This window comes from Sorex araneus, chromosome X, assembly GCF_027595985.1.
Source record: "Sorex araneus isolate mSorAra2 chromosome X, mSorAra2.pri, whole genome shotgun sequence".
Lineage (NCBI taxonomy): Eukaryota > Metazoa > Chordata > Mammalia > Eulipotyphla > Soricidae > Sorex > Sorex araneus.
In genome coordinates this window covers 162,351,299-162,488,365 of record NC_073313.1, presented here as the reverse complement: position 1 = coordinate 162,488,365, position 137,067 = coordinate 162,351,299, and the positions used below count along the sequence as shown (strand labels likewise).

At 56.7% G+C, this 137,067-nt stretch overlaps 5 protein-coding genes across 15 annotated transcripts in view; 2 read left to right on the top strand and 3 right to left on the bottom strand.

The window, feature by feature from the left end:
• ADCY10 (adenylate cyclase 10) overlaps positions 1-25,148 on the bottom strand; it is a 42,896-nt gene extending 17,748 nt beyond the window's left edge. Inside the window, exons 1-20 of the mRNA XM_055121978.1 lie at positions 25,001-25,148; positions 24,774-24,878; positions 23,316-23,354; positions 22,782-22,925; positions 22,298-22,503; positions 20,071-20,167; positions 18,369-18,457; positions 16,364-16,555; positions 16,151-16,269; positions 14,581-14,657; positions 13,240-13,429; positions 12,348-12,403; positions 9,811-9,964; positions 8,736-8,928; positions 7,005-7,091; positions 5,589-5,863; positions 3,757-3,893; positions 1,778-1,903; positions 746-1,024; positions 308-598 (exon numbers count right to left, since the gene is read on the bottom strand). Of these exons, the coding sequence (XP_054977953.1) occupies positions 308-598; positions 746-1,024; positions 1,778-1,903; positions 3,757-3,893; positions 5,589-5,863; positions 7,005-7,091; positions 8,736-8,928; positions 9,811-9,964; positions 12,348-12,403; positions 13,240-13,429; positions 14,581-14,657; positions 16,151-16,269; positions 16,364-16,555; positions 18,369-18,457; positions 20,071-20,167; positions 22,298-22,503; positions 22,782-22,925; positions 23,316-23,354; positions 24,774-24,878; positions 25,001-25,148 (3,004 nt within the window). The remainder of the gene's footprint in view (positions 1-307; positions 599-745; positions 1,025-1,777; positions 1,904-3,756; positions 3,894-5,588; positions 5,864-7,004; positions 7,092-8,735; positions 8,929-9,810; positions 9,965-12,347; positions 12,404-13,239; positions 13,430-14,580; positions 14,658-16,150; positions 16,270-16,363; positions 16,556-18,368; positions 18,458-20,070; positions 20,168-22,297; positions 22,504-22,781; positions 22,926-23,315; positions 23,355-24,773; positions 24,879-25,000) is intronic.
• Positions 25,149-37,747: 12,599 nt separating this feature from the next.
• Positions 37,748-52,855, bottom strand: MPC2 (mitochondrial pyruvate carrier 2). The gene is made up of 5 exons (XM_055123355.1): positions 52,517-52,855; positions 42,953-42,993; positions 42,205-42,289; positions 40,439-40,550; positions 37,748-37,974 (listed from the first exon to the last, which is right to left on the bottom strand). The coding sequence occupies exons 1-5, from the start codon at positions 52,623-52,625 to the stop codon at positions 37,938-37,940; spliced, it is 384 nt and encodes a 127-aa protein (XP_054979330.1). The 5' UTR covers positions 52,626-52,855; the 3' UTR covers positions 37,748-37,937.
• Positions 52,856-53,398: 543 nt separating this feature from the next.
• DCAF6 (DDB1 and CUL4 associated factor 6) lies at positions 53,399-101,713 on the top strand. 9 transcript variants are annotated; one of them, XM_055123139.1, is made up of 22 exons: positions 53,399-53,678; positions 59,444-59,505; positions 61,943-62,035; positions 62,426-62,611; positions 63,657-63,770; positions 66,948-67,083; positions 69,612-69,826; positions 73,204-73,297; positions 76,636-76,749; positions 76,833-76,898; positions 77,019-77,075; positions 81,552-81,713; positions 86,806-86,865; positions 90,223-90,340; positions 95,381-95,496; positions 95,852-96,418; positions 96,530-96,803; positions 97,392-97,530; positions 99,277-99,433; positions 100,352-100,440; positions 100,722-100,827; positions 101,280-101,713. In XM_055123139.1, exons 1-22 carry the CDS (start codon positions 53,582-53,584, stop codon positions 101,342-101,344), a joined length of 3,087 nt encoding a protein of 1,028 aa, XP_054979114.1. In that variant the 5' UTR covers positions 53,399-53,581; the 3' UTR covers positions 101,345-101,713. The 9 variants fall into 9 exon arrangements, with proteins under 9 accessions (XP_054979114.1, XP_054979112.1, XP_054979111.1 ...); XM_055123138.1 differs by having other exon boundaries at positions 53,401-53,678; positions 76,833-77,075; positions 95,852-96,106; positions 96,218-96,418; XM_055123137.1 differs by having other exon boundaries at positions 53,400-53,678; positions 76,833-77,075; positions 95,852-96,379.
• An 806-nt stretch (positions 101,714-102,519) lies between these two features.
• On the bottom strand, positions 102,520-117,864 carry GPR161 (G protein-coupled receptor 161). 2 transcript variants are annotated; one of them, XM_055123146.1, is made up of 6 exons: positions 117,685-117,864; positions 108,728-109,130; positions 105,609-106,360; positions 104,120-104,224; positions 103,635-103,751; positions 102,520-102,929 (listed from the first exon to the last, which is right to left on the bottom strand). In XM_055123146.1, exons 2-6 carry the CDS (start codon positions 109,084-109,086, stop codon positions 102,685-102,687), a joined length of 1,578 nt encoding a protein of 525 aa, XP_054979121.1. In that variant the 5' UTR covers positions 109,087-109,130; positions 117,685-117,864; the 3' UTR covers positions 102,520-102,684. The 2 variants fall into 2 exon arrangements, with proteins under 2 accessions (XP_054979121.1, XP_054979122.1); XM_055123147.1 differs by lacking the exon at positions 117,685-117,864 and adding an exon at positions 114,624-114,979.
• A 10,559-nt stretch (positions 117,865-128,423) lies between these two features.
• The window catches only part of TIPRL (TOR signaling pathway regulator), a 10,748-nt gene continuing 2,104 nt past the window's right edge, over positions 128,424-137,067 (top strand). Inside the window, exons 1-7 of one of the 2 annotated variants that reach the window (XR_008627297.1) lie at positions 128,424-128,635; positions 130,610-130,789; positions 132,126-132,225; positions 132,622-132,753; positions 134,648-134,743; positions 135,309-135,371; positions 135,825-135,970. Coding sequence is in view for 1 of the 2 variants with exons in the window: in XM_004613839.2 (XP_004613896.2) it covers positions 128,490-128,635; positions 130,610-130,789; positions 132,126-132,225; positions 132,622-132,753; positions 134,648-134,743; positions 135,309-135,371; positions 135,825-135,968 (861 nt within the window). In the remaining variant the exon portion in view is untranslated. The remainder of the gene's footprint in view (positions 128,636-130,609; positions 130,790-132,125; positions 132,226-132,621; positions 132,754-134,647; positions 134,744-135,308; positions 135,372-135,824; positions 135,971-137,067) is intronic. The other variant, XM_004613839.2, reaches the window with a different exon arrangement.

The window sequence follows — 137,067 nt, the reverse complement described above, 5'->3', positions numbered from 1 at the left end:
AGTTGCGGTGCTTCTGACTTGTGTGTGCCCGATGTCCCCTAGACCCCCTCCCAGGCCCCAGGATAAACAGGGGGGGCTTGCTGCCCTCCCCGTGCTCCCCAGTTCTCCTAGAAGAGAGAACTATCTTGAGCCCGGAAAAGGGGGGGGGGTTGGCTTTAATTACGCCTCTGGGTTCCAAGGGGCCCATGGGAGAGGTTCCATCCGTCCTCTCCCCTCCACGGCACCCTGTCTTCCCTGCACACCCCACCCCTGCATTCCCAGGCGCCGGAGGACCCCTTCCCTCCTCGCCCCCGCCCAGGCGCGCTACTTTGGAAGCCGTGGGCCTTGGCCATGTGGTGGATGGTGCCGATGTCCAGGGTGTTGAGCCGGATGTCCACGACGAAGTGGTGGAAGGGGACGAAGTCGCCGCTCTGGCAGTGGTCGCAGCGGCGCGCGTCCTCCTCCAGGAAGCGCGCGCACTTGAGGTGCAGCTCGCGCTTCTGGTGCTTGAGCCACAGCTCGTAGGCCGTCTTCTGCATCACGGGCTTGCAGAAGCGGATGATGTTGCACTCGATCACCTCGTTCTCCAGCTCCCACAGCTCCTCCTTCTCGCCCTGGACTGGACAGCGCGGGCGGCCGCTGGTTCCTGGATGCTCCAAGTGCGTGCATGCGTCCAGCCCCGTGCATGCACCCAGACGCTGCGTCTGCAGCACCCCCCAACACCGCCCTCGCTCCCGCGCCCCCTGGCGCGGGGGGCGCCACTCACTGATGCCCACGGCTGGCCTCAGCGACAGGGAGCGGTAGTGGACCTCGGCGGAGACCGGGTTCTGTCGCAGCGCCAGGCGCAGCTTCCTGCCGTCCCGGTAGCAGCCGAAGACCTTGGACTTGACGAGCTTGGCGAGCGCCTTGATCATCATCTTCATGTTCCAGCACGGCAGGATCTCGAAGAGCAGCTCGGTGGTGAAGGTCAGGCCCAGGATGGCGGCGCAGCGCACCAGCATCTGGTGGGACAGGCTCATGCTGTCCAGCTGCACCAGCGACATTTCTGCGGGACAGGAGGGCCGGTCAGAGGGGCGCCACAAGCCCCGCGCACGCCCCGCCCCGCCCCACCCCGCGTGCGTGCGCCCAGCCCGCGTGCGCCCAGGCCAGCGAGCGCCTGGCCCCAGTGCGGCCAGCCCCAAGTGCGTGCGTGCGTGCATGCGTCCAGCCCCGTGCATGCACCCACATGCTGCGTGCGTGCGCCCAGCCCGCGTGCGCCCAGGCTCACGGGCGCCTGGCCCTAGTGCAGCCAGCCCCAAGTGCGTGCGTGCGTGCGTGCGTTCATGCGTCCAGCCCCGTGCGTGCCCCCAGACCCTGCGTGCGTGCGCCCAGGCTCACGAGCGCCTGGCCCAAGTGCGGCCAGCCCCAAGTGCGTGCATGCGTCCAGCCCCGTGCTAGGCTCTGCCGTGCGGGTTCGATATTCTCAGTAGCTTGCCCGGGCTCTCCGAGAGGGGCAGAGGAATCGAACCCGGGTCGGCCGTGTGCAAGGCGAACGCCCTCCCCGCTGTGCTATTGCTCCAGCCCGCTGGAACATTATATGACTGAAACCCAATCATAAACAACCTTGTCACTGTGTGTATCACTGTGATTCAATTTTAAAAAATTAAATAAAGTAACACAGGGGGTTGATTTAAAAAAAAAGGGGGGAGGCATACCCAGTGGATGGGGATGGTGAAGCAGAGGGCATCGGGCCAGGCGTGGACTAGACCCCCCAGCCCACCTAGCTGTCCCCCTGCCCCCCAGCCCACCTGGCCAGTACCTTTCAGTGAAGAGGGCGGGGACAAGTTTTTCAGGATGATGCCGCTCGCCAGGTTGCAGATTTCCTGACTTTCGTCCTTGTTAGCAGAGTGTGGCTTTAGCTCATCCGTCGGCAGGATAATATCCTCTAGGGGCCGACAAGAAAAAGATGTTGGTGCTGATTTTTTTTTTCCCAGAGCTTTGAGATGGATCCCCCGTGACACAGAACAGAGAGAAGTTTTGGGTTTGCTCTTTTTTTTTTTTTTTCTTTTTGGGTCCCACCCAGTGATGCTCAGGGCTGACTCCTGGCTCTGCACTCGGGAATTCCTCCTGACAGTACTCGGGGGCCCATATGGGATGCTGGGAATCAAACCCAGGTTGGCTGCGTGCAGGGCAAATGCCCTACCCGCTGTGCTATCGCTCCAGCTCCCGGGAAAGTGTGTTTTATGGAAACCAATATATAAACACTGATATTCACTCCAAAGAAGTTCGTTCTCTCCTTCACCCCCTGGGAACCAATGACCGGAAATAATCATTATTGTTTTGTTTTGTTTTGGGGTCCCACCTGGCAGTGCTCAGGGCTGACTCCTGGCTCTGCACTCAGGAATCACTCCTGGTGGTGTTCAAGGGACCCTATAGGATGCTGGGGATCGAACCCGGATTGGTTTCGTGCAAGATAAGCACCCTCCCTGCTGGACTATCGCTCCGGCCTTGTCCCTACCCTATATCACTGCAAGGACCAGGGTCACCCACACTTGTGGTCAAAGTGCCACCCACAGGCCCGGAAAGTTAGTACAGAGATGAAGGCACTTGTTTGCCTTCTACATGGTCCCAGGTTGGCTCCCAGAAACAGCCTAGGGCCCCTTAAGAACTGCTGGGAGCAGACCCCCGCCACCAGTACAGACCCAGGAGAACCACAGATGTGACAACCCTGGCTGACGATGACAAAAAGGCATGACGTGGGCCTGGAGTGATAGCACAGCGGGGAGGGCGTTTGCCTTGCACGCAGCCGACCCCAGTTCGGTTCCCAGCATCCCATAGGGTCCCCCGAGCACCTCCAGGAGTAATTCTTGAGTTCAGAGCCAGGAGTGACCCCTGTGCATCACCGGGTGTGGCCCAAAAAGCAAAAAAAAGAAAGAAAAGAAAAAATAGGCATGACGTATGTAGCAGACATGCGGCTCACATGAACACCACTTGCATCTGTGGGACAGGCTTGTGCACGTCTTATGGTGCTTTGTGGTGTGTGTGCGTGCACCTGTGTGCATGTGTGTATGTGTCTGTGCATGTGTGTGTGCGTGCGTGTGTGTGCGTGTGTATGTGTCTGTGCATGCATGTATGTGTGGGTGTATGTGTGTGTGTGTCTGGATACACATTCACTCAGCCGAGGGAACCTCTGGCACCTTTTGAAGAGATGCTGGCACGCATCTCTCTGTGCGTGGAGATTGCAAGCTCTCATGGCATCTGGGGCACTGCCACGATCTCTCTCTCTCTCTCTCTCTCTCTCTCTCTCTCTCTCTCTCTCTCTCTCTCTCTCTCTCCCTCTCTCTCTCTTATTTTTTATTTTTTGCTTTTTGGGTCCCACCCGGCGATGCTCAGGGCTGACTCCTGGCTCTGCACTCAGGAATCACTCCTGGCGGTGCTCAGGGGGACCCTATGGGATGCTGGGAATCGAACCCGAGTCGGCCGCATGCCAGGCAAACGCCCTCCCCGCTGTGCTATCGCTCCAGCCCTGCCACAGTCTCTCTCACACTGGGTACCTGTAGCGGCACTGGGGACCCGACTCAGGGCTTCGGGCGCTTGTCCGCCAGCATCGCACCGGCGGCGGCAAGACCTCCCCTCGCCTGGACACTTGCACCGACCGGCACCCCCAGGGCCCTCTGGGAAGCAGCCTGGGAGCAGCCGGTGGCCCCGCACTGCCCCGGAGGGGCAGAGACTCACTGCAGAGGGGCGGGGACTCACTGCAGAGGGGCGGGGACTCACTGCAGAGGGGCGGGGACTCACTGAAGAGGGTGTGCCAGTTTACCCGGCTCTTCTCCTCCAGCTCCAGGGACCGGAAGACCAGCACGTGGTGATGCTCGAGGTTCTTCAGCAGCTCCTCGCAGTAGAACGGGATCCCGCAGCTTCCCTTGACCAGGTACCTGGGGCGGGGGCGGGAGTGTGTAGGGGCGGCCGGGCAGGAAACACAGCGGGCAGCAGAGAGCCCAGGGCGCATCCTGGCCCTGAGAGGGAGCTCGTCCCTGCCCTCCCTCCCTCTCTCTCTCTCTCCCTCCCTCTCCCTCTCCCTCTCTCTCTCCCTCTCCCTCTCCCTCTCCCTCTCCCTCTCTCTCTCTCTCCCTCTCTCTCTCTCTCTCTCTCTCTCTCTCTCTGTTTTTGGGGTTTTTTTTGTTGTTGTTTTTTTTTTTTGCTTTTTGGGTCCCACCCGGCGATGCACAGGGGTTACTTCTAGCTCTGCACTCAGGAATTACTCCTCCTGGCGGTGCTCAGGGGACCCTATGAGATGCTGGGATTCGAACCCGGGTCGGCCGCGTGCAAGGCAAATGCCCTCCCCGCTGTGCTATGGCTCCAGCCCCACAGCGTGCTTTCTGCATAGTCGCTAACTCCAGACACACGGCTGGTGCTCCCGCCGTGCCTGAGTCACGACTAGCCAGGCAGCCCCTGGGCTGCCTGCCTTCCTCGTCTCACGTGGAATCCACCTGGCTAACGGTCGGTGGGTGAGGGTGGTGGGTGATCTTCGAAGGGCCTCCCTGCCTTTGCAGAGTTTCTCTGCCATAATCTTCCATCTCCCAAGAGCCCCGCCACGGGTCCCATCTGAGATTAAACAAACAAACAAAAAAAAGGCCGGAGGGGCTGGAGCGACAGCAAAGCGGGGAGGGCGTTTGCCTTGCACGCGGCCGACCCGGGTTCGAATCCCAGCATCTCATAGGGTCCCCCGAGCACCGCCAGGAGTAATTCCTGAGTGCAGACGCAGGAGGGACCCCTGAGCATTGCCGGGTGTGACCCAACACCCCCCCCCCAAAAAAAAGGCCGGAGTGGGGGCTGGAGCAATAGTACAGAGGGGAGGGCATTTGCTTTTGCACGCGGCTGACCAGGGTTCGATTCCCAGCGTTCCATAGGATCCCATGAGCACCACCAGGAGTAATTTCTAAGTGCAGAGCCAGGAGGAACCCCTGAGCATCGCCGGGCGGTGCTCAGGGCTGATTCCTGGCTCTGCAGACAGGGGTTCCTCCACCCCTGGCAGTGCTCCGTGGTGCTGAGGCGAGACCCTGTGGGATGCCAGAGGCCAACACCCGCCCCCACCCCCTGCAGTCCTATCGCTCTGGTCCCTCCTTATTATTTATTTATTTATTTATAATATAGGGAGTAATTTATTTATTTATTTATTTGGTTTTTGGGTCACACCGGGCAATGCACAGGGGTCACTCCTGGCTCATGCACTCAGGAATTACTCCTGGAAGTGCGCGGGGGACGCTATGGGATGCTGGGAACCGAACCCGGGTCCGCCGCCGTGTGCAAGGCCAATGCCCTCCCCGCTGTACTATATCGCTCCAGCTCCCGTCTGGGCCCTCTTTAATTGTCTTCAAAAATTCTTTGATTCCCCTTGTCTCTTTAGGGGAGGGCTGGGTCACAGTGGGCAGTGCTCAGGGCCTCCTCCTAGCTGTGGGCTCGCCTCTGGGCGGAGATTGGGGGAGCCCTAGGGACGTGGGGGGTGGACTGGGATTCGAACCAGTCTCCCGAAGCCTCTGGAGATGGGACCACGCATGCGCAAAGCAGTTGCCCGCCTGCCCCGCCCTCACCAGCCCATGTGCGCGCATGCGCGGGCAGGTGCGACTCACAGGTCCAGCTCCTTGGGGATGCCGTGCACGTTGAGGTCCAGGCACACCTTGTTGCGGATGTCCTTGGGCTGCAGCGCCCCGAGCGTGATGTAGGTGGTGGTCCTGCTCTTCATGATGCTGCTGGCGGCCTTGCAGGGAATGTCGGTGAAGGGCGACAGCGACGTGATGAGGAAGATGGGCACCTCCCGGAGCAGCTTCTCCAGGAAGGCCCACGAGTTTGGGTCGATGAACTGGGCCTCGTCCACGATGAAGATGATCCGCTCCACCCGCACGGCCTGCGCGGGACACACGGGCACGGGGGGCGCGCGGTGGCACCTTGGCGGGGAGCGGCCTGAGGCTTGGGGAGCCCCGCAGTTTTTTTTTTTTTGCTTTTTTTTGGGTCACACCTGGCAATGCACAGGTGTTACTCCTGGCTCTGCACTCAGGAATTACTCCTGGCGGTGCTCAGGGGACCCTATGGGATACTGGGAATCGAACCCGAGTCGGCCACGTGCAAGGCAAACGCCCTCCCCGCTGTACTATTGCTCCAGCCCCCCCCTGGAGTTATTTTTTATTTTAATTTTTATTTATGTATTTTGCTTTGGGGTCACACCTGACAGTGCTCAGGGGTTGCACTCAGAAACTGGTGTCCCGGGGACCCTATAAGATGCTGGGGGATGAACCTGGGTCGGCTGAACCCCCTCCTTGCTGGACTATTGCTCCAGCCCTAATTTTATTTTATTTTATCTTATTTTTGCTCTTTGGGTCACACCTGGCGATGCACAGGGGTTACTCCTGGCTCATGCACTCAGGAATTACTCCTGGAGATACTCAGGGGACTCTATGGGATGCTGGGAATCGAACCTGGGTCAGCCGCGTGCAAGGCAAACGCCCTCCCCGCTGTGCTATCGCTCTAGCCCCCCCGAATTTTAAATTTTTATCTCTCTTTTTTTTTTTTGGTTTGTTTTGGGTCACACCAGAATATGCTCAGGGCTGACTCCTGGCTCTGCACTCTGCACGCAGGAATCACTCCTGGCAGTGCTCATGGGACCCTGTGGGATGCTGAGAATCGAACCCAGGTCGGCCGCGTGCAAGGCAAATGCCCTCCCCACTGGACTATGGCTCTGGCCTTGTCCTAGAGCTTTGGAAAAGTCTTTTGTGGGCCGGAGTGGTAGGACGGCAGGCAGTGTGCTTGCCTTGCACACGGCTGATGCAGGTTCAATTGCCGACACTCCAGAGAGACCCCCGAGCACCACCAGGGGTTCCTCCAAAAAAGCTGGTGGGTCTCGCTGCAGTGTTTTGGGACTGTGGTCGAGAATTATCCCGAGCTTTTCCTCATCAGTGGGGTGTGACCCACAGGCCCTGTGGGACCGCCAGGCTGGGGGGTGGAGGTGCTGGCCCTGGGCCCTGGTGGGACCCCCACGTGCTCGCTTTTACCTGCTCCAGAATCTTTATGAATAGGGCCTCTAGCTGGGCCTGCTTCTTTTCGGGGCTCATCTTGGAAATCTCCCGGGAAATGGGGAACTGTCAGAAAAATGGGGGGTCCTGGGTTTCGGAGACCAGCAGAGGAAACTCGGGGTCACCCACCTCCCCCAACTCCCCCAGGACCCACTTCCCTGCTGAAAGGGGAAAAGAACCATTTGTTAGCGTAGAAACAGACCCCCCCCCAAAAAAAAGAAAGATAACCACTAATTTTGGTTTGTGGTCACACCCGGCGATGCACAGGGCTGACTCCTGGTTCTGCACTCAGGAATCACTCCTGGCAGTGCTCAGGAGACCCTATGGGATGGATGCCGGGGATCGAACCTGGGTCGGCCGCGTGCAAGGCAAACGGCCTCCCCACTGTATTATTTCATATTTGTTTTTATTTGGGGGCTATTTTTTTTTGTCACATCCAGCGATGCTCAGGGGTTTCTCCTGACTCTGCACTCAGGAATTACCCCTGGTGGTGCTCAGGGGACCCTATGGGATGCTGGGAATCGAACCCAGGTTGGCCGACTGCAAAGCAAACGCCCTCCCCGCTGTGCTATCGCTCCAGCCCCTGGGACTATTGGTGGGGCTCTAGGTGACCGTGCAGAGTGGGGGGCAGCAAACCCGGCCTCACCCAAGCAAAGCATGACCTGCAGGCTGCGACCTCTCCAGCCCGCCAGATCATACCGAGTCATGCAGAAACTGTAAAGTCATTTTTTGCAGGGGGTTGGCCAGAGACAGGACAGCCGGGATGGCGTTTGCCTTGCACATGTTTGACCTGGGTTTGATCCTTGGTATCTTACAGGGTCCCCCGAGCTCTGCCAGGAGTGATCCCTGAGCACAGAGCCAGGAGTCAGCCCTGGGCAGCGCTCCCCACACCCCCAACCTCAAAAGATAGGTCCAAGTGATAGCACAGCGGGGAGGGTGTTTGCCTTGCACGCAGCTGACCTGGGTGCGAGCCACGACATCCCATATAGGGTGCTCGGGGCGAGCATCGCTAGGGGTGATTTCTGAGTGCAGAGCCAGGAATAACCCCTGGGCATCGCCGGGTGTGACCCCAAAAACCAAAAACAAGGGGCTAGAGCTATAGCACAGCGGGTAGGGCGTTTGCCTTGCACGTGGCCGACCTGGGTTCGAGTCCCAGCATCCCATAGGGTCCCCTGAGCACTGCTAGGGTTAATTCCTGAGTGCAGAGCCCAGGAGTGACCCATGTGCATTGCTGTGTGTGACCCAAAAATAAATAAATAAATAAATAAATAAATAAATAAATAAATAAATACAACAGGGGACTGGAGCAATAGCACAGCAGGTAGGGCGTTTGCCTTGTAGGCGGCCGATCCGGGTTCGATTCCCAGCATCCCATAGGGTCCCCATGGGCACTGCCAGGAGTCAGCCCTGAGCATCGCCAGGTGTGACCCAAAAAGCAATAAATAAATAAATAAATAAATAAATAAATAAAACCTCCCATGGTGACCGCCGCCCAATGTCATTCTAAGTCCCCCACTTCACAACAATGAGACAAGAAACAAAGTCAGGGTGCTCGGTCCCCCGGGAAACCTGGGGCGCCCCACGTGAGCACACGGGCTGCAGCCCTGTGGCTGGAAGCAGCTGGATCCCCTGGAGTCCGGCTGCCAGGGAGGGTCCTGGTCCCGGGACCCCACTTCCCCCCGCCGCCCCGGTGCCCCTCCGGCTGCCGACCTGGACGTGGAAGATGTCGTTGAGCAGACAGTAGGACTTGGGGTTCAGCAGCGTCCGGATCTCGCTCTCCAGGCTGGTCTGCCGCTCCTTGTAGTGCTTGCACGTGTCCAGGCCCAGCACGTTGGCCAGAAGAATCTGGATGGTGTAAAAGCTCTGCGTGAAGCTGATCTTAGTCAGGACGATAGCCACGGTCCTGTTTGGGGGTCGGGGGGCGGGACGGAAAGAAACAGCTTGGGCTCAGGATTGAGACTTGTTTTTTTTTTTTTCTTTTTGGGTCACACCTGGCGATTCTCAGGGCTGACTCCTGGCTCTGCACTCAGGAATGACTCCTGGCGGTGCTTGGGGGACCCTATGGGATGCTGGGAATCGAACATGGGTCGGCCGCGTGCAAGGCAAACGCCCTACCTGTTGTGCTATCGCTCCAGCCCTGAGACTTGTTTTGTTTTGGCTTTGCTTTTTGGGTCACACCCAGCAATGCTGAGGGCTGACTCCTGGCTCTGCACTCAGCACTCACTCCTGGCGGTGTTCAGGGGACCATACAGGATGCTGGGAATCGAACCTGGGTCAGCCACATGCAAGGCAAACACCCTACCCACTGTGCTATCACTCCAGCCCCTTGTTTTTGCTTTTTGGGTCACATCCAGTGATGCTCAGGGGTTCCTCCTGGCTCTGCACTCAGGAATCACTCCTGGCGGTGCTCAGGGGACCCTATGGGATGCTGGGAATCGAACCTAGGTCAGCCACGAGCAAGGTCAACACCCTCCCCACTGTACTAACACTCGATCCCAGGATGGAAACTAGGTTTGGCCAAGCCTGAGGCCACCGAGAACCGGGTGTTCTGGAAGCTTCTGAGTCCTGCGTCCTGATTCCCAGCTGAGGTCCTTCATCACCCCAGCACCACTCCTGCACCCACCACCCTGCGATGTGTGGGATCAAACCTTAGATCCCGGGCATCCCTCTAGGGTCCCCCCCGAGCACTGCCAGGAGAGATCCCTGAGCACAGAGCCGGGAGTGAGCCCTGGGCACCACCAGGGGTGACCCCCCAAAAAGCCCAAATAGAAAGAAAGGCGCTCACCTGTGGTTCTCACCTTGGGCCAGGTACTCGATCTCCACGAGCAACTGGCTCTTCCCGTACCCTGACATGCCTTCGAACATCAGCACTCGGCTCGAGTTGGCCATCAGGAACTCCTTCATAGTGCACACGAAGTAGTCAATCTCCTTATTCCGGCCTGTGGGTTTTGTTTTTGAGAAGGGAGCAAAACAGAATCAGCACCGAATCATCTCGGGAAATTTTAATAATCATAATAGCACTGTCGCACTAAAGTCCCGTTGCTCATCCATCTGCTCGAGTGGGCACCAGTCACGTCTCCATGGTGAGACTTGTTGTGACTGTGTTTGGCATCTGGAATACGCCACGGGGAGCTTGCCAGGCTCTGCTGTGTGGGCCGGATACTCTCGGTAGCTTGCTGGGCTCTCCGAGAGGGGCAGAGGAATTGAACATGGGTCAGCCGCGTGCAAGGCAAATGCCCTACCCGCTATGCTATCGACCAGAGAGGATACTAATTACAGAGTCCACATCTTTTTTTTTGTTTTTGGGTCACACCTGGCGATGCACAGGGGTTACTCCTGGATCTTCACTCAGTAATTACCCCTGGCGGTGCTCAGGGGACCATATGGGATGCTGGGATTAGAACCCGGGTCGGCCGTGTGCAAGGCAAACGCCCTACCCGCTGTGCTATCGCTCCAGCCCCCAGAGTTCACATTTAATACAGAAACCTAGACCCACAAAGTTCACATCGCTTCCCCCAAACCGGAGAGACAACACAAAGCCTATTTAGGGGCTCCTTTGCAAGGGGGCTCAATCTCCTGCACCACATATGGTCCGCAGAGAACCACTAGCAGAGCAGAGATCCCTGAGACAGAACCAGCACAAATCTTGAGGATAACTAGTTTAGTCAAAAAAAAAAAATTTTTTTTTAATTACTTGCCCATAGTCAGACAACCAATTTGTGGCAATGAGAGAAAGAAAAGAAAATTCAGGTTCTCAACCTTCAGGTGTAGTGTCTAGGCTAGCAGTCTGATAATGATAATAATGATAATAACAATCAGCGGGTAGGGCGTTTGCCTTGAATGCGGCAGACCCAGGTTACGTCCCTCTCGGAGAGCCCGGCAAGCTACCAAGAGTATCCCATCCACACGGCAGGGCCTGGCAAGCTCCCCATGGTGTATTCAATATGCCAAACACAGTAACAAGTCTCACAATGGAGACGTTACTGGTGCCCACTCAAGCAAATAGATGAGCAATAGGATGACAGTGACAGTGATGAATAATAACAATAATAAAGTCCATAAGGACATATCCCTACTCCCAAGAGTAGTATTGGGGCTTTTCAGGAGTATGGGCATTTTTCTTTTTAATTTCCTGGGGCCTTAGGAAAACCCCTTTTTTTTTTTTAATTCTCTAGAACTTTCCAGTGGAACCTTATAACGGTTTTATAGCAGTGCATAAAAAGCCTTTTTGCTAATGTTCATTCTCATGGCTGCTTAATTAAAGTATTCAAAAAAATGGGATCTGCTTAGATCACATGAACGAGAATTAAACCAGAACTATCTGACTTGGATAAAGGAGCGAAACTGGCCAAACAAAAAAATTTCTGTCTTATTTCTAAAGCAAAATATTGTAACGAGGGGCCAGAAATGTAGCCCAGTGGAGAGGGCGTTAGCCTTGCATGTGGCAGATCCGGGTTCGATTCCCAGCATCCCATAGGGTCCGGCAAGCACCACCCGGAGTGATTCTTGTGGGTTTTTTTTTTTTTTTGGCTTTTTGGGTCACACCCGGCGATGCTCAGGGGTTACTCCTGGCTTTGCACTCAGGAATTACTTCTGGCGGTGCTCAGGGGACCCTATGGGATGCTAGGAATCGAACCCAGATTGGCCTCGTACAAGGCAAATGCCCTCCCCACTGTACTATCACTCCAGCCCCCACCCGGAGTGATTCTTGAGCACAGAGCGAGGGGTCAGCCCTGAGTATCCCCGTGTGAGCCCCTCCTCCCAAAATATATGTTTATTCAATGAAATACATCTATTTCATGTATTTTTATATAATTATATATGCAATGAAAATGAGTACTTGGCAGATTTTCAAAACATGATGTTGATTAAAGTAAGACATAGGGTAGTTGTACCAGGTGTGATTCCATCTATGCGGATTTTTCCAGCCAGGCTCAGTCCGGCTGGAAACTAATTCTCAGTGGGTGGGGGGAAGGCCAGGAAAGGGAGGGTACAGATGTCCCTGGGTTTTGGTTTTGGGTTTTGTTTTGCTTCTTGGGTCCCACCCGGCGATTCTCAGGGGTTACTCCTGGCTCTGCACTCAGGAATCACTCCTGGCGGTGCTGGGGAACTCTATGGGATGCCAGGGATTGAACCCAGGTCGGCCGCAGGCAAGGCCAACGCCCTCCCCACTGTGCTGTCATAGACTCTTTCTGCTTCTCGGCCTGCACGGTTCCTGCCTGGTCCTTTGGTTCACTCCGCGGCTGACACTCCTGGCTCGAGAAAGGAAGTCTAGCCCGTGTGTCAATCAAGGAAGTCTCAGAATCCAGGCCCGCTACCTACCCAGCAGAGGGTAACCCTTATTTCTGTTGCAGATGAGGTAAGCCATCCCGAACATGCTAGAAGGAAAAAAGACAGAGGTTAGACTCCAGCATTGAAAACTGGCTCTCTCTTTCCCCCTTTTTTTTTGCTTTCTTGGGTCACACCCGGCGATGCTCAGGGGTTTCTCCTGGCTCTGCACTCAGGAATCACTCCTGGCAGTGCTCGGGGGACCCTATGGGATGCTGGGAATCGAACCTGGGTCAGCCGCGTGCAAGGCCAATGCCCTCCCTGCTGTGCTATCGCTCCAGCCCTCCCCCCAATGTTCCATCTCTCTGAACCCCAAGAAGGGCCGTTGGCACAAGATCTTGAGGAAGTCCAATACCTTTCACTAATTTTAAAAAACCCATTTGGGGGCTGGAGCGATAGCACAGTGGGGAGGGTGTTTGCCTTGCACGCGGCCGACCCGGGTTCGATCCCGGCATCCCATAGGGTCCCCCAAGCACCGCCAGGGGTAATTCTTGAGTGCAGAGCCAGGAGGAACCCCTGAGCATCGCTGGGTGTGACCCAAGAAAGAAAAACAAAACAAAACTGGTTCACATGAAGGAGTCCCCTTCGGGCCAGACGGACACCCTCAGTCCTACTTGCAATGCCACCTTTGGAGACTGACCCCCTTAGACCCTCAGCCCCGGGATAGACGGGGACCTCCGGCCCCGCCGTACATCATGCTATAGCCCCAGTAGGAGGAGGAGCGTGAAGGGTTCGGAATGGTGGGTTGGGCTCAGGGCTTCAGCTCTGGAGAGGGGGCTGGATGCCCTGTGGCACGGTTTCCCCCCCACCCCAAACCCACCCCCCTGCCCACACACACGCCAACTTCTGTACACGAGATGGCTGGCTTGTGCCCACCGGCACTCACACTTTCTCGTTCAGGCCCAGACACTGGTAGACAGGGCCCGAGTCGGTCACGCCCTTCATGACCTTCTTGGGAAGCTCCTTGAAGAAGTAGGCGGGGAGGTTACTGCCGCTGTAGGTGACGGAGTCACAGGACACCACCCCCGGGTAGTACATCATCATCCGGGCGGCAAAGTTGACCTTCTGGCCGATGACTGAGGGAGGAGTGGGGGGAGGAGGAGAGGAAGGGGGGGGAGAGGAAGGGGAGGAAGAGAGAGAACAGCGCAGAGAGAGAGGGGAGAGAAGAAGACAGGGAGAGAGAGAGGGAGGAGGAGGAGGAAGAGAGCAGAGAGGAGAGAGAGAAAAAAATCTTTGAACTGGGTATCCTTGGAGACATGTGGCCCCCAAATGGCATTTTCTTTTTCATTTCATTGATTTGGGGCCACACCTGGCCATGTTCAGGGCTGACTCCTGGCTCTGCACTCAGGGACCCGGGAACCCTATGGGATGCCGGGGATCGAACCGGGTTGGCCGTATGCAAGGCCAGCGCCCTCTCCACTATTCTATCTCGCTCTCTTTTTTATTTTTTATTTTTTTGGTCACACCCGGCGATGCTCAGGGCTGACTCCTGGCTCTGCACTCAGGAATCACTCCTGGCAGTGCTCAGGGGACCCTATGGGATGCTGGGGATCGAACCCGGGTCGGCTGCGTGCAAGGCAAACGCCCTCCCGGCTGTGCTCTCGCTCCAGCCCCTCATGACTGCCACTGTAGGTGTTTTATTTTCCTTATTTCCTTATTCATTTATTTATCTGTGGTCTTGGGGCCACACCCAGTGATGCTCAGCGTTTACTCCCGGCTCTGCACTCAGGAATCGCTCCTAGCCTGCTCGGGGGACCCCATGGGATGACCAAACCCGGGTCAGTTGCGTGCAAGGCAAACACCCTCCCTGCTGTGCTATCGCTCCGGCCAAGGCATTTTCACGCTTGATTTTGTTTGCTTGTTTGTTTTTGCTTTTTGGATTTTTTTTGTTTGTTTTTAATGAGCAGAAACCCCGATATGGAGCTGCTCTTTACTTATTATTTTTTAGCTTTTTGGGTCACACCCTGCGATGCTCAGGGATTCCTCCTGGCTCTGCACTCAGGAATCACTCCTGGCAGTGCTTGGGGAACCCTATGGGATGTTGGGAATCGAACCAGGGTCGGCCATGTGCAAGGCCAACGCCCTCCCTGCTGGACTCTCGCCCCTGATGCCCCAGTTTTCATGAATGCTGGATAAGCCCGCCTTAAGCAGACTGTGGGTGTGTGTGTGTGTGGGGGGGGGTGCTCCTGTCTCAGCCCTGCCCTCCCCGACCAAGCCCCGTGGGTACCTGTGTACTCATGTCGCACCGTGTGCCCGATGATCCCACAGAAGACGATGCCGCTGGCCACCCCGATGGACACCGTACTGGCAGGGGCCGAGAGGGCAGAGCAGCGTTGGTCGGGGGTCTCAGGGCAGGGGCGACTGTGGGCCACACTCCGGCTTGAGAGGGTGGGAGGCCCCTGGCAAACGCAGCTGGACTCTCTAACCCTCTCCCGGCGCTGCGGAGCTGCTCCCTGCTGGCTGAGCCCCTCTTCGAGCTGGGGGGGGTCAAGGGGGAGAGGAAGCCCCTCCCGGGACCCCCATCTGCGGCTGGTCGCTGGTCCGGGCAGAGAGGAGGCGAACACAGCGGAAGGGGAGTGACCCCACTGAGTCCGTGGTTTCCGTACAGGGGTCAGGGGGTGAGAAAGGGCCATGGGGTGTCCAGGGTGGGGCTCCTGGATGTGGGGGTCTCGGGGCACCCAGGCAGGGGGTGATGGGTGCTGAGGACAGCCGGCTTCCCCTCTCAGCGACGGCCCCACAGGCCAGAAATCTCTGACTCAATCTGGTCCCCCTGTCATTTGGGGGTTAGATTAACCAGATCTAACCGTTCCATGCTCTGGGCCGGCTGAGCCGTGGGGGTGGGGCAGCAATGCGGGGTGGGGGGGTGGGCACCTTCAGAGCTCTCCTGTAAGTGCTCAGTGGACTATGTGGTGCCGGGGATCGAACTCGGGGCCTTGGGCATGGCAGGAATGCGCCCAGTTACTAAAAACCGTTTTGAGCCAGGAGCGAGAGCACAGCCAGAGTGATAGCCCAGCGGGTAAGGCCTTGCACACAGCTGACCCGGGTTCGATCCCCGGCACCCCATAGGGTCCTCCCCGAGCACCGCCAGGAGTGATTCCTGAGTGCAGAGCCAGGAGGAACCCCTGAGCATCACCGGGTGGGACCCAAAAAGAAAAAAATAATAATAAGTAAAGAGCAGCTCCATATCGGGGTTTCTGCTCATTAAAAAAAAAAAAAGGCGGGGCTGGAGGGATAGCACAGCGGGAAGGCGTTTGCCTTGCACGCGGCCGACCCGGGTTCGATTCCCAGCATCCCATATGGTCCCCTGAGCACTGCCAGGGGTTAATTCCTGAGTGCAGAGCCAGGAGTAACCCCTGAGCATCGCCGGGTGTGACCAAAAAACCAAAAAAAAAAAAAAAAAGACCCCAAGAAACAAAACCCCCCAAAAAATAAATAGGGCTGGAGCAATAGCACAGCAGGTAGGGCATTTGCCTTGCACGCGGCCGACCCGGGTTCGATTCCCAGCATCCCTTATGGTCCCCTGGGCACCACCAGGGGTAATTCCTGAGTGCAGAGCCAGGAGTAACCCGAGCATCGCCGGGTGTGACCCAAAAACCAAAAAAAAAAAAAAGACCCCAAAAAACAAAACCCAAAAACAAATAAATAAATAAACAAAAACCTAAATAAATAGATAAATAAACAAAAACCAGCCAAGGCCCCGCCAGCCCAGGGTGGGGGGCTCAGGGGGCTGTCTTAGGAAGCCCACCCCCGCCACGCCCCTCCCACCACTGGGGTCGGGGGCGGGGCCCGGCACTCACTGGATCTTGTGCACTTGGGAGCAGAAGTCGAAGATGTCCACGGCGCTCTCCAGGGCGTGCGTGACCTCGTCGGGGGCCTTCTCCCCCGGGAAGCCGAAGACGCACAGGAAGGAGCAGCCCTGCGGGGAGAGGCCGCGCCCGGAGCCGGGGGTCCCACCCTCTGTCCCCCCCTCCCCCGCAGCGGCCCCGGGGGGTCCCGGGGGGCGCGTGTACCTTGTCGAACATGAAGACCTTGTTGATCTGCCCCCGGAAGGTGCGCAGCACGGCGTTGATGTGGACGCACGCGTCCTGGATGGCCGAGCCGATCACCTCCGCCTTGTTCTGGTCCTTGAACATCAGGTTCACGAACACGATGGTGACGGGGCGCAGCTCCGACAGGTACCCGCCCAGCTGCTTGTCGTCGATCTGGGGGGGCCGGGCTTCAGCGGGGTCCCGCTCACCCCTCCTCACCACCCTGCTCCCCAGAGTGTGTGTGTGTGTGTGTGTGTGAGCGGGCGGGACTGTGGGTGTAAGCGTGTGTGTGTGTATGTCCGTGTGACTGTGTGTTAGTGTGTGTGACTATATGTTCATTTGTGTGATTGTGTGTTGGTGTGACTGTGTGTCTATGTCACGGTGTGTCAGTAGGACTGTCAGTGTGAGTGACTATGTCTATGTGTGTGACTGTGTCAGAGAGTGGCTGTGTATCTGTGTGTGACTGTGTGTCAGTGTCAGAGTGACTGTATGTCTGTGTGTGTGACTGCGTGTCAGTGTGAGTGACTATGTCTGTGAGTGACGTATCTGTGTGTGACTGTGTCAGTATGGACGACTGGGTGTATGTTGGTGTGTGTAAGCATTTCTGTGTATGTGTGTGTGTTTATAAGTGTGTGAGTGTGGAGGCTGGAGCAATAATATAGCGGGTAGGGCATTTGCCTTGCATGCGGCCGACCCGGGTTTGATTCCCAGCATCCCATAGGGTCCCCCAAGCACCGCCAGGAGTGATTCCTGAGTGCAGAGCCAGGAGTCAGCCCTAAGCATCACCGGTGTGACCCCAAAAGAAAAAAAAAACCAAATAAGTGTGTGAGTGTGTATATGAGTGTGTGTGAGTGTATGTATGAGTGTGTATGAGTGTGTGTGCATGAGTGAGTATTATGAGCGAGTGAGAGTATGTGTGGGTATGAGTGTGCGAGAATATGTGTGCATGAGTGTACGTGTGTGAGTGTGTGAATGAGTGTGTATAAGTGGGTGTGCACGAGTAGGAGTGTATGAGAGCATGTGTGAATGTGTATGAATGTATGAGTGTGTGAGCAAGTGTGAGTGTGTGAGTGTATGTTTGAGAATATGTGTATGAGTGTGTGATTGTGGATGTGAGCGTGTGAGTGTATGTGTGTATATGAGTGTATGAGTGTGTGTGTTTGTGTGAGCGTATGAGTGTATGTTCGTGAGTACATGTGAGTACGTGTATGAGTGACTGTGTGTGAGGGCATGTGTGTATAGGTTTGAGTGTGTGTGAGTATATGTGTGTATGAGAGTGTGTGTGAGTGTATGAATGTGTGTGAGGATACGTGTGTAGGAATGAGTGTGAGCATATGTGAATGTATGTGCATGAGCACTTGTGAGTGACAGTGTGTGTGAGGGTATGTGTGTGAGGGTACATGTGTATAGGTGTGAGTGTGTGTGAGCATGTTTGAGTGTATGTGTATGAGTGTCTGTGGGTATGAGTGTATGAATGTGTATGTGTGTGTATGAGTGTGAGCATGTATGTATGTGCATGAGCTCTTGTAGTGTGTATATGAATGACAATGTGTGTGAGGGTATGTGTGTGAGGGCACATGTGTATAGGTGTGAGTGTGTGGGGGGGTATATGTGAGTGCATATGTGTATGAGATGTGTATGTGTGTATGAGTGCATGAATGTGAGTGTGAGTGTGTGTGAGTGTGAGCGTTGTGTGAGGTAAGTGTGTCAGCCCAGGGGGAAGGTGTGCGGGTCCCTGGTGTCCCACCTTTTCCAGTTCCACCTTTGCTTTTTCTTTTTGGGGGTCCCTCAGCAGCTTTCCGCCAGCCCGGCTGGAGGTCAGTCCAGGGTCAAGGCTGTGGTCAAGGGTGCTACAGTGCAGGGAACCCCCGGGCAGGGCTTGCGGGGCTTTAGGGTGTCACCCAGCTGGGGCAGCCACCTGCATGGCGGGCAACTCCCTAACCATTGGGCCATCTCTCTGGCCCCTGCGGGTTTTCTCGGGCCCCACCTGCTTGAGGATGCTCTCCATGACGTACTTCTGCAGGGACAGCTCCAGCTCGGGGTCCGACTCCAGCATGCATGCCAGCCTCAGCAGGTCTAAGGGGACAGCGGGGCCTGGCTCAGGCAGGGGTGCTGGGGAGAACGGCACCCCCAGCCCTGTTCCCCGGGTAAGTGGGTGTCACTCTGCAGCCCGGGCTCCGGGGCAGTTCATGGCCAGACAGGACCCAGTGTATGAGTGTGTATGAGTGTGTGAGTATGTGCGCAAGTGTGTGTGTGTGTGTGTGTGTGTGTGTGTGTGAGCGAGGAGTCAGCCTCCCCAAAATTCAACGCCTGGAGCTCAGCACCACATGACACATTAGTTTGTTTTTTTTGGCCACACTCTACGATGCTCAGGGCTGACTCCTGGCTCTGTGCTCAGGGCTGACTCCTGGCTCTGTGCTCAGGGCTGACCCCCAGCTTTGTGCTCAGGGCACACTCCCGGCTCTGTGCTCAGGGCTCACTTCTGGCCCTGTGCTCAGGGCCGACTCCCAGCTCTGTGCTCAGGGCCGACTCCTGGCTCTGTGCTCAGGGCCGACTCCTGGCTCTGTGCTCAGGGCCGACTCCCAGCTCTGTGCTTGGGGCTGACTCCCGGCTCTGTGCTCAGGGGACCATATGGGATAGTGGGGCGCTGTTAGACCTACCACCCTCATCACTCTCGAGGTTGGCACTTCCTTGCCAAACCCCATAATTGGCGATTAGGATGCGCCTGAAGACCAAAAGAAGAAAAAGAGAGTCTAGAGAGAAATCAGTCACTTTTCAGCAGGGAATAAACGTGAGACAGTCAGACGAAGAAGCAGAACGGACCCTGTGAGGGCTGAGCATCAAGCAGCCAGTTTGGGGAGAGAGGGTGAGGGTTAAGGCGCTGGCCTTGCCATGCGGCCAACTGGGGTTCAATCCCCAACACCCAACCAGCAGTGACCCCTGAGCACAGAGCCAGGAGGAAGCCCTGAGCACAGCCGGATGTGGCCCCCAAACAAAATAAATACATAAAAGCGAGGCCGGAAGGTTAGTGATGGAGGTGAGGAGGGAAAGGTTGGATTCAGGGAAATGGGTTGACCGTCTTTGACAGGGCGTGATCTGGGCCGATGGGGAAGACAGTGGAGGGGGTGAGAATTGCAATTGGGGGAACAGGAAGTAGCCCACAGTTGGGGGAAACAGGAAGTACCTGCAGTTTGGGGGAATAGGAAGTAGCCCACACTTGGGGGAACAGTAACTAGCTTCAGTTGGGGAGAACAGGAAGTAGCCCACAGTTGGGGAGAACAGGAAGTAGCCTGCAGTTGGGGGGAACAGGAAGTAGCCCACAGTTGGGGGAAACAGGAAGTAGCCTGTGGTTGGGGGAACAGGAAGTAGCCCACAATTGGGGGGAATAGGAAGTAACCCACAGTTGAGGGGAACAGGAAGTAGCCCGCAGGTGGGGGGAAAAGGAAGTAGCCCGCAGGTGGGAGAAACAGGAAGTAGCCCACAATTAGGGGGAATAGGAAGTAACCCACAGTTGAGGGGAACAGGAAGTAGCCCGCAGGTGGGGGGAACAGGAAGTAGCCCACAGTTGGGGAACAGGAAGTAGCCCCCTGAAGGATCTCCTGTGGATGGGCACCGTGTCCACATGTCCCGGGGCCCCATGGCTGGGAGAAGCAAAGCCTTCTGGCCACCGAGGGTACCTGGGCACTTACTTTTTTGGTTGCCAGAAGGATAGTAGTCCATGAAATTCATACATTTTGTGAAAAATTCATCGAAGTTAAAACTAGGAGGCGGTTTTAGAAAGTTGACCTGGATTGAAGAAGAAGCAGAAGAAGGAGGGAAGTTTCTGGTTACTCTGGAACTGTCTGGTGGTCTGGGCTGTCACTGCAATGGAGTTGAGGCCACTGCATCGAGACCCTCCGTGCACCTTAAGACCCCAGCTCCAGCGCACGGACGCCGAGAACGTTCCAGGGGCCCACCTAGATACGCTGCTGTGTTCTCACGATAGTTTCTTTTTTTTTTTTTCTTTTTGGGTCACACCCGGCGATGCACAGGGGTCACTCCTGGCTCTGCACTCAGGAATTACTCCTGGCGGTGCTCAGGGGACCCTAGGGGATGCTGGGACTCGAACCCGGATCGGCCGTGTGCAAGGCAAACGCCCTCCCCGCTGTGCTATCGTGCCAGCCCCTCGAGAAAGTTCTGTCTTTTTTTCCCCTCCCCCTAACACAACCTGGTCCGACCAAACACAAGGAGGCTGATGCCCCCCCCAGGGTACAAGGAACACCTACCGCAGGCCAAACCCTCAAGGTGACAAGCTCAGGATGGGGAAGACGGAAAGAGAGCGCCTCCGACCCCAACACGGACGGGCCCCCTTTATGCAGCCTGGAGACCCCCATCCCGCAGGACCCAGGGTCAATGCCAAATTTGGCAAACAAAGGCAGGAAGGGGGGGTGGGGAACGGAATTGCAGGTGGGAGCGACAAGCCGGCGGGGAGGGCGCTGGCCTTGAACACAGCCAACCCGGGTTCGGTCCATGGTATCCCATAACATCCCCCGAGCACTGCCAGGATCCCATAAGATTTTCCTGAGCACAGAGGGAGGAGTCCACCCTGAGCACTGCTGGGTGTGGCCCCAAAACAGACAAAAAGAGAATTGCTCTAGTTTGCAGAGGACGAGGTAAATAAGGCCAATAAAAATGCAAGGGGGCTGGACTGGAGCAATAGCACAGCGGGTAGGGCGTTTGCCTTGCATGTGGCCGACCTAGGTTTGATTCCCAGCACGCCATGTGGTCCCCTGAGCACCGCCAGGGGTAATTCCTGAGTGCAGAGCAGGAGTAACCCCTGTGCATCGCCAGGTGTGACCCAAAAAGCAAAAAAAAAAATGCAAGGGGGCGGGCGGGGTACACTTGGAGGAGGTTCACTGTAGCACTGGAGCACTGTCATCCCATTGCTCATTAATTTGCTTGAGCGGGCACCAGTAACGTGTCCATGGTGAGACTTGTTGTGACTGTTTCTAACATATCGAATACGCCACAGGGAGCTTGCCAGGCTCTGGCGTGTGGGTGGGATACTCTCGGTAGCTTGCCAGGCTCTCCGAGAGGGATGGAGGAATCGAACCCGGGTCGGCCACGTGCAAGGCCAACGCCGACCCACTGTGCTATCGCTCTAGTCCTACTCCACTAATTATCCCAGGGAAACCTTCCCGCTTTGGCCTCTGTGCTCCAGTCACAGAAAACCCTAATATTGTGGGGAGAGATGTCTAGAAAGATATAAAAAATGGCCGATTTGTTGTTATTGTTGGTGTTGCGGGGGCCACACCTGGTGGGGTGGAGGGGTGTGTAGGATGTGTCGCAGAGCACGATTACAGAGCTAATGGAGCGATAGCACAGCGGGGAGGGCGTTGGCCTTGCACGTGGCCGACCCGGGTTCGACTCCCAGCATCCCATAGGGTCCCCCGAGCACCGCCAGGAGTAATTCCTGAGTGCAGAGCCAGGAGTGACCCCTGAGCACCGCCGGGTGTGACCTAAAAAAAGCCCCCACCCCTTAAAAAAATTAAATGCAGTGCTGCAAGGGCTGGAGCGATAGGACAGCGGGGAGGGTGGTGTTGGCCATGCAGCCAACCCGGGTTCAATCCTGGGCAACCATCCCATAGGGTCCCCTGAGCACCGCCAGGAGTAATTCCTGAGTGCATGAGCCCTGAGTCAGCCCTGAGCATCGCCGCATGTGATCCAAAAAGAAAAAAATATTTGACAGAGATCCCCAGCACCCCATAGGGTCCCCTGAGCCAAACCGGGAGTACTCCCCGAGCACAGAGTCTGCAGAAAGCCCTGAGCCTTGCCGGGTGGGACCCAAAAAGAAAAAAAAAAGTAGAAGATCGCAGAGGCAGGATGTTCGCCCTGGCCAGCAGGGCCCCGGCACCCCGTGGGGTCCCCCGAGCTGACCTTCACGGCCCTCTGGTCCGGGATTCGCTCGATCTCGATCATGTTCCGGTCGCAGAGCTGCCAGCAGTTGGGGGATAGGATGACGTCGTTCATCTGGGCCATGTTCTGGGCCAGGCGCACGTCGTCCACGGCCTGGCCGATCACCAGGAAGTAGTTGCGGGTGTCGTCCCCGAACACCAGCCGGGTGATGTGGCCTGCGGCCAGCCCTGCGGAGTTGGGGGGGTGGGGTGGGTGCCAGGGGCTCAGCTCTCCCCACTGCTGGCCTTGGGGGTGCTGATGAGGCTGCTTCGGGCAGCTTTTGGGGGGTGGGTGGGCATAGGGACCCCCCACCTCTGCTCAGCCCTGTGCCCCCCATTTTTTATTTCCGTCTATTTCAGGGCCACACCTGGTGGGCTCAGGAGGGCGGGGATAGATGCCGGGACGGGCTCATGCAAAAGGGAGGGCGCCCTCCCCGCTGGGCTATGGCTCAGCCCCAAGTGCTCACCGATCTTGACCCGGATGTCCAGACCTTCTTCCCACTCCTGGTCATCAAACAGCCCGTGGATTTCCAGGCTGCACTTGACCACGATGGTGATGATATTCTTCAGCTGCCTCCGCTCCACCTTCCACAGGGCGAGGAGCGCGTCCCCTGCCGGCCGAACGCGCACACACATGCGTACACACACAAATGCACACGCACACACATGCACATGCACACGCGCACACACATGCGCACACACAAACACACGCACACACATGCACACACACAAAAACACACGCACACATGCACACACAAATGCACACGCACACACAGGCACACACACACATGCACACACAAATGCACATGCACACACAAATGCACACACACACGCACACACACATGCACACATAGTGTGGGGTGAGCAGGGGGCATGCGGGGGCCCCCCCACCTCATCTGCCCTGGGCGCTGGTGTCTCCTGGGATCCGTATAGAAACTTCCTCAACCTTCCCCAGCCCCGCCCCCCACTGCGGATCCCCCTCCCCTTAACCAGCCCCCTACCTGCAAATTTTAAGATGTCACCTCCGAAAAGCAACACTTCTAGGGGAGGAGGGAAAAAAGTTCCATTCAGGAGCAGGCAAGAGAGCCCAGGGGGTAAGACTCTTGCCCTGCATGGGGCCAAGCCTGGTTCAACACCCCCCAGCACCAAATAGGGTCCCCTGAGAACTGCCAGGAGGAGTCCGGAGTCAGGAGTAAGCCCGACCCCCCAAAAAGGAAGTTCTGTTCAATTCAACTTGGATTTCTTTCTTTCTTTCTTTCTTTCTTTCTTTCTTTCTTTCTTTCTTTCTTTCTTTCTTTCTTTCTTTCTTTCTTTCTTTCTTTCTTTCTTTCTTTCTTTCTTTCTTTCTTTCTTTCTTTCTTTCTTTCTTTCTTTCTTTCCTTCTTTCTTTTTTCTTTCCTTCTTTCTTTCTTTCTTCCTTTCTTTCTTTCTTTCTTCCTTTCTTTTTTCTTTCCTTCTTTCTTTCTTTCTTTTTCTTTCTTCCTTTCTTTTTTCCTTCCTTCCTTCCTTCCTTCTTTCTTTCTTTCTTTCTTTCTTTCTTTCTTTCTTTCTTTCTTTCTTTCTTTCTTTCTTTCTTTCTTTCTTTCTTTCTTTCTTTCTTTCTTTCTTTCTTTCTTTCTTTCTTTCTTTCTTTCTTTCTTTCTTTCTTTCTTTCTTTCTTTCTTTCTTTCTTCTTTCCTTCTTTCTTTCTTTCTTCCTTTCTTTTTTCTTTCCTTCTTTCTTTTTTCTCTTTCTTTCTTTCTTTCTTTTTCTTTCTTCCTTTCTTTTTTCCTTCCTTCCTTCTTTCTTTCTTTCTTTCTTTCTTTCTTTCTTTCTTTCTTTCTTTCTTTCTTTCTTTCTTTCTTCCTTTCTTTCCTTCTCTCTTTCTTTTCTCTCTATCTCGCTTTGTTTCTCTTCTTTTTCTCTTTCTCTTTCTCTTTTCTTCCTTCCTTCCTTCCTTCCTTCCTTCCTTCCTTCCTTCCTTCCTTCCTTCCTCCCTTCCTCCCTTCCTCTTCCTTCCTTCCTTCCTTCCTTCCTTCCTTCCTTCCTTCCTTCCTTCCTTCCTTCCTTCCTTCCTTCCTTCCTTCCTTCCTTCCTTCCCCAACAGTGCTTACTCCAGGCTCTATGCTCAAGGATCTCTTCTGGCAGGGCTTGGGGGCACCTTATATGATGCCAGTGATCAAACCCAGGCGAGCAAGACAAGTGCACTACCCACTGCACTATCTTTCTGGCCCCTATTATATTCCCCCGTGCAAGGCTTCCCCTCCCTCAACCCACAGACGCCCACCGAGCTCCAGGGTGCTCAGGCTCAAACCCGGTTTAATCCACTCCTGGTTTAACTTAAACCGGTTTAATCCACACCACAGTGCTTGGGTCTGCGTGCTTGGTCCTCTGCACTGGATTCCTCCCCCTCCCCCAAAATAGGCAGTGGCGGGGGGGGGTGGCGGGGGGGGGTGGCGGGGGACACGGGGGTCACTAACTCTCCACCATGGCACTGATGTAGTGGTTCAGGATCTCCACCAACTGCTCCGCGCCTCGGTCCATGTACATGGCCGTGCTGAATCTCTCCGTCATGGCCGTGAAGCCTGCAGGGACGGGGCGGGCATCTCGAACCTGCCCGCCCCACCCCCGGCATATGCGTGTGCCCGCTGCCCCCTCTCCCTCGGCCGCCAGCCGCCCCCACCCCCCCCCCACGTCCCCCACTTGCCAGAGATGTCCACGAACATGAGGACACCGTCGAAATAGTCCACCGAGGGCTTCTCCGGCGAGAAGGCCCCGTAGAGGATGAGGTCAGGCAGGTGGGCGGCGATGCGGACAATGGCTCGCTCCTCCAGCTCCTCGTTCCGGGGGTTCATGGCGGGGGGGCCCCGTCACTCTGAGAGCCCCCTGGAAGCCAAGCTGGGGACGGGGGAGTCCAGCTTGGCATCAACTCAGCCCCCAAGGCCAGAGACTCTGCAGGGGACGCCCCCACCCCAACCAGCCTCACGGCCCCCCCCCCCAGATTCTAACAGTTCCTCAAGGAAGGAGTATGGTTGTAAACAGACTGGGACAGTCACAAGTCCTGGGGGGGAGGGAGGTGGGCAGTGACACCCTCAGACCAGACTCTGTGACTCCCACCCGCCTCCTCTGTACCCCACAAACCCCCTCAGTCTCTTATATTTGCTCTTTCCTTTATTTTTTTTCCTTTTTGGGTCACACCCAGCGATGCTCAGGGGTTCCTCCTGGCTCTGCACTCAGGAATTACTCCTGGCGGTGCTCAGGGGACCCTATGGGATGCCGGGGATCCAACCCAGGTTGGCCTCATGCAAGGCAAACGCCCTCCCCGCTGTGCTATCGCTCAAGTTCCCTGCTCTTTCCTTCTTTAAAGTTAAAGAAAACACACAACTCACACACACTACACATTACACACACTACACACACACACACACACACACACACACACACACACACCAGGGCCCCAGGACATTTCAATGGTAAAGTACCTGTCTGACACCTGTGAGGTCCCAGGTTTGATCCTTGTCACCACCCGATGTTCAGAGACATAATAATTTAAAACACCAGGAGCCAGAGAGAGAGAGAGGACAGCAGGAAGGGTGCTGGCCTTGCACATAGCTGGCCAGGGCTCGATCCCCAGCACCCCATAGGGTCCCCCGAGCCCCACCAGGAGTGATCCCTGAGCACAGAGCCAGGAGTAACTCCTGAGCATCGCCGGGTGTGACCCAAAATGCCCCATTCCAAAACAAAACAAAACAATGGGGCTGGAGCGATAGCACAGCGGGGAGGGCATTTGCCTTGCACGCAGGCGACCCGGGTTCAATTCCCAGCATTCCATAGGGTCTCCCAGCACCGCCTGGGGTGATTCCTGAGTGCATGAGCCAGGAGGAACCCCTGTGCACTGCTGGGTGTGACCCAAAAAGAAAAAAAAACAAATAACGACTGGAGACGTGAGTTTGTACTGAATTTGTATATATATATGTATATATACATATATACATGTATATATACATATATGTGCAAAGGTGAGGAGCAAAACTTGATTTAAGGTTTGATCATAGGAAAGATTTCAAAAGACTACTGTGTGTGTGTGTATGTGTGTGTATGTGTGTGTGTGTGTGTGTGTGTGTGTGTGTGTGTGTGTGTGTGTGTGAAGCTTAGAACTGTGAACAGCAGGGATGTTGACATTTTCCACTGAGCAAACAACAGTTGCCAAAGGGCTTGTTTGAGTTGCAGGGGCCGGTTCAAGGCGGGCACCGGCATTTTCAGCCCCCGAGCCCGGAGAGACGCCCCACCTTCTCCTGGCAATCCCAGTTCCGACAGGAGATGAAGCAGAAAATAAGGACATTTGAAAGGGCAAAGGAGGGCTGGAGTGATAGCACAGCGGGGAGGGCGTTTGCCTTGCATGTGGTCGACCCGGGTTCAATTCCCAGCATCCCATAGGGTCCCCCGAGCACTGCCAGGAGTAATTCCTGAGTGCAGAGCCAGGAGTAACTTCTGTGCATCGCCAGGTGTGACCCAAAAAGAAAAAAAAAAAAAAAGAAGAAGAAGAAGAAAGGGCAGAGGATGGCCTGGTTAACTGGTGGGTTTTTTTTTTTTTTTTTTTTTGCTTTTTGGATCACACCCGGCAATGCACAGGGGTTACCTCCTGGCTTTGCACTCAGGAGTTACTCCTGATGGTGCTCAGGGGACCATATGGGATGCTGGGAATCGAACCCGGGTCGGCCGCGTGCAAGGCAAACGCCCTCCCCGCTGTGCTGTCGCTCCAGCCCCTGAACTGGTGGTTTTAACCTCAGGTTGGATTCGTGTCGGGGAACAGAGGGTAAGGAGTAGTAGAAAGGAAGAAGGAAAATGGAGCTCTTAAAAATCTTAGACCTGAGATTTTCTTAAATCAGGAAAAGCAGTCTGTGCAGCAAATTTAAAGTGTCTGATCTCTAAAGTGTTGGCTGTTCAATCTGTTTGTAAGGGGCAACTCTGGAAAGTTCTGAAAGTATGACGATATGGGCCAGTGATTGCTCAATGGACTCAGCGTATGTCTTTTTTTTTTCTTTTTCATTTTGGTCACACCCGGCGATGCTCAGGGGTTCCTCCTGGCTCTGCACTCAGGAATTACTCCTGGTGGTGCTGGAGGGACCCTATGGGATGCTGGGAATTGAACTCAGGTCGGCTGCATGCAAGGCAAACGCCCTCCCCGCTGTGCTATTATTCCAGCCCTTCAGTGTATGTCTTGCATGCAGCCATGCTGGGGTTCAATCCCCAGAACTTGAAAGTCCCCCACCCCAGAAAAAGGGACAGAAATCTCTGAGCACTGCCAGGTATGTGCCCAGACAAAAAACAAACAAACAAAAGCTAGAAACATATAACTAAGATTTGTTTCTTTTTTCTTTTTTTCCTTTTTAGGTCACACCCAGAAATGCACTAGAGTTATTCTGGGCTGTGCACTCAGGAATTACCCCTGGCGGAGCTAGGGGGACCATATGGGATGCTGGGAATCGAACTCGGGTCGGCTGTGTGCAAGGCAAACTCCCTACCCGCTGTGCTATCACTCCAGCCCCTAAGGTTTATTTCTAAAGTAGCATTAAAAATGTAATAACATCAATGAGAGGTGTTGGGAGAATTGGTCAGTTATCTGCAGAAAAATAAACTCAGATTTCTTTCTAATGTCTTGCACAAAAGTCCAATAAAAATGGATCAAAGGCCTTGATATCAGCCTCTAATGCGTAAGATACATAGAGGAAAGGGTATGTAGGACATCCAGGACGTTGATGCTTAAGGCATCTGCAGTGCTGAAACTCCACTGACCAAGCAAGTGGAAGCACAGTTAAACAAATGGGACTACAATAAGCTAAGAAGCTTCTGCCCCTCAAAGGAAATGATGACTAGGACACAAAGATAGCCCATGGAATGGGAGATATTATTTACCCAACATCCCACCTTGATAAGGGGCTGATATCCAAACTATATAAGTCACTGGGAGAACTAGACAAGAAAAATAAAATCCAATTCCATCCAAAAAACAGGTAGAAGAGATGAATAGAAGCTTCCTGAAAGCAGAAATACAAATGGCCAAAAGGCATATGAAAAAATGCTCTACATCTCTAACCATCAGAGAGATGGAAATCAGAACGAGATATCTCACACCACACAGACTGGCACACGTCAAAAAGAACAAGAGGAGCCAGAGCGATAGTACAGCAGGTAGGGTGTCTACCTTGCACGCGGCCAACCCAGGTTTGATCCCCGGCATCCCATAGGGTTCCCCGAACATCGCCAGAAATGATTCCTGAGTGCAGAGCCAGGAGTAACCCCTGAGTATCACTTGTGTGACCCAAAATGAAAAAAAAAAAAAGAACAACAACAACCAGTGCTGGCGTGGATGCAGGGAGAAAGGGTCTCTCAATCATTGTTGGTGGGAATGCCCACGGGTCCAGCCTTTTTGGAAAACAATAAGGATCTTCCTCAAAAAAAGTAGAAATTGAGCTTCCACTATGACTCAGCAATTCCATTCCTGGCAATGTACCCTGGGGGGGGTCCTAAAACACACAGCAGAAACGCCATCTGCACCCGTATGGTCACTGCAGCACTGTTCACCATAGCCAGAATCTGGAAACAAGCCAAGTGCCCGAGAACAGATGACTGGTCCCTGGCTTGCATTGCGGCCCGAGCACCGCCAGATGTGTGCACCCCCAAATAAGAAACCACAATGAAAACCTCATTAAATAGAAAACCTCAGTAAGCTTCAACAGACCAGGAGGGGAACAGGCTGCACGGCACAGAAATCATTCAGAAGCAGCAAGAAAATCACTCTGATACTCTGTGTGTGTGTGGTGTGGTGTGTGTGGGGGATGGGGGATGACACCCACGATTTAGCTCCAACCTAAAGATTTAGGGTGTCAACAGAGACTAGCACACATCCAAAAGAACAAAAGCAACCGCTGTTGGAGAGGATGTGGGGAGAAAGGGACCCTTCTTCACTGCTGGTGGGAATGCCGACTGGTTCAGCCCTTCTGGAAAACAATTTGGACGACTCTCAAAAAATTAGATATTGAATTCCCATTTGACCCAGCAATACCACTGCTGGGAATATATCCCAGAGAGGCAAAAAAGTACAATCGAAACAACATCTGCACATGTATGTTCATCGCAGCACTGTTTACAATAGCCAGAATCTGGAAAAAACCCGAATGCCCCAGAACGGATGACTGGGTGAGGAAACTTTGGTACATCTATACAATGGAATACTATGCAGCTGTTAGAAAAAAGGAGGTCAAGAATTTTGTAGTCAAGTGGATGGGCATGAAAAGTTTCATGCTGAGTGAAATGAGTCAGAAAGAGAGAGACAGACATAGAAAGATTGCACTCATCTATGGTATATAGAATAACAGAGTGAGAGACTAACACTCAAGAACTGTAGAAATAAGTACCAGGAGGTTGACTCCATGGCTTCGAGGCTGGCCTCACGTTCCGGGGAAAGGGCAACTCAGAGAAGCGATCACCAACTACATTGTAGTCGAAGGCCATGTGGGGGAAGGGAGTTGCGGGCTGAATGAGGGCTAGAGACTGAGCACAGCGGCCACTCAACACCTTTATTGCAAACCACAACAGCTAATTAGAGAGAGAAAACAGAAGAGAATGCCTTGCCACAGTGGCAGGGTGGGGTGGGGGGGAGATGGGATTGGGGAGGGTGGGAGGGACACTGGGTTTACGGGTGGTGGAGAATGGGCACTGGTGAAGGGATGGGTTCCAAACTTTGTATGAGGGAAGTATAAGCACAAAAGTATATAAATCTGTAACTGTACCCTCACGGTGATTCTCTAATTAAAAATAAATAAATCTAAAAAAAAAAATAAAATAAAATAAAAAAAAAGAAAAAAAAAAAGATTTAGGGTGTCAGTGATGGAACTGGGGCCTCCACCAGGAGTGCCCCACTCTCTGTCCCCTCCAGGCAGACTAGAGAGCAGAGAGCAGAAGGCAGAGATAAGACACCCTATGTTGCACAGGGCTGACTCCTGGCTCTGCACTCAGGAATCACTCCTGGCGGTGCTCGGGGGACCCTATGGGATGCTGGGGATCGAACCGGGGTCGGCCATGTGCGAGGTCAACGCCCTCCCCACTGTGCTGTCGCTCCAGCCGCCACAGGAAGGGCTTTTGCCTTGCATGAGGTGACCCAGGTTCCGTCCCCGGCACCCAGTAGGGTTCCCTGAGCCGCACCAGGAGTGATCCCCGAGTGCAGAGCCAGGAGTCAGCCCTGAGCATCGCCGGGTGTGGCCCAGAAAGAAAAAAAAAAGAATGCAGAGATAAGCCAGGGGCAGTGTTGGGAGAAGAATTTGACTCAATTGTGGCCTAAGATTTCCCTGTAAGCCCTGCAGGCAGGAAAGTCGGCAACTATGGCCAAGCAACTGCATGGAGATGAGGCTCTTACTCTTATTTTTTAATTTTTTTTTGAGGGGGGGGATGTCACTTCCAGGCCATTCTGGCGGTGCTCAGGGCCCCCCAGGCAAAACTTGTCAAGGCCTTTACTTTTTTTTTTTTTTTTGCTTTTTTGGGTCATACCTGGCGATGCTCAGGGGTTCCTCCTGGCTCTGCACTCAGGAATCACTCCTGGCGGTGCTCGGGGGACCCTATGGGATGCTGGGAATCGAACCCGGGTCGGCCACATGCTATCGCTCCAGCCCCTGGCAAGGCCCTTACTTTTAGTTTTTATTTTGGGGGCCATGCCTGGTGGTGCATTTAGGAGTGACCCTTGATAGTGCTTGGGGGTCCCTAGGCTGCGTGGGGGGCTCCAACCAGGGCCACTGGGAGGGAGGCCAGGTAAGCACTGCATCCCCCGTGCTCCCCTTTGGTCCCCTGAAATACCTTCAGGTGGTCAGTGGCTTCCCTGGAGAACCCACAAAAACGGCCTCAGGATGGACCTGTTGGGGGGAAGCTGAGCCCAGTGGCTTTCACTGTGCAGCTGCGGGGGGGTCTGGAAATTCAGGGGTCCATGCACCCCAACCTCAGCAGCTCCGGGGTGCAGGCCCTTCTCTGGGGCTCCTTCCTGGTGCAGCGGCCGGATGTGGTTGCAGCCCCAAGTGTCTCTGCTCACGTGACTGGCAGCCTTGCACGGGCCTGGGCAGACCCCGGGTGCTCTACACTGGCCGTGCATGCAAACGGGCTGGAGTGATAGCGCAGCGGGGAGGGTGTTGGCCTCGCACTCAGTTGACCCGGGTTTGATCCCCGGCATCCTGTAGGGTCCCCTGAGCACCTCTGGGGGTAATTCCTGAGTGCAGAGCCAGGAGTAAACCCTGTGCATCACCAGGTGTGACCCAAAAAGCAAAAAAAAAAAAAGTTAGAGGCTGGAGCGATAACACAGGGGGGAGGGCGTTTGCCTTGCACACGGCCAACCCAGGTTCGATTCCCAGCATCCCATAGGGTCCCCTGAGCACCGCCGGGGGTAATTCCTGAGTGCAGAGCCAGGAGTGACCCCTGTGCATCGTCGGGCATGACCTAAAAAGCAAAAAAAAAAGGTTAAAGGAGTTCGAATGGATGTCAGAACCAAGCCAGAACCAAGCCTGCTCGCCCCTACTCTTGTTTCAACAGATTCAAGACACTCCTGGCTCTGCGCTTTTGGGTCACTGCCACAAACATTGGGAATGAAATTGCTCCGCAGGAAGGGCTGAATCTGTCGAATTCAGTGGATCCTCTGTGGTAACTGTATGATTTGTATCTCACTAGCAACGCTTAATGCTACGTTCTTCTCTCCCTCCCTCCCTCCTCCCTCCCTCCCTCCCTCCCTGCCTCCCTCTCACCCTCCTTCCCTCCCCCTCCTTCCTTCCTTCCCTCCCTCCTTCCTTCTTTCCCTCCCTCCCTCCCTCTCTCCTTCCTTCCTTCCTTCCTTCCTTCCTTCCTTCCTTCCTTCCTTCCTTCCTTCCTTCCTTCCTTCCTTCCTTCCTTCCTTCCTTCCTTCATTACTTCCTTCCCTCTCTGGCTCCCTCCCTCCTTCCTTTCTCCCTCCCCTTCCTCCCTGCCTTCTCTTGTTTTTTTGGGTGACACCTGGCTGTGCTCAGGGCTTCTCCTGGCTCTGAGCTCAGGGATCTGGGGGCAGGGGGGACCCTATGTGGTGCTGGGGATCAAACCTGGGTCGGCTGTGTGCAAAGCGAGTCCTTTTGGGCTTTCTGAATTTATTTCAGCCTTTGTGGTATGGTAGGAGTTTGTGGTTTGCTGTTTCCCCTTTGTCCCTTGTTCACTGGCTGCTTTGATGCTCTACAATCTAGTTTGGGGGCCACATACTCCCAGCAGGGGTCTGGGGGACCAAAGATTGACCACTGGGCTTCCCTCCCTCCAGCCCCTCCAATGCACCTCCTATACCTGAGGGCAAATAAGCATGTATTTTTCTTTTTGGGTCACACCCGGCGATGCACAGGGGTTCCTCCTGGCTCTGCACTCAGAAATCACTCCTGACGGTTTTCAGGGGACCCTATGGGATGCTGGGAATTGAACCCAGGTCGGCCGCGTGCAAGGCAAAAACGCCCTACCCACTGTGCTATCGCTCCAGCCCTAAGCATGTTTTTTTTTTTGTTTTTTGTTTGTTTGTTTGATTTGGGTTTTTGGGTCACACACGGTGATGCTCAGGGGTTCCTCCTGGCTCTGCACTCAGGAATCACTCCTGGTGGTGCTCGGGGGACCCTATGAGATGTTGGGGATTGAACCGGAGCCCGCTGCATGCAAGGCAAACACCCTCCCCACTGTGCATGCTTTGATCTGATCCTCACACCTGGGCTGAGCACTGCCCACTTTAAGGGCCCCAGGCCAGCCAGTGCTGACAGACCCAGTTGGATCGTTGTTAAAGAGCAAAGCCACCTTCCTTGTTCCTGCCACGCGGGCTGGGACGCTAAGCTAGAGCTTTGTGGGGTGGGAGATTGGAGAGAGGGGGAAGCTGGTGTTTGAATTCATTCTATTTTTGCTTCTCGGAGGAGGTAGCTAGGGTGTGGGCGGCTGGGCACCTGGGAAGAGGCTCTCCGGGGGGCATTGAGAGGTGTTGGGGGGGCAGTGGGATGGGGCTGAGCCCTGCCCAGCTCTCCTGCTGCCAGGACTTAACCTTATGTTATCAGCCATCAGCCCCGGGGCGCCTGGTCAGTGTAACTGCCAGGGATCCTGAATTGTGTTCAGTGGGGTTTGTGCCTGCCAGATCCTGCATTGTGTTCAGTGGGGTTTGTGCCTGCCAGATCCTGAATTGTGTTCAGTGGGGTTAGTGTCTGCCTGTTCACTTTGGCTATGCCTTCAGCTTCAGTGGTTTAAACTGTGGTTTGGGGGCCCGAGTGATAGCACAGCGGGGAGGGTGTTTGCTTTGCACGCGGCCGACCCGGGTTCGATCCCCGGCACCCCCTAGGGTCCCCCAGCACCACCAGGAGTGATTCCTGAGTATATAACCAGGAGTTACCCCTGAGCATCGACGGGTGTGACTGTGACCCCTCCCCCCCAAAAAAAATTGGTTTTCTTCAGAACGGGGTGGGTTAATGAAATTTAGCTTAAAAGTTAGAAAACAATTGGGGAGCCCTTTGGACACTTTGGAGGGGGTGGACACTGGCTCAGACGCAGAGTTGGGGCCACTTTTGGTCCACATTCATGGTTCCACATATCTGGCCACACCAGAACAACCCGGGCCAAGGAAAGGGTGAATCGCTCGAGGGTCCTGGGGAGGTGCAAGCTTCTAAGGAGGGGGTGATCTGAGAACAAACGAGGACCCCCAACTGTCTGGCCTGCCTCAGGGACCCCTGGTGATATTCAGGGCGTCCTGAATGGAGTCTGTGCATGGCCTCTTCCTGCAGGAACCCATGACTGCTTCTCAACAGGCCTTCTAGAAACTTCTAATAGGTTCCCTTACTTCAGGGCTGGACTGGAGTGACAGCACAGTGGGTAGGGCATTTGCCTTGCATGGGGCCAACCTGGGTTCGATTCCTCCGTCCCTCTCGGAGAGCCCGGTAAGCTACCGAGAGGATCCTGCCCTCACGGCAGAGCCTGGCAAGCTCCCCGTGGCGTATTCGAGATGCCAAACACAGTCACAACAAGTCTCACCATGGAGACGTGACTGGCGCCCGCTCGAGCCAATCGATGAACAAAGGGATGACAGTGCGACAGTGCAGTGCTACTTCAGGGCTGTGGGAAGTCGGGTTTGCCAGAGCCCAAAGAAACTTAAAGGAAGGTTGATCAGCCATCAGCGGGGCCATGAAGCGTCGTCACGGAAACGGCCTGAATCAGGTGCGCGCCTCCTTCTGCCCCTGCTGTCTCCCTTGGGACAGTTTGGACTGTCCCCTTCCTTGGGGAGGATGCGCTCTTTGGTGACTGATGAAAGGCCCTCACCAGTGACGTGTCAACTGTGCCCAGGGCCTCCAGACCCTCAAGAGAGCCCCGGGGATTTATGGGAGAGAACACAGACACCCCAAAAGTTCACCGAGAGGCTCACGCGTCACAGGGTGGTGGCCAGACCCTGCCCGGGGACACCCCCGCCTCCGTTCTGCCTGCAGGCCTCTTCCTACCTCCTCTCGCTCCGAGACCGTGGGGGAAGCCAGCGACTCGGGACCAGGTCACGCAGGGGTGCAGCCAGCAGGAGGAAGGGGCCCCGGTGACATTATTTTGAAGACAGCAGTGCCCTCCCTGTCTGTGGTCGAGCCCATAAAACGACAGTTTTGTCCAAAAGCTGTTTTTTTCCCCCCCAAGACCCCCCCTCATCAGAATCCCATTGTTTCATGGGCCCTGACGGAGCTTCTGATTGGCTGGTCCGGCCCTGCCCTCCCCTCCCCTGCCCTCCCCTCCCCCACCCCTTCTCCAGTGGCCTCAAGAGTGGCCGCTCCAAGAGGCTCTCCGTCCCCAATATCGGGACAAGGGTCATCGATGTCCATGACCGGGCGCCGTTTTCACCGTTTTCTCGTTCCCGTTGGCCGTGTGGGAGGTGGCAAAAGCGAGGCAGTGGCTGTTAGCTGGACAGGAGCACCCAGTTTGGCCCTGAAACGATGCTGCTTTGAAAGGGGCCGGTGGTAACACCTCGGGAGTCACGTGTGGAATTCTCTGGAACACTGGAAGAATTGCATACTTATCTTTTCTGGTCCTTCTCTCTCCCCCGCCCCAATTCACCCCAGAGTTAACTTGCTATCCCCTGGGGTCCTGGGTCAGTCTTCATTCACTGCAGCTCAGGGGGAGAAGACGGTTACCCACTCAGACCTCTTCAATGCCGTTTGGATGTTCCTTCAACTAGACGGAGGAGAGCTAACACTTTATTTTTTCAAAAGAAGACAGTGAACGATGGGGCTGGAGCAATAGCACAGCGGGTTGGGCGTTTGCCTTGCACGCGGCCGACCCGGGTTCGATTCCCAGCATCCCATAGGGTCCCCTGAGCACCACCAGGAGTAATTCCTGAGTGCAGAGCCAGGAGTCACCCCTGTGCATTTCGGGGGTGTGACCTCCCCAAAAAAGCAAAAAAAAAAGACAGTGAACTGGAAGAAAAAAAAAAGTGAACATTCTTCCAGCCCAGGTCTATCGTTCTATTTTACTGCATTTCGAAATTTGCAAAAGATTTCTTAATTCATTGATTTTCTGGAGTGTCACTGGGTGGGGGGGGGGAAGAGTTGCTCGAGGCCCAATCAAATGAAAGCTAGGCTACCGGGGGGTGGTGGTGGGGTTTGAGAAAGAGCGTCATTGGCCAGTGGTGACAGCGTCTGTACTTATGGCCACACCAGGGAAGCAGGATTTTAGGAGGGTGATGGGTATCCACACAAGCCATCAAACTCCCCTCCTGGGTGGCCCTCCGGAGCTTCAGCCAGCCTGCAAAGGTTCGGTTCTTGGTGGGGAAGGGTAAACTGAGGACACGCCGTGTCCTTCTCTTTGAGGCCACCAGAAGTCATCCTTGTCTCATCCTGAATCTGACCGGGTTTCCTCATGTGTTTTTTTTTGGGGGAGGTTGTTTTGGGGCCACACCTGACAAGGCTCAGGGCTTACTCCTGCACTCAGGAATTATTCCTGGCTGGGATGCCGGGGCTTGAACCTGGGTCCTCTGCGTGGAGAATTCCAGGTTTGAATCCACCAGAGGCCCACGGCCTTGAAGAAGTCTGAGAGCTTCTCACCATGGAAATGGGAGGGCCACTCCGGGTTCAAGGTTCCCAAGAGCTTGGGGGCAGGAATGTAGCAGGGGTGCCCGGCTCTCCTGAGAATCTAGGGGTGCTTAGGAGAAGCTAAGAAAACAGGCACTTTTTTTTTTTTTGCTTTTTGGATCACACCCAGTAATGCACAGGGGTTAACTCCTGGCTCTGCACTCAGGAATCGCTCCTGGTGGTGCTCAGGGGACCCTATGGGATGCTGGGAATCGAACCCAGGTTGGCCAATGGTGAAAGGCAAATGCCCCTACCCGCTGTGCTATTGCTCCAGCCCCAGTAGGCACATTTTTATTCAGGGGTCACACCTGGCAGCCCACATGGGGTGAAGGAGCAGAGGTTAAGTGCAGGGTTTTCAGTCGATAACTGCCCAGTGTTGAGTAATTGTTATTCAGAAAGTCCTGTTGTCACTTGCTTCTTTTTTTGTTGGTTTTGGATGGCTTCCTCCTGGCTCTGTCCACAGAGGTCACTCCTGGCAATGCTCAGAGAACCCTGTGTGATTCCAGGGATTAGTATTGCAAGTGCCCTATCCGCTGTGCTATCTCTCTGGCCCTCCCGCTTTTGGCTCTGACCACCCTTCTGCCCCTACCTCCCTCTGCGCTAAAGATCAGGAAGGGTCTTTATGGTTGCTCGTGGGAGGGCAGGAATGATACCATCAAATATCTTAGATGATATACAATGGAATACTATGCAGCTGTTAGAAAAAATGAAGTCATGAACTTTGCATATAAGTGGATCAACACGGAAAGTATCATGCTAAGTGAAATGAGCCAGAAAGAGAGGGACAGACATAGAAAGATTGCACTCATCTGTGGAATATAAAATAACAGAGCAGGAGACTAACACCCAAGAATAGTAGATTATAATAACAGGAGGTTGTCTCCATGGCTTGGAAGCTGGCCTCACACGCTGGGAGAAAGTCATCCCAGATAGAGAAGGGAACACCAAGTAAAATGTGATTGGAAATCCCGAGTGGGGAGGGAGATGCACGCTGAAAGTAGACTAGAGACTGAACATGATGGCCACTCAATACCCCTATTGCAAACCACGACACCCAAAAGGAGAGAGAGAGAACAAATCGGAATGCTCTGCCATAGAGGCGGAGTGGGGTGGGGGGGATGGGATAGGGGGGTGGGAGGGATACTGGGTTCATAAGTGGTGGAGAATGGGCACTGGTGGAGGGATGGGCTCTCGAACATTGCATGAGGGTAAAACAAGCACGAAAATGTGTGAATCTGTAACTTTACCCTCACTGTGTTCACTAATTAAAAAATCAATAAATTATAATAAAAAAATATCTTAGATGAGTTCCTTGGGTCGTGTGCAAAGAGACGCTGTTTATTATTAAACATTCGCTTTATTTTTTTCTGTAGAATCAACTAGTCAGCTACCAATTACAGTTAGAATTTTCCCATGTGCCTTCCCCTGGGAAGCGCAGTTAGCACTGCTCCCGAACAACCAATCACTGCTCCTCCTCGGTCCCTGTGGCCATCTCTGCAGTTTGATAGTCTGGTGCATCAGGCATTCTTAATGGTTTTCTTTAGCTTTGAGTTCCTGGTTGTATCTACAAAGGAGACAGACAGAAAGGCCATGAGGAAGCCAGCAGACAGCTGAGTCTGGGAGGAAGCTATCCTGCTCCTCCTCCTCTCCCCCACCCCAGGTGCCATCTCTGCCGACTTGGGGTCACAGGCACGAATGCAATTCACCCAAGACTCGAACCGTTTGCACCTGACTTCTATAACTGCCCCCAATTTTCTTTTTTTTTGCTTTTTGGGTCACACCCAGCAATGCTTAGAGGTTACTCCTGGCTTTGCACTGAGAAATTACTCCTGGCAGTGCTTGGGGGACCATATGGGATGCCGGGGATCGAACCCAGGTCGGCCACGTGCAAGGCAAACGCCCTACCCGCTGTGCTATCGCTCCGGCCCCCAATTTTTTTGTTTCAGTCACACCTGGCGATGCTCCAGGATTACTCCTGGCTCTGCATCTCAGGAATTACTCCTGGCGGTGCTCGGGGGACCATATGGGAACCGAACCCAGGTCAGTTACATGCAAGGCAAACGCCCTACCCGCTGTGCTATCACTCCAGCCCCTGTCCAAATATTTGACAACTAGTTGGCAGGGTTTTTGTTGTTGTTTTGCTTTTTGGGTCACACCCGGCGATGCTCAGGGTTTACTCCTGGCTCTGCACTCAGGAATCACTCCTGGCAGGGATCTGCACTCAGGTAGGCCACATGCAAGGCAAACACCCTCCTCGCTGTGCTATTGCTCCAGCCCCTGGTCTGCGTTTTTGATCAGAAGTCGTATCTGGGGGCTGTAAGTGATAGTGTAGCGGGTCTAACATTGGCTCTGCATGCGGCCGACTGGGGTTTGGTGCTTGGCACCAAGTATGGTCCCCTGAGCACTGCCAAAATGATCCCTGAGCACTGCCAGTTACCCCTCACTCCCCCAGTCCCCTCAAAGAAGCAGTAGCACTGCACTGCACTGCACTGTAGCACTGTCGTCCCATTGTACATCGATTTGCTCGAGCGGGCACCAGTCACGTCTCCATGGTGAGACTTATTGTGACTGTGTTTGGCATCTCGAATACACCACGGGGAGCTTGCCAGGCTCTGCTGTGCGGGCGGGATCCTCTCGGTAGCTGGTCGGGCTCTCCGAGAGGGACGGAGGAATCGAACCCAGGTCGGCCGAGTGCAAGGCCAACACCCTCCCCGCTGTGCTATCACTCCAGCCCCTACTGTGAGCAAATGATGGTTCAACTAGGAGGGCGTGGGAGAAACCTAGGCTGTGAGGACAATCGCCGTCGAACTCAAAGCTGGAGATGAGGGAGTCCAAGAAATGAGTGCCAGGAAGACCGCAGAATTGTTAATCCGGCACAGCTAAATCCCAGTTTAATCCCAGGATTGGTTATAAAGCTACGGTGAGGGGCTGGAGCGATAGCACAACGGGTAGGGCGTTTGCCTTGCACTCGGCCGACCCGGGTTCGAATCCCAGCATCCCATAGGATCCCCTGAGCACCTCGAGGAGTAATTCCTGAGTGCAGAGCCAGGAGGAACCCCTGTGCATCACCGGGTGTGACCCAAAAAGCAAAAAGTAAGTAAGTAAGTAAGTAAATAAATAAATAAATAAATAAAGCGACGGTGAGGCTGAGGGTCGGAGCGGAGCGGTAAGGAACTGGCTCTCTAGGCCGCGGGCCTGACCCTGCCTCCTGCACACGGCCCAGAACGTCCATATCTGAGATCTGTCTTCGCTGACATCCGGTTCGCTTTCTTTCTGAGGTAGGAGCTGTTACTGGCGATAATGCTCTGTAATTTAATAAGGTTCAGCGGTTCAAAGCTAGATTATCCCTCCTAGATGAGCCCGTGGCAGCGTGCCGGCTGCCTCTGGCAAGTGTTACTGACTGCACAGTGCTCAAACGCCCAGGGTCCAGAGAACAGCTCTTTAGTAAAACCAGGGTGGCCTGAAGCTGACACTTATTTACAATAAGTCCAACAAGTGCCTTAACACTTTTTTCTTTTCTTCTTTTTTTTTTTTGGGCTTTCTGGGTTACACCCAGTGATGCTAAAGGTTCCTCCTGGCTCTGCAGTTAGGAATCACTCCTGGCTGTGCTCGGGAGACCCTATGGGATGCCAGGGATCGAACCCGGGATGGTCGCAAGCAAGGCAAGCGCCCTCCCTGCTGTGCTATCAGCCCTAGCCCTGTCACAACCTTTTTTTTTTTTTTTCCGCTTTTTGGGTCACACGGGTTATTTCTGGCTCTGCACTCAGGAATTACTACTGGCAGTGCTCAGGGGACCCTATGGGATGCTGGGAATCGAACCCAGGTCGGTTGCATGCAAGGCCAACGCCCTACCTGCTGTGCTATAGCTCCAGCCCCACCATCTTAACACTTTTAACTTCTCTGGTAAAGTTCGGTTTCTGCTTCAGGCACACCCCATAGAGGTGAATCAAAAGGAAAAAAATCTCACAACAATAGTCATCTCTTGGAAAAAAATGTTATTTTTTTCCCCATTTCTCCCACTTACTTACCTCCAAATACGATAGAGTTGCGAGGTGCCTGCTAACCCAAGGAAGAAATTGACAGCAAAGAGACTCCAATTTTTGGGAATAATTACAAGGGAGTATCTCGACCACACGAACCCTGTTGAAACAAAAAGGACGTGTCTCGAAAAGGCAAGATCACACCAGACGTGCAACCGAGAGCACAATCATCGCCAACAAGACTAGAGGAATAAGACGGGGACAGAGAAACAGTTTATTCTGCAGACTGTAGTAATCCGTCCCCAGAACTATACCGTACACTCAACGCTCAGTCCTGACATGGGGAGGGGCTTTTTCTGGAGCAAATGAAGAGTGACTGTCATTTTCCTCCCTTGTTTATAAAAAGAAGCTCAGGGTGCGAATCTGGCCACCAGCGCCAGCCCATGTGTAGTGACCTGCCACCATTTCTCATCACACCACATCAGAGCACAGTGGGCGCTGCATTGCGTGGGGCAGATATTCCAGGCATCAACCCAGCCAACCAAAAAAAAAAAAAAAGTAAATGCATGTTCTATAAATGCATGTTCTTTTTTTCTTTTCTTTTTTTGCTTTTTCGGTCACACCTGGCTGTGCACAGGGGTTCCTCCTGGCTCTGCACTCAGGAATCACCCCAGTGGTGCTCAGGGGACCCTATGGGATGCTGGGAATTGAACCTGGGTCAGCCGCATGCAAGGCAAACGCCCTACCCGCTGTGCTATCACTCCAGCCCCATAAATGCATGTTCTATAAGGAACATGAGTCTTTTTATTTCTTCTTCTTCTTCTTCTTCTTCTTCTTCTTCTTCTTCTTCTTCTTCTTCTTCTTCTTCTTTTTTTGCTTTTCGGGCCATACCCGGCAATGCTCAGGGCTGACTCCTGGCTCTGCACTCAGGAATCACTCCTGGTGGTGTCAGGGAACCCTATGGGATGCCGGGAATCAAACCTCGCTTAACTGCATGCAAGGCAAACGCCCTCCCCGCTGTTCCATCGCTCTGGCCCCCTGCCCCCCGAGTATGAGTCGTTAAGAACCACTGTGAGATAGTTACAGACTTACAAACTTTGTGATTCCGTTTCTGTCACACAGTGATCGAGTACCCATCCCTCCACCTGTGCCCATTCTCCACCACCAGTGTAGCATGATACTCTCCATGTCGATCACTTATACACAAATCATGATGTTTGTAATAAGTGGATGACACGGAGAGTACCATGTTGAGTGAGATGAGTCAGAGAGAGACAGGGACAGACAGAGAAGGGCTTCACTCATTTGCGGAATAGAAAGTGACATAATGGGAGACTAACGCCCAAGGACAGTAGAGACAAGGGCCAGGAGGATTTGCTCCACGGCTGGGAAGCCGGCCTCGCATCTGGGGGAGAAGGGACCACTAAGTAAATGATGCTGGTGGGGGTCGCTCAGGAGGGGAGATGCGTGCTGAAAGGAGACTATGCAGGAATAATAAAAAAATTTTGGAGCCACGTCCAGCAGTGCTCAGGGCTCTGTGCTCGGCGATCACTCCCAACTGGGCTCGGGGACCACCTGGGACACTGGGGGTCCAACCTGGCCGAACATGAGGACTTTTTTTTTTTTCTTTTTGGGTCACACCTGGCGATGCTCAGGGGTCCCTCCTGGCTCTGCGCTCAGGAATCACTCCTGGCGGTGCTTGGGGGACCCTATGGGATGCCGGTGATCGAGCCCGGGTTGGCCGCGTGCAAGGCCAACGCCCTCCCCGCTGTGCTATGGCTCCGGCCCAAACTCGGGGCTCCTGTGCGACTTACCTGTAGCTGTCAACACGAGGGACTGCGCTGTGCTGAGTTTCTCGGCGGGCCTGGCCATATCTGCCAACCCGGCACACACCAGCCCCTGGATTCACACGGAGCAGAAACGCACCATGAGTGGGGAGGAAGGCCTTCCTCTTACTATTTATTAGTTCTTTCTTTCTTTTTTTTTTTTTTTGCTTTTTGGGTCACACCCAGCGATGCACAGGGGTTACTCCTGGCTCATGCAATTAGGAATTACTCCTGGCAGTGCTCGGGGGACCCTATGGGATGCTGGGATTCGAACCCGGGTCGGCTGCGTGCAAGGCAAACACCCTATCCGCTGAGCTATCACTCCAGCCCCCTTTTTTGTTGTCTTTTGTTGGTGGTAGTTTTTGTTTTTGCTTTTTGGGACACACCCAGCGATGCTCAGGGATTATTCCTGGCTCTGCACTCAGGAATGACTCCTGGCAGTGCTCGGGGGACCCTATGGGATGCTGGGAATCGAACCCGGGTCGGCCGCGTGTAAGGCAAACACCCTCCGTGCTGTGCTATCGCTCCAGCCCCTTCATTATTTCTTACTGGTTTTGGTTTGGGGCCACACCTGGCAGTGCTCAGGGCTTACTCCTGGCTCAGTGCTTGGGATCACTCCTGGCTGTGCTTGGGGGACCATCTGGGGTGCTGGGGGTCCAGGCAAGCTCCCTCCCCACCGTTCTATCACTCTGGCCCCCTCAAAAAATGGTAGCCCCAGCGAAACCTCAAGACTTACCCATTTCATAATTGGAGCCCAGAAAAAAATTGTCCTGGGACCTGGGAAAAAAAAAAAAAAGATAAATTCAGAATCAAATTAGTCCTCTGAATAGCCTTATTATGTTTCCAAAGCCGAATACCGGCCCATCTCTCACCATTCCCACCATGCTCCCAAAGCTTGCTTTTAAACGAACAGAAAATTCTGCCAGGAGTAACCTCTGTGCATCGCCAGGTGTGACCCAAAAAGCAAAAAAAACAAAACAAAAACAAAACAAAACTCCTTAAGAGCAAGTGAGTTTCTCTCCCCTAAAGTCGGACCTGCTGAAAAGGTGAAAAGGAAGCATTTGATAATTTGTTTTCCATTGCTGAGAATGAAGAGATATGAGGTCAAGCGGCCACACTAGCAGCCGCACGGTTTTGGATTTCTGTATTTTAGTAACTAAGTCCAGAGAAATATCTGCCAGAAATTTGTACCTCTCAGCTATATTTATATTTATATTCCACATATGAGTGCAACCTTTCTATGTCTGTCTAAAGTAAAGTGAAAGTAAAGTGAAATTTATCAGTTACACAGGCGGGGTGGGGGGCTGGAGAGGTGGGGGGTGGGGGGAGGTATACTGTGATTCTTGGTGGTGGAATATGTGCACTGGTGAAGGGATGGGTGTTCGAGCATTGTATAACTGGGACTTAACCCTGAAAGCTTTGTAACTTTCCACATGATGATTCAATAAAAGAATAAATTAAAAATAAATAAAAATAAAATAGTACTGCAGTATTACAAAAAAATAAAAAAAGAGCAAGTGAGTGGCTCCTTGCTTTAGTTCTTTGTTTTGTGCAAATCTTTTCTTTTTTTCTCTTGTCTTTTGTTTTGGGGCCACACCTGGCGGTGCTCAGGGCTTCCTCCTGGCTCTGCACTCAGGAATCACTCCTGGGGGGGCTCAGGGGACCCTGTGGGCCAGGGCTGGGTCACTCCACAGCCCTTTTGAGAGATTTTAACTGCCTGTTTTTCTGTTTTTCAATGGAACCGCAATCTTCCTGTACTTGAAGCCTTTTTTTTTAATTTTTGGGTCACACCCGGCAATGCACAGGGGTTACTCCTGGCTCTGCACTCAGGAATTTCCCCTGGCTGTGCTCAGGGGACCATATGGGATGCTGGGATTTGAACCCGGGTCGGCCTCGTGCAAGGCAAACGCCCTACCCGCTGTGCTATCTCTCCAGCCCTTGTACAGAGACAGGAGGTCAGCATGGCGACCCTTGAGGGCAGGGATTCGGCTCCACTTCATCCTCTAGATGCACTTGACCGGCACTGTCACGTTTTTTTCTTGTGTAGCTGTGAGTTTGGGGGCCTTGTCTTCTAACTGGGGGAGGAACAGCACTTTTAGGACCCCCTCCTGAGCGTCCTGAGGCCAACGGGATGGGCCAAGGCTGCACCTAGACCCTCCTGGCTGGTTCCTGGCTGGTTCCTGGGATGTGTAAACAACTTTCTTTGTCTGGGAAAGCCGAGAGGCAGCTGGAATTTCAAAAGAGCCTTTGAACCAGGAACTCAAGGACTGCAGGGACATCTGCGGGCTGGGGGGGGGGAGGAGGGGCCCCCAGCCCCCACCACAAACAGTCCCGCCCCAACTGTCAGGGGGAGTGATCCTCGCCTCCCGGCTGTCCCTCACTGGGGTCGTCACACCCTCAGGCGTCCCTAGCTGGGACCAGGGCGCCCTTTGGGACGGAAATGACCCGTTGGGTCCCTCGGGACAACACGGCTGAGTGATCCGGCTGGGCTGGCTGCACCAGTGACTTTGGCCCTGCCGCAGACTTCATGGGGGGGAGTGGGGGGGCACTGGGTCCCCTCCACGCAGGGCCGTCTTCTGTCCCTGTTTCCCCCCATTTGGCTCCTGGGAAGAGTCTTCGGCCGTGCTATGGGGCTGAGCTGGGGGACTCAGCACCCAGCACCTGTTTCCTTTCTCCTTAGTCACCTACCCCGCGAGGGATGGACATATATAGTATCAGCGGCCGCGTTTATTTTTATCCGGGGACACGGAACTTGGCTATTCCAGGATCCTGGCTTTGCACCCGGATCAAAGTGTCTCCGTGCTTCCACTTTGGAAAGGGAAGTTTTCCTCGGGAAGTTTCCTCCCTGCTCAAGCCTCCACCCCTGCTACAGCCCGGATTTCTCCCAGGCAGGGAATTCTGTCTCTTCAGGCCTTGAGCCTCTCAGAGGCTGCTCCGGCAGGGTTGAGTAACACAGCTGCTCAGTAGACCTGTCTGGTAACTAATTGACTCTCCCAGACAGTGAGGTGACAATTAAAAAAAAAAAAAATTAACCACAACTCCCCACCCCTCCCCCTGGTCAAAGCAGGATAAGCCAGTTGTGAGATCCTGGACTGAGCAAGAGGAGAGAGGAAGTATTCAGTTGGCGATGAATAAAAGCCAGCTATAAGACAGTAATATAAAGGAAGCTCGAAACTTTTGATTTGGCTTAGAGGAGGCTGATGAGTGACAGAGCCAGGGTCTCTGCAAACGGTTTTTTTTTCCTTGAAGGGCTGGGGAAGACAGGGCACTGTCTGAGCCCAGCCTTGAAGTGTCCCCCGAGCTGCACCAAGAGTGATCCCTGAGCACAGAGCCTGGAGGAGCTGCACTAGCCCCCAACCCAAAAATAAATACGAAGAATAAAGGGAAAGGGGGGGAAGGGTCAGGCCTACTCACAGTGATCAGCAAACATTTCCAGGGAATTTAGCTTGGTTTGCCTTCCACTTACTTAGCTAATCAGGGGCTGGAGGATAGCAAAGCGGGGAGGGCATTTGCCTTGCACGCGGCCGACCCGGGTTCAATTCCCAGCATCCCATATGGTCCCCTGAGCACTGCCAGGAGTAATTTCTGAGTGCATGAGCCAGGAGTAACCCCTGTGCATTGCCAGGTGTGACCCAAAAAGAAAAAAAAAAAAACACCACTTAGCTAATCAGCTTCTGCCTGAGGAGTAAATAAGTCGGGGGAGGGGGGGCAGGATGATGCTGAAAGGGGCCCTGCAGACCCCACAGGCCCCGCCCCCCCCATCTTCAGCGCTGCTGGGTGTGGTCAGGGCCACCTCGGGCCAGAGCTAGCGGCACGAGCTGGCACTGACCCCAAGTTAAAAGGGAAAAATAAAGTCAGAGTAAATAAGCCAAGTACGGGCAGTGTGTGCAGGCCAGAACAGAATGTGGCTGCCATGGAAAGAGTTTCTAAAACGTTTGGAGCTGGAGCGATAGACAGCACAGCGGGGAGGGTGTTTGCTTTGCATGTGGCTGACCTGGGTTCGATCCCTGGCACCCCATAGGGTCCCCTGAACACCGGCAGGAGTAATTCCTGAGTGCAGAGGCCAGAGGAACCCCTGAGCATTGCTGGGTGTAACCCAAAAAGCCAAATAATAATAATAATAAAAAAAAAAGTTTCTAGGGGCTGGAACAATAGCACAGCAGGTAGGGCATTTGCCTTGCACGTGGCCGACCTGGATTCGAACCCTGGCATCCCAAATGGTCCCCTGAGCACCGCCAGGAGTAATTCCTGAGTGCAGAGCCAGGAGTAACCCCTGTGCATCGCCGGGTGTGATCCAAAAAAAGCAAAAAAAAAAAAAAGTTTCTAAAACCAATTTTTTTTTGTTTTTTTGTTTGGGGGTCACACCTGGCGGAGCTCAGGGCTGACTCCTGGCTCGGTGCTCAAGGACACTCCTAGCCATGCTCAGGGGACCGTACGTGGCATTCTGGACGGAAGCCGGGTCGGCTGTGTGCTGGCAAGCACCCTACCCACGGTCCTATCTCTCCAGCCCTCTGAAGCCTGGACTAAGCCCCTGAGCCCCCGGGATCAGCTCCCACCCGGACAGTAAGCCAGTGGCACCAGCCTCTGGTTGGCACCTCAGGCCTGGCACTACGCTTCTGCGTCGCGAGTCGCTAGTCCCGGGGGAGGGCAATAAAAACGGAGATAATCAGAGAATTATCATAACCTGGAGGCACTCGGGGACTCTAAAGTTACGATAAGTCGATGCATAAACAGGATAACCAGCTCAAGGCCAGCATGCCAATGATAAAGCTGGCAGGGGAGCGCCAACGTGCTGCCAACACCGCCCATACAAATCACCGCGAGAAATTTAATTTGGGGTGTGCATGGGGGGGCATGGAGCCTCGGGGAACTGGCAGAGGGGTCCAGGCCTGGGGGTGGGCTCAGTACCCCAGCACGGCCCGTCTGAAGCAATTAACAGGGTCAAGAGAACAGGGGGAGGGGCTGGAGCGATAGCACAGCGGGTAGGGCGTTTGCCTTGCACGCGGCCGACCCGGGTTCGAATCCCAGAATCCCATAGGGTCCCCTGAGCACCGCCAGGAGTGATTCCTGAGTGCAGAGCCAGGAGTGACCCCTGTGCATCGCCGGGTGGGACCCAAAAAACAAACAAACAAAAAGAGAACAGGGGGAGACCTAGCACTCAGCCGGCCCCCGTTTGATCCCCGGCACTGCAGAGGGTCCCCCCAAGCCCCCTAAGTAAGCCCTGAGCGCTGCCACTGTAGCCCCCAGAGACAGGCAACCCCCCGATTCCCGTCTGTAGGACACACGGTGGAGGTCAGGGCCGACTGCATTCCCCTGGGTCCGTTCCTTGTGACACCCGTTTCTCTCCTTTCCTCACACCCGCTTGAGCGAGTCTGTGCTCCCGGTCATGCGATGCGTTTCTCCCAGGTCCCCGGAATTTTGTAGTTACTCTTTGACACAGATAAAGAACGAATGCCAGAAAGTCGCCTGCGAGTGTGTGGAGAAGCCGGTTCTGATTTCACCCGGCGAGCCGGAGCAAGCCCTGATCTTCACGGCGAATACGAATGATTGACAATCGTTGTCTCTCCTGAAACGCGTTGGCAACTCAGCCACCCGTCCAGCTCTTTGGGCCTAGGCTGCCCCATTATGGGGAACGTTGTGGGTATCACTGTTATCCCGTTGTTCATCGATCTGCTCGAGCGGGAGCCAGTAACGTCTCCATTTGTTCCTGTTGCATGCTAGTGTAGCCCAATGGCGTATTGGTTTCTTTTTTTTTTTCATTTTTGGGTCACACCCCTTGATGCACAGGGGTCACTCCTGGCTCATGTACTCAGGAATTACCCCTGGAGGTGCTCAGGGGACCCTATGGGGTGCAGGGAATCGAACCCGGGTCGGCCGCATGCAAGACAGACGCCCTCCCCGCTGTGCTAACGCTCCAGCCCCCCAATGGCGTATTGGGGGCTCTTTCAGGATCAGGGGAATGAGGACCATCATTGTAACTGTTTTTGGCATATCGAGTATGCCACAGTTAGCTTGCCAGGCTCTGCCAACATTATGGGTATATGTTAAAATGCCCATTAAAAACAGGTACCTAAAAAAAACAAACAGGACTGGAACTATGGTACTGAGGGTAAGGTGCTTGCCTGGCACGAGACCGACCCAGGTTCGATCCCCAGCACCCCATACGGTCCCCTGTACACTGCCAGGAGTGGTCCTTGAGCACAGAACCAGAAGAAACCCCTGAGCATTGCCAGGTGTGACCCCCAAACAAAAACGAAAGTGGAAACAAAGGACAAAGAAAACCACGGCTGGTGGGGGCGGGGGGATGACCAGCTTTTGGTGGACAGTCCAGGTTTGGACAGCCAGTGAGGTGGCCGAAACTTTTCCCCATGACAGAATTACTGACTTTTTTTTTTCTTTTTGGGTCCCACCCGGCGATGCACAGGGGTTCCTCCTGGCTCTGCACTCAGGAATCACTCCTGGCGGTGCTCAGGGGACCCTATGGGATGCTGGGAATCGAACCCGGGTCGGCCGCGTGCAAGGCGAATGCCCTCCCCGCTATGCTATGGCTCCAGCAAAGAAGTAACTTGTCTCAAACTCAGTTCTGGGTGGAGCAGGTGATGATGAAAACGGAACTTTCTGATCTTAGGCCCCCTTGACCCCCAACGTCACACACTTTCATTGTACTTCTCGCTCTCTTGTCACCAATTTTATATATATATATATATATATATATATATATATATATATATTATTTTTTTTGCTTTTTGGGTCACACCCGGCTATGCACAGGGGTTACTCCTGGCTCTGCACTCAGGAATTACTCCTGGCGGTGCTCAGGGGACCATATGGGATGCTGGGATTCGAACTTGGGTCGGCCGCGTGCAAGGCAGACGTCCTCCCCGCTGTGCTATCGCTCCAGCCCCACCAAATTAATATTCTTACATGACCTGGAAATGACCAAAAACTGGAGGCTTTGAAAACTTGCATCTCCTCGGGACATCTGATGAAGCAAATGAGGTCAGGCAAAAAGAGTCTTAATTTCTCCCTCTCTCTCTCTCTCTCTCTGGGGGGGAATTGGCTATACCTGTGGGCCAGGACCTGTTCTGCATGTCTACCCAAGGGGGTACAGCAGGTGACGACGTTATTTCTCTGACCTACACCTCCAGCGCCTGCAGGCCGGATGGGGTCACGGGCCCTCAGTGTCAGGAGGTGGCCTGGCCACTCAGCCTTGGTGCCTGGGCCCTGGTTCTTACTCTGCCGTGACAGATCCGGAGCTGGGAACGACACCTGGGGAATGGGAGCGGAAGGTTCCAGGACTGAGCAGTGTGGCCCTACTGTGACAGGAAGATACACACGTCCCTAGAAAGGTCTGGACACCTGCCCCCCGCCCCCTCCCCGCCCCACTAGGGTGGCCGTAAACAGAACTTCATCCTCAGAACCCCACCCTCACTCTGGGCCTCCAGCCTGCGTGGTCGAGGGCCCAGGAGGGAAGCCCGGGCCTCCTCATCCCCCCTCAGGACCCTCCACACAAAAGGGGGCCCCAGCGATGCACGACGTCCAGCCAGCTCCACGTCCTCGTGGAATCTCTCGTGCGTGAATCTGGTCTTACTCCTGGCGGTGCTCAGGGGACCCTATAGGATGCCGGGGATTGAACCCGGGTCGGCTGCTTGCAAGGCAAACGCCCTCCTTCGGTGCTCAGGCCGCACATTTTTTTTTTTTTTTTGCTTTTTGGGTCACACCCAGCGATGCTCAGGGGGGTTACTCCTGGCTCTGCACTCAGGAATTACTCCTGGCGGTGCTTGGGGGACCCTATGGGATGCTGGGGATCGAACCTGGGTCGGCCGCGTGCAAGGCAAACGCCCTCCCTGCTGTGCTATCGCTCCGGTCTCACGGGCCGCACATTTAGATGATTTAATAACATGCTCCCAAGCCAAATGGCCCGCGAAAGCCTGGCTGGCTCTGGGTAACACGAAACAATAACTGCTCTTCAGATTTGATTCTGTGACGACAAGGTCTACAGTGAACTTTTTGGACTTTTCCACTTCTACATTGGTGAGTCTGCAGGTGTGTGTGTGTGTGTGTGTGTGTGTGTGTGTGTGTGTGTGAGAGAGAGAGAGAGAGAGAGAGAGAGAGAGAGAGAGAGAGAGAGAGAGAGAGAGAGAACACGAGTATAGGTCTGAGCCACACCTGGAGATGCTCAGAGTTTACTACTCCTGATTCAGTGTTCGAGGACTGCTCCAGGAGAGACTCCGGGGGCCGTATGGCTCTGCACTCAGGAATCACTCCTGGCGGTGCTCGGGGACCCTATGGTATGCTGGGAATCGAACCTGGTTCGGCCACGTGCAAGGCAAACGCCCTCCCCGCTGTGCTATCCAGTCCCAGCCTATACCTTTTCATCACAAATCTGTGCAGAGGTAGGTGGTCTTACTCCGAGGACTGATTCAAACTTTTGATGGGTGGGAATTAACATTCCTTGAGCATCTAGTTGCAAACACTCTTTTGGGTTTTATTTGTAACATCCTGCCATTTAGTTTTCACAGCCACCTTTCGCTACCTGTTATCCCTGTTTTATAGGTTGAGAATGGGAAGGTGTGAGGGATTTAAGGTCAAGGTCAACGAGTTTAATCCAACTAGGCTTGGCTCCAAAATTTATTCTCTCCTTTCACCATATGGGACAGTGAATAAAAGAACCCAACTAATCCGAGAACAATACTCAGTAAAACACACCATCAACAAACAGAAAGTGCCTCTTCCATAATACTAATTCCCGAGTCAAGTACTCCTAGCCCTGATCAGATGGCTGATGGCTATAAAATGACCTTCCAATTCTGCCCCAGATCTTCCAATTCTGCACTAAGGTAAGGTACTGTAGGTCGCTGTTTCTCCACCTGCCCTTATCTGACAGATCAAACAGTGCAGAAGAGGGCTAGAGGTGAGCGAGCAAGATTCAAGGGACCTCTGCCTCAGAGATCGTTACAGGGACATTACCCAACCCTCCTCCCTTTAGAAAAATCTTTGTGGCCAAACTCCGCGCCAAAAGAACTGGGTAGCGAGAGAAGTGAAAGGCAAACTTCCTCATTAAAAAATAAACAACACCTCTCCGGGCAGCTCAGTTTTAGAATGGGCACAGCCATGGGTAAATGATCCCACGCTGAAGGGAAGGGTGATCCCCAAACAGTTCCCTCCGCGGTGAATTAAACTGAACGGGGCACCTGGTAAGCAGTTTGGAGGGGGGGGTGTCCCCAGATAGGGTTTATGGGGACAAGACCAGACCCAGGCTTCAATCTTTCCATTTTCCTCCTTTTTAACTTTTTTTTTGCTTTGGGCGGGGAGATGGAACCCGTTGAAGGCAGAAGATCGGCTGTACGATGCTTTCAAAATGCTCACACCTTTTCCTAGGTCTAAGAAAAAGGTGTTAGTTAAGGAAAGGTGTTAGCTGACACCTTTTCCATTTCTGGGGTCTACAGCTCCTAGGGGACCTCAAGAAAGGTCGCGTGGTCCGCCAGGGGTTTACGACTGCCCATTTTACCGATTTCACCGGTTTCTGCATGCATCGGAAGGCTAAAGGGTGGACTGGATTCTCGTTCCACTTCTTGGAGGACGTGTCCCCCGCCCCCCATCCTTGGCAGCCCCCAGCGGGCCCTGTTTATGCTACACGCGAGCCGGCTGACGCTCACCCCCCCACCCCATGGCGTCCACCGGAGCCAAGAGCGCTGGGGTCTCCCTCAAGGTCACACCTCCCTGGAGGTGGCCGGGCCTGAGGGAATCCAGGTGTGTCCACAGGACAAGGTCGGGGAGAGGGGGTGGGGGAGGCGCCAGCGGTAACCACGCGCGCACACACGCACACGCACACACACGGCGGGTGGAGAGACCCCCTACACACACACACACACACACACACACACACACACACACACACACACACACACACACACACACACACACACACACACACACACACACACACACACACACACACACACACACACACACCCGGGGGGTCGCGGGCTGTCCCCGGGCCCCGAGGTCCGGCGAACTAACGGGCCGGGCGGCGGCGGCGGCGGCAGGAAGCGTGACCTTCCCCGCAGCCCTGGGCGGGGGGCGGCACGCAGCGGCCCGGCTCCGGGGCGCCGGGCATTGGGGGCGTTGGGGGGGCGCGCTGGCGGGGGCCGGGGGTCCCCGGGGGGCGGCGGCGAGGGCGCGGGAGGAGGGCGCGGAGGCGGGGACCGGGGGGACCGCACCTGCGCGGCGGCGCACGCGGATGCTGCGGGGCGCGGGATGCGCGCGGGGAGGGATGTGCGGGGCGCGACCCCGTTACCTGCCGGGTGGTTGTACATGGGCCTCAGTTTCTCCGGGAGCATGAACTCCACCCGGTCCATGAGCCGGTGGTAGGTGGCCCGCAGGCCTCGGTAGCCCGCGGCTGACATCTCCGCCCGCTGCGACAGCGGCCGCGCGCGTGTCCCCGAGCGACGGCGAAGGGCGGCTGGACACTGGCCGCGGGCCCGGCGCCTCGCGTCCTCCTCTCGCGGCGCGTGCCCTTCCCGCGGCTCAGCCCGCCCCGGCGATCGGGCCCGGGACCCGGGCGGGGGAGGTGGCAGGGGCGGAGTCTCGGCAACGGCCCGCCCCGCTCCGCCTCGGGCCCGCGGCCGCCGCCGGGGAGGAGGAGCCATAGCAACGCCGCCAAACAGACGGGCGCGCAGCCGCCCGCCGCAGCGCGCCTGCGCACGCCGAGCGGCCGCCCCCGCTGATTGGCCGGGCCCGCGGCGTGGGCGGGCCCCGCGGCGCCCCCGCCCCTTGTGCGTCCTGTGCGGTCGGCCATGCTGGAGAAGGGAACTTGAAGCCACGCCGGCTCTAAGTCCTCCCGCGCTCGTTCAGGGCGCTGTCATGAGAAAGGGCTTTTTCTGCGCCCTCACTAAAGATGGCGCCTCTTCACCCCTTTGCCTCGCTTGGCCTGCAGAGCTCGGGAGAGGGCGTTCAAATCTCCCCTTCGTCTCTCTTTCCTCTCCCTCAGCCCAAGAGACGGAGAGTCCGGGCGGCAGCAGGTGCGGACGCCCTTCCCCAAGGTGAGGGCAGCCTCCCCCCGGGCCGGCCTCAGCCGCGGGGGCGGGGCCGGGGGCGTGCGCGCGTCATCCTCTCGCGAGAAGCGGGCCCGGGGGGCGGAAGAACGCCCGGACAACGACGACGGGAGGGCGGAGTCTGGCCGCCCCCGCTCCGCCTCCGCGTCCCCGAGGGGGCCCGAGGAGCGCCGTGCGGGTGTCTGGATGTGCTGGCGAGCGTGCGGGGCGGCATGAGGCGCGCCGAGGCCCGGGCGCGGCCGGCCCGGGCGGCGTGAGCGGCGCGCGCATGAGCCCGGGCGCGGGGGCTGCTCGGCGCCGGCGCGGCCATGTCCCGGGGGGGTGCCTCCCCGCACCTGCTGTGGGACGTGCGCCAGCGCTCGCTGGGGCTGCAGGACCCGGCGCGCCTGCGGAGCCGCTACCTGGGTGAGCGGGGGGCGGGGCGGGGCCGCGGGAGGGGGGGTCCCGCGGGGCGGCGGGGGGGGGGGGGGTTAGGGGTCCCGCCAGGCTGCGCCCCGGGGGTCCGGGCTGTGCGGGCTGCAGAGGGCAACATAGTTGCTCATTGCTTCCCACCCCCACGCCCGGTCTGGTCACTTTTGGGGGTGCGGGGAGGGCGGCCCGGTCCCGATCGGGTTCTGACACTGCATGCCTGGCGGGCCCGGACCCCCCTATCCCACCCCTGACCGTGCCACGCTGGGGAGGGGGACTCAGCCCAGCCCACCCGTCGAGCCCTCCACAGTTTCCTGGGGAGGAAAAGTGAAAAAGTGAAAGTGAAGGGGCGGGAGCGGGGTCCTGCCCGGTGGCGGTGGCCAGTAGCTGGGGTTGCCTGCCGCCCCTGCGGCCGACCCCCTCCGCTAGGGCCAGGAGTGACCCCTGAGCACCAGCAGGGGTGCCCCCCGACCCCATACACACCCCCCCCTGCAACGCAGAAAAAAAGTGAAGCGGAAATCCCTCCCGTGCCCGCTGATTTCATCAGCGGCAGTTTGTGTCCGTGTGTCTGTCCAGCCCGCTTCCTTCCCGTGCTCAGCCCGGACAGGTGGGTCCCTGCTGCCCGGGCGCTCAGGGGTTAAGGGCGCCTCTGCCTGGAGCTGCAAGGGCCCCCCCCCCCCCCCCCCCCCCCCCCCCCCCCCGCTGGCTGCCACCACCTTGAAGTCGGGGGACACACGCTTGTCCCCTCCGGGGTGTTTTGGTGTAAGGGGAGCAGCCCCATCCGGGAGGTGGTTAAATCAGGCTGTGCTCAGAGCGTGCCCGGCCTTCAGGCTGCCCTCTGGCACCGCCGGGGCACCGGGCACAGACGCATGCCAAGTTTTGCATGTGTGCTAGCCAGTCATCGGGCCTGGCCGGCCGGCGCCTCTCTCACCACCGCCTTGTTCTTTTTTGAGGGAAAGTGGAATGTTTCTTTTCCCTCTCTCCCTCCCTCCCTCTCCCTCTCTCTGTTTTTATTTTGGGCCACACCCGTGGTGCTCAGGACTTACTCCCGGTCCTGTGCTCAGGGATGACTCCTGGCCAGCTCCCTCCCCGCCGTCCTATCCCTCCCTGGCCTAGAAAGTGGACAAATTCGTCCCGCCCCCCCCTCATCTGTCCCCCCCCCCCAATCTTTGATCTCGAAAGATGGGGTGGGAGTTGGGAGGTGTGGTTTGAGTCAGGGCGAAAGACTAACCTGAGACCAGTGGAAATTAGTCTGAAACTCAAAAACACGCCCCCCCCCCCAAAAAAAAAGCACATTGTCAGAGAAGAGAGAAGCCCGCTGTGGTCACCACTTCCTCTGACAGGCCCGCGGGCAGCGCAGACTGTTCCAGAATGGGTTACTCGCTGTGGTTTTTCACCACAGGCGTCCAGGGGGTTGAACCCACTCTTCTAAATAAACATTTTCTTTTTTTCCCTTTTTTCTTTTTTTTTTTTTTTTTGAGGGGGGGATCACACTCGGCAATGCTCAGGGGTTCCTCCTGCCTCTGCACTCAGGAATCCCTCCTGGCGGTGCTCAGGGGACCCTATGGGATGCCGGGGATCGAACCCAGGTCGGCCGTGTGCAAGGCAGATGTGCGTCCTCCCCACTCTACTATTGCTTCAGCCCCTAAGTCAACATTTTCAACGCCGTTGGCCGCTCGCTGTCCTGTCAGTGTGTTCCGGTGCCTCCTGGGGGTTTGCGCACGCTTCCAAATAGCGTCTCTGCTGGGAGTTCATCTTACTAAGCAGCTCCGTTATTTTTCCGCCCAGGGCGTATTCGATATGACAAAAACAGTCACAAGTCTCCCAGTGGAGACGTTACTGGTGCCCGCTCGAGCAAATCCACGAGCAATGGGATGATGTGACAGTAGTGTGTTGACTCCAGCCCACTGGCTCTGGGCTGGAGAGCGGCAGATCGTACCCCACGGTGTCTGATTTTTATTTTAATTCTGTTTTGTTTTGTTGCATCACACCCAGCGATGCTCAGGGACACCCCTACCGAGACTCCGGGGACCCTAGGGGATGTCGGGAATCAAACCCAGGGCTGCTGCTCACTCGGCCAGCGCCCTCCCTGCGGTCCTGTGACTCGGCCCCTGATGTATGGTTGTGAGTTTAGGAACTGAGCGTTACCGACACGGGGGTTCTGCATGCTTTTAGAATGGTTGCATTTTTTTCCCAAGGTTTCTCTCCTCATTGAATGCTTCGTAGGATTTTTCTTCCATTGGTTCTGTTCATACGGTATGGTAATATATCAGTTTAATTTGCTGAGCCAACATTCAGTTTCTGGGCAAAACCCTCCTTGGGTATGCTAAATAAATTATTCTTTTTGTTTGAGTGCAGAACCAGGAGTAACCCCCGAGGACCACAAGGTGTGACACACCCCCTCCCCCAACAAAATAAAGTGGAACCTCTCTGTCTTTGTTAGGTCACATTTAGTTCTGATTTTAGGTCCTATTTTATATTTTTTGCGCTAGTGTAAATAGTCGCTCCAGCCCCTGTTGCTTCATTTTCCAAGGGGGCATTTTTCTGAAGAACAGGCGATAGGCCGCGTCTGTTTGGGAGCCTCTGTCCTAGAAGTAGGTTCTTTGGGACATGTGGACGGGAAGGCGTTTGGAGTCAGCCCGAGGCCACCTTGAGGCCTTGCAGTAACTGCTGGTCTCAGGGCGAGCCCGGACTTGGGTTTCCCCATCCGAGTCTGCCTGTCCCCGCCTCCAAAGTCCATTTGCAGTTCCTCCCGGGAGAAATGGCTGGTCGGGTGGGAGACGGGAAAGATCTCTGTCTCTCTCTCATAAGAACACCGTGATCATGACCTTGATTCCGGCCTGGTCCCAGCCCTGATGGCCCCTTCCCTGCGCTCCCACCCTCGAGCCTGACTCCTTGGCAGGCACGTAACAAATCCACAGCAAAATGGCAAATGGGGGGCTGGAGCGATAGCACAGCGGGGAGGGCGTTGGCCTTGCATGCAGCCGACCCGGGTTCGATCCCCAGCATCCCATAGGGTCCCCCAAGCACCGCCAGGAGTGATTCCTGAGTGCAGAGCCAGGAGGGACCCCTGTGCATCGCCGGGTGTGACCCCCCCCTCAAAAAAAAAGCAAAAAAAATGGCAAATGGCACTACGGGGGACGAGACCCGTGAACGTGCGTTTGTGGTGATGGATTGTCGCACGGCACCACAAAGGGCCCCAAGACCCTTGGCGGGTGCCGGCTGGGTCAGCTCAGTGGGCTGCCGTGTGACGTCCCGTCCCATCCGCAGTGCTCCTGCTGGGCCGGAAGGACCTGCACGGCCACAGGTGCCCGGGAGCCGCTGGGCAGGAGGGTGGGGGTGGGCACCAGGCCCCAGGAAGGGGAGGGGGTCTGCTGCCCGCCTTGGGGAGGGCCACAGAGCTTCCAGCCCCGAGACCCGCTACCTGGAGCAAGGTGGCTTGTTTGGAAATGCTCTTCCTTCCCTTCCCTTCCCTTCCCTTCCCTTCCCTTCCCTTCCCTTCCCTTCCCTTCCCTTCCCTCCTTCCTTCCTTCTTTCCTTCCTTCCTTCCTTCCTCCCTTCCTCCCTCCCTCCCTCCCTCCTTTCTCCCTCCCTCCCTCCTTCCCTCCCTCCCTTCCTTCTTCCCTCCTTTCTCCCTTCCTCCCTCCCTCCCTCCCTCCTTTCCTCCTTCCCTCCTTTCTCCCTTCCTCCCTCTCTCCCTCCCTCCCTCCTTCCTTCCTTCCTTCCTTCCTTCCTTCCTTCCTTCCTTCCTTCCTTCCTTCCTTCCTTCCCTCCTTTCTCCCTCCCTCCCTCCCGCCTTCCTCCCTTCCTTCCCTCCTTTCTCCTCCCTCCCTCCCTCCCTCCCTCCCTCCCTCCCTCCCTCCCTCCCTCCCTCCTTCCCTCCTTCCTTCCTTCCTTCCTTCCTTCCTTCCTTCCTTCCTTCCTTCCTTCCTTCCTTCCTTCCTTCCTTCCTTCCTTCCTTCCTTCCTTCCTTCCTTCCTTCCTTCCTTCCTGTCCCACCCGGCGATGCTCAGGGCTGACTCCTGGCTCTGCACTCAGGAATCACTCCTGGCGGTGCTGGGGGACCCTATGGGATGCTGGGAATCAAACACGGTCAGCCGCGTGCCAGGCAAATGCCCTCCCCACAGTCCTATAGTTCCAGCCCCTCTCTCTTTCTTTCTTTCTTTCTTTCTTTCTTTCTTTCTTTCTTTCTTTCTTTCTTTCTTTCTTTCTTTCTTTCTTTCTTTCTTTCTTTCTTTTTTTCTCTCTCTTTCTCTCTTTCTCTCTCTCTTTCTTTCTTTCTTTCTTTCTTTCTTTCTCTCTCTCTCTTTCTCTCTCTTAGTATTCTAATGAGCTGAATTGGTGACATGTTACTTATTTCAATCACTTATTGACTCTTACAAGGTTGTTTTCTTTCTTTCGGGGGGTTGGGGCGGGGCAGTGCACAGTGGGCACTTTCAGGGGTTACTCCCAGCTCTGCACTCAGGAATTATGTAGGGGACCCTATGGGATGCTGGGAATAGAACTGGGGTTGGCCAGGTGCCAGGAAGCGCCCTCCCCTCTGTCCTGTCTCTTCAGCCCTGATTAAGTAGGATTGTTGTCACTACCTGTTGTCACTACTGAAGGGGAAATTTTTAAAAATTAATTAATTTTTAAAAAGCTCTGCTACTACAGTTTTGGCATTTTTTCAAAATTAGAAATCAGATTTGAGAAGTCAGTTACATAAAGTATAACCTAATTAGTCCTTGAAAATATTAAATTTCTGTGGACTATTTTATTCTAATAAGTTTAAGATCCTCAGAACATTCCCCCATGCAGAAAAACAGATAATTTTTTTTTTTTAACCCCGATGTTCGTCCTCTACCCAGCCGCCTTCCAGTTATACGCAAGGAGAAAGAAAACAGTTTGGCCACGGGAGAAACTTGGACTTTCTGCTGAATGGCACGAGAGCACAATGGGGAAATCTGGCGTCGGGAGTGGGCGCTCGGCACAGATTTTATTTCTTCCTTTGCAATCCGGAGCCCAGTTCTGCGCTAATTATTGGTCTTTGTCATATACTCAGCTTCTGCATAAACATGAATCCTCTGGGCCGGTCTTTGGGAACGATGATTCATTCCCTGAAGGGAAACTTGTTTCTCCAGCTCAGAGTGGGGACTGGTCCTCCCGTTGGGTGGATTGTCAGGCTGCTGCTGCTTTCGTCTCATAATTGGGAAATTGAACTTAAAAAGATTTGAACATTTCTGGGGCCAAGGATGTGGCTCAGTGGTTAGCGCACGGGGGCCGCATGTGCGGCCTTGGTGAGATACACAGCCAGTTTGGGCCTGAGGCATACTTCTGTCGGCATCTCCCTCGTGCAGGGGTGATGACGGGCACGTTGGAGTGGCCACGTCCTGGGCACGCCCTGCTGTCCCCGACAGTGCCCTCGGGAGGCAGGTAAGGGTGTTGAGGCAGAACAGGAGGCGGGGGGGGGGGGCCGAGGGAGCCACCGGCGCCCCAGTTACGAATTATTAATTTTAATTAATTTATCTTGGGATGATATTTATATTTAAATATTTAAATATAAATATTTATATTTAATATAATTGCAAATATTTGTATTTAGATATTATTTATAATACTATTTACATTATGTTAATTATATGAATTAATATTGATATTGACATTAATTAATATCCAGTGTTTATATTTTGGGAGGGTCTCGGGCCAGCTGGGGGGGGGGTCGGGGTCCGGGCGCCACGCCCTCCGCAAGGCGTTTATGTGACTCTCGTCCTTCCTTCGAACAGGAAGAAGAGAATTTATCCAAAGACTGAAACTTGAAGCGACCCTGAATGTGCACGACGGCTGTGTGAGTCCTGCCGCGCCCCCCCCCCTCCTGTGTCCGGGCGTCCGACGTCCGGGGACCCGGCGAGCGAAGGAGGCCCCGGGTCACCCTGCGCCCACGGCACACGCCAGCAGGACGCCTCTCTTCGGAGACGGCCGCCTCTGGCTAGTAGCCTCCTGCTGTCTTTCTGCCGCCTGGGGGGTGGGCTGTGTCTTTGGGGGGGAGGGACGAGCACACTGGGACCCTGTGGGGTGCCGGGGATTGAACCTGGGTCAGCTGTGGGCAGGGCAGATGCCCTCCCCGCTGTCTGTCGCTCTGGGCCTGCCTGGTCCCTTCTTGCCCCCTTCTGGCTGTCACCCAGATTTGGCACATCCGCTACTTCATCGCCTTTGGTTTTCTCTGCTCAAGTATTTGAAAGCCTATCCCAGAGTTGCTATCAATTTCCCCTCATGGGGTACTGTTTTGGGTTTTTTGGGTTTTTTTGTGTTTTTTGTGGGGTTTTTTTTTCCCCCTTTCAGTTGTTTCAACCATTATACGTGACCATGTAATCTCATTTGACCGTGAACCAGTAAGTCTGGTTCTCGTTGCTCCTCTGGCCGAGACTGGAGCCGTGTTTTTCAGCTTAGCTGTTGTTTTCATGCCATACAGTTCACCATAGAGCGTGTTATCTAGAAAGCTCACGAGGCCTGGCATCACTGCTCCAGTCCCTGGTATATTTCCGCCTTCCGGAAATGGGCGTCCAGACCCACTTATCACTCACTCCCATGCCCGCTCGGCCGGCTGCTGGCCGTCCCCGAGCCGCCCGCTGGCCCCCAGACAGGCCTGCCTGGGCCTCCAGATAAGCCGAGCCCGGGCTGGGCGACTTTCCACCCCGGCCTGGACGTGGTGTCGTGTTGTCAAGGTTCCCGAGGGGACCTGCCTGCAGCACGGAGCAGTTAGAGTTGATGGCTGTGTAAGACTCCAGATAATTTGCACTGGGCCCTGGAGCAGCTGTCGCGTCTCCGTTCCTCCTCAGATGACCCTGGGGTTGGGGTTCTTGCATTTGGGGCTGTTCTGAGTCGTGAGCTCTCTGTCCTCTGTTTACCAGTCGGGGGGGACACGTTTCCCCTTGTTCTGGGTTTGCACTTGATTATGTTTTTTTTTTTCTTTTTTTGCTTTTTGAGTCACACGTGGTGATACTCAGGGCTGACTCCTGGCTCATGCACTCAGGAATTACTCCTAGCAGTGCTCAGGGAACCATATGGGATGCTGGGAATCGAACCCGGGTCGGCCACGTGCAAGGCAAACGCCCTCCCCGCTGTGCTATTGCTCCAGCCCCTGCACTTGATTATGTAATTGCTGGGGCCGTAGGTTGCCGTTAATTTCTCAAGTACTGTCACTTGCACCATTGCTTGACACTCTCACCTCCATGCTCTTGTTTTTTTCTTCCTGCTGTTACAGTCACCCTAATGGATGTGACGTGGTAATTCATTGTGAGTTTTGTTTTCCTGATATACACCTGTTTTTCCACCCAAGACGCAATTTTGGTTCTCTTGTTTTAGATGATTTTTAAAAAGCATTTGAAGTGTTTACATCCATGCTGGGAAGCCGGCTTCCAGTGCATTCTTTGGCTTGTCTGTATATTCCGATGTCTCCACAGCATCTATTGAAATGGCTCTTCCTGTGCCATTAAATGATTTTGGATGCCTCGTTAGATTTATTTCCAACTAATCAGTTCTGTTCCATGAATATATTTGTCTGTCTGTGGTCATATCTCATAGTCCTTGATTGCTATAACTCTGAGTAACTTTGTCTAATTCCTTTTTATGTCTTGATAGAAAATAAGTTAACAATCAGTTAGCCAATTACAAAACTTAAGATTTAGACATTTTAGTTTGGTGTTTTTTTGTTTTTGTTTTTTTTTGGGTTACACCTGGCGATGCACAGGGGTTATTCCTGGCTCTGCACTCAGGAATTACTCCTGGCGGTGCTCAGGGGACCATATGGGATGCTGGGATTTGAACCCGGGTCGGCCGCGTGCAAGGCAAATGCCCTACCCACTATGCTATCACTCCAGCCCCAGATTTAGACATTTTATTCTGAGGTTTTTTGTTTTTGTTTTTTTTTTTTGCTTTTTGGGTCACACCCGGCGATGCTCAGGGATTACTCCTGGCTTTGTACTTAGGAATCATTCCTGGCGGTGCTCAGGAGACCATATGGGATGCTGGGAATCGAACCCGGGTTTGCCGCATGCAAGGCAAACGCCCTACCCGCTGTGCTATCACTCCAGCCCCTATTCTGAGTTCTTTAAAGCACTGTGCTTGCTAAATGAGGTCTTTCCAATGAGAACATGAGTGTATTCTGTGTTCCACGAGCATTACCTTGTTCAGTGTTAAGAAGTTTCAACTGTCAGTACAGTGAAAGAGGGCAGGCTCCTTCTTCTGTCCGGTTTACTTAATTTCTTCTTTAATTTCTTTTTTAGGTTAATACAATCTGTTGGAATGAGACCGGAGAATATATCTTATCTGGCTCAGACGATACCAAGTTAGTCATTAGTAATCCTTATAGCAGAAAGGTAAAGTGGCTTAAAAAGCTTGTCCTGTAATGGAAGAATGCGGTCCTTAGGTGCGGGGAGAGGGAGAAAGCTCAAGGAAACAGTTTGGGGCCAGGGAGAGAGCACAAGAGGCAGAGTCACGCCGTGTGTGTGCAAAGTCGAGTGGGGAGATGACCTTGGGTGGCGGAGCACGGGGCCATCGCCACCAGTGAAAAATGTAAAAAAATCACAGGCCAGCAAAATTAGGACAGGGGCGGCACAGTATGTCGTCATCTGGGTTTCTTTCCCCCCTTCACGTCGTTTGGAGTCAGAGGATGACGTTCACGGGATGAGGTTGTGGAGGAGGGCGGAACTGCAGAGTCTGAGTCTTCCCCGGATAGGCCGTTCCCCAGACCTACTCCTCTGTTCCAGGTCTTGACGACGATTCGCTCAGGGCACCGGGCAAACATCTTCAGCGCCAAGTTCTTACCGTGCACGAACGACAAGCAGATCGTCTCGTGCTCCGGGGATGGGGTCATATTTTATACCAACGTCGAGCAAGACGCGGAAACCAACCGACAGTGCCAGTTCACGTGCCATTACGGGACCACCTACGAGGTAGCGTGGGGTTGGGATTGTGTCCGTCCTCCATGCGTGTTTCGAGTGTGTATGGATGTGTAGATAAATGCAGATGTCTGTGCCTCTGAATGTGTCCGCAGGTGTGTGCACATTCGTGCAGTCGTGGGAAAGCCATTGACATGCAGCCCCGCGATATCCCATAGGGTCCCCTGAGCCCACCAAGAGGGACTCCTGGGGCTGGAGCGATAGCACAGCGGGGAGGGCGTTTGCCTTGCACGCGGCCAACCCAGGTTTGATCCCCAGCATCCCATAGGGTCCCCCGAGCACCGCCAGGAGTGATTCCTGAGTGCAGAGCCAGGAGTAACGCCTGTGCATCGCCAGGTGTGACCCAAAAAGCAAACAGACAAACAAACAAAAAAAGTGATTCCTGGGCAGAGCCAGGAGTCAGCCCTGAGCCCCAAAACAAAACAAAACAAAAAAAATGGAGAAGCTCTATTTTGGTAGATTTGTGAATAGCATTGAAAATTATGTCAGTATTCATCAGGAATATAAGTCTGCAGTTTTATTTGCTGCTTGTAGCTTTTTCAGCTGTTATTTGTTTGTTTCGGGTGGGTCCACACCCAGCAGTGCTGAAGGTTTACTCTTGGCTTTGTGCTTAGGGACCACGCCTGGTGGGGCTTGGGAGACCCTGCGTGGTGCTGAGGCTCGAACCCAGGTCAGCCACGCGCCGGGCACAAGCCCCGCCTGATGTGTGGTACTCGCTCGGGCCCAGCAGTGGCGTTTTCTTTTTTTTTTTTTTGCTTTTTGGGTCACACCCAGTGATGCTCAGGGGTTACTCCTGGCTCTGCACTTAGGAATTACTCCTGGCGGTGCTCGGGGGACCCTATGGGATGCTGGGGATCGAACCCGGGTCGGCCGAGTGCAAGGCAAACGCCCTACCCGCTGTGCTATCGCTCTGGCCCCAAGTGGCGTTTTCATAGGCTGCAGAATTTCCATCTGTCTTCCTGCATTACCTCCCTGGCTCCCAAAGGCATCTGTTTCCATGTTCAACTGATTTTGCCGACCCTTTTGTCTTGGTGTTTAGATCATGACGGTACCCAACGACCCGTACACGTTCCTCTCCTGTGGCGAAGACGGGACCGTGAGGTGGTTTGACACACGCATCAAAACCAGCTGCACGAAAGAAGACTGCAAAGATGTAAGGACCGAATCTTGTACAAATAGTGCCCGAAAGTTAAGATCCTAAATAAACTGGAACAGTAAGTTATCTTTGTGTTAAGAGATTATGAAAGAAATTTGAACTATTCATCTTGCAGAGATCTTTTATATATATATATAGTCAATCTATTTATATATATACATATATATACATATATATATAGTCTAAAAAATTAAAATGCAGGGCCAGAGCGATAGGACACCAGCCTTGCATGTGACTGACGGGTTCAATCCCCAGCATCCCATAGGGTCCCCTAAGCACCGTTAGTGCAGAGTAACCCCTGAGCATTGCTGGGTGTCACCCCCCCAAAAAAAAATGCATGGGGAAGTCAGAGAAATTATTATTATTATTTTTTTTTTATTTTTTTTATTTTTTTTTTTATTGAATCACCAAGTGGAGGGTTACAAAGTTCTCAGGATTATGTCAGTTATACAATATTCAAATACCCCTTCCTTCACCAGTGCCCATCTTACATTCCCAACCCCCCCAGTCTATCTGCCGCCCCCTCCCACAATTATTATTATTATTATTTTTGAAATTATATTTTAATTCTACATGTCAAATATATTAAACCTGTGTTAAGATTTCAGTCCCTAGGGTATGACCGCCTAGCTACTGGGAAATGGGAAATCTGGGCGGAGGAGGCCCAGTCCCGATCCGAGCAGGCTTGGAGGTCTCAGCCCCAGGTCCCACGCACCTGGGTTCCTCTGCCAGTACCTTCATGCGTGAGGCTCGTCTGAACATGTGGAGAGAGGCCTTGAGCATGGCTGTGGCGAGGCTCCGGAGGTCTTCGGCCGCTGGGAGCTCTGCTCAGGGTGGGAAGGAAGCTGGAGCCCATCCCCTCCGAGGGGCCCCGGGGAAGACAGCCAGGCACTCGGGCAAGAGTCTCTCTGCGTCGCTCTCTTCCGGGAGCTTGCTTTTAAGTTTCTGGATGCTGGTCGTGGATGGGATTCCAAGGCGCCAGGGGCAGTCCCTAGGGTGTGACCGCCTAGCTACTGGGAGATGAGAAATCTGGGCAGAGGAGGCCCAGTCCCGATCCCAGCAGGCTTGGAGGTCTCAGCCTAGGGACTGCCCCGGCACCATGGAATCCCATCCATGGCTAGCATCCAGAGACTTAAAAGCAAGCTCCCAGAAGCGCAAAGCGGCCGCACAGTATCTTATAGCCTACTTCTCCCTCTGGGAGAACCTGGCAAACTACCGGAAGTTTCCTGCCCACATGGGAGAGCCTCGCTAACTCCCTGTGGCGTATTCATATGCCAAAAACAGTAACAAGCTGAGTCTCATTCCCCTGACCCTGAAAGAGCCTCCAATGCAGCATCGTTGGGAAGGACGAGTAAAGAGAGGCTTCAGAAATCTCAGGGCAAGGATGAATAGAGACGTTACTGAGACCGCTCAAGAAATTCGATAATCAACGGGATGATGATGATGATAATGATGAAGTTTTCAGTATGTATTCTAGCTTTGAACAACCTGACTAGGGCCTAGAGCTGTAGTAGAGGGGGAAGGAAGCTGGCCCTGTGCATGGCTGACCCGGTTCAGTCCTCCGAGCCGGGAGTGATCCCTGATCACAGCTGAGTGTCGCTCCCTCTGAAACTCCCCCCCAAAGAGAAAAACCTGAAGAATCTGTTAGTATATTCCAGGGCTCTCATACATCAAAATGGATAAAAGCAAAATATAAAATACCGGTAACTAGAGTAATTGTTAGCTAGTTAACTAACTAGTCAGCTAGTAATTGTTGACTAGTGAGAGTAATTGTTAACTAGTTAACCATTGTTAACTGGTTAGCTTTATTGAAAGGCAGTTGGTAGGAGGGATTTTATGAGTAACATCATGAGGTTCATAATTAAATACATTTTAAGGTAAATTAAGACCTGAAACATGGAAGAGTACCAAGAGAGCTAGAACCACAGGCAAAATAGAAATATTAGGATCCCTGAAGGATGTGTTTGGGGAGTGTCTGATGCTTCTCTGGTGAGAGAGGGTTTATGTAGGTGGGGGCTTGGTTTTTGAATTGGTAAGGAGAAAGATGTACCATGTTAAGAAAAGTGTAAGAAGAATTGTTTTATTACTGTAGCACCGTCATCCCATTGTTCATCGATTTGCTTGAGCAGGTGCCAGTAACATCTCCATTGTGAGATTTGTTGTGACAGTTTTTGTCATATGTCATATGTCATTGTCATTGCATTCCTGAGTGCAAAGCCAGGAGTAACCCCTGTGCATTGCCAGCTGTGACCCAGAAAGAAAAAAAAGAAAAGTAACAGTCATAATTAAATGTTATGAATACTAAGTATACGAAATAATCACTGGTGTTTACCACAGAAGTATATTATATCTCCCATCTTTATTATTCAGTGACCCAATAAATCTCAAATTTTAAAATTTCTAAAGAAAAATGCTCATTATTTGTATTTGAAAATAGGAAAGCATTTCAGGGCAATAATTGAAGTTGTGTGATATGGAATGTAGTTTTGAAATTGTGTTTAAACCATGAAATAATGCATCTCTTTATCGCTAGCTTTTAGTAGCTGATACTGATAGAGCTTATTACTCAGTGTTTTCATCTTAAATCAGAGTGGTTTCTTAAGAATAGTTTTTCTTTTTCCTTCCTAATGTTTTTTGGAGTATTCACATGCATTATTTAATGCTTTTTGATTTTCTGCTTTCATTCTCTTTTTACAATTTCGAGTGATGATTAAGAAGCCAGCATTGGGTTAGAGTTAATTTTTTTTTTTTTTGCCTTTTTGGGTCACACCCGGCAATGCACAGGGGTTCCTCCTGGCTCTGCACTCAGGAATCACTCCTGGCCATGCTCAGGGGACCCTATGGGATGCTGGGGATCAAACCCGAGTTGGCCGCGTGCAAGGCAAACGCCCTCCCCACTGTGCTATTGCTCCAGCCCCAGAAGTTAATTTTTGAGGCGTGGGGCCAGTTGTGCAGAATTTTCCTTAGAGAGCGACTGTGAGAAGGTGTGTCGCCCACCTTTGTGCGGCTTTCCCATGCTCGGGGCCTGTAAGCTCATGTTCGCCTCTCTTAGCACACACTGTGCTGTGACTTGCAGGAGAGGTGCCCGTCTTCACACCGGGGGGAGAGGCTTGAAACGCAGACTCATCTCTGCTGTCATGCTCCAGCTAATCGGTGACGTTTTCTGTCTCGTAGGACATTTTAATTAACTGCCGACGCGCTGCCACCTCCGTGGCCATCTGCCCGCCCATCCCGTACTACCTTGCTGTGGGGTGTTCCGACAGCTCAGTGCGAATCTACGACCGACGGATGCTGGGCACCAGAGCCACCGGTAAACACGCCTCAGAGGAAATAACAGGGGCCCTGGGCCAGGGAGTCGAGCTTTGGGACGTGTCCGTGATTTTTTTAAAATCTCGAGGCATAAATTTCAGCTGGTGGAATGTATTTAAGTGATGTGACTAAATAGCATTTCGCCACGTTTTTTTTTATGACTGTAACAGGCTAATACTTTTGCAGCTTCCCTGATCACTTCCAAACGTAACCCTTGATGTATTCGTTTCCTAGAGCTGTCATAACAAATTGCCACAAACTGGGTGGCCTAAACAACAGGCATTTATTCTCTCACAGTTCTGGAGGCCACACGTTTGAAGTCCAGGTATTGGCAGGGTTGGTTTCTGCTGGAGGCTCGCAGGGAGACCGTTGCATGCTTCGCCCCCAGCTTCTGGTGGTTGCTGGCGACCCCTGGCATCCCTCGGCTTGTAAATGCGTCACTCCATTCTCCGCTGCCATCCTTCATGCCATCCTCCCCCATGTGTGTCTGTCCACATGTCCCTCCACTCGTCAATACTGATAGAGCCATACTGGATGCAGGCCCCCGAGTCCAGTACGACCCCAGTTCCTACTGACCCTGTCTCCAGACGCCACGGAGGGTCACGCCCTGCCTGGGGTTCTGGCCGGCGTGAATTGGGTGGGGGGTGCGGGGTGGGTGGACACACTAGTTAGACCCGACCAGGATTTCCTGATCTCTCTTGGCTGTTTTCAGCCACGAGGATAATAGTGATCGAGGCAGAGAGAAGGAAAGGGGACGGCAGGGGTGGGGGTGTGTGTCACGGGCGCTCCGTGGCAGTGCTGAGTTTGAAGCCACTGAGACTTCCTCCTCGCTCACTAGGGGCTCAGGCCACTTGCGAGATAACTGATTCGAAGCTAATTCGTATTAGCATTTTCTGATAGCAAGAGACGAGGAGTCACACAGACACAAAAATACAGAAACGCGTGATGTGTGTATGTACACACACACACACACACATCTACATTTTTATATAGTCACGCATTTTGTATTTATGAAGATAAAGGTGGACGTGGCCAGAAGCTAGCAATATTTAGTAAAAGTGGATGTAGATTCTTGAAGTGGGGGACCAGTTGGGATTTTCCTGTCGGACTATGATTGAGGGGCTTTCTCTCTTTAGCCACGAATATTTAGGGCACACAGTAGTAATATGATTGTGCGAAATTCCAGGCTTTATTGTTCCTCAGCAGAGGGTCCTGGTTATAGTGTGGGTGGGGCATCACCTCATTGTGTAGAGTTTAGCTTGGTGGGCTTCTTTGGATTCACTCCTAGGACCAGACACCAGACACCATTCCAGCGCTCCTAGGGCCCAGACACAGTTCCAGCACTCCTAGGGCCCAGACACAGTTCCAGCACTCCTAGGGCCCAGACACAGTTCCAGCGCTCCTAGGGCCCAGACACAGTTCCAGCGCTCCTAGGGCCCAGACACAGTTCCAGCGCTCCTAGGGCCCAGACACAGTTCCAGCGCTCCTAGGACCCAGACACCATTCCAGCACTCCTAGGGCCCAGACACAGTTCCAGCACTCCTAGGGCCCAGACACAGTTCCAGCGCTCCTAGGACCCAGACACAGTTCCAGCGCTCCTAGGGCCCAGACACAGTTCCAGCGCTCCTAGGGCCCAGACACAGTTCCAGCGCTCCTAGGGCCCAGACACAGTTCCAGCACTCCTAGGGCCCAGACACAGTTCCAGCGCTCCTAGGGCCCAGACACAGTTCCAGCGCTCCTAGGGCCCAGACACCATTCCAGCACTCCTAGGGCCCAGACACAGTTCCAGCACTCCTAGGGCCCAGACACAGTTCCAGCGCTCCTAGGGCCCAGACACCATTCCAGCGCTCCTAGGATCCAGACACAGTTCCATCGCTCCTAGGATCCAGACACAGTTCCATCACTCCTAGGATCCAGGGCACAGTTCCAGCACTCCTAAGATCCAGACACAATCCCAGCACTCCTAGGATCCAGGGCACAGAGTTCCAGCTGTGGCCTTTCCTGCTAGTATATTCTGTTGACATTCAACTTAGTTAATTATCTGCGTGATCATCCCCCCCACTTGGAAAGTTTCCTGACAATCCAAAAAATGTGAAGACAGAAAGTGAAGCACAAATGATTTTTAAAGGGATATTGCCTTGTTTTATTTATCATCATAACAAGGATCAGTTTATTATCTCTATCGTTAAATTATCTTAGCATGTGGGGAATGCAGGTAGTTTGGTACGATTGTGATCACAAATCATTTAAATGGACTAAGTCACTCATTTCCCAATAAACCATGTATGTAATTGACAGTTCCCAGGCAATCATGAATTTTTTTTGAAGCCATGTGGGCTTGTACGCTGTGTTCTTTTCTTTTGTTATAAAACCTGTTGAAAAAAAGGAGCCTCATCTAGACCTAGAGTATGGTGATAGCTTGCATTTAAATTGCTACATGCAGTCACATATCTCATAATTCAGACCAGAGTTTTCAAATGGCGTGTTTGCAGAGCCCCCCGGACGTAAGGACCTCCTGTTCCCTTGCAGGGAACTACGCGGGCAGGGGCACCACAGGCATGGTGGCGCGCTTCATCCCGGCCCACCTGAGCACCAAGTCCTGCAGGGTCACGTCTCTGTGCTACAGCGAGGACGGCCAGGAGATCCTGGTCAGCTACTCCTCGGACTACATCTACCTGTTCGACCCGAAGGATGACACGGCGAGAGAGCTCAAGACGCCCTCGGCGGAGGAGAGGAGAGAAGAGGTGAGTGGGCCCCGGGGGGAGGGGGAGACTCGAGAGAGTTCGGGGGTCACACCCCTTGCCTTGTGCTTGGCCGACCCCGTTTCAATCCCAGCACTGCTTATATTCCCGAGAACTGCCAGGAAGGGCCCTGAGCATAGAGCCTGGAGTCCCTTCTCACGTGACCAGACGCGACCTCAAAGCTAAAGAGACGTTTAAAATGTGAAGGTGGGAGGCTGGAGTGATAGCACAGTGGGTAGGGTGTTTGCCTTGCATGCGGCCGACCCGGGTTCGAATCCCAGCATCCCATATGGTCCCCTGAGCACCGCCAGGGGTGATTCCTGAGTGCATGAGCCAGGAGTGACCCCTGTGCATTGCTGGGTGTGACCCAAAAAGCAAAAACAAAAAAAAATTAAAAATGTGAAGGTGATCATTTGAAAAAAACAACCACTGGGAACATGAAGGACTTCAATACTCTCACTCTGCAAGAATGGACAGAAACCTTGAATGAAAGATTGGGCACGATGGGGCTGGAGTGACAGCACAGCGGGGAGGGCGTTTGCCTTGCACGCGGCCGATCCGGGTTCGATTCCCAGCATCCCATAGGGTCCCCTGAGCACCACCAAGGGTAATTCTTGAGTGCAGAGACAGGAATGACCCCTGTGCATCGCCGGGATAAGACCCAGAAAGCAAAAAAAATAAGAAAGATTGGGCACTACTTATTGACCAAGGATGAGACTGCAGGAGAAGTGTGTTATGAGAAATTACAGAGGCACTGTGGTAGTAAAATGTTTCTATTGTAGATTTATAACAGCGGTAAGAAAGCTGACCGTTTGAGCGTGGTAGAAAAGGCAGCTGAAATGATTACCGGTGGTCTTTTAATAAGTAACAGAGCAAACGGGGCACTTCCGTGGACTCGGAACTTGTGTTTTCACAGTAGTCGAGCGTGGCTGCGGAGCATTGTTCATGCCGAACTGCAAGCCCCTCTCTCCCCGTCTGCCTTTCACTTGAAGGCGCCAAGTGGCATTTTACAAAATACGGTTAATGAGAATTGGTCAAGGACACACAGGCTGGGGACTTGGGCGAGGCAGAATTGCTGTGTGCCCCCGCTGAGCCCTTGAAAACCGGGGGTCCCACAGGCAAGGCCCCTCTGCTCCGGGCCGCAGCCCTCGTATAGCGGAGATAATCTAGACTGAAAACCAGGGAGGTGAGTTACTGCCCCTTAATACCTCTAAAACTTTATTTATTTATTTATTTATTTTTTGCTTCTTGGGTCACACCTGGCGGTGCGCAGGGGTTACTCCTGGCTCATGCACTCAGGAATTACTCCCTGTGGTGCTCGGGGGACCCTATGGGATGCTGGGAATCGAACCCAGGTCGACCGTGTGCAAGGCAAACGCCCTCTCCACTGTGCTATCGCTCCAGCCCCTCTAAAACTTTTTTTTTTTCTTTTTGGGTCACACCCAGCGATGCTCAGGGGTTACTCCTGGCTTTGCACTCAGAAATTACTCCTGGCGGTGCTTGGGGGACCCTATGGGATGCTGGGGATCGAACCCAGGTCGGCCGCGTGCAAGGCCAACGCCCTCCCCGCTGTGCTATCACTCCAGCCCCTCTAAAACATTTTTTATTTTTAAAGGGGAAAACTCAGAATTTATCTTTGCTGGTACCAGCAGCTGGGGAGGGACGCGTTGGCCCGAAGCGTTTAATGTGTCTGGAGCGTGTTTTCCCTCCCCTGTGCTCTGGGGCGTGTACGTGCCTTCTGAAATGAGCCGGTGCCTTTGACTGTCAGCAGCTTTGGGGGGGCCCGACTCCCCTCTGTGGGAAAGGAGCAGTGGGGGCTGGAATTTCGACGAGGCGACCCGAAATCCAGGTCTCATGGCTGCTTGTAAACTGACAGCAGAGATGGAGACACTCAGGAGCACTTTACCAAACTCGCAGGCGCAAGTTTGGGATTTCCCTGTGGCCGGGCACGCTAGTGTCAAGGCGTTGCCAGGAGGGTTCCGAGCTGGAAGCGACGGCAGCCACAGAATCGGCTTGGCCTCGTGGAGATTCGTGCTTCAGTCAGTGGCTTCGTGGCTGCTCTGTAATGAGGGGCTGGGCGTGTAGACCGTCCTTGTGGCCAGCCGAAAGCTGCTGACGTGAGCTGTGGGTGGGCCATGCGGTCCAGCCACTCTTTCCGGAGAGGGGTCTGTCCACAGCGGGCCCTCTGCATGAGGAGGTCGGGCCTTCGAGCAGAAGGACCGGCCGGTTCTGACCAGCATCAACCCCAGGCCCTTTGCACTTCCTTTTTTTTTGTTGTTGTTGCTTTTTGGGTCACACCCAGTGATGCTCGGGAGTTACTCCTGGTGGTGCTCGGGGTACCCTATGGGATGCTGGGAATCCAGCCTCCTTATGGCTCCTTCCCCACCCCCCCATGTGTCAGCGCTGGCCCTGCGGTGGGAGGTGGGGCCAGTCCCCAGGTCGCCCAGGTTCCCCCCATCTCTAAGGGCCAGGCTCGGGCTATTTTTACTTGCGGCCCACGTTCCAGAAATAATTGCTTGGGTTGTCACCCCCTCTCTTGGCCCGGATGACGGAGCGGGACGCGGTTCAGTCGCTCTGGCCCGCCGGGCTCACGGCGTAAGAGCCTCTTTCTAGACAAGGCTCTTGTTCTGGGCGTCTGGGCAGCTGCCACCCGCGCCACTTCCTCTGCCCGCTGCGGGCTGCCAGGCACGGTTTGCTCTTCGGCCTTGGCGCCACATCCGCACAGAATGGCTAATGTGCGGGGGGCGGAGGGGTGATTTTCTTTCTGCTCGGGTCTTTGCGAAGGTTTGTTTTCTCCCAAAACCCGTCCCCCCGCCCCCGTCTTCTCGCTGGCCGGTCTGGTTCCCGAGAGAAAATGGGAAAATGGCAGCTAAGGGGTTAAGTGGTGCTCCGTGCCTGCGAGCCACTTTCGGGGGGTGGCGTAGGGGGGGAACGGGGGACTAGGGGCAGTGCATGAGTTTCCAGGAGCGATAGCGCCCAAGGCTGACCTCAGTGAGCCGAGCCCGGAGTCGTGGGTTTGGTCTGTTCCCGTCAGTGACAGCGGCTCTGGCATTGGTTCGGCCTGGAGGTATTGCCGGGGTGGACAGCGGGCCTGGTGGACCCCCAGGGAGGCCACCACGGGGGTCCGGAGCTTTCCCAGCACAGAAGGGGCAGGAGCAGGGCTCTGAGCTTTCCTCCTCCTCCTTTTTTTTCACTTTCCTTTTTGGGTCCCACCCAGCGATGCTCAGGGCTGACTCCCGGCTCTGCACTCAGGGATCACTCCTGGCAGTGCTCGGGGGACCCTAGGGGATGCCGGGGATCGAACCCGGGTCGGCCGCGTGCCAGGCCAACGCCCTCCCCGCTGTGCTGTCGCTCCAGCCCCGCTGTCCTCCTCCTTGCAGCTGCGACAGCCCCCGGTGAAGAGATTGCGACTCCGAGGCGACTGGTCGGACACGGGGCCGCGGGCGAGGCCGGAGAGTGAGCGGGAGCGAGACGGTAACGATGCGGGCTGGCTCCCGGGTTGGTTGGTTGGTTTGGGCTGCGGGGCCACGCTCGGGGCTTACCCGGGGCTCTGCGCCCAGGGATCACTCCTGGTGGGGCTCGGGGACCCTGTGGGGTGTTGGGGATCTAACCCGGGTCAGCCACGTGCAAGGCAAGACCCTTCCCCCCTGGCTCTCTCTGACCTACTTGTGCACCTTTTGAATAACCCTATCGACTAGCTTGTCATCTGGGCGCCAGGAGATGTTGCACAGGCAAGAGGACATGCAGGAAGCCCAGTTGGGTTCCCAGAGCACTACAGGGCCCCTGAGCACCATGCTGGGAGCAACCCTCGAGCACTGAGCCAGGAGTAGTAGCCCTTGGTATGACGCAGAGCGAGGTTTTTTACAAAAATTATTGTGGGGGCTGGAGCAATAGCACAGCGGGGTGTTTTGCCTTGCACGCGGCTGACCCGGGTTCGATTCCCAGCATCCCATAGGGTCCCCTGAGCACCGCCAGGAGTGATTCCTGAGTGCAGAGCCAGGAGGAACCCCTGAGCATCGCCGGGTGGGACCCAATAAGCAAAAGAGAAAATAAAATTGTTACTGTGGAATACTGCCCAGGAGACCCTCCCCCATGGGGTCACCTTCCTGCCCTTCCCCCTTCCCCCTCCTACTCTCAGGAATTGGATTCTTCCGAATTCGGGGGGCAGGAAAGAGTGGCGTGACTTGCTTTCCTCCCTTCACCGGGGCACGCCACATGGCTTGGCACAGCTCGTCTCAGACAGAAGTTCCTCAGCGGGCACTGGGGAGTGTGTGTGCAGTTTGACAGGGGTCAGATTGCCCTCTATGTTGGACCACTGTCCGTCCCCGCTGGAAGTGTAGATACCTCTCACCCCCTACAGCATGGCAAGGTGTCCTGCAGTTTTGGGTACGGAGGGAAGCCAGAGCTCAGTCTCCATGTTGACAGCCCTTTAGCAGCGCCTAGGTTATCTTCTCCCTAAAGTGCCCAGGCGTCGACCCTAAGGGATTGAGCTTTATTTTGGGGGAGGGGTCACACCCGGCGATGCTCAGCGCTGACTCCCGGCTCTGCACTCAGAGATGACTCCTGACGTTGCTTGGGCGACCCTATGGGATGCTGGGATTCGAACCCTGGCCGGCCATGTACAAGGCCTCTCCGCTGGACTATGGCTCTGGCAACCCCAAGAAATTTCAAAGGACAACTGCTAAAATTGGATTACTATGTATTTTATTTTATTTTATTTTTATTTTTGGGTAAACCCGGCATTGCACAGGTTACTCCTGGCTCTGCACTCAGGAATCACTCCTGGCAGTGCTCAGGGGACCATATGGGATGCCGGGGATCGAACCCAGGTCGGCCACGTGCAAGGCAAACGCCCTGCCCGCTGTGCTATTGCTCCAGCCCCGGGTTTACTATGTATTTGAATACTATGTATTTCACCCATGTATTTTAATAACATGGGTGTATAGCAAAAAATCTTGATTTAATGACTTCTGAAATCTTTTAAGATTAAAAACCATATTATACGATATATTATTTCTATTACATTTTTATACATAAAGCTCTGTTATACAAAGATAGTGAAGTGTAAAGTGCCTTTTCAGTGACAGCCCGAGGCAAGTTGATTTCCCTTTTGATTCTTAGTGTTTCGTGTGATGCTGGGGATCAGACCCCGTCTCAAGTTCTCGCCCACCAGGCCTCATCCCTAGCCCCCAACTTTCATCTTAAACCATAAAGATAGTAGCATGAAGTCACCACAGCGGGTAGCGCATTTGCCTTGCACACGGCCAACCCAGGTTCGATTCCTCTGCCCCTCTCGGAGAGCCCGGCCAGCTACCAAGAGTATCCCACCCGCACGGCAGAGCCTGGCAAGCTCCCCGTAGCGTATTTGAGATGCCAAACACAGTCACAAGTCTCACCATGGAGATGTGACTGGAGCACATCGATGAGCAACGGGACGACAGTGTGACAGTGGGACTTAAATTGTCATGCCCTTTAAAAGTTACTTTGAGGGGCCAGAGCGATAGCACAGCAGGTAGGGCGTTTGCCTTGCATGCGGCCGACCTGGGTTCGATCCCCGGCATCCCATATGGTCCCCCAAGCACCACCAGGAGTAATTCCTGAGTGCAAAGCCAGGAATAACCCCTGAGCATCGGTGTGACCTCCCCCCCACCCAAAAAAAAGCAAAAAATAAAATAAAAGTCACTTTGAAATGTGTGGGGTTTACTTTCAGTAAGTGATCCCGTATTTCACTGTATAACTCTGGTTTTCCTGTAATAAGGGCCTGACCCTGGCTCTCTGCTCAGGGAATCCTTCCGGGCCTGGTACCGAACTTGGGTCGTTGTCCTGTACCGCCTGTCTGGCCGGCATCCTGCCTTTTTAAAACACACACAAAGGGCTGGAGTGATAATACAGAGGGAGGGTGTTTGTGTTGTACGCAGCCGACCCGGGTTCGATCCCCAGCATCCCATAGGGTCCCCCGAGCACCGCCAGGAGTGATTCCTGAGTGCAGAGCCAGGAGTCAGCCCTGAGCATTGCCGGGTGGGACCCAAAAAGCAAAAGGGAAAAACTGGCCTAAATCTGTGGTGATTTCGCAGTGGAATATGATAGATATTTAGTTTAGGGATCTTAGGGGAGGGAGAAGGTTCCTTTGGGTCCCGCCTGCCTTGGGTCCCGGCTGTGCGTTGTGGGTGGGGGTGGGGGCGCTTTGGAGAGGCCTGGCCCGCATCAACTCTCCAGCCCTGGCCCTGTGCCAGAGCCTGTATCTCCATGCCCCCTTCCCCCCTCCCCCCGCCCTGCATTGAGACGTCTTGGTAGCCCCCGTGCGTTCCAAATGCACACAGTCATCGGGCCCTTGGTTTGTCTTTCTTTAAGTCAGTGTGTTTCTGTTGTTTGTTTATTTATTTATTTATTTATTGCTTTTTGGGTCACACCCGGTGATGCACAGGGGTTCCTCCTGGCTCTGCACTCAGGAATTACTCCTGGTGGTGCTCAGGGGACCCTATGGGATGCTGGGATTCGAACCCGGGTCGGCCGCGTGCAAGGCAAACGCCCTCCCCGCTGTGCTATCGCTCCAGCCCCTCTGTTGTTTATTTTTTATTTTGCTTTTTGGGTCCCACCCGGCGATGCACAGGGTTACTCCTGGCTCTGCACTCAGGAATCACTCCAGGCAGTGCTCGGGGGACCCTATGGGATGCTGGGAATCGAACCCGGGTCGGCGGCGTGCCAGGCCAGCGCCCTCCCCGCTGTGCTATGGCTCCGGCCCTAAGCCCGTGTGTCTCCGAGGGCCGCGAGCGGCGCCGCTGCAGAGCCCTCAGTGCCCCGTGTCGCCGTAGGTGAGCAAAGCCCCAACGTGTCCCTGATGCAGAGGATGTCGGACATGTTGTCCCGATGGTTCGAGGAGGCCAGCGAGGTGGCCCAGAGCAGCCGAGGCCGGGCGCGGCCCAGAGGTGAGACCTGGGGAAGGCCTCGGGGGGCCGCTCGCCGCCGTCCCGTCGGGGCCGGCCACGACGTGAGGTTGTTCCCTTGGAAGGTGGCGCCCAGCAGCCTGAAGCCTCCACTCTCTCCGCCGTCCCGTCGAGCGCCGAGCTGGAAGTAGGTGAGACGGCCATGGACGTGGATGTGCCCGTCGAGTCCTTCCTGCCTCCCTCCGCCTCCTCCTCCACGTCCCTGCGGGCCCACTCCACGGCGTCCACCGACAGTCTGGTCTCTTCCCCAGAGAGCGAGCACCAGCTGGCGGCCGCCGCGTCGGGGCCCCCCCCGCAGCCTCAGTCCGGTGAGATGTTACGCTTTGCCTCCCCTGCCTCAGCTTCCGGTCGGGCACAGGCAGGACCCCGACGCCACGGGTGGATATGGAGCCGAGACACGCGTCCCAGCGTGCCGCCGCTGCATGTTCACACCGCTCAGGCGTCACCAGGTCACAGCACAGCAGGTGCAGTTCTTCCTGGGAGAGGCAGTTTGGGGCATGTGTTTGTTCCCGGGCCTTAAAGTCCTATGTTTAAGCGATGCTGGAAATACAGTCCCAGGGGCTGGAGCGATGGTACAGAGGGGAGGGCGTTGGCCTTGCACACGCCGACCCGGGTTCGATCCCCGGCACCCCGTAAGGTCAGATGACACCGTCAGGAGTGATTTCTGAGTGCAAAGCCAGGAGTCAGCCCTGTGCATCGCCAGGTGGGACCCAAAGGGCAAAAAGGAAAAAAAAAGACAGTCCTAATAATTATTCATTCCCGGGGCCGGAGCGATAGCACGGTGGGTAGGGCGTTTGCCTTGCACGCGGCCGACCCGGGTTCGTTCCCCGGCATCCCATATGGTCCCCCAAGCACTGCCAGGAGTGATTCCTGAGTGCAGAGCCAGGAGTAACCCCTGAGCATCGCTGGGTGTGACCCAAAAAGCAAAAAAAAAAAATTAGTCATTCCCTATATTTGTATTTTTTTTTATTATTCCTCAAATCATATGGAATTTCAAATACATTCTGTATTTGCTTTTAATGCTTCTGTATGATCTCTTACCATCAACACATGGTTTACCGGAAAAGTTATTGCCCTGGAGTTAACATGAAGAACAAGGATCGTTTTGGCAAATTCTTGAACTACTTAGTTTTTGTAGTTAGTGGGGGGAAAAAAATCAGCTCCTGAATGATGGTAAAATGCTCTTTTTCCCTGGTTCCACTCCTCACGTTCAAGGTATTTCCCTCAAGTATGGAATGTACTAGTATTGATAATAATTTTTAGCAGATATAGACATAGCTTACTTGGCATTTAAACTGCGTATGCATGTGATTATGTTAACCGTGTATTTAACATGGTTTTGAAAATAATCATGTTTTTTTTTTAATTAAAATAAACGTTTATATCTTTCTTTGAGTTTTTCTAAGGAAGCATTTTACTTGACATAAAACCAAAAAATAGGGGCTGGAGCGATAGCACAGCTGGTAGGGCGTTTGCCTTACACGCGGCCAACCCGGGTTCGATCCCCAGCATCCCATAGGGTCCCCTGAGCACCACCAGGAGTGATTCCTGAGTGCAGAGCCAGGAGTAAGCCCTGTGCATCACCAGGTGTGACCCAAAAAGGAAAAAAGTATATATATTAGCCACTAGAGAAAGAGCTAGCAGTCTGAGTAAGATGAAAACTATTCAAATTTGCAAATTCCTCACAGTTTAACTGCCAAGCCGTATCTTTCTCCTTCCCTCTCTGCAATCTGATACCGGCTCCCAAATGAGCTGTTTTAAATGAAGCACATTTTGATCAATATATCCCGTTTTTGGTAATTTGTTTTCTTGCTTCTGTGGGAATAGAACCAGCGACCGTTACGTAACTGTTCACACGGCGTGTATAATTTCTCGCTAATAAGAAGTCCAGGCCGAGCCATAAAGCAGGTTTTCCAGAATCTACCTGCCCTAGCGTTCCCTTCCGGGAAAGTAAAACCTCCTGGAGAATTTGAGAAGTGGGCCCCGAATGAGGTCAGAGCGTACTTTTCTAAGCAGTTAGTGAAAGTGCGACTCTTTTCAGGAGGGTGATTTTGGAGATGGGGAGATTCCGAGCCGTGACAGGTCGTGGCGAGCTGCCCAGTTGCCTTCCCGACCCCTCTGGACGAGGGGCAGGGGTCAGGCTTCCCTCTTGGGGTTCTCTTCCCTGCGTCCAACGCGCTTGAATCTGGTATTTCAGACTCCCCGAGTCCCCTTTCAACTTCACGTCTCAATACAGTGTTTCCGCCGTGGGATTAGTGGGACGTGGGATGTTACCAGTGTCACTCGGGCGTCCCGTGGCAGTTTTGCTGGATGCTTTCAAGGAAGGGAGGGCTGCTCCTGGCGGGTCGCTCCTGAGACCCCTGGCTGCAGCCGAAACGGTGCCCATGTCCCCGGGACAGCCCTCTGGGGGGAGGGCGCCCTGCAGCCTGATGGGGCCCGGCCCAGACCCCGTCACGGCCAGCGGCAGCGGCGCTCTGGGCTCTGGGCTCTGTCCCGCCGGTGGGCCCTCGGCTTGGACTCGTTTGCGGGGGGTAAAAGGGGTGTGGGGGGGCCTGGGCTTCTCCCGAGCTCCTCCCTCGGCCTCCCACGCCGTGAGGGCCTGTGTCCCCCTTCCTTGTCCCTTTGTCCCTGTGTCTGGTTTCCTCGCAGCCACAGCCAGCCGTGTCCCCTTCCCCGTGTCCCCTTCCCCGGGTCCCCTTCCCCGTGTCCCCCTCCCCGGGTCCCCTTCCCCATGTCCCCTTCCCCGGGTCCCCTTCCCCGTGTCCCCTTCCCCGGGTCCCCTTCCCCAGGTCCCCTTCCCCATGTCCCCCTCCCCATGTCCCCTTCCCCGGGTCCCCTTCCCCGTGTCCCCTTCCCCGTGTCCCCTTCCCCGGGTCCCCTTCCCTGGGTCCCCTTCCCCGAGTCCCCTTCCCCGAGTCCCTTCCCCGTGTCCCCCTCCCCTGGTCCCCTTCCCCGGGTCCCCTTCCCCATGTCCCCCTCCCCATGTCCCCTTCCCCGGGTCCCCTTCCCCATGTCCCCCTCCCCATGTCCCCTCCCCCGTGTCCCCTTCCCCGTGTCCCCTTCCCCGGGTCCCCTTCCCCGAGTCCCCTTCCCCGAGTCCCTCCCCTGTGTCCCCTTCCCTGGGTCCCCTTCCCCGAGTCCCCTTCCCCGAGTCCCTTCCCCGGGTCCCCTTCCCCGAGTCCCTTCACCGTGTCCCCTTCCCCGTGTCCCCTTCCCCGGGAGCTGCTGTGCCCCACAGCTCAGCTCAGCCCGCGGCTCCCAGATTCCCACCGCCCCGGCCCCGCCCCTCCGGGTCCCCTGCCCCCTGCCCGCTCCCCGCTTGGCCACTGTCCAGGCCTCGGTGCCCGGGCACCCTTTGGTCGTCTTTGCACCTTCCTGAGTCCGGACTCTGCCTCCCTGAGCCCCGCCCACCCCCAGTTAGCTGGTTTCCTGAGTGCTGAGACTCGGTGGCCGTTTCAGGCTGGTGGGACTGAGAGTTCTCCCCTCTCCCTCTCTCTCCCTCTCCCCCCTTCCCCCCTCTCCCTCTCACCCTCTCCCCCTCTCCCCCCTTCCCCCCTCTCCCTCTCTCTCCCTCTCCCTCCTTCCCCCCTCTCCCTCTCCCCCTCTCCCTCTCTCTCCCTCTCCCCCCTTCCCCCCTCTCCCTCTCCCCCTCTCCCTCTCCCCCCTCTTCCCCTCTCTCTCTCTCTCTCCCCTGTCTCTCCCTCTCTCTCTCCCCCCTCTTCTCTCTCCCTACCTCCCTCTCCCTCGTCCCACCCAGCGATGCTCAGGGCTGAGTCCTGACTCTGCACTCAGTCAATCACTCCTGGAGCAGGGTGGCGGGTTGGCCGTTGCGGGACCGGCATCCCCCCACTACCCACCCACTGTCTCACACCCGCTCCCCAGGTCCCGGGGCTCTGCTGCTGCCATCTCCGACCTCCTCTTGTCTGTCTGTCTGTCCGGGCCCCCCCTGCTTCTCGTGGGCTCTTCCTGCCACACCCAGAAGGGGCATTTGGGAGTGCTAAGGCCGCGGGCACCCCTTGGCCCTGCAAGCACCCTCAAGGGCTCCTCCTCGCCCTGGCTTCCTCCCGGGCGGACCCCCACAGCCGCCGCCAGCCGCCGCCTCCCGGCCCCAGCTCCGTTCCAGGCGCGCGGCTTCCTCTCTCGCTGTGTGGAATTTAATTGCTCAGGATGAGTCATTTTTGCTGATAACTAGACAGACGTTTGTCAGGGACTGGAGCAAGAGCGCGGGGGGTGGGGGGTAGGGCCGGGTGGTCCCGGGCGCTGGGGGAGTCGGCGCCGAGCACTGCCCGCTGAGCCCGCCAGCCAGGGCAGCCAGAGCAGATGCTCTCAGTGGCCATTTCCCTGTCCCCCTTTGTTGCGAGGAGAGAGGAAGTCGGGGCTGGAGTAACAGCACAGCAGGGAGGGCGTTTGCCTTGCACGGGTTCGAGTCCCGGCATCCCATAGGGTCCCCTGAGCACCGCCAGGAGTGATTCCTGAGTGCAGAGCCAGGAGCAACCCCTGTGCATCGCCGGGTGTGACCCCCCCAAAAAAAAAGAGGAAGTCGCTGAGGACAGGAGTTCTCCCAGGGAGAGGAGCAAGGTCGAGGGTGCTCCCTCCTGGATCCTGGGTGCTCCCTCTCCCAATCCTGGGTGCTCCCTCCTCAGATTCCGGGTGCTCCCTCCTGGGCCGCGGGTGCTTCCTTCTGGGTCATGGTGCTCCCCCCCGGGTCCCGGGTGCTCCTCCGGGCCACTGCTCTCCGGTGCTCCCTGTCCCCTGCTGATGCCGTCTCCCCCTCTCTCGGGCAGAGTTTCTGAGGGGGCCCGAGATGGCGCTGCTCCGGAAGCGTCTGCAGCAGCTGCGACTCCAGCGGGCCGAGCAGCAGAGGCAGCAGGGACTCACCGGGCCCGCGCCCGCGCCCGGCCAGGCTCCCGGGGAGGAGGGCGCCCTGCGGCCAGCGCCCGTGCCAGGTTTCACGCAAGTGGCCTTGAGTGGCGGTCAGAGTTGCTGCGGACCGCTGCTGTGTGCTGAGATGCTCCCCCAGCCTCCCGGCCCTCCTGCCCTCCCTCCCCTCCCCTCCCCTGCCCTGCCCTGCCCTGCCCTGCCCTGCCCTGCCCTCTTCTGCCCTCCCTTCTCCTGTCCGGCCCTGCCCTGCCCTCTTCTGCCTTCCCTTCTCCTGCCCTGCCATGCCCTTCCCTGCCCTCACCTCCCTTTCCCTTCCCTCCCCTCCCCTTCCTTTCCCTTCCTCTTCCCTCTCCTCCCCTCCACTCCTCTCCCCTGCCCTTCCTTTCCCGTCCATCCCCTTCCTTTCCCTTCCTCTTCCCTCCTCCCCTCCCCTTCTTCTCCTCCTCTCCCCTGCCCTCTCCTCCCCTGCCCACCCTACCCTGCCCAGCCCTCCCTGCCCTGCCCTGTTCTGCCCTGCCCTCCCCTTCCATCCCCTCCCCTCCCCTGCACTCTTCTGCCCTCCCTTCTCCTGCCCTGCCCTGCCCTTCCCTGCCTCACCTCCCTTTATCTTCCCTCCCCTCCCCTTTCTTTCACTTCCTCTTCCCTTTCCTCCCCTCCGCTCCTCTCCCCTGCCCTTCCTGTCCCTTCCATCCCCTTCCTTTCCCTTCCTCTTCCCTCTCCTCCCCTCCCCTTCCTCCCCTTCTCTCCCCTGCCCTCTCCTCCCCTGCCCTGCCTTTCCTCCCCTGCCCTCACCTCCCTTTCCCTTCCCCTTCCCTCTCTTCCCCTTCTTTTCCCCTCCCCTCCCCAAGGTGTGGTACCTCCAGCTTCTCCCTCCCTCTCTGGTACTCACCTGCATGGGCCCGGGCAGACCCAGGGACACACAATAACCTGCAGCTTCCTTTGTTCCGGGTTCGAAGAGGCCCCTGTTTGCCTCCCTAGCTAACGGGCCACTCTAACGGCCACTGTCTAACGGCTTGCCCACTGCGTGTTGCTGTGTTGCTGTTTCTTCTGAAATCCTTAACCCGCCCTGGCTCCTGGCTCCCCTGCTTTTCTTTCCCAAGGGGCTGTGCAGGGGGGCTGAGTGTGGGGGCCGTCCGGGGGGCTCAACTGTGGGCAGCTCCAGGCGTGAGCCCGGCCTCCCGCGCCCCTTGGACACATCTTCCCCTGGGTCCTTCGTGTCCGCGCTCAGAGCTTGCCGCTCTTCCTCTAAAGAGACACCGTGAGATGGGTTTTGAATGATGGCATCGTTTGGGCCTGGCCGTCCCATCCCGCAAAGATCTGGAAGCTTCCTGAACTTGCTCGCTGCGGCCCTGACCTCGTGGCCGGGGGCCGGCGAGAGCCGTGTGGGTCACTCCTGGTGGCTGGGTCGCTGAGACCCAGCCGGGCCTGTGGCGCCCACTTCTCCCACGGCCAGGAAGCTTCTGGCATCCTGGGACGCCCAGGAGAGTAACGAGAGAGCAGCTCAGTTGCTCCCCGACTTTATTTTCCACTGTCCCTGTGGGTGGGCCTGGAGTCGGGGCGCTCAATCCTCGTGGGACCCGAAGCGTGTCTGGGTTCTCGTGTTCACTGCAGTGCAGTGATTTGCTTTGTGTTTTCCGTCCTAAGATGCAGTGCGTTGGGGTGTCAGTTGCTTTGAGAGCCCTGAGCTAATCGCTTAGAATTAATCTGTGTATCCGGAGAACGGAAACCTCCGCTCTGTAAATACCTGTTCCACGAAGAGCGGTGACGACATGACGCTGGCATGTTCTAGAACGGCACGGTGAAATGACCGGCCCGGAGCCGTGGACAGCAGGGAGGGCGCTTCCTTACACTCTGACCGGGGCTCCGTCCCTGCACCCCCTGGTGTCCCCAACTGCCAGGAGTGACCCCTAGGTGCTGCAGAGCTAGAACCCCGGGCATCCCAGGTGTGGCCCCCAAATAAAAATGGGAAACAGTAGTGTTAATGTGATGTTTGGAGCAAATTCTGATTTTTATTTATTTATTTGCTTTTTGGGTCACACCCAGCGATGCACAGGGGTTACTCCTGGCTCTGCACTCAGGAATTACTCCTGGTGGTACCCAGGGCACCATATGGGATGCTGGGAATCGAACCCACGTCGGCCACATACAAGGCAAACGCCCTACCCGCTGTGCTATTGCTCCAGCCCCGCAAAATTTGATTTTTAATACCATGATAATCAATTAGTAGAGGGAATAGTGCTCTAGCACAGATGGGGGGGGTTCTATAGAAAAATCCTAACTCGGGCTGGAGAGAGAACACAGCAGGAGGGTGCTTGCCTTACACGTGGCTGACCTGGGTCCAACCCCCAGCTGGCCCCCAGCTGGCCCCCCCTGAGGGCCCCCGGTGTGGCCCATTAACCCAAAAAGAGAAAGCAAGGAAAGGCTTTTCCTAGGTTTGAAGTTGGATTCGGTTATAATCATGACAGTTCGTAAGTCGCTTTGCTATTTTTTGTACCGTGCAGAAAACTCTTGCTAAAGTCAGACGTACAGGATATGAAAGGGAATGTGCAAAGGGTCCAGTGTCCCAGCAGATACAGATATTTTCAAAACCCTGCCGCCTGGCAGGTATCAGGTGAATCATTGAAGCAGGTTTGAATTGGAAGCAGAATTGAGGGCAGGAAAGGTCTGTGCTTCACAGGTGGCGCGAGAGTGTTTGGAGGCAGGGCTGGAGCGATAACACAGCGGGGAGGGCGTTTGCCTGGCGAACAGCCGGCCCAGGTTCGATCCCCGGCATCCCATAGGGTCCCCTGAGCACCACCAGGAGCAATTCCTGAGTGCAGAGCCAGGAGGAACACCTGTGCATCGCAGGTTGTGACCCCCCAAACAAAAAACAAAAAAGTGTTGGTGGCTCGGCCTCTGGCCTCTGGTGCCAGTTTGCACTGGAGCAGGTTCTGCCTCGGGCCGTCTCCGTGCTCCTGGGAGGTGCTCCCCCCCTCGGCGTCATTCTCACTAGCGCTGGCGCCTTCCCAGACGCTTGTTTGTCGTCTCCGCACCTATTTAACTCTCCTTCCGAGGAGACGTCAGTGCGATTTGGAAACCGAGGAGGTTCGACACGTGTAGGATGGTGGCTGGCCAGCGTGTCAGTCTCTCTCCAGGACATCGCGCTTTAGACGTTTGCAGGGGGCCGAGAGTGAGCGGCCGCAGCTCCGTGTGTGGCACGGGAAACTTGGATGGGGTCAGGTGGGAATCTGAGGACCTCGGGCGGGGTGTTGCTTCCTTCTTGGCTGCTCCAGACGAGCCCCCTTCCCAGTTCCTGGACATAGCGAGTGAGATGCTGTAGTTCCCGCCTTCCCCCTGGCTGGCGGGGGTCAGGGTGCACTCTCGGTGTTCAGGCCTCTCCTGGCAGTGCTGAGGGGAGGGTGGGGGTCCCGGGAGTGATCCCAGGTCAGCCAAGTGCCCAAGCCCCCCTGAAAATTCTTTCCAGCCCCGATTTTCTCTTTTGCTGTAAACTTCCTTTCTGGTTGGAGATAGTTTTCAGAGGCCTCTGGTGACACCAGATTCACTGAAAGGTGTAAAAAGTCCAGAAGGATAAAAATATTCTAAAAGATGAACTGGAGCCAATAGCACAGCGGGTAGGGGTTGGCCTTGCACGCGGCCGACCCGGGTTCGATTCCCAGCATCCCATAGGGTCCCCCGAGCACTGCAGGAGTGATTCCTGAGTGCAGAGCCAGGAGTAATGCCTGTGCATTGCTGGGTGTGGTGACCCAAAAAGCAAAAACAACAACAGCAACAACAAAAAACGTGTACAGTGGGAGCAACCGGATGTTACAAAACTGAGAGGCCAGAATCTACTGGAAAGTTCTCTCTGCTGCCCAGCTGAGGACACTGCTAGCTTAGAATGCCCTGGAATGCGGTAGAACAAATGCCGTTAGGTGGAAAACGATGCAAGTGCAAGGGGTTTGTTTGATGGATATTGATTTTATGAATATTCAAAGCCAGGGCATTAGAAACTAAGAATTATTCTTCTGTTGCCGGGAGACGGGGTAGGGGGCTGGGAGGGGGAGGTGAGGGCGGGGGGCACGATGGGCTACGTGTTCCATTTTTCCCGCAGTGCCTGGGGAGTGAAAGCGACCAGCACCCTGGGGTGTCCAGGGAAGAGGGAGAAACTGAGGCCGGAGTAGCCAGACCTCCCCTAGTCCAGACCAGTTCTCCGTGCTTTTTTTTTTGCTTTTTTGAGTCACACCCGGCGATGCTCAGGGGTTCCTCCTGGCTCTGCACTCAGGAATCACTCCTGGCGTGCTCGGGGGACCCGATGGGATGCCGGGAATCGAACCCGGGTCGGCTGCGTGGAAGGCAAACGCCCTCCCCGCTGTGCTATCGCTCCAGCCCCTCTCCGTGCATTTAATCAGCCCAGTTCTTTCTTTTTTTCTTTTTGGGCCCCACCTGGCGATGCTCAGGGGTTCTCTAGCTCTGCACTCAGGAATTACTCCTTGCAGCGTTGGGGAAGCTACGGGATGCCGGGGCTCGAACCCGGGTCGTCCGTGTGCAAAGCCAGCACCCTCCCCGCTGCCGTGCCAGTGTTTTGGAAACCAGGACCCCTGGTGTTCAGGGCCAGAGCGCCAGGGCAGCGGGCAGGGCGCGTGCCTCGCCTGCATCCTGCATGGGGTCGGTCCCCAGCACCACGAGCGGTCTCCTGAGCACCGCTGGGTGTCACTCCCCCCACTCCAGGAAAAGAACCCTTGCCCGGAAGTTCTTACGGTCTCCATAAAGTGCTCTCGAGGTGGCCAAGGCGGGAAGCGGCAATTCAGCCCCACTCCTGTGGGCTTCCCTGTGCCGCTCGCCCAGCTCCTGGGGAAACTGAGTCTCACGAGAGCCTGCTCTCCGTGTGGGACTCCCTGCACAGTGCTTGGCAGGCCCCTGGCCTCTGCTGGCGTCCTCTCTGGCAGAGGGAGCTTCGGCCTGGGCGGAGTCTCTGGGTGGGGGGGAGTAGGCGCCCCCGCCCCCCCTCCTGGCTCCCGTGGCCCCCAATGTAGCGGCTTTGCCTGCAGGACACGTAGGGACGGAGGACGTTGCCTCATGCTCAGCCCTTCCTGGCCGCGTGCGGCTGCCCCGGCCCCCGCGGGCGGGACGTTGGTGCCTGCTCGGCCGGGGCACGCTGACCTCTCGTTTCTGTTGCAGATCCTCCTTCCTCTGGGGCTAACGCCCAGCCCGGACCCACGCCCGCGGGCGAGCAGCAGGGTGCGTGAGCAGGAGGGGGCCGGGCCGCCCAGCCACGGGGCGCAGGGGTGCCCTGAAGCCTCGCGCCAGCCTGGGGACAGGGGGCCAGGGGCCGGGCCGCAGCTGCATGCCGAGGGGGTCTAGAGGGGGGCTGGCGGGAGGCTGGGGGGCTCCAGCAGTCTCCCAGGGGGGTCTGTTCGCTGTGTGTGACGGGGTCAGTGGGGCAGGGTTTCCTCCCGGCGACCCGCAGCAGCCGGCTGGCAGGGAAGTTCAGTGGTCAGGGAACCCTCCCCGCCCCACCCCTGCTGCACTGGGCCTTGCCCGTTTGGCCTCGAGCCGTCTCCCCAGAACGCCTCCAGCACTGTAAGTAGCTTAGCTTCAGAGTCACAGAACTCGGCCAGGGAGGCCTTGCCCGGCGTGACCCCCCTTTCCCCCCCATCACCGACCCTGACTCAGGAGAGAGTTCTAGAACAGAGCGGGAGGCTGCGTCTGTGTCTTGGCCCTGACGTTCTCCTGCTCCTGGCGTCCCGTGTGTGAGGGCGCGGCCGGGCGGCGGGCTCCGGGGCTAGGAACGCCACGACCGTCTGCGGGAGGCCCGTCGGGGGAGCCAGCCTCCGCCCCCCACCTCCAGGGAGCGTCAGGGAGTCGGGAGTCCCGGGCACAGGTCAGTGCCGGGGGGCGGGCGGGGGGCACAGAGGCCGTGTCCTGAGGGCCCTGCTGCCCCACCTGCTGTCACGCCCGACTTCGTCCCCCCTCGAACATCCTGAGCTCGCGGCCACACCCGTTCCCCGAAGCGCCATCGGCGGAAGGAGGGGGGTTGTCCCCTCTCGGGGCTGCTGGCTGCTCTCGAACCAGTCCAGGCCGCCCTGCAAGGCCCAGGGCTGCGGGGGCAGGGGGGAGGCTCCGATCAGGGGTGCAGCAGAGGACAGACAGAGCTCGGAGACCGGTTAGTAAACCGGAAGGAGAGCGTGAGTCCAGGCCCTTGGACGTGGACGGTGGTGCCTTTAACCCAGGACATTTTCAGGAGAGACTCGTAGAGCGGGGGGCGGGCGGGCGCCTGCGGTGTCTTGCTGGGTCGAGCGTGAAGCCCCTCTGTCCAGAAGGGTCAAAAAAAAAAAAAAAAAAACAGAAGGGGGACTGGAGCGATAGCACAGCGGGGAGGGTGTTTGCCTTGCTCATGGCCGACCCGGGTTCGATTCCCAGCATCCCATAGGGTTCCCTGAGCACCGCCAGGAGTAATTCCTTAGTGCAGAGCCAGGAGGAACCCCTGAGCATCACCAGGTGGGACCCAAAAAGCAAAGAAAAAAAACAGAAGGGTCAGTCTGGAGCGCCCAGGGGATGGCGGTGATGGTCTAGCCATGGGTCCAGGCGGAGAGACGGACCCAGCGGAGAGCCAGGGAGAGGGGGGCTCTGGGAGGCCGGCGGCTGAGGGGGACACAGGGAGAGAAGGTGGGCATGTGCCCTGGGGAGGGGTCACTCAGGACCCATGGGCCGGGCGTGGGGCCGGAGGACTCTCTGTGGCAGAGGTTGTGGGAGGCCTGGGCGGGTGGACAAGTTGGGTCTGCTCCTGGCTCTCTCGGCTGTGCTCGGTGGGGCTGACCAGCGCTGACCGTCTGAATCGGGGGTGGCTGGGCCAAGCTAGCCCCAGTGGGCAGCCCAGAAGGGCTGGTCCGGTCCCAGCGTGGCTTCGAGTCTGTTTGCCCGAGTTCCCTGATCCGGGCTCTCTGGTCGTCCGTCCGTCCGTCCATCCCTGGCTCCGGGCTCAGGGCTCTGCCCGCTTTCCCGCTGCTAGGGGCTCTTGCCCCGGGGAAGCTGAGAAATCGGCCCCCGCTCTCTCTCGCACCTGCTTTGTTTGCTCCTTCTTGGCGCCTCTGCAAGAAAAACGAATGGCCAGGTGCTTTCTAGAAACTGAGGTCAGAGGTCGCGCAAGAACGGGTCTAGATCCGGTCTCGGTGTCCACGGCAGCCCGGTTCTGCAGCTGGGGTGCAACCCCCCCACAAACACACTCCCCAATTCCAGGAGCCTGGGAATGACCGCGATGGAGCCGGGGAGGGAGGGAGGGAGGGAGGGACACGTGTCCCAGGGACAGCCACGGGCAGGCAGGGCTCTGAGACTGTTTGGGCCTATCAGAACCCCATGGCCAGCGGCGTCCTTCACTGAGGAGAGAGCGGTCGGGGTGGGGACCTAGGAGGGAGGTGGCAGCCCCCAAGGTGGCCCGGAGTCCCTTTGCCGGACATTCCCAGGGTCTGTCCAGCATAGGCCGGAGCCACGGCGGGCTCGCGCCTCTGGTCTGAGAACGCATCTGCGAGGGCCGGAGCCACAGCACAGCGGGGAGGGCATTGGCCTGGCGTGCAGCAGACCCGGGTTCGATCCTCAGCATCCCATAGGGTCCCCCGAGCACCGCCAGGAGTAATTCCTGAGTGCAGAGCCAGGAGTCAGCCCTGAGCACCGCCGGGTGGGACCCAAAAAGCCAAAAAAAAAACAAAACAGAAGGGGCTGGAGCAATAGCACAGTGGGTAGGGCGTTTGCCTTGCACGCGGCCAACCCGGGTTCGATTCCTAGCATCCCATAGGGTCCCCTGAGCACCGCCAGGAGTCATTCCTGAGCGCAGAGCCAGGAGGAACCCCTGAGCATCGCCGGGTGTGACCCAAAAAGCAAAAAAAAAAACATAACAAAACACGAAAGAAAAAGCATCTGTGTCACTGATGGTAGAACGACCCTGATCTCTCCTGGGTGCGGACACAAGTGTCCCGCAGGTGCCAGGCCAGCAGTCGGTGGGCCTTGTGGCTTACTGTCCCCCTCCCGGGCCATTGTCTCCCTCAGAAGGAAGCATCGTAAGCCCCCGCTGAGTTTGTCCCTGCAGACCCCAAACGGTTTCTCTGGTGAGGGGAGGGGGGCTTGTGTTTCTGCAAAGTCGTACGCTGCTTTCTCTTCTTGGGCCTCTGCCTCTCACAGCCGCCTCTGGCGAAAGCACCATCCCGGCATTAGAAGGACTCCTGCAGCAGTGCTCGGGGGGAGCACGGGGAGCCGAGGGAAGGAGTTTGTGGCAGAGAGCAACTCCCTTTGCTTCCACTGCCCCCCCCCACCCCAGGTCAGGCACAGGCTGCCAGCCCACCCCCACCCTCCCTCCAGGGTGTGGAGTTTGTGTGAAGGAACACAGAAACGCTTCGTGCTCAGGGGACCGCGTGCCAGCGGGACTGTGGCAGCGTCTGGCACACACGGGCGCCCTCCCCTCGCTTGGGCGCTTGTAAGGGCTGTACGGCAGGGACCCCCTCACCCCCCCCCCCCCCCGATTGATCAAGTTGTATGAATTGTAGGAACTGTCATCTGTTTCTTGGTTTCAGAGACTTTTTCAAATGTTTTACACACGATTTTCAGATGACACTAATGAAAAGCTGAGCCCAAAGCCAGGGACAGGTGAACCCGTTTTAAGTTTGCACTACAGCACAGAAGGAACAACCGCAAGCACAATAAAACTGAACTTTACAGACGAATGGTAAGTGCACGTTTTTGTACAGACGTTCTTAGCCGCGTGTAGGACTGTAGTCGGGACCTCCAGCCCCCCCGGGCCCCGCTTCCCCCCTCTCCCCCGGGCGCCGGGCCGGAGCCTTGTCTCAGCCCCACGGGGGGTGAAGTCGGAGAAGCGGCATTGCTGGAACGTTCCAGCCTATTCCTAGAAAAAGCAGGTGCCGGAAGCGTGGCACAGCGGGGAGGGCGCTTGCCTTGCACGCAGCCAACACGGGGTTGATCCCTGGCACCCCCGATGGTCCCCCTAGCACCTCACGGTGTGGCCCCCCCAAAATGGAAAAGATCTCATTGATTGCCTAGAAACCATTAGTGCAAAAATAACCAACCTCATATTTTAGAACTTTTGGGGCTGGAGCAATAGCACAGCGGGGAGGGCGTTTGCCTTGCACGCGGCCGACCCAGGTTCGATTCCCAGCATCTCATAGGGTCCCCCGAGCACCGCCAGGAGTAACCCCTGAGCATCGCCGGGTGTGACCCAAAAAGAAAATAATAATAATAATAGTAATAATAATAATAATATTTGAGATTTTTTGTGGGCTTGGTTTTATGTGTGAATAAATATGTAGATTTAAGATGAAGTTTTAATCATACTGGATATAGTCTATTAACTCTATAGTAATCCTGTATTCATACTGAATGTTTTTAAATACTGCCGTACTAGCCCTCTGATACGCCAAGTACAGATGTTCTAGCTTACCCTTTCCTGAGCAGAGGATTTATTTACCTTTTAATTTTTGGTAAGGCTAAATTGTATGTCTTTGTTGCAAACTTTTCCTACCGCTAACATTTCTCCCCCCACCTCCTCCTAGTTCTAAATATATTTCCACAAAAGAGCTATTTCTGAGTCAAAATAATTCCCTGATTATTTTCCAGAGCTCCTCTGTTACTACATTTCTGCCAGCAGCACAGCAATACGCACTCACGTTTCCAGACAGCTGTTCCTATATTTTTATAGGACTTTTAACTAATTTTATTTTGAAATCAGTGATAGAGCATATGCCTTACACATATGAAACTCTGGGTTTGCTCTCCTGCAGCACGCATGCGTTCACACACACACACACACAAGAAACTTTATTATAAGAGATATATTTTTATATTGATTTATATTGATAATAACCAGTATATCATTGTTGCTTAGCACTGAAGTTAAACTTTGAGCGTTGCATAGGGTCTCTTTAACAATATTTCTGATATTTACTAATCCTATGTTAATAGATAATATAATCCACCTTAATATATAATACCATTATATATTATATAGCGATTATATTGATCGTTTTATAACTAATATATTGATTATCCTATATAATTGATATATTAACATATAATTGTATGTTAATACAATTTTTATGTGTTGGTATGATTTCTGTAAATAATATATAACCTAGCTATATATTATTTATGCGTATATAACTCTGTGTTGATAGATGGTGAGGGTTATTCCCGGCCCCTGATTTCCCCTGTTCTTCTGTGTGTATGTGTATTCTGTGCCGAGCGCTGTGGTTCGGTTAGGCACTTTGAGTGTGTTGTGCTCGGTGAGAGTGAGAGGGGACAGCCGGGACAGTCGTGGGTGTTTCTGCTCTGCTCCCGGGCCTGGGGCTCATGTCACCACCGTCCGGTGGCCCGGCCCGAGGCCAGCTTCCTGGCCCTGCTCTCGGGATGGTGCCGGACCCCAGGAAGGCGCCAGTTGGAGGGCACGCGGGCCCAGTGTCCCTGCTTTACTGGCCGGGTGGTCCAGTGGGCGGGGCTCAGGCGTTACGGGAGAGGCGGAGTGGGCAGGGGGTGGGCAGGCATGGTGGGAGAAGCAGTGGCCGCCCCCCCCATCCCCCCACCCCCTGGAAGCGTCTAGCAAAGCCAGAGCTCGTGTAGCTGAGTCTCGGGCCCGGGGGAGTGGGCACCGAGCTTCAAGGTGGGCGGTCACCTCGGGGTGCTGTTGGCGGAGGCCCCAACAGGGAGCAGGCCCGGCGGCTGAGACCAGGGGTCAGGCCCTCCGGGGCCTCTGAAGATCGAGGCCCAGGGACAGAGGCTCACCAGCCCGCACTTAGTGGAGCGTCTGTGCACACGGGGCTGGATTGCATCGAGAATCTCATCAGAGGGGCCGGAGCGAGAGCACAGCTGGGAGGGCGCTGGCCTTGCACACGGCCGACCCAGGTTCGATCCCCGGCATCCCCTAGGGTCCCCCGAGCACCGCCAGGAGGGATTCCTGAGTGCAGAGCCAGGAGTCAGCCCTGAGCATCGCCGGGTGGGACCCGAAGGGGGGAAAAAAAAGAGTCTCACTGGAGCGTTTGAAGGTCCACTGCTGAGTCCCACTCAGGGAGCCCCACGCCCTCCCCCCTCAGCTTCCGGTGCCTCCATCCCCAGGGACTGGCTTTGCTTCTGCTCTAGAGCCCCTTGGTGGCCCGAGGGACAAGGCCGAGAGGCTTGTGGTCCCTGTCATACCTCTGCTACTGTTTCCGAGCTTGCATCTCGCGGGGGCTTCCGAGTGCAGGAGCCGAGAACTGGGGCCCCGAGCCCCGGGGGGAGCGCCTGCCTGCCTTTGGGGGCTCCATGCCCCTCGGCCCCTGGCGTTGCCCGACGCCCGCTGGGGGCTCCCGCCTCCCCTGGTGGTGGACACGGAGGAGAACCGACTTTGTCTCCGTTTGTGGCGACCAGTTTCCCCAGTTTGTGTGTGTGTCTCGGTTTTCTCGGGGACGTGTTGCCCTCCCCAGGGAGCTGCTTGGGGGACCCTCGCCAGGGGGGTTTGGAGAAGAGCCGGATCCAGCCCTAGCGCCCGTCCCGCGGTGTGGCGAGCGCTTCATGGGGCACCTGGCGTTTTTCTCTGTCCCAACGCCCTCTCCTGAACGACCTGTGTTTCTGTGATTTCAAGTGCCATATTAACATGACGAGTAAATGTCTGACCTGGTTATTCGTCTCTTCCACTAACAGCCCCTCTTCCTGTCAGCGCTGTAGAGCTGTAAATCCCCTGGTCTCCGCAGGGCGGGCGGCGAGATCTGTCTCTCTCGGTGCCTTCTCTTGACCAGAACAGTGATGCTTCCTTTCTTTTTTTTTTTTTCCCGCATTAAACAGAAATATATGTTAGGCCGCAGGGTAGGCAAAAGTCAGCCGCTTGCCTTGCATGCAGCCAACCCGGGATCCATCCCTGGCACCCCGTGTGGTCCCCAGGCCTGGCCAGAGTGGGCCCACCGGGTGTGGCCCCAAAACAAAAAAGAAAATGAAAATAGGGGCTGGAGTGATAGCATAGCGGGTAGGGCGTTTGCCTTGCACACATCCGACCAGGGTTCGACTCCCAGCATCCCATAGGGTCCCCTGAGCACCACCAGGGGTGATTCCTGAGTGCAGAGCCAGGAGGAACCCCTGTGCATTGCCAGGTGTGACCCAAAAACCAAAAAAAAAAAATGAAAATAAAGTAAATATATATTCATTCCTCCCCCCCCCAATCCAGCTTCTAGAGAAAAGCACGAGAAACTCTGCTTGCGGTAACCCCACTGAAAGAACGCTCGGGGTTGGCGGCCTTGCACATCTGCTTCTCTGTGTGGGCAGCTGTGTAGACGCACATTCTTCTAAACACTACCAGACATGGATGCCTTCGGAAAGGAATCAAACTGAGGGCTCCAGTGACATGCAGTGTGTGTAGTCCAGGGGTGCTTATTCCATCGGGCCAGGAGTCAGCCCTGAGCACTGCTGACTGTGGCCTCCACTACTCCCACCCCCCAGGACAAAAAAAAGGCTTTTATACAATCTTGTCAAAAAATGAGTGGTAAATTTGCATTATTTGGGGTTAGATCGATAGCAAAGCGGGGAGGGCGTTTGCCTTGCACGCGGCCGACCCAGGTTCGACTTCCAGCATCCCATAGGGTCCCCGAGCACCGCCAGGAGTAATTCCTGAGTGCAGAGCCAGGAGGAACCCCTGAGCATCACCGAGTGTGACCCAGAAAGCAAAAAGCAAAAAGAAAATTCCATTATTTTAGAATCACTGCTATTCGTGTATAATTAATGTTCCGATCCTTAAGTTTCTTTTCCTTATTCAGATTCTAAATGGAAGCAAATGTTGCATTTCTGTGAGTTCAGTTTAAGTTGTTGCCCGTGTCCCTCTGTTTTCTTTTCCTACCCAGTCTCCTCCTTACCCAGAAGGCAGTGATTCATCACAGAATGCTCACTGGAAACTACTTAGGTAGTTCCATTTTTGGATCCCCCAGCCCCTGCCAGATGGCTGGGTTTTTTCCTTCTCAAACTCACTTGAACCACTTAAAATTTTTTGTTCTTAAAAGAAAAAAAAAAAAAAAGCACAGCGGGGAGGGTGTTTGCCTTGCACGCGGCCCACCCGCATTCAATTCCCAGCATCCCATAGGGTCCCCTGAGCACCACCAGGAGTAATTCCTGAGTGCATGAGCCAGGAGTAACCCCTGTGCATTGCCGGGTGTGGCCCAAAAAGCAAAAAAAAAAAGGACTTCTTGCAGCTGGAGCAGTAGCACAGCGGGGAGGGTGCTGGCCTTACATGCAGCCGACCCTGGTTCAATCCCCGGCACCCCGTAGAGTCTCTGAGCCCCTCCAGGTGATCCCTGCGTTTAGGGTGTCGGCCCTACCCCCCCCCCCAAGACAGAACAACATAGAGATGATGTCTCGAATTGGGATTATGTTGTGACCAAAAGTGCTGGCAGACCTTGAGGTGACCCAGGAGGGGATTGAACCGCTGACACGGTGACCGCGACGGGCCTGAGCAGGGCCGACCTGCTCCGGGGACCTTTCAGGGCCAAAGAAACCGCAAAGGCACCGGGGCAGCGCTCAGGCCTGGGCTGACCCCAGCACTGCAGGAAGTAACAGTCACAGCAGAGGGTGGTCTGAAGCCATCGTGAGCCGACCCTGGTGGGTGTCGGTTCCGAACACAGCCGAGGGGGCCTCCTGTGCACCGACCCCGTTCAGAGGGTTGTGTGTGGCCCCAGCTGTGCAGTCCGACGGCCCCGGCCGCGGCCTCCTTACCCCCGGGGCCACTTCCTTGTCGCCGCAGGAGCAGCACAGCCTCGAGTTCCCGCGGCAACGGGGGCCACTGCAAGGTGGAAGGGCAGGATGACTCCCTGGACCCACAGAGCCCGGGCTCGGCCCCCGAAGGAGACTGCGTGTCAGGTGAGCGCGCCCGCCCACCGCCCGCTGGCCCCCTTTGCCCCTCCCGGTGGCTTCTGGAACCCACCGCACCGGCCGGCCCAGTCTCCGTCGGGGTTGGCAGAGGACACGGGCCTTCTCGGCCACACGCTCGCGGACCTGGTTTTATCCACGGGAAGGCCCCGTTTCCTTGACAGCCCTTGGGGAACGGAGGCGGGAAGGTGGGGCTGGAGGCTTGAGGGGGCCCCCAGAGGCAGGGCTGCACCAGACACAGCCCACGGGGTGGGGCGGGAAGCCCCCGGCTCAGCCGGGGTGTAAGGCCAGTGTGGGGGCTCCGTGGGGGCGTGCCACGTGGGCTTCCTCTCGGTTTCTCCCACAGAAGTGCCAGACTCCCCCCCAGAGGCCACGACGGCGGCGGCGGCATGTCCAGGGGGCGCGTTCCCAGAGCGGGAGGGCTCGCCCCCCGGCCCCCCGGGTGCAGAGGAGCACGCGAGCTCGTCCCCCAGCCCCCTGGATGCGGACAGTCGGACCACTGAGCCCCCCAGCCCCTCGGGTGCGGGCGAACGTGTGAGCCTTCAGGATTCAGACAGATACGCAAGATCAGCCCCCCCCGGCCCCCCGGAGGCAGCTGCAGGTGCGAGATCGCCCCCTGGCCCCCTGGAGGCAAACGCAGGTGCAAGATCGCCCCCCGGCCCCCCGGAGGCAAACGCAGGTGTGAGCTCACTCCCCGGCCCCCTGGATGCAGCTGCAGGTGTGAGCTCGCACCCTGGCCCCCCGGATGCAGCCGCAGGTGCAAGACCGCCCCCCAGCCCCCCGGATGCAGCTGCGGGAGTGAGATTGCCCCCCGACCCCCTGGAGGCAGACGCAGGTGCACAGTCGACCCCCAGCCCCTTGGAGGCAGACACAGGTGCGAGCTCGCCCTCCGGCCCCCTGGACGCAGCCGCAGGTGTGTGGCCTTGCTGGGAGCCGGGTCTCCCCGCACCCCTGCATTCGGGGCAGCCCGGGTGAGAGGACCCGTCCCTCAGCCTCTGACCCGCGGGCCTGCTGTCCCCCACAGCGCACTTGGGCGAGGAGCAGGGGAAGACGCGCGGTGCCAAGAGTCCCCCGGGCGCAGCGGCGTCCCCTGGTGCTGATAGGGCCCCAGGCAGCGCCGTGGAGCAGCCCCGCCTGCGGCCCGCCTCGCCCGAGCCCCCCTCGCAACCAGAAGCCGTGGGGCCCTCGAGTCAGGAGGAGGCAGGAGCCAGGGACTCTGCCCTCCAGGACACAGATGACAGTGACGACGACCCCGTCCTGATCCCGGGGGCGCGCTACCGGACAGGCCCCGGGGACAGGTGGGTCGGCCATGGTTAGGGGCCGGGCTGAGTGCCGCTCCCCCAGAACCCCTGTCACCAGTGTCCCCTGGGTCCCTTTTCTGCCTGCCTGTCCCCCGGGGAGGAAGAGACTCCGCCGTGGGCTACTGGTTGTTGAGAATTCTACGGCTTCCGTCTAGCACGGAATCAGAAAATGGTTCTGATTGGGGCTGGAGCAATAGCACAGCGGGGAGGGCGTTGGCCTGGCATGCGGCCAACCCGGGTTCGATTCCCAGCATCCCATAGGGTCCCCCGAGCACCACCAGGAGTAATTCCTGAGTGCAGAGCCAGGAGGAACCCCTGAGCATCGCCGGGTGGGACCCAAAAAGAAAAAAAAAATGGGCCTTTGTTTTTGTTTGGGGGCCACACCCAGCAGTCCGGGGGTTCCCTCCTGTCGGTGATGCCTGGGATCAAACCCGGGGTGGCCAGTGGAAGGCCGGCGCCCACCCGCTGCCCTGTGGCCGCAGCCCAGAAAGAGGCGAGTGCCCGCTGGGGTCCCCCCGAGGTCAGGGCCCCGGAGCATCGTGGCGTGGGGACTGATTCCTCTTCTCTCCCGCGTGGCGCCCACAGGCGCTCTGCCGTCGCCCGCATCCAGGAGTTCTTCCGGCGGAGGAAGGAGAGGAGGGAGATGGAGGAGCTAGACACGCTGAACATCCGCAGGCCCCTGGTGAAGACGGTGTACAAGGGCCACCGCAACTCCCGGACAATGGTACTCGCGGCCCCGCACGCGCCAGGCTGCCCGCCTCTGCCCAGCTGGGTTCTTGGGGGCCTAGACTGTAGCGGGGAGACTGGGTTTCAGCACCCTGGGGCCGCTGCTTGGGCCCCCTTTGACTGTTTGGGTCTGTGAGATCCAGATGCTTTGCAAAATCGTGTCCTGCTCCTGCAGGTTTTTTGTTGTTGTTGTTGTTTTGGTTTTTTGGTTTTTTTTTTTTTTTTTGCTTCTTGGGTCACACCCAGTGATGCTCAGGGGATACCTCTTGCTCTGCACTCAGGAATTACCCCTGGTGGTGCTCGGGAAATGCCGGGGATCGAATCCAGGTCTGCTGAGTGCAAGACAAATGCCTTCCCCGCTATACTATCGCTCAAGCCCCCCCACTCCTGCAGTTTTAATCCTGTTAAGATTGACAGGCGACAGGCGAGGGGCTGGAGCGATAGCACAGGGGGTAGGGCGCTTGCCTTGCATGCGGCCAACCCGGGTTCGAATCCTGGCATCCCATAGGGTCCTCTGAGCACCGCCAGGAGTGATTCCTGAGTGCATGAGCCAGGAGTAACCCCTGTGCATCACAAGGTGTCAGGAGTAACCCCTGTGCATCACAAGGTGTGACCCAAAAAGGAAAAAAAAAAAAGATTGACAGGTGAAGTTTTGTTCCCTTTGTCTCTCTAGACTGTAATACTCTTTAGGTCTGGAGTATGACTATGGGCCTTTCAGGGCGCATAACCGTTCCTGTGAGCCATCTACACAGGGTTTCCCATTGCTGTCGGTCTGAGCCCGCTGCAAATGCCCTTCCTGCAGTGTAGACCCAGAGTTAGCTTCAACCCCTGGGGAAATCAGCTCTCTCTGTGGCTAGCCTTGGCACGTTGACTTCGTCACACTGAAAAGCATATTATTAGCCAGTGTACAGTCCTTGGCATTTTGCCAGTTATGGTTTCAGGTGAAAAGAACTAAGCGTAGGAGTGAAAAAAAATTCAAGGAGATCAGTCAACCTCAGGGTAGCCAGGCGGCAGCCGCTGTGTCTGATAGCCTGGTCGAGAGAAGCCGGGCCTGCAGAGCTGTTATACCTGAGGCCTCATTTGCACATAGCCCACTGCACTATGTGGTCGTAGCTACCCATGGTCCAGTCAGCGCTTCGGGGAAGGAGATGGCCACGGCTTGGCTCATGATAGAGTGGGCACTTGTGGTATAACACAAAACACACAGGGGAAGGATTCAGAGTTTTTTGGGTTCTTTTTCTTTTTGGGTCACACCTGGCAATGCACAGGGGTTCCTCCTGGCTCTGCACTCAGGAATTACTCCTGGCGGTACTCAGGGGACCCTATGGGATGCTGGGATTCGAACCCTGTTGGCCATATGCAAGGCAAATGCCCTACCCGCTATGCTATCGCTCCAGCCCCAGGATTCAGAGTTTTTTGTGAATTTTCATCATCATGTAAAGCAGAATCGACCCCCCTTTTGGGGGATTCCTCACGATCTGTATAAATCTCAGTCGGGCCCTCCCAGGCCCCGACATCTCGCCCATGCGCTCAGCCCGCTTTGAGCCTGTTCGGGTGCCGGGACGGGCGCAGAGCCTTTCCCGAGAGGGGGCCCCCGCTGCTGCTGGCCTCAGCCCTGCCGGGACCCCCCACCCCCCGCCCCAGCTTTTCATCTTACCCTTGTCTGAGCAGGAAGGGAAAGAGCCTCTTCGCCGTCGTGGCACCGAGACCAGTTCCCATGCCGTTGTCCCTCTTGAACCCCTAGATCAAAGAAGCCAACTTCTGGGGTGCTAACTTCGTGATGAGCGGCTCCGACTGCGGCCACATCTTCATCTGGGACCGCCACAGCGCCGAGCACCTCATGCTCCTGGAGGCCGACAATCACGTGGTCAACTGCCTGCAGCCCCACCCTTTTGACCCAAGTAAGACCCCATCCCACTCGCGGGGGCTTCTGACCGCCCAGCAGCCAGAGAACGTAAGGACAGTCCAGGCTGTCTCACTCCACACACGGGCTTCCTGGGCCTAAACCAGCAGGCTCGAGGGAGAGCAAGACGGGAGTGCTCAGGGTGCTTCCCTGCACCCAGCCAACCGGGCTCCATCCCGGCATCCCATACGGTCCTCGGGCCCCGCTAGGAGTAAGTCCTGAGTACCCCCAGGTGTGACCCAAAAAAAGCAACAAAATAAAGCAAAACCTACTTTTGGCAGAAAGTGATAAGTAAAGAGTTTATCTTCAGGGGCTGGAGTGATAGAACAGTGGGTAGGGCGTTTGCCTTGCACGCGGCCGACCTGGGTTCGATCCCCAGCACCTCATGTGGTCCCCCGAGCACCGCCAGGAGCAAAGCCAGGAGTAAGCCCTGAGCATTGCCAGATGTGAAGAGTTTCTCTCCAGGGCTGAAGCAGTAGGACAGTGGGGAGGGCATCTGTCTGCCTTGCACATGGTTTGAGCCACGCCAGGAATGAGCCCTGAGCATTGCCCGGTGTGGCCCCCCAAACAGTTTCTCCTCCTGATATTTCTTGGAGGTTTTAGCAGATTGACTGGTCACTGTTTAACCCAGATTGAACTTCTGTAGTTTTCACATGTCTGGAGAGTTTTCTGGAACGAGGAAGGCTTACCCTGTCTCCAACTTGAAATTGCTTGCGGGACTCAGAGCAGCCACCAAGGAACTAGCCTGTGTGGAACGACCTTGAAGTGAGGCTGCTGGCCGGCTCCCTGGAATGTCCCCAGCACTAGTCCCCCTGCAGCGCGGCCCGCAGTGCACTGCTGTTTGACTGTCCCTGTGCGTCGTGTGTCTCAGCTAAGCCCTTTCTGAGCTCTGCATCCCCGTGTGTTTCGTTGTCAGTCCTGGCCTCGTCCGGCATAGATTATGACATAAAGATCTGGTCCCCTCTAGAAGAGTCGAGGATTTTTAACCGGAAACTTGCTGACGAGGTAGGATTTTCCGTACACCCAGTGTCGAGCTGTCTGACTCCGGAGATGCGGGCGAGGGGTGGCGAGGGTGCGGGGAGGGTGAGTGGGGCCACGCCCAGAGCAACTCCTGGCTCTGTGCTCGGTCCAGCCGGGGCCGGCCGCCGGCGGGGCCGACGCCTCTGCCATCTCTCGGGCCCGGGATGCTTCCCAAGGATCCAAGCCCCAGCGTCAGATGCTGAGGGGTGGGGGGGGGCCGACCCTGCCCGTGGCCAGACGCTGTCACGCCGCTGCCCTGCACCTAGGTCATCACGCGAAACGAGCTTATGCTGGAGGAGACGCGCAACACCATCACTGTGCCCGCCTCCTTCATGCTGAGGATGCTGGCCTCGCTCAACCACATCCGGGCAGGTGAGGGGCGGGGCCTAGCTCAGCCACATCTTGGGTGGGGCCTCACTCAGCCAGTCCGGGCAGGGGAGGGGCGGGGCTCGCTCAGCCACATCGTGGGTGGGGCCTTGCTCAGCTACATCTGAGCAGGGCAGGGGCGGGGCTTATTTAGCCACATCCGGGCAGGGGAGGGGGGTGGAGTCTCACCTGGCCACATCTGGAGCTATTACTGAAGATCAGACTGAGCGTCCCTAAGCGGAGTAGCTGCAGGGTAGATGGGGATAGGACCGCGCGTGTGGGTGCATCCTGCAGGCCAGTCCCTGCACTGCGGCTGGGACTCGCCGCCAGAGGGGCTTCCTGGGGCTGTGTTTCCCCCCACACCTCTGGCCAGCCAACACCTGCTTCGTGGCACTCCCCGGGGTGGGCGTGTGGCCGGGGGCCCAGCGCTGCCCTTAGCCAAGCCCCGTGTCTTGCAGACCGCTTGGAGGGGGACCGGTCCGAAGGCTCCGGGCAAGAGAACGAGAACGATGACGAGGAATGACGGGTTCCTCCTAGCCAGCACTTGGCCGCTCCGACATTTGCCCCCGACGTTGATCCCGTTTGCCCTGTAGGGAGCTTTCGTGCAATTTTTAAGGTTGTGGTTTTTGGCGTTCGTCCCCCCTCCCGGGGGAACACCCGAACATTGCTGTGGAGTGAGTGTGTGCATGAGTCCGGGAGCGTTTGCGAAGCAGAGCTTGGGGAAGACTTGGGCCACGCGTGAGGAGTGCTAGGAAGTGCAAAGTGCAATATCCCCGCCCGCACGGGGAGCCTGGGCCAGCGCCACCCGGCCGGGGATGCTGGTCCGGAGACATTTCTACACTTGCCATTCGCATGTTTGTTGCTTTCTGATTAAAGGAGTTGGTTGTTTTAAGATGCCCTGAGTGTGAGTCGCTCTCGGACTTTCCCCTCTTCCTGCCCTGCCCCCCGTGCGGCTGGGGTAGGCCTGGGGCAGGGGGCTCCCACACACACCCCGCCACGCACAGCCGTGCCGTAGGAAACCAGCTTTAATGAGGCGAACAGGCTACTCTAAATACTCAGGCGTGTTCATAAATACTTGATTCCACAAGAGCCCTAGACACCGACAGACCCCCCCACAAATACCGAGTGACCGTGCTGCTGGAGGGCCCTGGCCAGAGCTGGTGTCCCTGCTGCAGGGTCAGCTCTGGGCTGCGATCGTCACCCCCAGCCCCGGTGACTATGACACCTCAAGGGTCTGGCGACAGTCCAGTGGCCTGTGCCGCGCCCAGCGCACTTCCCTTTAAACGGTGGGGGTGGAATGGCCTGATGGCCCACTCGGGGCTGAGCTGGCCACACCAGACCCACTCCTGGGGCTTGGGTCCCCCTTCTCCTGCCACTCAGAGGATCCGGCAGATGGTGGCGGCACTGAGCCTGGGGTTCCCTTCTCCCCCACAGCTTCGCTGGGGCTCCGCCAGCCCCCCACCCCCTTTCCTAGAGGCCAGTCTCCGTGGGGGCTGAAGGCTGAGGGGTGTTGCTGTCTGGGGCCCTCCCCCAAGCCTGTTTCCGGGGCCCCTCACACCCCATGTGTGCACGTACCGGCCAGCAAGTGTCCCATGGACCAGGGCCTGGTGAGGTCTGGGTCACTGACCGGAAGGGACTCGCTTTCACCCCTGGAAATGGCCCTTCCCCCAGCCTTCTGCCCGCTGTGGAGTGGATGGAGGGGGTGGAGGGCGGGTGGCCCTCCCGGCACCTGGGGTGAGGCCCCAGCGGGAGAGGCTCAGCGCCTCAGGCCAGAGTGCACTGGACGCGGGGGTGTGGGTGACGAGAGCCAGCCCCGTCGGGCCGTGAGGTGCCCGCTCGGAGGACCGGTCCCGGCCTGTGTGGTCAGCATGTCCCCTCCTCGATGCTCTGCAGCTGCGGCCGCGGGCCGGGCGTCCTGCTCCCGCGGCGGCCCCCAAAGCCGGGCCCCGGGCCGGGCCGCACGGCCACCAGCACCCCGGGCAGGGCCTCCTCCCCGAACAGGTTCATCTTGGCTTCGGCCTCGATGGCTCGGGCCAGGCTGGCGGCGTAACTGTCCAGGGACTTGTGCACGTCGGCCTTGACGTGGAGGACAGCGTTTCTGGAAGCGTCTGGGGAGAAGGCGGCGCCTGTGAGCAAGGGCCCAGCGAGCCTCGGCCCTGTCATGCTCACGCTCTGCAGGGAGCCCAGGTCACACGGGCTCTGAGCAGTGGGGCAGACACGGGGGTCCAGCTGCGCCCCCGGCCCTGGACACACAGGCATCCCCTCTTCCCCAGGGGTCCCTCTGCTGCCCCCTTCCCACCCCGAGCCTGTCAGTGGGGCCGGGGGCCGGGGTCCAGACTCAGGACTTACGGACTCTGCACACGCTCTGCCCATCTCAGGGCATGGGACAACGGACCCCCACCCCTGACACTTCAGGGGAGGGTCCCTGCACCCCATCCCCGGCCGGTCAGCAGCTGCCACCCTCACGCCCAGGAGGGACGCAACAGGGTGGCCTCTGCTGCCTGGGCATGGAGGCACTCGCGCGCGCGCGCGCGTGTGTGTGTGATGTGTCATGCGCAAGTGGATGGAGCCGTGGGCACGCATGGAGCTGTGTGCAAATGTATGCATGTGTAAATGAGCACACAGGAGTGCGTGTGCAGGCGTGCATTCATGTGTGCCTAAGTGTGTATACCCGTGTGCTTATGCATCTATGAGTGTGTGTGTGTGTGTGTGTGTGTATGTGTGTCTGACCAGGCGCTTGGGAGATGGGCCAAGTGCTCGCGCGGGAGGATGTGTTGGGGAGGATGCAGTCCCCTCAGGCTACAGATGCTGACCTTTGACCTGTTCCACTTCGTCTTCGAAGGTCACGGAGCTCCTCCTCCTGGGGGGGCACATGCAGTGGGAAGGCGCGTCCTCAGTGGGGTAGTCCTCCAGCAGCATCACGTCGGTGCCTGCAAGGGGCACGTTGTGGGCTGCAGCCTGGGTCCCTTAGTGCCCCCGTCCCTTCTGCCAGGCCCAGCTGTGCAGTCCAGGACGTGGGGTGTGGCCATGAAGCAGCAGGGGCGTGGTCAAGGGTGATTGGGGCGTGGTCAGGAATGATTGGGCGTGACTGATATGGCAGGGGCGTATCAGGATTGGGGTGTGGCTGTGATGCAGCAGGGGCGTGGTCAAGGGTGATTGGGGCGTGGTCAGGAATGATTGGGCGTGGCTGTGATGCAGCAGGGGCGTGGTCGGGAGTGGGTGGGCGTGGCGGGGCGTGGTCAGGAGTGATTGGGCGTGGTGGGGCGGGATGGGGCGGGGCCAGGCCAGGCAGGCTCACCTGAGTCCTGGGAGCAGCTGAAGCCCGTGTCTCCGGTGCTGCTGCTGTTCCCCAGGGGCTGGCCGCCTGCCATGAGCGCCGTGAGGTGCGGGGACAGGCCCAAATCTGAAACGCAAAGCTGGTTGTGATCCTACTGCCCCGCCCACAGGCCCTCCCAACGCCCCTGGCCCCCAGGGGCTTCCCCACGGGGAGGGGGTGCAGGGATGGTGATCCCGGTGGCAGGGAGGGTGAGAAGGAAAGAAATGAGCAGAGAAGTAACAGTGGCCCCTGGGCGCCCAGGAAGTGTGGGGCCACGGAGTGGGCGACCCCCCACGGAGGGCTAAGTCCAGCACCACCCACCATGGTGAGGGTGGCCCAGGAGAGGCAAAAGTGGCACCAAGGGACAGGCTGCAGGGCCCTAGCTGGCGGGCCTTGGACCCTCGGAACCAGGACAGTGATCAAGACAGGGTGGGGGGGCGGCCACATTCCCTGCGGTATAGGGGTTCTCCGGGTGGGAGTTCAAACCCGGGTCAGCCCCGTGCAATAAAGGCAAATTCCCCGCCAGCTGTGCTATCACTCCAGCCCCCAGTTCTGCTGTTTTCTATTTGTTTTTGTTTTGAGCTGGGGGGCTTGGAGGGGGGCTCCAGGGTGGGGCTGAGGGTACCATACACAGCACTCAGGATGGAACTTGGCCGGTGCAAATCGGGCCTTTTGCCCACTGTCCTCTCTGGCCCCCTAATTAAAAGGGGTCTGTTGTTATTTTTCTAAATAAAAAATAAATCACGGATGGGGCTGGAGCGATAGCACAGCGGGTAGGGCGTTTGCCTTGCATGCGGCCGATCCGGGTTCAAATCCCAGCATCACATATGGTCCCCTGAGCACCGCCGGGGTGATTCCTGAGTGCAGAGCCAGGAATAACCCCTGTGCATTGCTGGGTGTGACCCAAAAAGCAAAAAAAAAAAAAAAAAGGCAAAAATAAATAAATAAATAAATCACGGAGTAACAGTCCAGCGGGGAGGGCTTTTGCCCGGCACGCGGGTGCAGGTTGATCCCGGGCCTCATCCCCATAGAGTCCCCGCAGCCCCGCCAGGAATGATCCCTGCGTGCAGAGCCAGGAGCAACCCCTGAGCACCACCAGATGTGGCCCCCACACAAAAAAAGATGCTCAGAGCTGTGCTCTTGGGAAATTTGGGGGATCCATGGCTACTCCCCCAACCACTCGAGTTCCACGTCCTGAAAGGAACCGGATTTGGCTCACGGGCCTGGATTTGGCCCGCTGCAGCCTTGCCAGCCTGGGCTGGCCCGGACGGCCCCGCCCGCGAGCAGGTAAGGCAGGTGAGGTGGCTCCGGAGTCGCTGGTGTGATTGGGCCCCTGAGCGCGCCACCCGTCAGCGCTCAGAGTGCCGGGGTGGCGCGAGCTTGAGTGCATGAGCCCCGAGCATTGCCGGACGTGGCCCCCAAGTCCAAACATGCAAACCCCGCCCCACCCCTCCCCCGCCCCGCCGCGCACCTGTGATGCGCGTGGACACGCTGAAGAGGCGCGCGGTGCAGGGGCGCGGCACGAAGGGCTCACGGTAGTAGCGGTCCCCGAAGCACAGTCCCAGCAGCTCCTTGCGCACCGTCTTGTTCCACAGCCCGTAGATGAGCGGGTGGCAGGCGGCGCTGGAGAAGGACAGCCACGTGGCCCAGGTCTCCAGCGCGGGCGCCACGGAGTTCTTGCCCCACAGCGCCTCGGACGTGATGACCAGCATGTAGGGGCCCCAGGTGCCCGTGAAGGCGCCGATGACCACCAGGATGGTGACCAGCGCCTTGCACTGGTTGGCCGAGTAGGCCACGGCCTGCAGCGCGTGGCGCCGGCCGCCCGCCCCGCCGCCCGACGACGACGACGTGGACGTGCTGGAGTTCTTGCGGCCACCCCCGCCGCCGCCACCCGCCGCGTCCTCGCCGGCCGCCACCACGGCCCCGCAGTGCACCTTGCGCGCTTTGAGGCGGGCCACGCGGAAGATGACCCCGTAGCACACCAGCATGGCCGAGAAGGGCAGCAGCGCGCACCACACCTGCCAGAAGGCCGTGTAGCCCGGCTCGCGGTGCCACGCCGCCACGCACATCCATTTGAATTCGTCGAACTCCACGGCCGACCAGCCGAACAGCGGCGGCAGGCAGCCCACCAGCGAGTGCAGCCAGATGTACACCACCACCATCACGGCGCGGTTCCCCGTCACCTTCATGGGGTACACCATGGGGTACAGCACGGCGTAGTAGCTGCGGGAAACGGAGGCGGGGGCAGGGCTCAGTGCTGGCCCAGGGTGTGTGTGTGTGTGTGTGTGTGTGTGTGTGTGTGTGTGTGTGTGTGTGTGTGTGTGTGTGTGTGTGTGTGTGCGCACATGCGCATGCATAAAGCCCCCACGCCTTTTTTGGGGGTCACACCCAGTGTGTGTGCGCGCATGCATAAAGCCTCCCCCGCCTTTTTTTTTTCTTTTTGGGTCACACCCAGCAATACACAGGGGTTACTCCTGGCTCATGCACTCAGGAATCACCCCTGGCGGTGCTCAGGGGACCATATGGGATGCTGGGAATCGAACCCAGGTTGGCTGCGTGCAAGGCAAACGCCCTCCACGCTGTGCTATTGCTCCAGCCTCCCTTTTTTTTTTTTCTTCTGCTTTTTCGGGTCTCACTCAGCGATGCACTCTGCGCTCAGGAATTACTCCTGGCGGTGCTCAGGGGACCCTATGGGATGCTGGGAATCGAACCCAGGTCAGCTGCTTTTGCAAGGCAAACGCCCTCCCTGCTGTGCTACGGCTCCAGCCCTGCAGCCTCCCCTTTCCCCAGAACCTCGACTGTCCCTGATGGGTGGGGGGCAGCTCCAGAAACCCCGTGTAACGTCAAGGATGCAGCTGCGAATTGGCCACTTGCAGCCGTCTCCTGCAGTTACTCCCCCTGCGCCCAGGGATTGAAGGGGATGCCCAGGACGGAGCCCCCGAGGGTCAGCTCAGGGTTTTAGTGTGGAGACGGCCGGGGCGCCTTCGTGTAGCCTCCAGCAGGCGCCTGAGCTCCCAGAGTCTCGCCTCATTTCCCGGCTCCTGCCTTCACTTTCCAACGAGGGGAAACCACCGTAACCCCTTTAAGAAGCCCAGCCCCCGGAGGCCAGCCGGCCAGGGCACATGACCACTGTTGTCTGTCCCTTCCACGGGGCCCCTCTCCTGGCCTTTGCCAGCACCCCCTTATCTTACAGCAAGACTCGCCCTGGCCACCAGGGAGTGTATTTATAGTCTCCTTGGCCGGGTTCCTGCACACCGGCCAGCTCTCATCGGGTGCAGAAAGGGGTCCCGGGGGGGCTCACGACCCCTGTGAGAGGGACCCACTGTCCATCACAAGAACACTTGGGCTGAGAGCTGCCCCCTTCTCTGTAAAACTGATCACCGTGGGGGCCGGGGGGGCGGGTGACGAGCAATAGCACAGACCTGAGTTCAATTTCCAGCATCCCATAGGGTCCCCAGAACCCACCGGAAGTGACCCCTGAGCACAGAGCTGGGAGTAACCTCAGCATCACCTAGTGTGGCCTCAAAACAAGAGCAACAAATGGGTCAGCGTTGCAATGCACAGACTACAGCTCCTGTGCCCTCCAAAGCCCTTGGGCCGCGTTTTCTCTAGCAGAGACACCACGATTTCCCTCCTGAAAATTCAGCTCCGGGAGCAGGAGCAATAGCACAGTGGGGAGGCCGTCAGCCTTGCATGCGGCCGACCCGGGTTCGATTCCCAGAATCCCATTAAGGTCCCCCGAGCACCGCCAGGGGTGATTCCTGAGTGCAGAGCCAGGAGTAACCCCTGTGCATCGCCAGGTGTGACCCAAAAAGCAAAAAAAGGAAAAAAAAACAGGAGCTAGAGCGAGAGTGCTAGAGCAGGGAGGGCATTTGCCCTGCACACGGCTGACCCGGGTTCAATTTCCAGCATCCCATAGGGTCCCCCGACCCGGGTTCAATTTCCAGCATCCCATAGGGTCCCCCGACCCGGGTTCAATTTCCAGCATCCCATAGGGTCCCCCGACCCGGTTCAATTTCCAGCATCCCATAGGGTCCCCCGACCCGGGTTCGATTTCCAGCATCCCATACTGTCCCCTGACCCAGGTTCGATCCCCGGCATCCCATAGGGTCCCCCGAGCACCGCCAGGAGTGATTCCTGAGTGCAGAGCCAGGAGGAATCACCAGGTGTGACCCAAAAAGCAAAAAAAAAAAAAAAAAAAAAAAAATCCAGAAGAAGAAAAAGCATCCAGGTGTGTGGGGAGGAGGAGGGTTGGGGGATGAGAACAGCACAAGGCACAGGGGTGCAAACAGCAGCTGGGGGCTGGAGCGATAGCATAGCAGGGAGGGCGTTGGCCTTGCACGCGGCCGACCCGGGTTCAATTCCCAGCATCCCATAGGGTCCCCTGAGCACTGCCAGGGGTAATTCCTGAGTGCAGAGCCAGGAGGAACCTATGAGCATCGCCGGGTGGGATCCAAAAAGCAAAAAAAGAGAAAGAAACACGCAACTTCCCGAACACCTCAGGTCACGGGTGGGGTGGCCACGGGTGGGGTGGCCACGGGTGGGGTGGCCACGGGTGGGGTGGCCACGGGGTGACCCCCCCAGGCTTACCGGTCAACGGCGATGACCCCCAGGGTGAGCATGCTGGCCGAGCTGATGAGCAGGTAGAGGAGCGCCGAGAAGTTGCACCAGACGACGCCGAAGATCCAGGCGCGGCGCAGCGCGCTGGTGACCACGAAGGGCAGCACCAGCACGGCCAGCAGGAAGTTGGACAGCGTGAGGCTGAAGACGAACTTGTTGCTGAGCGTCAGCAGGTAGGAGCGCTTGTAGAGCGTCACGGCCACCACCAGGTTGCCCAGGCACACCAGCACGGTGATGAGCACGAGGACCACGAACTCGGCCACGCCGGCCGCGCCGGCCCCCGCGCCCCGCTGCTGCGTCGCGTTGCCCAGGGAGGAGTTGGCGCTCATGGTCAGCGCGGCCAGGCGCGGGCAGGGCCCCGCATGCTGCAGCGCTGCGGGCAAGGCGGGCAGGCGGCTCAGCAGGGCGCCCCCTAGAGGCCGCGCCCGCTGCGCCCCTCTTTCCCCCAGCCCGGCCTCCAGGGCCCCCAAATGTGGTGTGTGTGCATGTGGCGGGGGTGAGGGAGGTCAAATTCCAGCCCCAGTGCTAGGCAGGAGGCACCCAGGCTGCATCCCGCCCCTGGGTGTCCCCCGAGTCCCAGGTCATTTCTCTTGTCCCTTTTTTTTTTTCTTTTTGGGTCCCACCCGGCGATGCACAGGGGTCACTCCTGGCTCTGCACTCAAGAATTACCCCTGGCGGTGCTCAGGGGACCCTATGGGATGCTGGGAATTGAACCCGGGACGGCCGCGTGCAAGGCAAACGCCCTCCCCGCTGTGCTATCGCTCCAGCCCCTCTTTTGTCCCTTTTGGACCTCTTTCCCGGGGCTGAGACACCATCTCTGCAGTTGTCCTTTTCATTTTTGTCCTTTTTTTTTTGCCTTTTAGCCCCCCCTTTTTTTTCCGCTTTTTGGGTCACACCCGGCAATGCACAGGGGTCCCTCCTGACCCTGCACTCAAGGAATCACCCCTGGAGGTGCTCAGGGGACCCTATGGGATGCTGGGAATCGAACCCGGGTCGGCCGCGTGTAAGGCCGACGCCCTCCCCCCCGCTGTGCTATGGCTCCAACCCAAGCTTTATTAGACTTTTGGCAATGCTCAGGGGTTCCTCCTGGCTCTGCACTCAGGGATCACTCCTGGCGGTGCTCGGGGGACCCTATGGGATGCCGGGGATTGAACCCCCCCGGGTCTACCGCGTGCCAGGCCAACGCCCTCCCCGAGGTGCTATGGCTCTGGTTTCTCTGCACTTTTGTCCCCTGATGCAATGTGAGTTGCAGAATCTCGAGCTGGAAGGCGGTTGGTAGGTGGGTCTGTGACGGCCTTGGGGAATGTGTCCGTAAGATGTGTGGGTTCTGGGTTTCCTTAACTCTTAGAAATTACCAACTGGGGGAGGGCTGGAGCGACAGCACAGCGGGGACAGTGTTTGCCTTGCACACGGCTGACCGGGGTTCGACTCCCAGCATCCCATAGGGTCACCCGAGCACCGCCAGGAGTAATTCCTGAGCGCAGAGCCAGGAGTCACCCCTGAGTATCACTGGGTGTGACCCAAAAAGCAAAACAACAACAAAAAAACAACTAAGAGAGAAAATTACCAACTGGGGGATCAAAGAGAGAGCAAAGAGGGGAGGGCATTTATCTTGCACTCGGCTGACCCGGGTTCGATCCCCAGCATCCCATAGGGTCCATCGCCCCCGACCACCCCAGCCCCACCAGGAGTGATTCCTGAGCACAGAGCCGGGAGTCATCCCAGAGCACCATCAGGTGTGGCCCAACATTTTTTTAAATTAAAAAAAAATTCCACCAAGCACTAATAATCCTATAGTGCTTTTCCCTTTCCTTTATGTCATTTGCATGGCTTATTTAGCAATGGCCTTTTTGTATAGACACAGGAAGACAGTTGGTGCTATACTATGTAACATGGGACTTAATTGACTGCAAAATAATATTTACTCCGGGGCTGGAGCGATAGCACAGCTGGGAGGGCATTTGCCTTGCACTCGGCCGACCCAGGTTCGATTCCCAGCACCCCATAGGATCCCTCGAGCACTGCCAGGAGTAATTCCTGAGTGCATGAGCCAGGAGTAACCCCTGTGCAACGCTGGGTGTGACCCAAAAAGCAATTAAATAATAATAATAATAATATTTGGGGCTGGAGTGATAGCATAGCGGGTAGGGCGTTTGCCTTGCACGCAGCTGACCCGGGTTCAAATCCTTGCATCCCTCAGCACCGCCAGGAGCAATTCCTGAGTGCAGAGCCAGGAGTAACCCCTGTGCATCACCAGGTGTGACCCAAAAACCAAAAAAAAAAAAAATTTACTCCAGGGCATCTGTCATATTTACTTGACGTAAGCCTCAGTTGCCCTTACTTCCTAGCACCCCAAAAGCAGTCTCATGACGAGGGACAGACCCAGAGCAAGCTGTGAGCTACCCTGGCATCAAAACGGGCCAGGCCAAGTGCCGTAATACTTAACTATAAGTTAAGAGCACAGACATGGGCAATTTTTTTTTTTTTTTTTTTTTTTTTTTGCTTTTTGGGTCACACCTGGCGATACACAGGGGTTACTCCTGGCTCTGCACTCAGGAATTACCGCTGGCGGTGCTCAGGGGACCCTATGGGATGCTGGGACTCGAATCCGGGTTGCCCGAGTGCAAGTCCAACGCCCTCCCCACTGTGCTATCGCTCCAGCCCCAGGCATGGACATTTTTCTTAAATTACTAATTGGAGGTTGGAGGTGCCTGGATCCTCTCAGCGAGTCTCCATAACCGGACCCCCTGCAGGCGGGGACGAGGGGCTGGCTGGGGACTGTCCAGGCCAGGGATATTTGGGGGCTTGCAGGATGTTTGGGGGCGGGTAGGAGGGGGTCCTGCAGGGCTGGGGAAGGAAGTAGAGCCACGGCCGACCCTGTGTTAGCTCTTGGCCCTCTAGAAGCTTCCAGTGCTCAAATGCCATCTGCATTTTTCATCCGATTTTGTTTGTGCTTTGGAGCCACACCCGGCGTGCTCAGGGCTGACTCCTGGCTCTGCACTCGGGCATCACTCCTGGCAGGGCTCGGGGGACCCGGGTCGGCCACGTGCATGCCAGGCAACCACCCGCCCCCCTGTGCTATCACGCCGGCCCCTTGCATTTGCTTTTCTGTTGTTGGGGCTCTTTGTGGCTGCTTTGCAGTGCCGGCGTGCAAAGTTGGGGTACCCCGGGTGCAACAGGCTCTGTCCCCCTAATCCGAGTCTCAGCCCCAGACACATCCTGAACTCTGCAGTCCAACATGTGAGGGGCTTGGGGTCCTGCGGGGAGGGCTCTTGCCTGGAACATGGCCAACCCGGGTTCGATCCCCGGCATCCCATAGGGTCCCGCGAGCACCGCCAGGAGTGATTCCTGAGTGCAGAGCCAGGAGTAACCCCTGAGCATCGCCGGGTGGGACCCAACACACCTCTCCACCCCCACACTGGAAATTTTTTTTTAAAAAAAGGAAAAAGGGGGCTGGAGCGATAGCACAGCGGGGAGGGCATTTGCTTTGCACACAGCTGACCTGGGTTCGATTCCCAGCATCCCATAGGGTCCCCCAAGCACCACCAGGAGTTAATTCCTGAGTGCAGAGCCAGGAGTCACCCCTGTGCATCGCCGGGTGTGACCCAAAAAGTAAAACTTAAAAACCAAAGAAAAAAGAAAAGATTTTCAGGCTGAGTTGACAGCTAAGGGGGTTGGCGTCCAGGGACTTCTTGAAGGGTCCTGGGTTCGAGTTCCACCCCTCCTCTGGCCGCCCCCAGCACTGCTAGGAGTGACCTCCCAGAGCAGAGCTGGAAGCAATTCCTGAGCATCACTGGGTGTGGCCCAAAAAACAGAAAGGAAAAAAAGGGGGGCAGGGCGAAGACAAAACTTCCAGGGAGCCGCGGGGGAGGGGGGGCGTCCTGGAGCCACCCCAACACCCTTCCTGAGACATGGACACTCTGGGTCACTGAGATGCCGCGCCCAGGGCCGGCCGGCCCCGCCCCCCGTCCCCCCTCGTGGGCGCCCCACAAGCCCCAGCAAATCCCAGGGCGGACCCGGGGCAGCAAGAGGGGGGCGCTGGGCGGCTCCGGGCCCGCGGCCAGTGCTCGCTCGGCGCCCACGGAGGGCGGGGGGTGGGGGCTGTGACTCATGACCCTGCCCCCGCGCCTCCCATGCCAGGCCCAGAGGCGGTGGCACCCCGTGCCCTCATCAAGTCCGTGCCCCCCACCCCCCAGGGTAGCCGGCTGCGGGGACGGACCACCAGGGCTGAGGCGGGGCAGCAGACGCAGAAGCAGCTTGAGCTTCCAGAATGTTCCGGAAGGGAGGGCCGTGGGAGCGGCCGCTGGCCACAGCCCGGGGCCTTTCACAGCCAAGCTGGGCTGGAGGCGGCTCGCGGGAGGGGAGCTGGTCCAGCACCGCCCCGAGCACCCACTGGACGTGGGACCCCGGGGGGCGGCCCCAAAGGCCTTCGCCTTTCGTCCCCCGAACCCTGGCGTTGGGGACGCCCTCCCCGCTGCACGCCGGCACCAGGCCCCTGAACCTTCTTCACAGTTTCCTGGGGTGCAGATTCCCACCCGGATCCCTCAGTCACCCCGGGGCATAGGGGTGAACAGGGTCACCCTACCTCCCCCCCAGCCCCTCTTTTATTTTATTTTATTTATTTGCTTTCTGGGTCACACGCAGCAATGCTCAGGGGTTCCTCCTGGCTCTATTTTTTTTTCTTTTTTTTTTTGGTTTTTGGGTCACACCCGGCAATGCACAGGGGTTCCTCCTGGCTCTGCACTCAGGAATCACTTCTGGCGGTGCTCGGGGGACCCTATGGGATGCTGGGATTAGAACCCGGGTCGGCCGCGTGCAAGGCAAACGCCCTCCCCGCTGTGCTATTGCTCCAAACTCCAGCCGCATCTCTCAGGAAGAGCTGAAAGGCCGGGACAGCCCCTAGTCAAGTGTCCCCGTGAGGGGCGCCCCGAAACCCACTTCAGACAGGGCCACTGGGGGACCCGTGTCTGCACCTCAGAGCAGACCGCCGAGGGGTCAAGAGTGGGAGAAGCTTCCAGCAACCACCTGCTCTGCACGGAAGGAGCGCAGTCCCCCAGCCTCCACCTGGGGTCCCCTCCCTGAGCCCCTCTCTCCCCTTTCCCGCCCAAGCTGCTCTCCATGGGGGTCCCCACGCTGTCCCCCGCCACCCCAGAGCCCGGGACCGGCCCAGGACTGTGCTGTCCACCCCAGGGGGGTCCCAGGACGGAGCGGGGGGGGCTGCCACACACAGTTGGGGCAGATGCGGGCAGCAGGCAGGCAGGGATGGACGGAGGGCGGGGTGGCCAGTGGCCACCGAAGGGCAGTGGAGTGGGGGCGGGCGGCAGGCTGGGCTGGACACGAATGGAGGGTGGGGAGAGACCAGGGGTGGCCAGAGGTTGGGATGGGCAGAGGGAGGGGACAGACGGGTCTTGGGGATTCACAGTAGGGCAGGGGTGGGCGGAGGGGGGATGGATCGAGGGCAGGGGTGGATGGAGAGGGGGATGGACGGAGCATGTGGTTGGATGGAGGGTGGAGGTGGACGGTGATCGGGGGTGAACAGCAGCGGGGTGGAGGACAGACCCCCCAGGGTGGCAACTTCTGGCCTCACACGGGTCCCCGCAGCGCTGGTGGCGGTCAGCCCCGGAGCCAGGGCCGCAGTTGCCGGGCTGGTGGGCGGGAGGGGGCTGTGCCCCCTGCCCGCAGAGCCCCCCAGCCCCGCTGCTGCCGCCCCCGGGGAGACATCCTGGCTCTCCCCAAACCATCAGGTCCACCCGGAGCTCGAAGGCTGAGCCTCCACCCGGCCCCAGGTGCAACCCCAGGACCACCCGGTGCGACCCCCACACAGGACAGAACAAACCAGAACGGGTCCCCAACAACGCAGACGTACCTGCAGGGGCCGGAGACAGCGGGGCCGGCGGGGAGGCCGCTAGGGACACCCTCGCCCCGTTATCTGCTCCGCTCCCGTCCTTCCAGAGCCAAGTTGGGAATTGGGGCGCGGGGGCCAGGGGCAGGCTAGGCCTCGCCTCACCTTCGGCTCACCCGGCTTCATTTCCCAGCACCCCAAGGGGCTGCCCCAGCCCTGCCGGGACTGATCCCTGAGCACTGCCAGCTGGAGGCATCCCCCCTCCAAAAAAAAAGGGGGGGGCAAGATATTTGATCTGTTGGGCTAGAGCGATAGCATAGTGGGGAGGGCGTCTGCCTTGCACGAGGCCAACCCGGGTTCGATTCCCAGCATCCCATAGGGTCCCCCGAGCACCGCCAGGAGTGATCCCTGAGTGCAGAGCCAGGAGGAACCCCTGAGCATCGCCAGGTGGGACCCAAAAAGAAAGAAAAAGGATCTTTGGTCCGTTAACAAGGATGAAAATGCAGGGCCCGAGAGACCGTCTAAAGGGCTGAGCACCAGCTCTGCACCCAGGGGGCCTGGACTCGATGCCTGGCACAGCGGAAGCGCCCCCAAGACCCCCAGGAGTGACCTGAGCCTCCCGCCTGCTGAGGAGTCACCTCCCATCCCAGATATCCCCGTAAAATTTTGGGTTGCCAGTTTTAATTTTTTTCTTTTTGGGTCCCACCCGGCAATGCTCAGGGGTTCCTCCTGGCTCTGCACTCAGGAATTACCCTTGGCGGTGCTCGGGGGACTCTATGGGATGCTGGGAATCGAACCTGGGTCGGTTGCGTGCCAGGCAAACGCTCTCCCCACTGTGCTATCGCGCCAGCCCCAGGGTTGCCAGTTTTTAAAATGCGAGGATCCCTCCCCATAAAAAAATGCACAACTTGGGGCTGGAGCGATAGCACAGCGGGGAGGGCATTTGCCTTGCACAGAGCCGACCCAGGTTCGAATCCCAGCATCCCATAGGGTCCCCCGAGCACTGCCAGGAGTAATTCCTGAGTGCATGATCCAGGAGTAACCCCTGTGCATCGCCGGGTGTGACCCAAAAGGCAAAAAAAAAAAAAAATGCACAACTTGCTGGCTGGGGGTGGCTCACAGGAAACCCTGGGCAGGAGCTATAGCAGAGCAGGGAGGGTGTTGGCGTTGCATGTGGCTGGTCCGGGTTTGATCCCCGGCATCCCATAGGGTCCCCCAAGCACCACCAGAAGTGATCCCTGAGTGCAGAGCCAGGAGGGACCCCTGAGCATCGCCGGGTGCGACCCCAGAGAAAAAGCACCAAGTCCAGTGTCTGCTGCTCAGCGGGGAGCGAGGTGGGCTGAGGTGGGCTCAGGGAGTGTGCCTGGCATATCAGGGGCCGGGGCCATCCCTACCCAATCTGAGCATCCGTACCTCTCCAGGCCGTAAATAACCAAAACGAGTTAACAGGGCAGGAGCGAAAGCGTGGGGCTAAGGCGGCAAAACCCAATTCAGGGGGCTGGAGCAATAACACAGCGGGTAGGGCGTTTGCCTTGCACGCGGCCGACCGGGGTTCGATTCCCATATGGTTCCCCGAGCACCGCCAGGAGTTATTCCTGAGTGCATGAGCCAGGAGTAACCCCTGTGCATCGCCGGGTGTGACCCAAAAACAAACAAAAAAACCAATTCAATCTCCTATTCCGTGGGGTCCCCGCCAGCACCAGCCAGAGTGATTCCAGAACACAGACGTGGGGGGGAAATGCCACCCCCCCAAAAAAAAACACAGCAGGGAGGGCGTTTGCCTTGCACGCGGCTGACCCGGGTTCGATTCCCAGCATCCCCTAGGGTCCCCTGAGCCCCGCCAGGAGTGATTCCTGAATGCAGAGCCAGGAGCATCGCCGGGTTTGGCCCGAAAAATTAAACAAAAAACTCCCGAGCAAGCTCAGAAGGTCGGAAGCTGCTAGCTCTGCGGCTGAGGGGCGCCGGCGGGGTGGGTGGGGGGTCCTGGGGAGACCCCCGCAGCCCAGGGTCTAGGGAGCACTCGGCAGCGGGCGCGGTGCCCACAGCCGGGCGCGCAGCGATGGGCGCGGGGCCCGCACCTTCTCCCGGGGCCGGCGAGGTCCCGCCAACAGGCGCGCGCACGGGCACACAGGCGTGCACACAGGCGCGCGCACACACACATGCACATGCGACACACACACCACACACACAACCCAACTCTCCCTCGAGCAGAACTGGGGCGCCCGGAGGCGCGCATCCCGCACCCCGCAGGGGGGCGGGGGCGGACGGGGCTCACCTGGCTCTCTCCGCCCCCCACCCCTGCCCGGGGACCAGGCCGGGCCCCCAGCCGCCGCGCTCCTGGCGCGCCCGAGTGCCACCTCCCTCCGGGCGCCGTCTCCAAAGGGGCTTCGGGCGGGTCGCCCCCAGATCTCCCCACCGAGTCCCCGGCTCCCTCCAAAGGGGTCGTGGGGCGGCGGGGGGGGGGAGCAGAAGGCGCCGAGGAGGGCGGGGACTCCGGGCCGGGCACAATGCGCAGCGCCCCGCGCCCCCCAGCCGGCCACCCACCCGCGCCCCCGGACCCGCGCTCTGCCCGAACTCCGCTGGTGCCCGCGGGCCCCCTGCCCACCCCCCCCTACCCGCGTCCCCCTGTCCTGCCCGCACCCCTGCGCACCCCCCTCCCGCGCCCCCCTACCCGGTCCGCGCGCCCCTACGTGCGCCCCCGCTGCGTGCGCCCCTTCGCGTGCACCCCCCTGCCCGCGACCCCTGCCCACCCCCTGCCCGCGCCCTCCTGCCCGCTCACCCCGGCCGCCGCCGCGGCAGCGCAGGGCCCGGCCGCTCCCGCCTCGCCGCTTCCTGCCTCCGGCCGGCCCGGCCCGCGCTCGGGTTTCAGCCGCGCCCCGCCCGCCGCGCGCACGCGGACCCCGGAACTCGGCGGCGCCCCCGGCCCGGCGCGGGCCCCCCGTGCGATCGCCGCCCTCTTTGTTCGCGCCCGGCCCGCCGGGTCCCGCCTCGGGCCTCCCCGGACCCCGCGCCCCGAGTCCCCGCCTCCCCCATCACCCCGGGAGCGTCCCCGCCCGCCCGGCCCGGCCCGGGCTGCTCCGCTCACCTTCTTCCCTTCATCCCTCCCCGGCGCGTCCGAGCATCCGCGGGGCCTGGGCCCCCCAGCCCGCCCCCCCGGCCCGGCCTGGCCCGGGAAGCACCGCGCGGGCGACGGGGACGGGACCGGGACGCAGGCCTGACGCTCCGGGCTCAGGGCGCCTGGGGGGCGCTTGGCCCGGCTCCCCGCCTCCTGCACCCCCCGCCCCCGCCCCAGCCTCCCGCATTTTCTGTCCGTGCTGCCGGCCTGGCAGGGAAGAACGAAGGAAAGTGGAAGCAAATAGAAAAATTGCTTTTAGAAGCAAGGAGAAAGGAGGGCAAGAGACAAGGGACAGGTATAGGGGCGGTGAGAGGGGAGAGAACCTCATTCCACCAACTCCGGGTATCCGTGGGGTGCTCAGGACAGAATTCAGATGCCTCCGAAGGGCCCTGGCCTCCCTGACATTTCATAGCACAAAGAAGACTCATTTCCTGAGCGCAGAGCCAGGAGGACCCCCTGCGCATCGCCAAGGCGTGACCAAAAAGCAAACCCAAAGTTCCCCCCCAATAAAACCACAGAAAGAAAGCACTTGACTGACGCGGGTTCGATTCCCCACACCCTGCAAACCGGGGTGGGGGGGCCAAGGATCCAGCCCATTTCCCCAGCCCTGAGCACCCCTGAATGTAGCCCCTAACCCAGACCAATTTCCCTGCACTTTGGTGAATGCGTTTTGTTTTGTTTTGTTTGTTTGTTTTTTGCTTTTTGGGTCACACCCAGCAATGCACAGGGGTCACTCCTGGCTCATGCACTCAGGAATCACCCCTGGTGGTGCTCAGGGGACCCTATGGGATGCTGGGATTTGAACCCGGGTCAGCCGCGTGCAAGGCAAACGCCCTCCCCGCTGTGCTATCACTCCAGCCCCTGGTAAATGCGTTTTGGTGCTTTGATGAAGGCGTTTGTTCTCTCCAGGCTTTGCAGAGTGGGGGTTATAGAGGGTGGGGGCTGGCGGGGGTGGGAAGGGGGGGGGCTGTGTCCTGGTTATTCATAGACTCTGCCCAGCACTCCGGCTACTTCAGTGTTCAGTATGTGGGGGTGATGAGGAGAAGAAGGAGGCAGCCGGCGCTTTAATATTCCTTGGGGGAGGGGGTTGCTTTATTTGGTCAAAAGCTGGAAGCCCAGATTCCAGCTTTGTGTGTGGTTCTCCGCCAGCTGCCGGAGGCATTTCGCAGCCTGCAGTTCTCTGGAGGGTTTCCGACTTGTACTCGGCAGCCCTGGTTATTTATTTAATTTGCACCCACTCCCGGGGGCTGGTTGGGCTGTGCCGACCCCCCCTGGGAGTCACTGAGCCCTTCTGAACTGCAGGGGGTGATGCTGAGACGCCATTTCTCAGACCTGGTCTCCACGGAGCGGAAAGATGACGCCGGCTCATCCCAGCACTTTGGGGAACCTTCGGGAAAGGTCTGGGAATGCAGACCACATGAGGCAGAAACGCTGATGGCTCTCTCCGGGCTCTTTCTGCACCCAGGAGGCCAGACGTCCTTCCCGAAATTCTGTTTCATTCCGAACCTCTGGCTGGAAGCCCTTTATCTCCTGCTGCCTTGTCAAATGTATTATTTATGACAAAGGTTTTTCTCTCCTCCACTCATAAGTTCGGGACTTAGTATGCATTCAGAGCTGGAAACTGCTGGCAACAGATGCTTTTTTCTTTTTTTCTTTTTGGGTCACACCCGGCGATGCACAGGGGTTACTCCTGGCTCTGCACTCAGGAATTAACCCTGGTGATGCTCAGGGGACCCTATGGGATGCTGGGAATCAAACATGGGTCAGCCGCGTGGGAGGCAAATGCCTACCTGCTGTGCTATTGCTCCAGCCCCCACAAATGCTTTATTATTATTATTATTTTGCTTCACACCCAGCAATGCTCAGGGGTTACTCCTGACTTTTCACTCAGGAATTACTCCTGACAGTGCTTGGGGGACCATATGGGATACGGAGGATGGAACCCGGGTCGGCCGTATGCAAGGCGAGTAGTACCCCTGTACTCCAGCCCCATAAATGTTTTTTTTTTCCAGTTGCTATCCTAAGGTTGCTTCCCCCTCCCCTTTCTTCTTTTCAACGTAATAGTGAGCTATAAGCAGTATGCAATCCAACACAGAGGAAAAAGAGGAATTATTATTAAAGGGGCTGGAGCAATAGTACAGTGGGGAGGGCATTTGCTTTGCAGGTGGCCGACATGGGTTCAATCCCTGATATCCTGAGCACCACCAAGAGTGATTCCTGAGCACTGCTGACTGTGCCCCCCCCCAAAAAAAGAGAATTATTATTATTATTATTATTGTTATTTGCGTTTTGGGTAACACCCCGCGATGCTCAGGGGTTCCTCCTGGCTCTGCACTCAGGAATCACTCCTGGCGGTGCTCAGGGGACCCTATGGGATGCCGGGGATCGAACCAGGGATTGAACCGGGCATTGGTGGCGTGCAAGGCCAACGCCCTTCCCGCCAAGCTATGATTTCTGCTGCTCATCACGCACCATTCACCTCATGGTGTAAGGGTCTGTTTTTGCATGTGATTAAAATTTAAGGAGAGGTTCTTTGTTTTCCATGGTGCTCAGGCCTGGTTCTGTATTCAGGGATCACTCCTGGTGGGCTCAGCGGACCATACGGGGTGCCCGGGTCGAATCCGGCTCGGCCACATGCAGGGTAAGCACCTCACCCCTAGACTCTCTCCTCAGCCCCATTGCAAAACCTAAGAATTACTTTAATACATCCCCACACACACAAAAGAAAGAAAGAAAGAAAGAAAGAAAGAAAGAAAGAAAGAAAGAAAGAAAGAAAGAAAGAAAGAAAGAAAGAAAGAAAGAAAGAAAGGAAGGAAGAAAGAAAGGAAGGAAGGAAGGAAGGAAGGAAGGAAGGAAGGAAGGAAGGAAGGAAGGAAGGAAGGAAGGAAGGGAGAAAGAAAGAAAGAGGCAGAAAGGAAGGAAGAGAGAAAGAGAGAAAGAAAGAAAGAAAGAAAGAAAGAAAGAAAGAAAGAAAGAAAGAAAGAAAGAAAGAAAGAAAGAAAGAAAGAAAGAAAGAAAGAAATGAGCTGCTGCGACCAGAAGCGCTTTCTGGACTGTTTCTAGATCTTAGATTTTTGGGGGGCGGTGGGGTCGGGTGCAGCTCTTAAGGGTGCTCGGGGCTCCAGCTAATACCCGCCCTGGCAGTTAGTGCGAGCACCCCAGGGTGCTGCCTGGCCCACTGATTTCTCAGGGCCTCGGGGTTACCCTGACAACGCGCAGAAGGCCACAGGGCGCTGGGAAGCAAGCGTGGAGGGGCACCCGCCTCGCACTGCACCCCGTGGTCCTCTCGCCACCTCCCCCTTGCTTTGTCACAGGGGCCGCTCACAGGACAGCTCGGGGCCTCATTCCGGAAACGCCACAGGGTCCACCAGGGCTCCAGCGCAGGGCCCTGTGTGAGTGTGTGTGTGTGTGTGTGTGTGTGTGTGTGTGTGTGTGGCAGGGGGCATGTGAACGTCTGTCGAGCCGTGGGCACCGATTTAGCTAATCACCAGTGGAGACTGGGGGGGGGGCACCAGGGACAAAGCCAGGAAACGTCGCCCTCAATGCCTCCCACCCCCTTCCCTCTCACCTTGCAGGGTAAGTACCCTCTGAGCCCCCTCCCCACACTGTCCCGGTCCCTGGTCATGTTGGAGTCCTCCCTCGCAGCCCTGAGTGTCCCGAAGGGGAGGATCCCTTTAAAGGAGGAAGAAAGAAAGAAAATCTGAACCATCTGGGCAGACACGGATGTGAATTTCCTGCTGAAGGCAATTTGTTCCATTTTTATTTATTTATTTATTTATTTTTGCTTTTTGGGTAATACCCGGCGATGCACAGGGGTTACTCCTGGCTCTGCACTCAGGAATCACCCCTGGCGGTGCTCAGGGGACCCTATGGGATGCTGGGAATCGAACCCGGGTCGGCCCTGTGCAAGGCAAACGCCCTACCTGCTGTACTATTTATTGCTCCAGCCCCTCAGAGATACTTTTGACAGTGCTTGGGGACTCCAATTAAACCTCAGTTCCGCAAAGTGCAAGGCAAGTTCCCTACCCACTATACTCATTCTCTCTCTCTGACCCTATTCATTGTCTTTTTTTCTGTTCTTTTTCTTTTTTTTTTTCTGTTCTTAAGGCTCTTCACTGATAACTTGCTTCTGTTTTTTTTTTTTTTGTTTGTTTGATTGGTTGGTTGGTTTTGGTTTTTTTTTTTTCTTTTTCATTTTTGGGTCACACTCGGCAATGCTCAGGGGCTACTCCTGGCTCTGCACTCAGGAATTACTCCTGGCAGTACTTAGGGAAACATATGGGATGCCGTGGATGGAACCCGTGTTGGCCGTGTGCAAGGCAAACGCCCTACCTGCTGTGCTGTCGCTCCAGCCCGAGATAACTTCATTCTTATCACTATGCTGTATCACTATGCTGCTGTTCAAAACAAAAATACATGCACAGTGGGCTGGAGAAATGTGTGCACACACATACGTGGGGACAGCAGAAGGGGGGAGACGGTGGTATGGCTGGTTCAATCTGGATGCTGCCAGGGTTGGCTGGTCCTGATTCCACCATTAGGTGGGGATTAAGGATGAGACTAGAGCCTGGCCAGGGCAGGGGCCATCTCTCCTGAGAGTGGAAGATCACAGTGATGCCAGGGAGGAGGGATGCCAGGAGAAACCCGGCAGGATGGGCCAGCACCTGGAGGCAGGAAGCTACCTGGTAGTTCTAAGCTCTGGGCCAGTGTCGGTGCAAGGTTTTCAATGTTTTCTGTAGTTCTCATCTCTGGGTCAATGGGAAGTGGAAAGTTTCCTGTAATTCTCACCTCCTGACCTATGGGAAGCAGAAAACTTCCTGTAACATTCAAATCTTGACCAATGGGAACTGGGAAGCTTCCTGCTAACTCTCAGATCTTGACCAATGGGAAGTGGGGAGCTTCCTGTGAATGCTTTGCTAACTCATTCTTTTTTTTTTTTTCCTTTTTGGGTTACACCTGGCTCTACATTCAGGAACTACTCCTGGCAGTGCTGGAGGGACCATGTGGGATGCTGGGAACTGAACCTGGGTCGGCCGCGTGCAAGGCAAACGCCCTACCGGCTGTGCTATCGCTCCAGCCCCTGCTAACTCAATCTTGACCAATTGATCAACGGCAAGTTTCCTGCTCTCACCTCCTCGACCAATGGTAAACTTCCCGCTCTCACTTCCTCAACCAATGGCAAGCTTCCTGCTCTCACCTCTTGACCAATGGTAAGCTTCCCGCTCTTACTCCCTTGACCAATGGTAAGCTTCCCGCTCTCACGCCTCGGCCAATGGTAAATTTCCTGCTCTTACCCCTTGACCAATAGTAAGCTTCCCGCTCTCATCCCTTGACCAATGGCAAGCTTCTTGCTCTCACCTCTTGACCAATGATAAGCTTCCTGCTCTCACCCCTCGACCAATGGTAAGCTTCCCACTCTTACCCCTCGACCAATGGCAAGCTTCTTGCTCTCACCTCTCAACCAATGGTAAGCTTCCCGCTCTCACCTCTCGAACAATGGCAGGCTGGAAGGCTTCTCTGGCTTCTGACCGCTTGAGCCGTTCACCTGCACTGCTAGATGGTTCTTTCGGAGACGGAAGTTGCATAAAGAGGGCACCCACCCACTTAGCCCTCTCCACGCATGGAGACGAGAGTTTACTGTCTGGAACAGCGTTTGCATTTCTTTTTAATATTCCCCTGTCTTTATTTGGGAGTTATTCTTCCAAAATTACCCCTGGGACCTATTTTATTTTAGTGTTTTGAACCACACACCTGGTGGTGCTCTGGGCAGACTCCTGGCTCTGCACTCAGGAATCACTCCTGGCAGGCTCTGGGGACTTTATGGGATGCCGGGAAGGCAAACGCCCTCCCCGATGGACTATTGCTCCAGCCCGGGGGCTTATTTCTATTTAAAAAATTGGATAAGGGGCTGGAGCAATAGCACAGCGGGTAGGGCGTTTGCCTTGCACGCGGCCGACCCGGGTTCGATTCCCAGCATCCCATAGGGTCCCCTGAGCACGTCCAGGGGTAATTCCTGAGTGCAGAGCCAGGAGTGACCCCTGTGCATCGCCAGGTATGACCCAAAAATCAAAATAAATAAATAAAAAGTTGGATAAGGGTCGGGAGATGTTACAAAGATGTCATGTTTGCATGCCGGTATTCTGGATAAGATTCCCTTATCCCAGCACAGCGGGTAGGGCGTTTGTCTTGCACGCGGCCGACCCGGGTTCGATCCCCGGCATCCCATATGGTCCCCCAAGCACCGCCAGGGGTAATTCCTGAGTGCAAAGCCAGGAGTAACCCCTGAGCATCGCTGGGTGTGACCCAAAAAGCAAAAAAAAAAAAAAAAAAAAAAATTTAAAAAAAGATTCCCTTATCCCCCATCCCGGAAACCAGTACAAAAATGCCCGCTGAGTACCGCTTGTGTGGACCCCGTCAAAAAGTTGTTTTGGGAGGCTGGAGCGATAGCACAGCGGGGAGGGCGTTTGCCTTGCAGGAGGCCGACCAGGTTCAATTCCCAGCATCCCATAAGGTTCCCGAGCACCACCAGGAGTAATTCCTGAGTGCGTGAGCCAGGAGTAATCCCTGTTACATCTCCGGGTGTGACCCAAAAAGAAAAACAAAGCATAGCAAAGCATAGCAAAGCAAAGCAAAGAAAGCAAAGCAAAGCAAAGCAAAAAGAAAAAGTTATTTTTCTGTTCCTCCAGGCCAGGGGAACAGAGGGCCCCTAGCGGCCAGATTTTGAACTGCAGCCTAAATCCCCAGGCTCTGAAATTGAACCCGGGTCAGCCGTGTGCAAGGCAAGCGCTTTCCCTGTTATCCTCTCTCTGGCCCCTCTTGAAGTATATTTGATCGGTATGAAGAACAGAAGCTTTCCAACAAAAACAACGTCGCTGGAAGTTGTTCCAAATGCCATCGGAGAGATGGCCATATGTCCTATAGAAACGATGCACCTAACTATTCCGGAAAATGCGCCGTCACAGGTGGCAATGTTCTACCCCGGAATCTCTGTTTGCGGCAAACGTTCCTGAGGTAGCGTTCAACCACATGACTGTGCGCATAACAAGAAGTTCTAGATCTGGTGTTTTGTAAAACGCATTAAAGGGGCCAGGGAGATGATTCAATGGGCTAATATTTGCATGCAGGGGGCATGCACTCACCCACCCCCTGGTGTCTGAGCACTGCTGGGAACAGGTCCTGCTAAGTGGGAAGCCCTGGCTGGCTCACCTGTCCTCCCCTGCCAAAGGATAAACAAATAAACCTGGAGAGGCTTGGGAGGAAAATGCATTCTGCAAGGTTCCTGGGTCCTTCCCACCGCCTGCTTGGCTGACATTTCCGAAGGGGATTTGTCCTCAGACTGACATTGTTTTTGCTGTCGTTTGGCTGCTTTTGAGCCACACCTGGCAGTGCTCAGGGCTCACTGCTCTGCTGGCTCTGAGTTCAGGGACAGCCTTCTGGCTGGCTCAAGGGACCATGGAGATGCTGTGGATCAAACCTCAGTTGGCCACCTTTTTTTTTTTTTTTTTTTTTGGTCACACCGAGATGCACAGGGGTTCCTCCTGGCTCTGCACTCAGGAATTACTCCTGGCGGTGCTCAGGGGACCATATGGAATGCTGGGATTTGAACCCGGGTTGGCCAAGTGCAAGGCAAACGCCCTACCTGCTATGCTATCACTCCAGCACCCCCAGTTGGCCACCTTTAAGGCAAGCCCCTTACCTGCTGTACTGTCTCCCAGACTCTCTGGATGACATTTTGGTCTAAATCCCTGCACTTTCATCTGAGGCGCTGAAATTTGTGTTTGAGAAGCAACTCTGATGATATCTGTGAACTTAGAATAACTCTGTGCCTTTGACACTGACATCCTATGGTTTGGATTCTAACCCGGATAAATAAGCGTCTCATTGCAGAAGATCCACATACAAAAGTTTCTCCCAATACCATCGGTGGCAAATGACAAGCCACTCAGAGGTGGGTTCAGATCCCCACACCCAGACTTCTGTTACGGAACAGGGACTCAAAGTGCGGGTGGCGGTGTCTGTATAGATCTGGAAGGCTGCTGTTGTTTGTTTGGGGGTTAAACCCCGAAGTGCTCAGGGCTCATTCCTGGCAGTGTTCAGGAGACCGCATATAGCACAAACATGACCACAGAGGGATTGAACTGGGGTTGGCTGCATGCAGGGCAAATACAAACAGTACACTTTAACCTGTGTACTATTTCTCTGACCCTATTGGGAAGGAATTTTGTTTGGGGGCCATACCCAGCTGGAGCGATAGCACAGCGGTTGGGCGTTCGCCTTTCATGTGGCCGACCCAAGTTCGATTCCTCCGCCCCTCTTGGAGAGTCCGGCAAGCTACTGAGAGTATTGAGCCCACGCGGCAGAGCCTGGCAAGCTCCCCGTTCATATTGGATATGCCAAAAACAGTCACAATAAGTCTCTCAATGAGAGATGTTACTGGTGCCCGCTCGAACAAATCAACAAATCGATGAGCAGTATGACAGGATGACAGTAACAGTAACAGACGACCCAGCTATGCTCAGGGATGATTCCTGACTCTGTGCTCTGGGAATCATTCCTGACGGTGCTTTTGGGGGACTATATGGTTTTCCGGAGACCAAACCTGGTTGGTTGCACACAAGGCAAGCACCCTGGCGACGGTTGCTATCTTCCCGGCACATCAACCTGGAAGGCTTTTTTTTTGGGGGGTCCCACCCAGCGATGCTCAGGGGTTACTCCTGGCTTTGCACTCAGGAATGACTCCTGGCGGTGCTTGGGGGACCATATGGGATGCCGGGGATCGAACCCAGGTCGGCCGTGTGCAAGGCAAACGCCCTCCCCGCTGTGCTATCGCTCCGGCCCAACCTGGAAGGCTTTTGATGATGCTTGTGATTAAGGCAGTTTGGCAGGGACTGGAAAGAGGGTACCTCCCAGGGTTCTCTGACATGCCACGTCTAAAACTTACCATTGCCTCTCTTCGCAGCTTTATAATAGACAGGTGCCCATGGCCTAGAAATCTCACAGCGGGGATTCGCTCCCAGAGGAATCCCAGACAAAGCTGTCATCTACAGGGAGAGTGATTCCAGCATTGTGTGCTGGACAAACAGCTCCTGTGGACCCACCCGGGGAAGCTGCACGCAGTTAGGACACAGGATCATGGAGAGCATTAGTCAAGCTCTTGACGGCCATATATTGTTTGTTTTGGGGCCACACCCAGAGGCGCTCAGGGCATGCTGAGTGAGATCCCCAGATTTCTGGGTTTGACCCCCAGTGCCCAAAACCTCCCCAAATGCTGCTAGGTGGAGTCTGAAACGGAACAAAGGTGAGTGCTGAGAGGTAGGGGTGAGTCTGGGTGGGGGTTGAGAAGAGGGCGTTGTTGTGAGATAGGCCAGAAAGATAAATCTGGGAGATTTTTCCATAGCAAACCTGAGAAAGCAGAATGAAAACCATCAGCTAAGTGGCTTACCTCTCAGATGCACACAGCGGGACTGAAAGCAGATTTAACTCTAAATTTGCAGCGGTGTAGCCACAAAAGCAGGCAGGCATCTTAAGAAAGTAACGAGTCCGGGAGAGTCTTGAAAGATAAAAAAATTAATTATTAATACCCCTTATTAATAATTACTAGATTATTATTCCATACTCTGCCTTCACCCCCACCTCACTCAGGTGGCTGGCTGTTTTACAGGAAGGAATTAAAGACATGTAGAATCACTACTCAGAATGAAACTTAAAAACTCAAGTATTAAGTCAGGGATGTGACTCAGTAGTAGAGGATTTGCCTTATGTGAGTGTGACCTGGGTTCCATCCTCAATTCTGTGCAAAATAAGCTGAAACGTACACCAAGTATCCTGCAGGAGAATTATTAATAAATTAGTGTGTGGTCGGGGTGGAGGGTGGGAAGGGAAATTTAGTGGAGGTGCTCAGGGTCTGGCTGTGGAACCAAGCACCTCACTCCCTAAACTCCCTGGCCTGGATGAAACGTCTTTTTTTGCTCAGGGGACCATATGGGATGCTGGGAATCGAACACGAGTAGGCCCTGTGCAAGGCAAACGCCCTACCCACTGTGCTATTGCTCTAGTCCCTCAGGTCCTTTTTTTTTTTTCTTTTTGGGTCACACCGGCGATTAACAGGGGTTATCTCCTGGCTCTGCACTCAGGAATTACTCCTGGCGGTGCTCTGGGAACCATGTGGGATGCTGGGAATCGAACCCGGGTCGGCACGTGCAAGGCAAACGCCCTCCCCGCTGTGCTATCACTCCAGCCCCTCAGATCCATTTTTTAAACTTTTTCTTTTTTCATTTTGGGTCCCACCCGGCGATGCACAGGGGTTACTCCTGGCTCTTGCACTCAGGAATTACTCCTGGCGATGCTCGGGGGACCCTATGGGATGTCGAGAATCGAACCCGGGTCGGCCCCGTGCCAGGCAAACGCCCTCCCCGCTGTGCTATCGCTCCAGACCCCCTACACGCATTTTCAAACATTCCATTATATTTTTGCTCGAGGTCTAAACGCTCTGCATTTCGGCCGACGCGCGCACGCCAACATCCCAAGCTGCGCGGGACAGTTTAGGATCCCTGAGCCCTCTTCTCGGCCACGCCCCCAGGGTGAAAATCCCGCGAGACGCCGCTGCCCAATCAGCTCCTTGAGGGGCGGGGCGTCGCCGGCCACACCCCCGCGAGGCACTCCCGCCCCCGCGCTTCCGGCGCGCGGTGACGTCAATGAGCGCCGGGCGCAACCGACCCCGGAAGCGGCGGGGGCGGCGGGGCTGGGCCGGCCGGCAGGGGTGGGCGGCGCCGGGCATGGTAACGGGCGGGCGGGCCGAGCTCCGCCGCGGCGCCGCCATGATGATCCACGGCTTCCAGAGCAGCCACCAGGACTTCGCCTTCGGGCCCTGGAAGCTCACGGCCGCCAAGACGCACATCATGAAGTCGGCGGACGCCGAGAAGTGAGGCCGGGCGGGGACGCGGGCCGCGACCTTGGCGGGGCGGCCCGGGGGGTGCGCGCGCACGCACACATACACACACGCATGTACACACGCACATCTACACTCGCACGGACACAGGGACACATGCACACGCAGACGTGCACACGCACAGACACGCGCACACGCATGTACACACGCACGTAGACACTCGCACGGACACACACGGACACAGACACATGCACACGCACACACGCATGTACACACGCACATATACAGTCGCACGGACACAGACACATGCACACGCAGACACACATGCACACACAGATACGCACACACAAATTCACGCACACAGACATACACGCACACACATGCACACGCACATATACACAAACACATGCACACACACACCAGACATACGCTCACATACACACCGGCACGCACACACAGACACACATGCACATAGCACACATGCACACAGAAGCACACAGACACACCAGACACATACGCACACATGCATATACACATGCACACGCTCGTACATGCACACATACTCATGCACACATGCACATACACAAACACATGCACACATAAGCATGCAAGCACACACACTACATACACACACATGCGCACACACAGCCAGCCCCAGGGAAGCATGCTCACATGCACGCATGCACACAGCCTGCCCTGGGAAACATGCATGCACGCATGCAATGTATGCACGCACACACATGCACGCACACACCCCGGTGGAGGCGCCGGGGTGTTACAGTGTGCATGATGGACGCCTTGACTTCCAGCATGTTAGGGGCAGTGCGGGGGCGGGGGGTGGGGACCTGGACCTGAGGTTCTGAGCGAGCCCCCAGCACCCCCTCCTCATTCCCTTCTCCCCAGACTGATCACTGCACTTAGACCCGCCTCAGGAGTGCAGCTCGCGGGCTCCTGGTTCAGCGAATGTCAGGGCCTGGGTCTTGGTACAGGCCGAGAGGTGGGGGCGTCCCTGAAAGCCGGAGCTGACGCAGCTGTGTGTTTCCAAAACCGTTTGGGATCCGGAGGCTGCACACGTGCCCTGGAATTGGAGGAGCAGGAACTCCCCCCCCCCCCCCGAGAGCTTTATGATTTTATTTAGTTAGTTTTAAGGGCTGGAGCGATAGCACAGCGGGTAGGGCATTTGCCTTGCACGCGGCCGACCCGGGTTCAATTCCTCCGCCCCTCTCGGAGAGCCCGGCAAGCTACCGAGAGGATCCCGCCCGCACGGCAGAGCCTGGCAAGCTCCCCGTGGCGTATTCGAGATGCCAAACACAGTCACAACAAGTCTCACCGTGGAGACGTGACTGGTGCCTGCTCGAGCACATCGATGAACAACGGGACGACAGTGCGACAGTTAGTTTTAAACCAGGCTGGTGGCCCGTTGGCTCCCATCAGGGGGGGTGCCACCCTGCCTGGACAGGACCCCCACCCTTCCCCTGCCCGAGATGGGGGTGGATCTGAGGCCTGCAGGAGCCGGGTTAGACGTGGAGCAGACGGGAGGAGGGCTGCAAGGAGGGCTGAGCCAGGGAGGTTGCAAGCCCCTGGCTGACTCGGTCAGGGCTGGTACACGCAGGCCTTGCGGATAAGGAGCAGGGGCGGCGAGGGCGGGCAGTGGAGAGGTTGCCTTAACGTCACTGAAACTGCTTCAGTGCAAAGCGTCCTTCACTGCCTTCCCTCACGGTGGGCGGGTGGCCGTGGCGCTTCCCCATCACTGAGGCACAGAGTACCGAGGCACAGAGTACCGAGGCACAGGTTACTACCCCGGACGGTGCGGGAAGACCTCGCGGGAAGACGTCCGCGGGGCTTGGGAGGGAGGGGAGGAAGCCGCCTTCTTAACTTGTTTGGTTATTGGGCCACCCCTGGCAGTGCTCTGGGTCTTACTCCCGGCTCGGTGCTCACAGGTCACTCCTGGCAGGGCTCAGGGGGTTCTATGGGGGTGACTGTCCCCCCCCCTTGTGATCGCCTCAGGTTGGCCAATGAGCTGCACATGCCGTCCCTCCCGGAGATGATGTTCGGGGACAACGTCCTCCGGATCCTGCACTGCTCCGGCTTCGGGATCGAGTTCAACGCCACGGACGCGCTGAGGTGTGTCAACAACTTCCAGGGCATGCTGAAGGTGGCGTGCGCTGAGGAGTGGCAGGAGAGCAGGTGAGCGCTGCCCTGGGGACGGGCGGGGGGTCTGCGGGGGCCCACGGGCAGGGCTTGGTCTGCAGCGCGCAGGTGGGTGGTTCTGGGATTCCGTTTCCTCCCCGTAGCCAGGAGGTCGGAGGTCGGTCGGTTGGCTGGGGCCGTCCCTGTGAATTGTCTCGCCGTAAACTGAGTCACAGCTTTGAGGAGTGGTGCGAGCTTGGCTCTGTGTGTGTGTGTGCGTGTGTGTGTGTGCTTTGTTTTTTTTTTTTTTTTTTTTGCTTTTTGGGTCACACCCGGTGATGCACAGGGGTTCTTCCTGGTTCTACACTCAGGAATTACTCCTGGCAGTGCTCAGTGCTGTGGGATGCAGGGATCCGAAACCGGGTCGGCCGAGTGCAAGGCAAACGCCCTCCCCGCTGTGCTATCGCTCCAGCCCCCGTGTGTGTGTGTGTGTGTGTGTGTGTGTGTGTGTGTGTGTGTGTGTGTGTTTATTCAATTGCTTTTTTTATTTTTTACTGTTTTGCTTATCGGGCCACTCCTGCAGTGCTCAGGGGCCTCACTCCTGGCTCAGTGCTTATAGATCACTCCTGGCAGGGCTCACGGGACCTGGTTTGGTGGGGGAGGGGGAGGGTGCCAGAAAACAAACCCAGGTCCAAGCCAGAACAACAAAAAAATGGGGCTGGAGCCATAGTACAGTGGGGTGGGGGTGATGGCCTTGTGTACTGCCGACCAGGTTCGATCCCCTGCATCCCATAGGGTTCCCCGAGCACCGCCAGCAGTAATTCCTGAGTGCAGAGCCAGGAGTCAGCCCTGAGCATTGCCGGGTGGGACCCAAAAAGCAAACGAACAAACAAAAAAACCAGGTCCACTTCCTGCCAGGCAAGCACCTTGCCTGCTTTACTCTGGCCCTTCTGTTCTGTTTGTTTGTTTGTTTTTGCTTTTTGGGTCCCACCCAGCGATGCACAGGGGTTACTCCTGGCTCATGCACTCAGGAATTACTCCTGGCGGTGCTCGGGGGACCCTATGGGGATGCCGGGGATCGAACCGGGTTGGCCGCGTGCTATCCCACTGTGCTATCGCTCCAGCCCCTCTGTTGGGGTTTTTAAAGAAAAGTGACCCCTTCAGATTGGCAGGGGATATTCCAGGGGCTGTGGGGGTTGAGGGCAGCCCGCTCTCTCGGGAAACCAGAGTGGCCGGCCTCGTTTCCTTGGGCCTGTGGCATCCCAGGGGCTCCGGTAGGCTCGAAAGTGGACACCTTGGGGCCAGGCTCTAGGAGAACCGGGTCAGCCCGCCATGGCCGCGGGCGCCCAGTGCCGTGTCCCCCGTCCCATCCCTCCCCTCCCCTGTGTCCGAGGACGGAGGGCGAGCACTCCAAGGAGGTGCTGAAGCCGTACGACTGGACCTACACGACTGACTACAAGGGCACGCTCCTCGGGGAGGCCCTGAAGCTGAAGGTGAGCACTGTGACCACTTCCGTCTTGGCGCGAGAACTTTCTCCCAGCGCGGGGATGTGGGTGGGTGGCATTCGGCCGAGAGTGGGAGGGCCAGGGTTCCCCGGTGGGGCGCTTTGGGCCCTCACCCATGGGGGGGCGCACCAGGCCTCAATGCCCGGTGCCGGTGGCCGGAAGCCGTGTGCCTTGGCGGCCCTGGGGGGCTCTTGGTGGACAGCCCCTGTTCAGGGGCCCTCCTGAGTCAGCCTCGGGCTTGGGGGGCTTGAGCTGGCAGGACCGTCGCCGTCCTGGGGGTCGGACCCAGCTCAGCTGGGTGCAAGGTGGCAGCCCTCCCCCCCCCCGCGCCCTGTGCTCTCCCGGCCCCTCCTCGAAGCGTCCCTGAGGTCCTTTGCCCCCCAGGTCGTGCCGACCACAGACCACATCGACACGGAGAAGCTGAAAGCCCGCGAGCAGATCAAGTTCTTCGAGGAGGTTCTCCTGTTTGAGGACGAGCTCCACGATCACGGGGTGTCCAGCCTCACTGTGAAGATCGTGAGTCTCCGCCACGCGCCCCGGCCTGCTGGCCGGGACCCCCCAGCTTTGCCTGACCCCCCGCCCATCGTCGCTCTGCCTGCCCTCCTGCTGGGGGGGTGGGATGGGTAGCTGAAGGGGGACATCAAGGCATGGGGAGAAATAATATTGCAGGGGAATGTTTTCTTACAATTTATCATCAGAGTGCATATGTGTGTTTGTGTGTGTGTGTATTTGTTTTGCTTTTGGGGCCGCACCCAGCGATGCTCAGGGCTGACTCCTGGCTCTGCACTCAGGAATCACTCCTGCCAGTGCTCGGGGGGACCCTATGGGATGCCGGGGATCGAACCCGGGTTGGCCGCGTGCAAGGCCAACGCCCTCCCCGCTGTGCTATCGCTCCAATTCCCATCACCTGCCAGTATACTTGATATTCCTGTTTCTCCGAGGTCACATGGAAATTTCTCGGGGAAACGGGGTCCCAGGCAGGAGGCGTTGGGAGCAGGGGGCTGGCCCTCAAGCACCTGGCCGCGCCTCAGTGGCCTCAGCACGTCTCGGAACCGTTCATGCCTCAGTGCATGTTCCTCCCACTCTCAGACCCCTGGGCCTACAGGAGGAAACAGGCCCTGGGGGTGGTGGCTCTGTGCTGGGGTGCGCCCCCCAGGAGAGACCCCAGAACACTGTCAGGGGTGGCCCCCAAACAGCGAACAAATGCCCAGTGCCTGAAGCCCCTGGTGTCACGACCTCTGACCCTTCCCGGATGCGCCCTTGGCGGCACTGCTGAGCCTCTGTTTGCTGCCTGAGCCCGGGGGGGGTCACGATGGGAGCCCCCGGGGGCCGGGGAGATGCACGCGGCCAACTGGGGGTCTGCCCTCCACACCCCACGAGGTCCCCAGCCCTGCCAGGAGTGACCCCTGGACACGGAGCCAGGAACGAGTCCTGAGCACCCAGGGGCGTGGCCCAGATGCCTCCCCACAAAGAGAAGGATACGGAGGAGCACTGAGGGAGGCGCAGGCCCGAGTCCGCTGCTCCCTGCCCTGAAGGAGGGTGCGGGCCGCCGCAGCGTTCCACAGAGATGAGGAGAGTCAGGGAGGGCTCGTGTCTGAGAGCTCGCACCCGGGGCCTCGCCAGCAGAGATTCTTATGTTTTGGGATTTTTGCGGGCCCGTGGGTTCTGGGATTGAACCTGGGTCGGCTGTGTGCACGGCTAGCCCGCACCTGCAGTGCTGTCACTCTGTCCCTCTGGCCCCGGGTGCAGATTTTTATATGCTCTTTATTTATTTATTTTTGCTTTTTGGGTCCCACCCGGCGATGCTCAGGGGTTACTCCTGGCTCTGCACTCAGGAATTACTCCTGGCAGTGCTCGGGGGACCCTATGGGATGCTGGGAATCGAACCCGGGTTGGCCGCGTGCAAGGCAAACGCCCTACCCGCTGTGCTCTCACTCCAGCCCCTTTTATATGCTCTTAATTCAGTAAATCCCCTGATTTGAGAGGGTCAGAGGAGAATTGGACTCACACCTGATAGTGCTCAGGGCTGACTCCTGGCTCTGTGCTCAGGGCTCACTCCTGGCAGTGCTCAGGGGACCGTATCACTGTCGGGATGGCACCAGGGTTGGCTGCATCAAGGCCAATGCTGTACACTTCTACCGTCTCTCTGGCCACCCTCTGATTTTTTTTTCCTTTTTGGGTCCCACCCGGCAATGCTAAGGGCTGACTCCTGGCTCTGCACTCAGGAATCACTCCCGGCGGTGCTCGGGGGACCCTATGGGATGCTGGGAATCGAACTCGGGTTGGCCGCGTGCAAGGCAAACGCCGTCCCCGCTGTGCTCTTGCTCCAGCCCCCGGCCCTCTGGCTTTTGAGAACTCCTGTGTCAGTGCAGTGGGACCGTCTGAACAGTTCCCGCTTTTGCCCCCTCAGAGAGTGATGCCGTCCAGCTTCTTCCTGCTGCTGAGGTTCTTCCTGCGGATCGACGGGGTGCTCATCCGGATGAACGACACGCGGCTGTACCACGAGGTGGCGTCTCTGGGGACTTGTGTCCTTGGCAGGAAGTTTGACATGAAATATTTTAGCTTTTTTTTTTTTGGCTGGGGGGGTGACCCACACCTGGTGGTGCTTGGGGCTGACTCCTGGCTCGGTGCTCAGGACTGACTCCTGGCTCGGTGCTCTGGGCTGACTCCTGACTCGGTGCTCAAAGATGACTCCCGGCTCTGCTCAGGGAGCACTCCTGGCAGGCTTGGGGGACCCTGTGGGGTCACGGGGGTCCAACCAGACCCAGCCACATGCCCTGGGGTTCAGTCCCGGGCCCTGAAACAGTGAAAGCTGCAGCTCATTTTCTTGTTTCTCTGCACGCCGAGAGTTCGCCCGTCTGTGGTGTGTCTGAGGCCGCTGTGCTTTGCAGGGGGGTGTGCACCCTGGACTCCGGGTCGTGCACGGCCGCGCGTTCCCTCCCTCGAGCCTCCAGCGGGCTTCACGTCCCCCGTGCTGCCCCGTCGGCCGTGCGGGCGCGTGCGTGTGACGGGGGTTTTGGTCGGCCGTGGCCCCCCGGACTGACTTCGGCCCCTCACGGCCCTGCCCGCAGGCGGACCAGACGTACATGCTGCGGGAATACACATCTCGGGAGAGCAAGATCGCCAACCTCATGGTACGGGGCTTGTCTGTCGGGTGGGCTAGGATCTGCGGCCGCTGCTGGCTCCGTGCTCGGGGGTGGGGGGGGTCGGGCCCCTCCCCTGCTCCCTGTGCGTCGTGATGCCTGCTTAGCTCTGCAGCCAGGCCTTCCGGGGGCCCCGCCTGGCCACTCCCAGCGGGGCTGGACCCCGGGGCCTCGCCTGTGGGTGGGCTGGGGCCGGACCCCCTAGTGCCACCTCCAGGCTCCGCATTGCCGCCTTCTGTTGGGGTGGGGGGTCATGCGGGTGGGGACAGCGGCTTAGGGTCCACTGCTGACCACGTCCGGCGCCCGTCTAGTCTGTATCCTGGGTGATCGAGACGCAGGGGCTGGCGGAGAGGGCAGGGGGTGAAGGCTGGGCACGCGGGCTGGTGCGAGCGGCCCGTCCAGGGGGTCTCCGGGGTTCCCTGCTGACCCGCGCCGTGGGGGCAGCACGTGCCGCCCGCGCTGTTCACAGAGCCCAACGAGATCTCCAAGTACCTGCCCGTCAAGGAGGCCGTCTGCGAGAAGCTGCTGTTCCCCGACAGGATCGACTCGAACCCCGCCGACGCGCAGGACAAGACCCTGCTCAAGTAGCGGTGAGCGCGGCCCCGTGCGGCCTGCCGGGCCCCTTCCCCGACGGTGGCGGCGCAGGCACAGAGGGGCCACGCCGTGTCCACCGCGATCCCCCCGCTGCCCTCCTCGGGCCGGGACCTGGCACCCCTCCAGTGCTGGGCACCTCGCGGCAGAGACGTTCGTCCCAATGCCCGGGGGTGGGGGTGTTGGAAGGGGCCGGGTTTGGTGGGGGCATCTTTGGTTTCCTGTTCCAAGGCCACACCTGGCTTTGCTCAGGGCTGACGCCTGCCGGGCTCGGGACCCCGTGGGGACCCCCCGGTCTGGCCAGGTTCGCAGTGCAGGCGCCCTCCCCGCTGCCTGGAGAACATTCCAGTTGTAGACCCCACCCCAGGCCCTTCAGCCCCGTGGTCCGGGTGTCAGGGCTTGTCGGCACGGCTGGGACGTGCCCGTTTGCCGCTCTGGCGCCGGTGAGCCCCTGGTGCTTGTGCAAAAACCTTTGCAAAAACCGAAGGTGTTTGCAAACGTGGTGTGGAGGGTCCGAGAGAGTCCACAGGCATGAGACGCTTGCCCGGTACAATCCTGACTCCCCAAACCACAGCCAGGAGGGTCCCCGAGGAGCAGCACCAGGTGTGCCCTAACCCCCAGCCCCAAATGCAAACTCTTTTTCATTTTTCCAAGCAAATATGACAGAAGTTCCTAACGCAGCCGCATTTTCCACTTAAATGATCGGAGGGGTAGCCGGGGAAGAGCAGAGGCCGTGCTTCAGAAATGCAAGCCAGGGGCCAGAGCGATAGCACAGCGGGGAGGGCGTTTGCCTTGCACGTGGCCGACCCGGGTTCGATCCCCGGCATCCCATATGGTCCCCCAAGCACCGCCAGGAGTAATTCCTGAGTGCAAAGCCAGGAGTAACCCCTGAGCATCCCTGGGTGTGACCCAAAAAGAAAAAAAAAAAGAAATGCAAGCCAGTTTTTCTTTCTGAACTTTCTTTTTTTTTAAATTTTTAGATTTTTTAAACATTACCATTAAACATTTTAATATTTATTTTTTTATTTTATTTTAATTAATTAATTTATTTATTTGCTTTTTGGGTCACACCCGGCGATGCACAGGGGTTACTCCT

Bases quoted from the DNA above. Each gene is read 5' to 3' on its own strand.
- MPC2 (XM_055123355.1), bottom strand. From the start codon at position 52,625: ATGTCAGCCGCGGGCTACCGAGGCCTGCGGGCCACCTACCACCGGCTC. The intron at 42,290-42,952 runs GTAAGTCTTGAG...GTGTGAATCCAG, and splicing joins GGGCTCCAATTATGAAATGG to GGGCTGGTGTGTGCCGGGTT. The intron at 40,551-42,204 runs GTAAGTCGCACA...TTGTTTCAACAG, and splicing joins CCTCGTGTTGACAGCTACAG to GGTTCGTGTGGTCGAGATAC.
- DCAF6 (XM_055123136.1), top strand. From the start codon at position 53,582: ATGTCCCGGGGGGGTGCCTCCCCGCACCTGCTGTGGGACGTGCGCCAG. The intron at 62,036-62,425 runs GTAAAGTGGCTT...CCTCTGTTCCAG, and splicing joins GTAATCCTTATAGCAGAAAG to GTCTTGACGACGATTCGCTC. The intron at 86,866-90,222 runs GTGCGTGAGCAG...CACGATTTTCAG, and splicing joins GCCCGCGGGCGAGCAGCAGG to ATGACACTAATGAAAAGCTG.
- GPR161 (XM_055123146.1), bottom strand. From the start codon at position 109,086: ATGAGCGCCAACTCCTCCCTGGGCAACGCGACGCAGCAGCGGGGCGCG. The intron at 106,361-108,727 runs GTAAGCCTGGGG...CGTTTCCCGCAG, and splicing joins GGGGTCATCGCCGTTGACCG to CTACTACGCCGTGCTGTACC. The intron at 103,752-104,119 runs GTGAGCCTGCCT...TGCCCCTTGCAG, and splicing joins CAGCTGCTCCCAGGACTCAG to GCACCGACGTGATGCTGCTG.